General features: G+C 26.4%; 23 protein-coding genes across 23 annotated transcripts; 10 read left to right on the top strand and 13 right to left on the bottom strand.

Annotated features, from left to right (window-relative positions):
- Positions 1-3,947: 3,947 nt before the first annotated feature.
- Positions 3,948-4,681, top strand: OCT59_019076 (uncharacterized protein; the record flags this gene model as incomplete). Its single annotated transcript, XM_066135787.1, has 5 exons — positions 3,948-3,962; positions 4,089-4,155; positions 4,234-4,261; positions 4,357-4,419; positions 4,528-4,681. 5 exons carry the CDS (start codon positions 3,948-3,950, stop codon positions 4,679-4,681), a joined length of 327 nt encoding a protein of 108 aa, XP_066005044.1.
- A 592-nt stretch (positions 4,682-5,273) lies between these two features.
- OCT59_019075 (uncharacterized protein) lies at positions 5,274-6,835 on the bottom strand (the record flags this gene model as incomplete). The annotated part of the gene is made up of 2 exons (XM_066135786.1): positions 5,274-6,133; positions 6,271-6,835. The coding sequence occupies 2 exons, from the start codon at positions 6,833-6,835 to the stop codon at positions 5,274-5,276; spliced, it is 1,425 nt and encodes a 474-aa protein (XP_066005043.1).
- A 663-nt stretch (positions 6,836-7,498) lies between these two features.
- Positions 7,499-8,851, bottom strand: OCT59_019074 (uncharacterized protein; the record flags this gene model as incomplete). The annotated part of the gene is made up of 1 exon (XM_025332182.2): positions 7,499-8,851. One exon carries the CDS (start codon positions 8,849-8,851, stop codon positions 7,499-7,501), a length of 1,353 nt encoding a protein of 450 aa, XP_025176025.1.
- A 2,920-nt stretch (positions 8,852-11,771) lies between these two features.
- On the top strand, positions 11,772-13,283 carry OCT59_019073 (uncharacterized protein; the record flags this gene model as incomplete). The annotated part of the gene is made up of 1 exon (XM_025326464.1): positions 11,772-13,283. One exon carries the CDS (start codon positions 11,772-11,774, stop codon positions 13,281-13,283), a length of 1,512 nt encoding a protein of 503 aa, XP_025176024.1.
- Positions 13,284-15,238: 1,955 nt separating this feature from the next.
- On the bottom strand, positions 15,239-15,865 carry OCT59_019072 (uncharacterized protein; the record flags this gene model as incomplete). The annotated part of the gene is made up of 1 exon (XM_025309371.2): positions 15,239-15,865. One exon carries the CDS (start codon positions 15,863-15,865, stop codon positions 15,239-15,241), a length of 627 nt encoding a protein of 208 aa, XP_025176023.2.
- A 7,163-nt stretch (positions 15,866-23,028) lies between these two features.
- On the bottom strand, positions 23,029-23,351 carry OCT59_019071 (uncharacterized protein; the record flags this gene model as incomplete). Its single annotated transcript, XM_025326463.2, has 2 exons — positions 23,029-23,234; positions 23,288-23,351. 2 exons carry the CDS (start codon positions 23,349-23,351, stop codon positions 23,029-23,031), a joined length of 270 nt encoding a protein of 89 aa, XP_025176022.2.
- An 8,052-nt stretch (positions 23,352-31,403) lies between these two features.
- OCT59_019070 (uncharacterized protein) lies at positions 31,404-32,497 on the bottom strand (the record flags this gene model as incomplete). Its single annotated transcript, XM_066135785.1, has 2 exons — positions 31,404-31,415; positions 31,553-32,497. 2 exons carry the CDS (start codon positions 32,495-32,497, stop codon positions 31,404-31,406), a joined length of 957 nt encoding a protein of 318 aa, XP_066005042.1.
- A 457-nt stretch (positions 32,498-32,954) lies between these two features.
- Positions 32,955-35,147, top strand: OCT59_019069 (uncharacterized protein; the record flags this gene model as incomplete). The annotated part of the gene is made up of 1 exon (XM_066135784.1): positions 32,955-35,147. The coding sequence occupies one exon, from the start codon at positions 32,955-32,957 to the stop codon at positions 35,145-35,147; it is 2,193 nt and encodes a 730-aa protein (XP_066005041.1).
- A 10,577-nt stretch (positions 35,148-45,724) lies between these two features.
- Positions 45,725-46,006, top strand: OCT59_019068 (uncharacterized protein; the record flags this gene model as incomplete). Its single annotated transcript, XM_025325519.2, has 1 exon — positions 45,725-46,006. One exon carries the CDS (start codon positions 45,725-45,727, stop codon positions 46,004-46,006), a length of 282 nt encoding a protein of 93 aa, XP_025180753.2.
- Positions 46,007-47,281: 1,275 nt separating this feature from the next.
- Positions 47,282-48,853, top strand: OCT59_019067 (uncharacterized protein; the record flags this gene model as incomplete). Its single annotated transcript, XM_066135783.1, has 1 exon — positions 47,282-48,853. One exon carries the CDS (start codon positions 47,282-47,284, stop codon positions 48,851-48,853), a length of 1,572 nt encoding a protein of 523 aa, XP_066005040.1.
- A 1,293-nt stretch (positions 48,854-50,146) lies between these two features.
- OCT59_019066 (uncharacterized protein) lies at positions 50,147-51,688 on the top strand (the record flags this gene model as incomplete). The annotated part of the gene is made up of 1 exon (XM_066135782.1): positions 50,147-51,688. The coding sequence occupies one exon, from the start codon at positions 50,147-50,149 to the stop codon at positions 51,686-51,688; it is 1,542 nt and encodes a 513-aa protein (XP_066005039.1).
- Positions 51,689-56,079: 4,391 nt separating this feature from the next.
- OCT59_019065 (uncharacterized protein) lies at positions 56,080-57,627 on the top strand (the record flags this gene model as incomplete). The annotated part of the gene is made up of 1 exon (XM_025325520.1): positions 56,080-57,627. One exon carries the CDS (start codon positions 56,080-56,082, stop codon positions 57,625-57,627), a length of 1,548 nt encoding a protein of 515 aa, XP_025180755.1.
- Positions 57,628-59,331: 1,704 nt separating this feature from the next.
- On the bottom strand, positions 59,332-60,237 carry OCT59_019064 (uncharacterized protein; the record flags this gene model as incomplete). The annotated part of the gene is made up of 2 exons (XM_066135781.1): positions 59,332-60,053; positions 60,129-60,237. The coding sequence occupies 2 exons, from the start codon at positions 60,235-60,237 to the stop codon at positions 59,332-59,334; spliced, it is 831 nt and encodes a 276-aa protein (XP_066005038.1).
- A 432-nt stretch (positions 60,238-60,669) lies between these two features.
- OCT59_019063 (uncharacterized protein) lies at positions 60,670-62,339 on the bottom strand (the record flags this gene model as incomplete). Its single annotated transcript, XM_066135780.1, has 7 exons — positions 60,670-60,807; positions 60,874-61,230; positions 61,313-61,483; positions 61,549-61,721; positions 61,781-61,918; positions 62,024-62,110; positions 62,222-62,339. 7 exons carry the CDS (start codon positions 62,337-62,339, stop codon positions 60,670-60,672), a joined length of 1,182 nt encoding a protein of 393 aa, XP_066005037.1.
- Positions 62,340-68,051: 5,712 nt separating this feature from the next.
- OCT59_019062 (uncharacterized protein) lies at positions 68,052-69,138 on the top strand (the record flags this gene model as incomplete). The annotated part of the gene is made up of 3 exons (XM_066135779.1): positions 68,052-68,178; positions 68,988-69,029; positions 69,104-69,138. The coding sequence occupies 3 exons, from the start codon at positions 68,052-68,054 to the stop codon at positions 69,136-69,138; spliced, it is 204 nt and encodes a 67-aa protein (XP_066005036.1).
- Positions 69,139-70,232: 1,094 nt separating this feature from the next.
- Positions 70,233-70,643, top strand: OCT59_019061 (uncharacterized protein; the record flags this gene model as incomplete). Its single annotated transcript, XM_025325521.1, has 1 exon — positions 70,233-70,643. One exon carries the CDS (start codon positions 70,233-70,235, stop codon positions 70,641-70,643), a length of 411 nt encoding a protein of 136 aa, XP_025180756.1.
- A 3,599-nt stretch (positions 70,644-74,242) lies between these two features.
- OCT59_019060 (uncharacterized protein) lies at positions 74,243-74,641 on the top strand (the record flags this gene model as incomplete). Its single annotated transcript, XM_025325522.2, has 1 exon — positions 74,243-74,641. One exon carries the CDS (start codon positions 74,243-74,245, stop codon positions 74,639-74,641), a length of 399 nt encoding a protein of 132 aa, XP_025180757.2.
- Positions 74,642-76,753: 2,112 nt separating this feature from the next.
- OCT59_019059 (uncharacterized protein) lies at positions 76,754-78,466 on the bottom strand. Its single transcript, XM_025331883.2, has one exon. It carries the CDS (start codon positions 78,426-78,428, stop codon positions 76,860-76,862), a length of 1,569 nt encoding a protein of 522 aa, XP_025180758.2. The 5' UTR covers positions 78,429-78,466; the 3' UTR covers positions 76,754-76,859.
- A 9,898-nt stretch (positions 78,467-88,364) lies between these two features.
- On the bottom strand, positions 88,365-89,891 carry OCT59_019058 (uncharacterized protein; the record flags this gene model as incomplete). The annotated part of the gene is made up of 1 exon (XM_025331884.1): positions 88,365-89,891. One exon carries the CDS (start codon positions 89,889-89,891, stop codon positions 88,365-88,367), a length of 1,527 nt encoding a protein of 508 aa, XP_025180759.1.
- A 4,090-nt stretch (positions 89,892-93,981) lies between these two features.
- On the bottom strand, positions 93,982-94,695 carry OCT59_019057 (uncharacterized protein; the record flags this gene model as incomplete). The annotated part of the gene is made up of 1 exon (XM_066135778.1): positions 93,982-94,695. One exon carries the CDS (start codon positions 94,693-94,695, stop codon positions 93,982-93,984), a length of 714 nt encoding a protein of 237 aa, XP_066005035.1.
- A 1,552-nt stretch (positions 94,696-96,247) lies between these two features.
- Positions 96,248-97,893, bottom strand: OCT59_019056 (uncharacterized protein; the record flags this gene model as incomplete). Its single annotated transcript, XM_066135776.1, has 1 exon — positions 96,248-97,893. The coding sequence occupies one exon, from the start codon at positions 97,891-97,893 to the stop codon at positions 96,358-96,360; it is 1,536 nt and encodes a 511-aa protein (XP_066005034.1). The 3' UTR covers positions 96,248-96,357.
- A 5,698-nt stretch (positions 97,894-103,591) lies between these two features.
- On the bottom strand, positions 103,592-105,335 carry OCT59_019055 (uncharacterized protein; the record flags this gene model as incomplete). The annotated part of the gene is made up of 1 exon (XM_025325523.2): positions 103,592-105,335. The coding sequence occupies exon 1, from the start codon at positions 105,221-105,223 to the stop codon at positions 103,592-103,594; it is 1,632 nt and encodes a 543-aa protein (XP_025180762.1). The 5' UTR covers positions 105,224-105,335.
- A 5,441-nt stretch (positions 105,336-110,776) lies between these two features.
- OCT59_019054 (uncharacterized protein) lies at positions 110,777-112,670 on the bottom strand. Its single transcript, XM_025309221.2, has 2 exons — positions 111,447-112,670; positions 110,777-111,347 (listed from the first exon to the last, which is right to left on the bottom strand). The coding sequence occupies exons 1-2, from the start codon at positions 112,591-112,593 to the stop codon at positions 110,950-110,952; spliced, it is 1,545 nt and encodes a 514-aa protein (XP_025180763.2). The 5' UTR covers positions 112,594-112,670; the 3' UTR covers positions 110,777-110,949.
- Positions 112,671-121,048: the final 8,378 nt, after the last annotated feature.

Genomic DNA, 121,048 nt, shown 5'->3' with positions numbered 1-121,048 from the left:
AAATTATATACAATATTACATGATTTAAAATTTTTTGACAGCTGCTGGAATTTATTTGGCTTTCAAGAAGTACTTGCTGAAAACAACTACAAATTTTAAAGTAATAATTTATGATACAAAACAGTGAGTATGTGGTATAGACCAATATAATGTTATGTCTCCTCTTATATGGTATAGATGATTCATTCAAAATTTAGAATGCGTTATGAATTTATGATTAATAGACAATACAGTTCTAGAATGGAATCATGGATATACCATGTCCTATCATTATTGGCAAATAATAATTTGTTTATACTCCCAGAAGTTTGTATTTGCTTAATGCATCAAAGGGTGTAAATATGGCTATTCCATTTGGTTTTTCGAAATTTGTAAAAGAATATTAGGGCTTGAGAAAAATCTTTAATATGGTAGTCTAAGTTGTGTTGTATAGTTATAAGCTTTATAAATATTAGGATTATGCGTGTTTCCGAATCTAAGCATTCAAATTCACAAAAAAGCCCATTAAGGAAGGGGTATGTTATTTTGAGGCTGAAGCAACTATTACAGCCATAGTTTCAGGAAGATTCAGGCAGTTTTCTAGTCACTTGGTAAACTTTTCGAGTATTAAATTTTAACTGTGAACAGCCATATGCTGGTGAATTAATTATTTGTAGTTTATTAATTAGTATGGGATATAAAATTCAAAGACATCACATTAGAAGTAGCATTCATAGAATTAACTACAATTTAATAATAATATTTTAATTTAATTTTAATTTGAATTATTTAAGATGGAATTCGTCATACTTAGCATGGAATTGACTTATTTTCCTTCAGTATGCAATTCCTCAACTTTAATATAAACTTGCTCTTATACATGAAAAGGTCATGCATACCCTTTAATTGTTGAATTTATTGAAAAACAAGCAATTCCAGTTAATTTAACCACTGACTTTTGAAGTGCTCAAATTCATCAAGGGTATATTATTGGAATTACATGCTTCTTTCTGGATGAGAACTTTCAGTTACATGAACTTATTCTTGCAGTTTCATATATTCGTTATCCACATCATACTGTTTGAACATATTAGTAATACTTGAAATATTTGATCTATGGATACTAAGAGAAAAAGTCAATGTAATTACCACAGACAATAGTTCTACTAGCATGAAAAAGGCAATAAAAGACATGAATATTATTTCAAAAAATGCAGCCTTGCACAGCTCACACTTTACAGCTAGTTGTGGGAAAATGACTTACATGTATAAAACTACTTGCATTAAGGGCAAAAAGACTTATTGACTTCTTTATGATAAAAACAGTCAGAAAGACTAGAAAATATTCAAATCTCTTCTGTCCAAATGGAAAATCAAGTGGGAAGTAATAAAGAAGTGCATTTTAATAGTATATTTTACCATTGTATTTACAAAAAAAATTGTTTCTAGTTTATTATGCTAAATAATGTTGGTAAAATATAAGCATAACAATTGTAATTACCAAGGAGCAAAATAAAGATGGATGCTATATATTCTGTATTCTGTAATATACTTATTTACAAATCTCACATTTTACTCATGAATCATGACTCATGATTTCTTCAGTTGTCACAATATTTGAGTTGAAATTTATTTCTTCAAATAAAGTCAATTAAGAATTAAGCTATTAATATGAATATGTTGAGTCCTCATCAAGAACAGGATTACTTTTGCTCTATTTGAAATTCAAATTTATAGTATTCATATTTTTAGAATTCAGAGATACTAGGTAGAACTCTAAACTTGGTAAGAATATATATAAATGAGCTGATGAGGGAGAACAACCAGTTAAAGGAGGAGAAAGTGCAGTTGAAAATGGATAAGATGACATGGAGAAGTTGGACTCATGATCTAAAAGAGGAGTTAGAAAGACATGCTATCATTCTTGGAAGGAAATATCAAGAAATGGATTAATTACATATTTAGGCAAATCATACATACATACATTATGCTAGATATTCACCAGTTCAAGTTAATTCTGAATACTTGACTTAAATTTAAGTAGAGGAACTTCATTTAATAATGCTCTTATTGAAGAACAATGCTAGAAATATCAAACTAACATTAGTATATCTCAAATTTATTAATTGCTTCCAATATTACAGATAATAACTTTAAAATATACTGTACATTACATTTTTTTGTTCTGACAAAAAGACATTATAAAAAACAATAATTTTATAGACAATTACAAAGGGCAAGAATTAACTCTTTTTATCATTAAGTTCTGTGATTAATAAATAGTTAGATTTCCATACATAATTCTTGTATTCTCCATCAACTTTTTTTTACAATCAGATAACTTTAAGGCTATCATACATCAGACAAAATTATTAACTATTTACTGAAATAATGAAATTTAAAATTCTATATTTAAACTTAACATTTAATTATACTTCATATTCTTTAATGATAATAAAAACATAAGAAAATAGGTCAATACTCTTACTCAATCAAGATTGTTCTACAAACTTCTTAATAATTGATTATCTCACAAAATCATTTCATTCTTTTAATTCATTATCTATTACATTTACTTTGCACCAAAACTATAAATATCTGATGCATATGAATATATCAACTTACTCGGAATTCTTATCTCCGCTATGTACCTCATTTTACTAAACCTCTCTTCAAAATCATCATGTATTGCTGTTTTTTCATCTGCAGTTTCATTATCTTTTAATAACTTTTCCTTTTTAACGAATACAGCAGATTTTTTTTAATCTCGCCATGTAGTTATGATACAATGAGTCTAAGCTATATTATTTGCATTATTTATTCCATTAATTTGAAAGTATAAATTTTACTTGATTTTAAACCCTAGAATAATAAGATCTTGCTTGCTTTATTCTTTTAAAAAGTGGTATTTCGGTTAATTCGCATGTAACATAAGAAAAATATATTCAATAATCATAATTTGAGTTATATCAAATTACTGTATCGCACAATTTTAAATAAAGACTTCATATCAATAATGATTTCATTCAAAAAAATTTCTAGATAAAAATAAATAAATACTTTACTTTAAAATAACAACCCTATAAAAAGTCATTGTATGAAAATTTTATAATTTTTATTTAGTTTTTGTAATTATTGTTTAAAGACGTTTATTAAACAACTTTTAATATTTTTAATTTATGGCGATTCTTGTTGTTTTCATTAAACAATATTCGTACATTATTTTTAATAAATTCGTAAATAATTATTATTTGTCTAAATAGTGATCATCTACTATGTAGCACAATGGTCTTGATGTTCTTCTACGTAGTACAATGATCTCAATTTTCTTAATTTTCATTCTTTTTTTAAACTTTTTTTTTAAATTTTTTTTATCAAAATTTTCATTCTTTTTTAAACTTTATTTAAATTTTTTTTCGAATTTTTTCTTCTAATGAAATTTCATTCTTTATTAAGCTTTATTTTAAACTTTTTTTTAAATTTTTCTTCTAACGAAATTTCATTCAGTTCTTTTTTAAACTATTTTTAAACTTTTTTTTTGAAATTTACCTTCATTCATTTTTAACTTTAAACTTTTTTTAAAATTTTTCTTCTAACGAAATTTCATTCTTCTTTTTTCTTTTCCCTTTCCCTTCTCACAATTTTCTTTCCCTTTCATAATATTATTCCTTCACGGTAATTTTACTTACACTTAAATAATCATTAGTACATGATAAGAATTCTCGAATATATTTTTTCAGTAATTAGTTACTTGATATTCTACGACTGAAATTGAGCACAGTAATAATTGAAATTTATTAGACAGTTACTGAAACCGACTGATATTGTTGACAAAGAATAAAAACAATAGATTCGTCTTTGTTAAGTATATATATATATATTATTCTTAAATCATAATTAAACCATAGTCAGTATCTTAATGAGAATGCGGTTATTATATCAACTGAAAGAAAATCGCTAAAAACAGAATGCTTATAACTCTTGTAGGAATAGTAGAAGTGGATTTTTTTTATTTTTATTGTTTTTCTGTTTTTTCCGACTTTGATACTAAATCCTTTTTTTTAGGGTTTGTTTTAATTTTGGCCTTTGGACGTGTTGAAATTTGGTAGAACAGGGGTTTCTTCCTAGTTACTTCTTTTAACAAAACGGACTCTTTGTTCTTTTCATTTTTTTTAGGCAAGTTTAATTTTGGTAGGAAATTAATATATTCTTAACAAAATGTTTTTCTAATATTTCATTTATTCTTTTTTTTAGACGAGCCAGAAGTGAGGGATTTGATATTGTCATTTTGCTGAAGTATCTGCTTTTTTATCAATATTTTACTAAAAAATTTGATTGCTTGGGTTTTGGTAAAGGATCTAATTTTTTTTTAATTAGGTGTAAACTTTTGCATGCTAACGACTTGATCCACACTGTTAAAAATACTACTTCATCAGCAAAGTATCCTGGTCATAGGTCTAAGGAACCAATTATGATGATTTTGATTAAGAATTTGAAGGAAAGGAGCCGTTAAAACACTTTTTTATCAACAAAGCGTCCTGGTTGTAGGTTTAAACAACCAATTAATGATGATAAAGCGACCATTGAAGCCTCTGGTCAAGAATGTGAAGTAAAAGAAGCCGTCAAAAATACTACTTCAACAACAAAACATCCTGCCCGTAGACCTGCTGGAGTAAACCAGTCAAATAATGACAGTGTTTAAGCTATTGCAATTACTGGTCACAAGCGTAGGGTAAAAGACAATAAAAACTCTTCTTCAGTAGCAAGGCATCCTACTCGAAAATGTAAAGCAAAATAAATAATTTTAAAAACAAAAGTGTTGCAGGTACTTATAGTCTTATACTCATTTAGTTTTAACTGTATTCTTAATGCATTCATTTTAACAGTATTTATTTACATATTTTCTCATTAAAAATACTACTATTTTTCATTCTTAGGATTTCTTTTAGCAATATTTTTAAGTTTTAAACAGATTAGATTTTAAGTCCATTACAGTAAATATGTAAATGTGGAATATGAATTTACTACAAATTTATAACAAATTGCTCTTGAATGTGGCATAAAAATAATACGAGTTTTTGATAAATTTATTATAAAAGTTATATAAGTTTGCTACAAATTATTTACAAATATTGTACAAATAGATGCTCATTAATTGTATTATATTTGTTATATTAACATATCTTACATTTTTTTTACAAAAACTTGACGAAAACTTTTTACTGGGCAAATTTATAAACAACTTTATTTAATATATTATTCCTATCTGATTTTTTAAAATTACCATTAAATCATTAATCACTCTCCTTTATAAAATGATACAAATTAAATAAGCAATGGTAACTTTGCACTTTAATATTATATAACCTAAATTCCTCCACTTCATCTTTCATTGAAAACAATTCCTTATTACTATTATAGTTTTCAGTACTTTTAAAGGGATTCATAATAGCCAAATACTTAACTCTTTTCTTTTTCATAATATATACTTTTATATAGGATAAAATATCTTGTCCATCTATATTATTGATCACCAATTTCTTAATGAAAGTATCTTGAGTATTTTTTAAGAATACTTCAAAATCACATGTTTCAATGTGAAGACTCAATTTTAAATATTCTAATTTAAAAGGAAGGATTTGTCCTAAATTTCGTAATATAAATGAATCACATACAATATTATTACTTGATACTTGGCTATAATTAAATGCATTGATTGAAAGATAACTAAGATTTTGTTTCATATTTTCAATCAAATCGAATAATGGATATGTAATCTGATCTTCAAATTCAAGAAATTTAATTTTTTTACAATATTTTATAATTGATTCAAATATTTGTTGTTTTAATGAGAAGCCATAATTAAAACAAAATGTACACCCGAAGTTTTCTAAATAACTACCAGAATTTTGCAATAATAATAATAATAATTCATCAATTTTGAATCTTTCACTTATAAATAAAGATTTTAATTTAAATGGTTTAGTTAAACTAATAATTTGTTGAATAATACTAGCATTTAGAAAATTACAATAAATGATATGAACAGATTCTAAAACATTTAATTGTTCAAATATTTTGTCTAGATTAATTATACCTTCAAAATTAACGTGACATAATATAATAGTATTTAAAGTGTTTGAATAATTATTATCTTTTGTTAATAATAATGATTGATATAAAAAATATTATTAAATAAAACTTTTTTAAGATTCTTTTTAAGATTTTGATGTGAATTAATCATTTGTGTTACATTATTTTCAATTAACATATATTGATTGTAAAGACTACGAACATAAAGGTTTAAATTTCTGACATTGTGGATAAAGTTTGGATTTTGTGACATTAATTCAAGAATATCATCATAGTAAGAATTCCACTTTAAATGGATATCAATGTCAAGAGTATGTAAATTAACTTCATTATCAATAAACATTTTAAATAGTGACATTTGAATTAATCTTCCAAAATTTGGATCTAAATTTCTATGTTCAGGTTTTAAAGCATTACTAGACCACTCTTTAATAGAAGAAATAATTCTCCATGTATTCAAATACTTTATAAAACTAGGATAATTGAAAAGCGTATTTGAACGAAATATATGCTCCTTAATTAAATATTCATTTAATTTTGTTTTTAAATCACCATTTAAATTATGTAGGTAAATTTCGATAAAGTTAAAATTTTTGGTAGGATATGAAAATGGGTTTTCCCATAATAATGGAATTGCTAAACGACACCATAATCTGTTAACTAAAATACATGAATATAAAGTTGAAAAATCACTCTTAAAATACTTTAAAACTTCATATATTAATTCAGGTAATTCTCCAAAGAATATTTTTGAACACGACATAGTGTTAGTTAAAGAGAGCGAGGTACTATTATGTCGTGTCTTATAAATTTAATTAATTTCGGAACGGTGATTCCCGATAATAGTTGGTACAATTCATATTAATTAATTGTGTAACGTAGTTAATAATACTGTAGTCAGTGTTAGTAATGTTTATCACTTAATCAACGTGCAAGAATTTTTTCGGAACCTTCGCCCAATGAATTAGTAGTACACATGCTAGTTACATGTGATTTCGGATAACACTTTTGGCAAATTGTAGAATTAAACAATTTATCGCGAATGAATTGGAGATTCTTTAACGGTAGTTGACTTTTTTTTTTCAATAATATACATAATTATCAAGCATTTAAAGTATAATAGTTAAATTCAAATTTATTAATAAAATAAAAAAAAATTATAAGCCTATACAGTATTTTATAACCTAAGAAAATATAAAGTTTAATTTACTACAAATAGCTAAATCATAATATTTTATAATTTTAATATTATATAACCCAAATTCATTCACTTCATCTTCTAATAAAAACAAATCCTTATTATAAAAGTTTCTACCAATCATTATACTTTCAAAGGAATCCAAAATAGCCAAATAATTGACCCTTCGTTTTTTCATAATATATTCTTTTACATAAGGTAAAATATCATAAGCACCCTTATTATGAATCAAAAGCTTTTTAAAAAATTATTCTGAGAATTTTTTAAAAAAATTTCAAAATCATTTAAATTATTAATATTAAGAATTAAACTTAAATATTCTAAATTAAGAGGAAGTGATTGACCCAAGTTTCGTAATATAATTGAACTACGTTCAATATTATTATTTATTACCCGATTATCCAAATATAAAGTTTCACAGACGTCAATAGAAAGATGATTAAGATTTTGATTTATATTTTCAATTAAACCGAATACTAAATAAATAATCTGATTTTCATGTTCACATGATTCAAAAAATTTGATATTTTTACAATATTTCATAATTAATTCAAGTAATTCTCGTTTAATTGTTAAATTACAACCGTATCCAAATCCAAAGTTCTCTAAATATTCACCATATTTTTGTAATAATAATTGAAATGGTAATTCATCAATTTGCGATCTTCCGCTTATAAATAAAGATTTTAACTTGAATGGTTTAGCTAAGTTAATAATTTGTTGAATAAAACTATTATTTAAAAAACAATTAATTATATGAACACATTCTAATACATTTAATTGCTCAAATGCTTTATCTAAGTTGATTATACTTTTAAGATTGACTTGATATAAGATGATAGAACTTAAAGTATTTGAACAATTATAATCTTTAGATAATAACAATGATTGATACAATGGAAAACTATTATCGTCTAATACAATCTTATTAAGATTTTGATGTAAATTAATTATTTGTGATAAACGATTATTACTATAGCTAATTAAGAAATTAGAAGAATCACTAATAAAAAGTTTTAAATTTTTAATATTGTGAAAAAAACTAGGATATTGTAACAATAAATCAAGATCATAATTAAGATAAGGATCATGAATAGGATGACGGTAGATCTCAATTTCAAGCGTATGTAATTTTATTTCATTTTCGGTGAATATTTTATATATTGACATATGAATTAATCTCTCAAAACCATCTAATTTTCTTTTTTCAGGTTTAATAGTTCTAACAGCATCTTCAGTCCATTTTTCAATGGAAGTAATAATCCTCCATGTATTCAAATATTTTATAAAACTAGGATAATTGAAAAGTGTATTTGAAGGTATTAAATTTTCCTCAATTCTATATTCATTTAATATTGTTTTTAATTCACCATTTAAATTAAGTAAATAAATTTCAATAAAATTATAATTTTCTGTAGGAATTGAAAAAGGATTTTCCCATAATAATGGAATCGCTAAACGACACCATAATCTATTGACTAAAATACATGAATATAAAGTTGAAAAATCATTTTTAAAATATTTTATAATATCATGTGTTAATTCAGGTAAATCTCCTGAAAATATTTTTGAGCATGACATATTGTATCAAAGAGAGAAGAGGAGAAATATTAGTGAACTATTATCCGCTAAATAATTTTCCGGAATCTTAATCCCGATATTGTCGCACAAATCGCGTCGTGTAGCAATTGGTGTAATAAGTTGTTACGTCATTAAAAGCCACGATTTGCACTCAAGTTTCGTTGGGCGCGGTTTGTGTCGATCTTCACCATATAAGGAACAAGTGACATTTAAGTGTCACATGATCAACGTGCAACCACGACTTGGAAATTTTTTTGCGCTAAAAATTTATTTGTCACCCCCGTGACACAAAAAACCACAAAACTTGGGTGCGTCACGATTTACATGTAATGATCAGTCAAAATTATAATTGGCCAAAAGTTAAAACCACGTCACAAAATTTTAATTTAAATAATTTAAACAATAAATATGATATTTCCATGGATCCGTATTTCAAAAAAATTCCGTCATCACTGGTGATAACCGATTATTAATTATTTATACTCGCTGATGTTTGACAATACATTTTACGTTGTAATTTTTTATAACAATTTAAAAGTACTTATATTAACTGGAATTTATTCCAAAAAGTTGGTAGCGCTAAAAGGTTAATGTTTGATGTAAAGAACTTTTAGTTAGGAATTTAAATGATAGTGTTGTTTGTATTTATTTCTATCGCTCAGCTTAATAGGATCATACGGATTTTCATAGACCGGTATTATAACAATAATACATGATTATACATATTTGATATAATTGATATAGTAAGGTGGAGTAAAATGTAGGAAAGTCTAAATAAAGCTTTTAAAAATAGCAAAAATGAAATTTATAGAAAGTTAAATAGTAAATTAAATATAAAGTTTATTATGATGCTATAATAAATGCATAATCAAAAGCGTCAGAATGATAATGAATGTGGGCTATTTCAGTCACAGGACACTTCATTGATTGGTGAAATGGCCACTACGTGGCCATTTTCATCCAATCATTCGGTCTGTGACCGATATAACATAGTTTTGATTATTAATTAAGATTAATGCTACTAATACTGATTTCAATATTAGATGGATGTCTAATATAAATATCGGTAATTAAAATCCGCATATTTCTAATCGCCTGAACAATAATAATATGATGACACACTTGTAATAATTTTTCAAATTCAATAAAATGTTCCTTTGATGACAAAAGCGATAATAATTATAACATCTTAATGAAACTTCTCCAATATATCTTCCTGTTTATTATTATATTATTAATATTACATTAACTAACTTTGTTTAATTATCAATCATTTTTATTAAAATTTTAAATTGTGCTTAAAAATTTTGTATCACATGATCGTAGGGATAACGGTCCGACTGAACCGTGGACCGATCGGTCTAATAAGACCGATAAAAAAAACTATTTTTTTTTTGGTAAATTAGCAAGTTAGGCAACAATTTATTGACTAATTTGTTAAAATAAGGTCGGTCAACAATGTAAAAAAAATGGCTATATAAACTATATAAATAAATAATTTTTTTTGTAAGAACAAAAAAAAATTTTTTTTTTGTTTACAGTAAAATAAACAAGAAATTATTTTTTTCGTTAAAGCGAACAAATTAGTAAACGTTCTTACTGCTATTTTTCATACGCATGTGATCGCAATCGATCGGCAGTAATTCTGGTCAAATTTATAATTCTGGCCTGAATTAAAAATTATCCTAATATGAAACTGGCTAAACCTTTATCCGATACACGTAACATTATGAATTAATAATCCGTTTCTCAAATTTCCATATTAAGAAATATTGAATCCGGCCGGAATTATAAACCCCCGAACCGTGGACCAATACCAGACCCGACCGATAATATTCCTATTTGTATCCCAAATCAACATATGGGATTCGCGTTGAATCAGAATCCACAATATCTAAATAAAACAAATAAATTAAATTTATTAATTTATTAAAATTATTATTTTATTAGGAAAAAAATTAATAAGATAATAAAGATATTACTAAAAAACGGTATTAATTGGTAGTTAGGACCAAAAAAAAAAAATTCTTACATATTATAAACCTATTATATTAATATAACATATATAGCGTTACAATACTAGATGAAAATATAATAGATAGGGTATATACGAATAATATGATTTAGGACTGATATGTAAGTATAACTTGACATACCTCCTTAATAACTTTGCCGATTTTTTTTCAAATCATTTCTTTTTTGCGAAATGACGATGATACTGTAACGATTTTATGGATTTACAAATCATATGATGTTATTGAAAAAAAAAATCGGCAATAATATTATATTGATGAATTTACAAATCATATTGTTATTGAAAATATTAATATTATCACCCAGTGATGATATTCACGAAATTGTAATGCTATATATTATGTAAATTTATGGATAGAAGAAGTTTTTTTTATCAAAAAGGTTATGAAATGATTTAATATTTTAAACTTATAATTAGAAACGTGTTTTATTTAACTTTGACCAATTATAATTTCGACCGACCACCATCACCTGCGGTGACGATATATATATATTAAAAATGGTATCTTTGATTTACATAATGCTTAATTATAGAAAATGTCACACGACGCAAATTGTCGGAAATCACAATCCCGAAGAATTAATTCGTGATCCGTTAGTCAACTAAAAAAAATTCATAAGATTCCGGTGCAAATTTATGTCGATCATTAGTAATCTTTTTCTGATACCCTCCCTGTTTTTATTCCTTAAGTAATGCTCTTTATGTGACCATTCAACTCTGACATAATATTTATCCCAAAGTTTCAAATAATTTGTTTTTTAAAACAAATTTCTCTCTCGTAATTTTTTACTTTTATTTGACGCCGCGCCAGATTCCCATTTTCTGCAGATCCTTTAAAGTTGTCACGAATTAATTATACTTACCTTTTCTCTCTTCACTTGCAACATGTCATGCTCAAAAATACTTTCAGGAGATATACCTGAATTAATATATGAAGTTATAAAATATTTTAAGACCGATTTTTCAACTTTACATTCATGTATTCTAGTCAACAGATTATGGTGTCGTTTAACGATTCCATTATTATGGGAAGATCCTTTTTCAAATCCTGCCGGAAATTATAATTTTATCGAAATTTATTTACATAATTTAAGCGGTGATTCAAAAACAAAATTAAGTGAATATAAAATTAATGATAATGTATCACCATCAAATACACTTTTCAATTATTTTAAATTTATAAAAAATTTGAATACATTGGAGTTTATTTCTTCTGTTGAAAAGTGGACTGCTGAAAATTTAAAATTCGGAAACAGATATTCTAATTTTATCTGCATATCATTATTTAAAATATTTATTGAAAATGAAATAGAATTAGATAATCTTGACATTGAGATCTCTAATTCTAATCTTGATGATATTCTTGAATTAATTTTACAAAATATAAATTTCATTCAGAATATTAAAATTTTAAACTTTTATATTTGTAATTATAGTAAAAACATGGTAACTAAAGATCGTGTAACACAAATAGTTAATTTACAGCGAAATCTTAAAGAAATTTTATTAGATGATAATAATTTTCCTTTGTATCAATCATTATTGTTATCAGACAATTCTAATTGCTCAAATACTTTAAAAATGATCATATTTTATAACGTCGATTTTAGAAATATAAGTAATTTAGATAAAATATTTGAACAATTAAATGGTTTAGAATCAATTAATATTGCTGACTGTTCTTCTTTAAATACAAGTTTTATTCCACAAATTATTAATTTAACTAAACCATTTAAAAAATTAAAATCTTTATTTTTAAAATGGAGATCGCAAAATGATGAAACATTAGAAATATTATTACAAAAATCTGGTGATAATTTAGAGGGTTTTGGTGGATCTTGTCAAGATTTTTTATTTAAGCGACATTTACTTGATATTATGAAATATTGTAAAAATATCAAATTTCTTGATTTACATGAAATTGATAACCAGACCATCTATCCAGTATTAAATATAATTGAAAATATAAAACAAAATCTTAATTATCTTTCGATCGGTATAGTAGATTATTCATATAGTAATACTTATATAGAATGTAGTTCAACCATATTACTAAATTTAGGACAGATTCTTCCTTCTAAATTAGAATATTTAAATTTGTGCATTTTCATTAAAGCAAATGATTTTGAAGTATTTCTAAAAAATATTCAAGATACTTTTATTAAGAAATTGGTGATTGAAAATCTACAAAGTCAAGATATTTTACCCTATGTAAAAAAATATATTATGAAAAGGAAAAGAATTGAACAATTAGCTATTTTGACTTTTGGTTGGATGGATTTGTTTAATTTGAAAGATGAAGTGAAGGAATTTAAGTCATATGATATTAAAGTTCGAAGACATTGTGATTTATCTCTTGACTCTTATAATAAGATTAAAAGGATTAAAAACAACTAAAATCTAAATGATTAATCAAATTTAGTTATAAGTTAATGTATTCTAATTATAAATAAAATGTTTCATTTATTTATTAGTAATTTATATTAAGAAATCTTTATTATCCACAATTTTATTATGAAAACATTTGTATTAACAAAGTGAATTATGGGTGATGTAAATCATTTTATTGCACCAGTGCATGATGATGCTATTAAACATTATTAACACAAAATTTTTTTAAATTTATATTTTTTAATTTATAAGGTTTCAGTACGTTGTTTGAACGGATATTAATAAATTTGAAGATCGTTCAGATTTACAGCAAGGTCAATGATCATATATAATGACAAAGTTTTAAAATTTTATTTCCGTAATGTTGTAGTAATTGATATAGAATTTAAGATCCGACGGATAATTTATGTATAGCGAATCTATTGCTATATATAAAATCGGAAATAAATTTATCAATTCCCCAAAGGTCAAATCTCGACAATCACTTGCACGACTAACACAAAATCGACAACAAATCTCGACAATCCAATATTTATAATATAGATTGTGTTACTAAAGAGGTCACCCCAATTAGATTTTCTGAGTTTTTATTGGCCAAAAAAAATTAAAATAATTATTAAATAATAGTTAAAAAAAGTCTATGGAATAGTTTCGATAATTTTGTAAATCTAAATATGTGTGTTCTAATAAAATAATTTGTTGCAATATGTTAAATTTTATAAAATTGCCAGGATAATCAACTTGTCGGTATAATGATTTATCTGGATTTTGACTTGTCAGGATTTTGATTTTGTTGTCGGTCAGTCGTTCAAATGATTTTCGAGATTTCGTACCAAAACCTCCGCAAAGAATATTAAAATTTTTTGCTTCAAACACTTATTTGTAACTTTAAATTACAATTTCACTGAAAATTCAAACGGATAACGGATCCAGTCTCTATTGAGTTGTAACTTGCAAGAAAGAATATAAGTTATAAAATTTATCAAAAAAAAAACAAAAAAAAACCTCTATCAAAAAAATTTTATAAACATTTGCTATTGGCTTATTCGTTTTAATTATAAAAAAAAAAAAAAATTTTTTATATAAATTAATTATTTTTTTATATTGACAAAGATTTTTTCAATTTACCAAATGTGAAATTTCTATCTTATTTGGATGATATATTGTTTATTCTTTTCCTCTCATCTTCGTTGTGAATACTAGAAATTCTTTGTTTTCATGGCGTAATTGACCGAATCTATCTTCTGCTATGTCCGAATCAATCTTTTCCAAGGAATTTGGCAGATGGATTCTGCATTATATGTTCTTTAATCTATTTGTTGATGGATTATTTTTCGTTGTCACGAATCATATTTTTGTACCCCGGCCAATTGGCGTTTTGTCAATCACTTTGATCACGTGAGTCAATCGGTCACGTGATTATTACTTCGCTTTAGACGACCCCCGTTTTAGGAGAATTATATTAACTATTAAATGTCTAATAATAGAAAATGTATAACATCATTATGGTCTGAACGACTGAACCCCTCCCCCTTAGGTAATAACGTAATTTCTGGCCATCCCTGTGTCGTGTAATTTATTTTTTGTGTTTAATAAACCCATATTCTGTTTAAGAATAATAACGAAAAAAATTTAAAGGACCTTTATTACACTTTCATAAATTTGGACCATCAGCAACAAGTTCTTTAAAATAGTTTTTTATAAAAAAAAAAACAAAAAACTAGAATTTGTTAAAATACTTTATTTTTATTTCTGAATAAGATAAATATATTTTATTATGAATACTGTAATATATAATTATTACCGTTTGTCTACAGGCTATAGCACATATTTTGATAAAATATGATAAGTTTCAATTAAAGCAAATGGGCAATGACAGATATTAGGTAATACTTAAGGACTGGATAAAGCAAAAATACAAAAATCAAGAATTTTTTATAGGTCAAAATTAATATTATTAGTTAAAAAATTTTATCCACCGCATTATCAATTTTATTGTCCACAAAATTTTCAAACTCAGTCCAGCAGTGTGCCCTCGAAACAGATATAGAGCAATCACTTCCGAGAAAATACGTAGTCCTATGCTCCTTCTTGCAATCCGTATAAGGCCCATTATAATCCATGCATGTTTTGGGATTCTCCGGACACCGCCTAGTATGAATATCGTACACTTTGCTGCAATTCTCTCCTCCATGGTTTGCAAGACAACCCTTGTCGGTGCGCTTGGAGTGGGAGTGATCGTGGTCATGGTCAAGGCTCTTGTATCCCAAGTCGTACACGAAAACATTGCCAATTTGACGTGTTGGATAGGCCTTGTCTGCGAGATAGATAATGCCATCTTTGATGATATTGCTGTGGACTCCATGAACGTAATCTGTTTGTTTCCGACCAAGCACTGCGTAATCGCCATCAACATCCTCGATTTCAAATTCACCAAGCTCGTTAGCTTCAATCATGGACCCTTTATGCTCAATTAGTGCACCAGCAACTGGGAAGTAAATGAGGAGCTCCATCGAAGCCTGGTCATAGAAATGAAAACCATATTTCTGCAGCTCTTCATAGTTTGTAAAGTAGTGGTCTTCAAACATGTTGATTTCTTCAGGTGAGAACTTGACTTTCATATAACCGATTAACTTAACGGTCTCGTTGTATAGCTTGTAGTTCAAGGTGTTAATGTAGCGTTCTTCAAAGTGACCTAGCTCACGCTTTACAGTGTCATGGGACGGTCGTGGACGAGCTTGGGCAGTGGTCCACGTAAGGCTGAGGCTCCAAGGTAGAGAATCAAATAGAAAATAAATAACATATTGAATACAGGAGAATCAGAGTCTAGAGTGTGGAATAAAAAGTTTTTTTTTTTTTTTTTGAGATAAACGATGAGTGTGGAGTGAAGAGTATATATATGTATCTTTAGTACGTATACTTTTCGGGAGAAATCCAAAAAAATGAAACAATAACGATAATTAATAATCAACTGCATTGTTATAATTTCCTTTTTTGGGTTTTGCCATAAACACTTTATTTTATTTTTTAATGCTGCTGAAAGAGTGAGAGTTAGTACAGTCATATCCTGATCATCGGATCAATTATCCAAGTCTCTTTCAACGAAGAAAGAGATAAAGATTAGTCTAGTTTTAACATTACATCATTGTTAACATCATCATATGTCAGTTGAATGAATTAATTGAGATACCTTATAGTATGATTTTTATTATAACTAATTAATTTAATTATGAATATTGTAAATATGTATTTCATTTTCGCTTTGTTTTTATTGCTGTTTTTAATTTAGTGCGATCATAACGTAACACACCTATAAATAATAATTTTAAAAATTTGTGAATACCCGTGGTTTTTAAATAATCATCTAGAAAAGGGGTTGATTACCGGGGGAAATTATGGAAAATTCCCAATTATTTGAGTAGTTTACTTATAAAAAATCGTTATTGTTACACAAATTAAAAACTTGCTTATAAGTAAACTACTCGAAAAATTGGGATTTTTCTATAATTTCCACTGTTATTCACAGGTTATTAACTATTTTCTAAATAATTTTTTAGAAAAAAGTTCATGGGTATTCACAAATTTTTAATAATCATATTTTTATAGGAGTGCTAGCTATTATCACTAAAAAACAGCGATAATTCAAATATTGTTTAATTAATTGAATACAAATATTATTGAATTTTATTAATAAAATAATAATTTCGATAAATTTGAATTTATTTATTTTATTTAGATAATGAAAATATTGTCCAACTATTTGTTTGATTCTAATTATGCGTATATTGATACGTTGGGAAATTATTTAAAGATAATTTCAATATATTAATTTGGGATACAAAATAGAAATTTACCATTCAAATTACTGAGTATTTGCATCGAACAAATATTATTCATCATGAATCATGAACTTGCAAGTATTTTACTTTGATAAATTGCAGATTTAGAGTTTCACGTAGAATGACTGAAGTATTATTACCTCAAAGTCATATTTTTCAAAAGTCATTACATTATATCGATTCACAACATTTTTAAATTATCATTTTAAAGGACATTAAGAGTTGGATGTATATAGTGTTGGTGTACTCCTTTGGAATATCATCCGGAAAAAAATCATATAAATCCTACTATATTTTATAAGAAAAAAGAGAAGTTCCAATTCCTAATATGCCAATCGATTGTATTGATATTTATAAAGTACAATTCTTCATAAATATGTTTTTATTTTAGTAATATAAATTCTAATTTATTTATAATTCTCAAAAAATGTTGGCAACTAATATTCCAGATGATAGACCAGATATGGAACAACGAAGTATTTTCTAACTTAAAATTAATTAATCTGGATACAAATAAAATTCTTATTAATGATTCACTACCATTATATGAAGGTTCTATTCGAAGAGAAGCGAATAAAAAAGATTGTACAATAAATTTTTCATGTATCCTTATATAAAAAAAAAGTTATTAAGTTTAATAAGACCGTTTCAAGCCCTATAAAAAAAGATGTCCGGAATCATTAAAATATCGGAAATTGTCTAGGAGAGCTCCAGAATATTGAAATTTTCCGGACATTTTTCATTTTCCGGACATTTTCGGTGGCAATTTCCGGACATTTTTATTTTATAGGAGGATCCTCCTTCATATGTTACTTTTTATTTTGGTAACACACATTTCTTTATCATATTATTTCAATATAATTGTAAATTTATTGCGCCTTTCAAAATTGTGCTACCCCCCTAGCTATAGATCATCTGATAAAAAAATTATGATTACAAGACGATTACCGGACAAAAATCGTCCTGTAATAGTACTGTAATCGTCCTGGTATTATAATCACTGAGTAATCACGACGTACACAGAATTCTGAACACTGTGATAAATGGCCTAATATGTAAGTATAATTTAATATACCTCTTTAATAACTTCGGAATTGCTCGTCATCGCAAAAAAAAAAATTATTTGAAAAAACTCGATAATAATCACATGATTACAAGCATCAATGTCGATCATTTCAGCCAATGTTGTAGATCCATATTGTTTTACATTCAGAGTCTTTGACAATCTATGATCAACTTCTCCATGATCAATGTGCTAGAGTTATTTCCATTTATGAATTTATATTTCTACATAATTAATCGTTCATGTTTTACGTTTCTTTTTCTTTTTCTTCCCGTAGTGGCTAGGCATGTAGTATGTCATATCTTTTCCTTTTACTGCCTCACAATCCTGCCTCACAGAAGGATTACTACTGTAGAAAATTTTATTCTTATTGTAGTTATACTGCTTCAATTTCTCCTGTACAATAAATAAATTGTTTTTGATCTTGCACATTATTCACAACATTTTATTTTTGGCTTAGGTTCCTTTTAAAATTGTTATTGAAACTTTTATGTTATAAATGAATTTAAATTTTAACAAATAGTAAAATTCTATTATAATTTATGAAAATATTTGATGTTTTGGAAAATATTATTAAATTAATTTATTAATTCTACAATTGAAAAAGGTCTTGAACTTTCCAGGTTTCAATCATATAATATACTAAACCATTAATAAATCATCTAATCATTAGATTTAATTTGTTATAGATGAATACATTCATGTTGTTTGTTTTATTAATTAATGAATAACAGATAAATAAACGATTTTTTATTTAATTGATTTACTGCAAATAATATAAAAAACATTTATCATCATAAATCATATATTATCATTGTAATTAATGATTTTTTTTTTGTATTATATTTGTATTTCATAAAATAATAGAGATTTGTTAATAAATTGTTAGCTAACTACAATCAATTTTGGTTAAATTTTTCCGATCATCTTAATTTTACCAATATTTATATAAATCTTCGCCGATTTGCAGAATGAATATTCAGCCAAAATTATCACATGCATTCTCACATATAGTTGTTTAGAATGACAAAAATATCTTAGCTTTTTTAAAAAAAATAAAAATAAATTCGATTAGTAGTTAAAAATCCCGTATCTGCTGATTCTCTGATCAAACCCTAAGAGGAAAAAATGAATAATTTTTTAATTGCTTTTTTTTTAAAAAAAAAAAATTAGTAGTATTTTTTAAAAAAAAATTCAAAGAAAAAAGGAGGATGGAAAATCATCTGCAGCCTCTAGCGTTATTTTAAATTTTTCCTATCCCATAATTTCGACAATATATATATATATATATAATACTAATGGATCGGATGCTTGGTAGGTGGACAATGGGTTAATATTATGGAGCGTTAATGTTAGAATCGATCAAAAAAAGATGCGGGAGGCGATGACCAACATTAACGTTAACATAAAGATTAGTTTTCTGATAATAAAAGACAAGTCTAATAGGTATATTTTCTGGGTATTTCTTTCTTAGTTAAAAGAAAACTAAAAAAAATTCTCAAATAATAACAATAAGAATAAAATAAAAAGTTTAGAAATTCTACTAAAAAGGGTAAATTAATCGATTGAAACTTATGCATCATTTTAAAGCTTATCAATTGATGATAGAAATAACTCAATTTTTTTCTTTAAAAAAAAAAAATTAATTAATAACAAATTAAAGCAATCACTTTTTTTAATAGAATGACACCAACGAGAATTAATACTGTACATCTCACATTCTAATTGTGACACCACGTGACTACTAACGTACATATTGTTGATATTGTAATATTGGAAAAAGAATAATAATTTAGTTTGATCGAAGGGTGAGGTCCTGTAGGGGACGAAGTTCCGAATTCTATACATGTATATTTTTTGTTAGACATGTAAATGTTTTCTCAATTTTATTTGTAATAGTTTTGGTACTACCACTCCTTTAGTAAATAAATAAATAAATAAAAATAAAGAATAATAATTCTAATCTACAATGTTCCTCAGTTCCTTTACGCTCACACAGTAAGTGTAATAATATCTGCGCCTAGAAATTCTAATTTGATTATTGTAAAGGTTACTATGAAGTCCTTTGCTTGGAATAAACTATACTTTACTTCCCTATCAATGCAATTTATTATTTGAACTGCCTCTTTCTCAAAAGAAAACCCGAAATGGAGAAAAACTACAAAATTAAATGACCAATTTTTTTTTTTTGTTATTCATTTCAAAACCTATGCAAAATTACCATTTTAACATTTAATGTTTCGGCAAAACAATTTATATCACCTGATTTATTATTGATTTCTACACCCCATAGTATAAGTAAATAGAAAACAATAAATTCCAGTAGATATATTATTTGTTATGTATTGGGTTCAATTAAATATAAATTAGACAATAGAAGATTTTGAAGCAATAATCAAATTTTAATTATTCAAAACTATAAATAATTAAATGAAATTTTCTTCTACGTTTACGTACGTGATCCAGTGATCCATGATAATTCAATCTAATATTTAAACATCACATTTGCATCTCGTTTATTTTTTTCTAAAACAAACTGAACTCTGTTTATAAATATATGATATAATTGTTAACGAGTGTTTGCAGGTAAACAAAAAAAGTTATAGAATTGATTGATAATAAATTTCATAAATATGAACAAACGAGTCATTTCAGCTGACAACTGACGTACAACATATATTTTATAATAAATAAATAATTTTTGTAGTTTACTTAATCTTTTCAAATAATTAAACAAATTATTTATCCAGAAATTAAAAGAGACCTGATTTCATAGTTTGAATTATGTTTGAATTTTACATCCATAAATCGCCAAACAAACAATTAAATTCATATCCGGAAATCATGTACTCACGATGTTTCACAACACGTAATATTTAAATTAAATTTGTCACATAATTTATTTTGACCAGTTTTTATTCTATTTGTAAAGAATATAATAAATTTAAATACATAAAAAGTTATTCATTTTGCGTTATTACTTTCACCCAATGTTCGACCTTTTCCTGATCATTTGTCATTATTTGCCAGTCATTTGATTTTGATTGGTTGACATCTTATCACATGATTTTAATTGAAAAAACAGAGTATAATGTAGGTCAGAATTAAAGTGCTGGGCAACATTAACCTCAAATGACTCAGCAAGTCAATTGTCATTTGAGAAGTGGAATGACCGGTCACCAATTAAATGATTATATAGATTATTTTGTTACGCAAGATTATATGTGAAAAAAGGTTAAATCACCCAGTAATGATATTCACGAAATTGTAATGCTATAATATGTAATTTTATGTATAGAAGAAGGCTTCTTAAGTCAAAAAGGATATGAAATGACTTAATAAGTAATTAATTTTGAAATTATAAGACATGTTTTATTTAACTTTGACTAATTATAATTTTGACCTATTACGGTCGTGCATTACTGGTATGTTATGTAAATTGTAGTACCTTTGGCAAAATTCCTAATTATAGAAAACGTTACACGACACGAATTATACAACTATAAATTTATCCGGCCGATACAATAATTATCATTGTACATTATTTCTCTCTTTGTTTACAATATGTCTTGTTCAAAAATATTTTCAGGAGATTTACCTGAATTAATATATGAAATCATAAAATATTTTAAGACCGATCATTCAACTTTACATTCATGTATTTTAGTCAACAGATTATGGTGTCGTTTAGCGATTCCATTATTATGGGAAAATCCTTTTTCAATTTCTACGAAAAATTACAATTTTATTGAAATTTATTTACATGATTTAAATGATGATTTAAAAACAAAATATAATATATCAACCTCAAATACACTTTTCAATTAGGGGACTGCCAGAAATGACGTCATTTCCTAAGGGGGGGAGGGGGGTTAAGACCATGATGATGTTACACATCTTCCATTTTTAGACACTTGTAGTTAATATAATTCTAGCCAGAATTATGTTTTAATTTTACATTTCCTAAAATGAATGATGACATGGGGAGGGGGGGGGTCAAAAATCCTAAAATTTAAATTACGTCATTTCTGGCCATCCCCTTATTCTAAATTTATAAAATATTTGAATATAGAGGAATTTATTTCTTCTGTTAAGAATTGGTCTGTTAGATCTTCACTATTTAAAATATTTATTGAAAACGAAATAGAATTACATAGTCTTGACATTGAGATCTTTAATCATAGTTTTAATTTTGATTATATTCTTGAGTTAATTTTACAAAATACAAATTTCATTCAGAATATTAAAAATTTAAACTTATATATTCATCAGGAGGTTAAATCATGCGAGTAATAGTGTAGAATCATCAAATATGTATATACTCGAAAATTTACATCTTGAAAAAATCTGTAGATTTACGGATTTGTGTAATGTACACTTAAAAATATAGTCTCGATAATTTTTATTTTAAAAATTCGCATAAATTTTACTTAAATGGGTAGTTTTGATAACTCACTTTACTAAAAATATTCGTAAATATACTATTTTGTATAACTTACGCTTAATATAATTATCATTTTAAAACTTTATTAGTACAATATATAATACTAAATATTTGAACCAAGAAATGATAACATATATACAATTTAGAAAATATTTCTATTCATCAAAAATTCAAAATTGTAAAAAATAAAAAATAAAAAATCATTAAGTTTTAAAACATTAAGAAAAAACCTTAAAAACTATACTTTTGATGGAAATACCCAAAATGCTTCCAAAGAGCTTCAATGTCATTTGGCTGTAAATTTTCAGTCAGATCCAAGCATCGGCCCAAGAATTTCTTCCTAAATTTGTAAAAAAAACTAAAAGACGAATTTGTTTATTTGCTATCAGAATCTTCTCTTCGTCCCTATGTCATCACTACACATTTTTTATTCTTGTTAATCTTGTCTTTATCCTCGATTGTCTTCCCTTTCTCTTCCGGCAAGCTTGATATTTTATTAACCTCTTCTAATCTTTCACTAAAATTGTTATTCAATACATTGAGCTCTTCATGTTCTTCTTTGGTCCTCGGTATTGTTGATAGGACATCAGATTTGGCATCAACAAATCTATCTTTAGATGTTGTTTACGTTGGCACTTTAAATCTATTTGATCCCGATACGTACCCTCTTCGCCAATTAGCTCATCTTGACTTTTCATTTGAAGTCCTTTTCCCATATCTTCTTCCATTGTGGATTTATAAATTGCCTTTAATAAGTCACTCTCGTTGTTAAATATATCAAATAATATTTTATTTTGCTAATTTTGATGACTTTGGCAAAATGTCCACTGAAAGTTGTATTATAATTCTTAATTATCTCGTGTTCTTTTTTCTCCAATTCATCTTTATCTAACTTTCTATATGCTTACCATTCATATCTTCTTTTTATCGCTGTTGCATTTAACTTCGCGTCAAACATCATAAAAAATATATTCGTTCATTTTTTGTTAGCGCTATATTTCCTCCTTTTTGAAATATTTCTACCATTTCTTTTGTTAAGTGGATCCTAGCTCGAACTGTTCTGTATTTATAATTCCATTTGACTTCAAGCCTTTCTATGTATACAACTTTTTTCAACATCTTATATATTTCGTTGTCTTTCCAATAAGCAGAAAAATTGTAAAACTTTAAGTCACGTGATTGTTCAGCAAAATGTTTATCCAAATAAATTATCATTGGAAGTTGTTTGAACCGAAATTTCAGTGATCTTCCCTTTATTGATTTCTTGTGTCGTCTTTTTGGATTTTTGTCACCAATCATGGCTTTTTGTCTTACTTTTATTCTTCTCCAGATCTTTAAATTTTCTTACACCATTTTCTAGAGATATTATTTGTTCTTCTGCTTTCTTTATATTTTTTTCCAGCGATATTATTTGTTTATCTGCTATCTTTTTTTCTTTTTCTAAAGATATTATTTGTTCATCTGCAAACTTTTTTTCCTCTTTTAAAACTTTAACACTTTCTTCTAACTTATTGTGTTTTTCTTTCCAAGCATCTAATTCGTAATTTGCTATCTCTCAAAAAGTTGCCCATTGGTTATTGTTTGCTGCGTCTTTCAAGAAATTTTCACGAAATACTTTCTCAAGAACATTCATTACATAGCCTTGATAGTAAAGATAGAGGCGAAAAAAATATTGGCATGTCTCATCCTCTTTTCTTCACATCTATTAGAAATGTAGGCCTTGGAAAAAGCACCTGGTTTATATAAAGAAATTTTGTCTTCTAGGTTAAACTTTCGTATTCTGCTAAACTAATATGTTCTTTCTTTTCTTCAGCTTTGTAAAAGTCTCTCAAATATTCTAACTCCAGTCCGACGAAACTCCTATAGTAGCCTAACAAATAAGGTTTTATGAACAACTGTTCTTTTGTTAACTCTTCGTTCGACATTTTATGTATATTTTATATATATTTTTATTTTTATTTTTATTGAACAGTAATAGTTAGCGAATACAAATTTTATAAACATATCAGAAATGAAGAAGTAAAATAAAAAAATGAACTAAACTATCAGAAGAATCTACTTCGACGGTGGGGCAATTAAATACGAAACTATTAAAGATATAACCAACTACACCTAAAAACCATTTCTTTAATTAACCCACTACCTCCCATACACTAGCCGAAACTTGGTAAGTTGAAGCCCGCCCTGCAGAAGAAAGTAAAATTGACCCTATAAAATTATATAAATCAAACTACTAAAATCTACGATGGCGCTACGAAGTAAGATTAGTATAAAATTCTATTATATTTTTACCAAAATAAATGTAATTCCTAACACTATCTAAAGAATCATAATGAATATTATTAGTATAACTACTATTATTACTAGGTAATGAACGAACGCTTTTGAATTCTAATTTTTTCTTTTTAGTTAATCCTATAGAATGTTCAAATTCCTTCAAATGCGAACACCTTGGAATCCAAACTTCTTCGAATATAGCATTAAAAATAAACTGTCTCATTTGAACCAAAACATCAACAACATTTTTCTTTGTAGTCCAGGAATTCAATAATTCTGAAAGCGACATAGGTATAATACCTTTAATCAAGTCAATAAAAGTAAACACGTTAGGATCATAAGATATATCCCATATATCAAGTGCCATAAGAGCATTAAAATCTTGTATATTATCATTATATTCTAATATCCAAGTTAAGAGATGATTAATAGTCTTATCTCGAATGTTGTTAATAATATCATAATGACCACTACACGTCCAGACATGATTAAAGGTTTCGTCTTGTAGACCACATATAGGGCACATCCAACCATCATATAAGTCAAACAATGATTTCTTCATCTGTTCAATTGTAGGAATTTCTTCAATTAACAAGTGAACTTTTTGAGCTTTTGTTTTAGAAGAAGAAACAGAAGTTTCATTGTTATTTATGTCACAATTTAAACAACTAAATGTGGATGTCCAGTCGACTTCTAGCGTGCGATATTTAGAATTTCTATTCAAATTAATAAAATTTTCTAAACCTTTGTAGTTGCATATATTTTTCAAAAATGAGCGCAGCTTATTTTCAATAATAATTCCATTCCAACAAGGAAGAACTTTCATCATACAAGCGTTCTGTCGTAAAACTATATAGTGATCTTGATCAGTATGTGCAATTTTCACCAAATTATCTACATAATTATTACCCATATCATCACCATGAGCAACAACCTTAAACATTTCCACATGCAAGTTCAATGTTAATATGATTCTACATAAAATAGCCCATAAGAAATTATTATTAGCCTTAAAGTATTCACGTGAGGTTTGAGAAAATCTTGACTTCTTCAATTTTTCAAATTGAGTAATCACGTTAAGCGAGTCTGTGTTAATTCTAACTTTACTATTTTTTGGAACAACGCTTAATGCTAAAAGAACAGCTAACAATTCTCCTCTATATGCAGAAGGCCATTTATCAATAGTAGAATAAAATTCGACATGAGGTATATCAAACAAATCACTAATCTGAGCGAAGGCGCAACTGATACTACATTGCTCAGTACCTAATTCGATTAAAGATCCATCAGTGTAAAATTCAAAAATATAATAATTGTTATTGTCAAAAGGAGCTAATGTTCGTTGTATAGTTAACAAGTCATTTCTTGAAGTTGAAGAATCTAATAAATCTAAAATTATATTATCTTGTAATTGTGAAGAAGGAGAAATCACGTGATTTTGCATTAACGCTTGATTTATAATATCATATTTCTTTTTTGCAAAATCAAAAATGTCAAAAATATTAAATTCTATTAAGTTTGTAAGTTGACTAGGTGCAAATTGAGAATCTGTTAATAATGGTACTAAACATTCCCAGTCAGCAGAAAACGTACAAGGTGATCGAGTTGATAATGATGCATTAGCAGCACATCCATATTCCATACATTGATATATATAAGTATGTGTATCGGTACATCGAGACATATCAATATGAAAATGTTTAATAACAGGTCGTTTTGTTTCATCTATTCCTTGAATCTTTCCAATGACTACAGAGTTAAATTGTGAATTATAACATGCAACTAAAGATCTATTTTTTTTAGTAATATCATATGATCGAGTCTCTTCCACATTATCAACACGAGCGCCAAATAATTGTGTTATATTATGATTCAAATGAACACCATCTGAAGTAATTAAATTTCTAATATCTGAATACCATTTAGTTTCTTTCCGTTGTGAAAAAATAGGAATATAAGCCTTAATAAGTATTTCTTTCCATAACAATAAACGAAATTTATCACCTGAAATAATTTGATCTAAAAATAAGATATTCTTTTCACGAAGTCTCTTCCTATGTTTAGAATAATATGCATTATCTACCACGTCTTCCAAAGGAATTTTACCTCCTTTAATTGATGGAAAAATATTATCATCTAAATATTCTAACGAAATATTATTATCATAGCATAATAAAAGCATATTAAGAATATAATTATTTTTTCGTGTGTGCGAAACACGATTATAAGGAAGTTTTTCTATTAATGGGCGCGATGTCCATAATTGATCCTGTAAGGATTTTAAACAAATTTCAGTAACTTTTCCTAAGAGACCATTGTCGTTAAGTTGAATACAAAAATCCGTAATTTTGGCTTGAAGTTGATTGTCGTAAAAATCTCTATATCCATATATATAAGGATTATCGAGTATAGCGTTAGGCGCTGAACGAGCGAATTTTAGTTTGTTTTTAAACATCCTTCTAAAAGGAATAATTAAAGATTCTGTTTGTGTTTTTGATAAAGCCATAACTTGTGACCAGTATTCAACTCGAGGGATGATAATTCTATTAAATATATATAAAATATGTTTATCAGTAATCTTCTTTTTATACATAAGATTAACTAAATGGTCTATTTCATTTTTAATCTTGAACATCAAATAATTGCCATCATGTTCAATATTGAAATATACTCCCAGGATACGCATAGGTTCGTGTGGATGTTTGGCTTTAATATTAATTTCTTCACGACCAAACTTGATTGAAATTTTATCATTGTAATTATGAGAATATTTACGCTTCTCAGTTGTAGACCGCATCATAAGCTCAGACTTTTCTTTGTTAATTTGAATATCGTTAAGACGATAAAATGTATCAGCGATGTATAACATTTTTTCCAATTTTGATTTTTCATCAGTAATCCATTGAGTATCATCCATATACGCCATAATGGAAACATTTTGTTGATTAAGAACACCTTCTTCTTGAACAACTGATTTTGATATACAAGAAATATTATATCCCAATTGTTGTTTATCAATTTCTGCTAAAAGAGGATCGTAATAAATACACCAAAGCAACGGTGAAATAACTTCTCCTTGATCGATTCCTGTAAGAACATCATAAGGTGTAGTTTTTCCATACGCAGTGATTACTTGATTTTTTCTATCTTTAAAAAGTTCTAAAATGAGGGATGAAAAATCGTTAGGAATTTTAATTCTATCCATCGCTTTTTTGAGTTGAAAGATGTTCACACGATCATAGGCCTTTCCCATATCCTGAGAGAGTATCCATAATTCATTATTATTATCGATTGAATCTTGAATAACTTCATTCATAATCCTTATCGGTTCAAATGTTGATTGTTTAGGCAGACCCGCGAATTGGTTTGCCTTTAATACGTTATTATCTTTCAAAATAATTGCTAAACGACGATTTAGCAAAGAAATGAGTGCTTTTCGAGTGGTTTCTAAAAGAGTAATAGGGCGAGAGTTTGATAATTCACAATTAAAGGGTTTAGGTTTAGCAATAGGAAAGACCGTCGCTTCTTTCCATTGTTTTGGTAAATATCCCAATTCTATAATCTTACAAATTAAATAATATAAAATATGATTACAATCATCACTTAGATGTTTCAACATTTCATTCGACACGCCTGAAGGTCCTGTCGCTTTTCCATTAGATAGTTGTCGAATAATATCTAACCATTCATCATAAGATGGAGCATCCATAATACTAGAATATATATTTTCATTAATATGAGGCTGTGGTTTATATTGTTCTTTCCATCTGCCTTGTGTTGGTTTCTTTCTATTAACAGAGCCCGCTACTGTTTGAAAATGACGATTTGTTTCTTCCATCACCTGATTCTCATCTGTAATTAAAACTTCATTACCATTATGATCTTTCTTATAAATTTTTTCAATTGAAATAGAAACCATTTCTTTTTCTGTAATAGATTGAATCATTCTCCCTTGATCATCTTTATAATTATCACATCGCTTTTTGATGTTAGAGATAATTTGTTCTTGTTCCATAATGTTAAGTTCAAGTTTAAAAATAATTCTCAATTGTTTTCTAATTTCATTAAGTTCGTCAAGATAACTATGGAACTGATCATTATTTAAGAAATTAAAACTAGTATCAGAAGTAACTAACTCGTACTTGTCTTTTAGTTTAATTATCGTGTTTTGATAATTAATCCATTTGTCGATCGTTTCCTGATTTGGATAGTTTCTTAATCCTGTGATACATGAGCGGATTTCTTGAATACGATTAATAATATATCTTAAGTCAAAGTAAACGGACAACTTTTTCTCAGGAGCACATTTGATTTTCTGTTTTATAACTTTTTTGTTTTTTATATTTTCATTAGCAGATTTCATGATAAGTTGTCTAAGAGAATCCCACACATGATCAACATGTTTTCTTTTCGTAATCAATCGATCCTTTAGTTTGAGTCTTTCGATTTCATGATCCAAACCAGCACGGAAATTATCCCATGTAAATTCATCATCTTCCTGATCCATTTCATCATATAAAAACACAGTACGAGTTATTTTCTTTTTACTTTTGTTAATCTTAGGTAATGTTTTTCCTATAAATAATTGTGTATCAAGCGATAAAGTGACAGTATTATGATCAGTTGTAAAATGATCATTTTCTATTACAGTACTATTCAAACTTTGGCCAAGTATTGGTAATGAAGCCCAAATATAATCTATTCTTGATTTTTCATTAGAATCATTAGGCGGAATATAAGTATATATATTTTCGTCATCTTCGTTAAATATTGGAATTGTATCTAAGAGGTGTCTGTTTTCTAGCATTTTGAACAATTTGAAATACCATCTATTATTAACAAATGCCATCAAATATTTTCTATAATTAATATTGAAATCACCCATAATGATTATTTCCATATTCTTGTTTTTCGCATCATCGATAGTATTTTCGATATATTGATATAGCTCCTCAATTTGTGGTCTTTCTTTTTTATTAGCGTTAATGTACACCTGAATTAACCTAACATTTTTCTTTTGACTAAAATTTAAGTCTAGATATATAACACGGCCTTTATGACCAACCACTTTATGAACAAAAATATCGTATTTATTGCTAACGATAATTCCTACACCTTGACCTTTACCCCCTTGTTGTGAATAATCAAAATAACCATGGAAACCAAATTGTTGTTGCCATATTTTCGATTGTCTATAAGAAAGATTAGTCTCGGCTAATCCATATATGTCAATATCATTGTTTTTCATCGCATCTAACGTGAAAATTAATTTGTCTTTACTAAGGGTACGAATATTCGTAGTAACTATTTTTGTTATTGAAGAATTTTTTAAAAAATTTTTAGTAATTAATGGATTGTTATTTTCTATTTGGGGGAAATTTTTTTGTTGTTGAGAAGTCGAACTAGAGGGAGATATTATATTATTGTTCATCATTAAAAATAATTATACGACAGAATCATCAAAAACTTCATCATTATCCCCCAATAATGATGAAGCTGAAGGGCCGCCAGCTAACATGTTGTAAAGTGATGAAAGTAAGGATTTAGTTTCCTTGTGGTTTTCTTGTATTTGTTTTTGTTGTGCAACAATGCTTTGGATATTTTGATCAGATTTCTGAAATTGTTGTGATTGAAGAACGGATTTATTTGCTAGTTCATCTTCATCTTCACTTGATTCAGAGTCACTTTTACAGCATTTTTTCGCTGCTTTAACTTCTGCACCAGAAACAGATTGTTGATTTTTCTTTTTCGTACTAGTTGGGACCGGATGCGCTTTATCACATTTAAGCGCTTGTTGTGCAGTAACAACTTCACTAATTTGCTTGCCAGTGTCACCAATGAGTGATTCCATTTTAAGCATTTTGTCTTCCACCTTTCTTATAGTGCTAATAATTTGTTCCTTGAATTTTAAAAACATCGGATGATTATTGAAATCTTCACTATCGTCATCATCATTATCATGATTGCTGCGAGCTTTTCCTAGATCACGTGATCCAGATGGAATATTATTATTAGATTTAGAACTATTTCTGTGCTTTTGTTTAGATTTAGCCACATCCGCATACGACTTTTTCAAATTTTTCCAATTATCAGCGCCACTAACAAAACGTTTAGATTGAGATTTGTTAATATCTTTGTTGGTACAGTCTTTGGCCATATGAGTGGGATTACCGCAAATATTACAAATGTGATCTTCCTCTTTACTCCAGTATAATTGTCGAGTACCTGCGTTACCCTTTTTGAATTCAATTTTCATTTGTCTAGCTGCCACCAAATCATCTTGTGAAGAAAAATGAATGTAAGCATATCGACACCTTTGATATTTACCACGAATCATAACAGCTGGGATGAAACAAGTTTTCCCTTTACATTGTGTCATAACTTCCTTAAGATCATAACCACTAGTTTGATAATGTAAACCTGATAATCTTAACGAGAATTGCTTCCTTTTCTCGCATTCCTCCTTGCTCAATAACAGGGGTAAAACTCTAACTATGTCTTTATTAATATGATAGCTCCATTGTTCATTGAAATAATCAATAGAATTCGCATCTTTATACGTAATGAAAGCAACTTGGTAAAGACCAGCACCTCGTGTATAAATTTTCTCAATTTCACCAAGATCTTCAAAGGACTCACGAATTTTGCGTACCTGCCTATACGCAGGAATGTCGATTACTTGAATTGTACGACTATTGGAATTTTGTGACATATCACTATTCTTATCATTTGTAGTAGGCACCTTCTCAGACTTCAATGGGGTAGGTTGAAGTTTCACATTAAACACTACACCCGAATCACCTTCTTTTTGCTCCTGAATAACAATTTCCATTTTAAGAAATTGGTCAAATTTTTCTTTATCCAAAAATGATACCTTTGCCCCTTGTTTACCAATTTGAACGATAGGTAATTGTGTGTTGTATTGAATATTATACGTCTTCAAAGCCTTTTTAATTTTAGTAAGTTTAGTAGTTTTTCCCCCAAGAAGTTCACCATAAGGGACGATTGCAATGTGCTCCTTAACCTTTTCAATAGTAATGATCGATGGGTCTTTATTTGAATTACTAGGATCAACATCCATGGGCTGGGACCCTTGATCGGCTTGCAGATTAATCTTATCCTGATTAGGCAAAACAACAGATTGTTGTTGATCCTTATGAGGAGTTGAAGGAATTTCTTTGTTAAGAGTCGGAACCTTATTGGTTCCATTCACGTTGTTTACAATATTCTGCGGAGGTAAGGGAGGGTCACGTGACAATTCTTTCGCGACCACCTTGGACTTATCAGTAGCTTTCCCTTTGTCATTACCAGAAGAAGATTTGGAGTTTGGGCCATAAGTATCTTGAACAATACTTTTTTCCATATCCATAGCACGTTCAGCTTCCATGGCTTCTGTCATCTTTTTATCAGAAGTTGGTTGCGGCTTCTTTTGATAAGTTTTCCAAATACTCTCTTGATGAGTAGCAGTTTCCTTCGGTGCACTGAAGGTGAACTGGTTTTCAGGACTAGTTGGCCTACTTCCACCTGCTTGGGAATTACGGCTTGAGCTACGTGTTTGTCTACCACCTCTACCACCTTGTTTAGCGTTTCCAGACATTTTCTATAAATTGTTAGATATTTACTGCGGATTTTAAGCGTTTTTAACAATTTGTAAGAAAGAGTTTGTATATTTTATATATATTAAAACAATAAAAAGATATTATTGGGCGTTTTTTATAAAACTAGTAACAATTTTGTTGATCATTTGTTGATCATTTATTTTTAAATTTATTATAAATTTTGTCACGAGATTTTCTATGGAAATCATTTCTCAATTTGTTATTAAAACACCTGCTGAATTGCCTCGAAATTGAAAATCATTTCTCTTTTTATAAAAAAATTTCCTTTTTGGTAAAAAACTCTCAAATTAATCTTATATAACTTTATGTAAATGACAATGACAATGAGAAAAAAAACTCTCTCCCGTTCCTTCATTTCGTTTTTTTACAAAGAAAAACTTAGAAAAATTCTTTTCGATATTATCATAATTATTTTATTTCATTAAATATAATGGTATGTCCACCTCAGCTAGGACTACTCGTAGTGCGGCCCAGAAGGGTATAGACAACCAGGAGCAGGGAGAAACTATGGAAGGAGTTGTTGGTACAACTTCTACTGCGCAAGATACTTCGAATAATTTTACTTTCACTCCTAATGACGAGGAGTTTACTACAGTTAAGTCTAAAGCTACCTTACGTCAAGAAAACAAGAAGAAGAAAAAACAACAACACCAAGCAGCGGCTTCTGCAAGGTTACCATATAATAGAAAACAACAAGCGACTTTCAAACGACAAGAACTTGACCCTTTCGTTGCTTATAATCCACAAAATACGCAGCAAAAAAAGAAAACCAAACCTGCCGAGACCCCGAAAAATGTTGATCCTATTGTGACACAATCAACCTCTGCAACACCAACTGCGAACAAAGGAAAAGCTAATGAAGATCATTCAGATGTACTACGAAAGATCAACACACAAGATCAAGATGATCAGTCGATGCAGGATGACTCACATTTTGTTGATCCATCTGCCGATAATCAATTGCCTGAAAAAGAAATGGCTGACGCCGAATTTTCACCAATCGTCTTATCTAAACATAACACATGGAAAGCAACTTGTACGATTCCGGAGGCGCCCAAAAGTACACAATTTTGTCATTATATTGTTAAAATTATCAAATCAAAAATTGACGTCGTTACCACTTTTGAAGAAAAGAAACCAATTAAAATGACTGATGATACCAGTCAAGAACAAAAATACTGTCACGTGATTAGTATTAAAGTCAACACTGAAGTCGATTTAAATAGCTTATGTAATATGACTTTTAAAATGCCTAGTGCAACCGATGGCGATGAAAATAATGTCGTTTACTCCTTTAAGAAAGTAGATAATTTACAAGAAAAACGAAAACAACTTTTTCAAAGTCGTGAAAGCCGTACTATCAAGGTATTCAATATACCGTTATATATGGAAAATTATAATTTAAAGGCTGTTTTTAGTCGATATGGAGAATTAGAAGAAGATGGCATTACTACACGACTTAAAGGTATATACAGACAAGCTTTTATAACCTACAAAGACGAACTTAGCGTACAACCTTTTTATGCTCAATGGAGTGTATGGGCGTTTAAAGAATGTCTCTCAGTGGTACCTGTTTTGCTATCTGAAGATAAAAAATCTGAAAGGTTCCAATTTGCAGCAAAAATCAATGGTTTACCGTTCAATACTTGTGCACGTGATTTACAACCATTGGTTACTGAAACCAGCGCTGCGTCTATCTTTATTCCACGCAACCCCGTGACATATAAACCTATGAAATATGCTTTTGTATATTTTCGAAATGATGAAGATTTTAGTATTGCAACCAATAATGTATATGAATATGAAGGTCAACAACTAGAATGGTCCCCGTTAGATTCCAAATCTTGTCATAGATGCGGATATACGGGACATGTAGCGAAGGAATGTCAAACGGAATTACGACAACGTTCAAATAAATTAAATCGTAATCAACTGCTCCAACAGTTTAAAAATCGTAATAAATCTAAATTCAATTCATACGCCGATGCTACTAAGGGAAATAGATATCCTAATAATCGACAACGACATTGGAATCAAAATAATATTATCAACCGACAACGTAATAACAATACTTATACCTTTAGTGAAGAAGAAATGCAAGCTTGGGGTGACGAAGAAGATATAAGTGACAACAACCACAACCCAATTCAAGGCGGTACTAGGAAAGGAGGCTCTATGCATGAGCCAAATAACAACACACATACATCTTCACAAAATGATTTATCAGAGATCAAAAAACAACTTACTACTTTAAATGCAATGATTACCGAATTTAGAAAAGAAAATGATATAGTTAGAAAAGAAATTAATTCAATTAAAGAAACCTTTAAAAATAATAATAATCGTAAAGGTCTCCAACAAAAGGCTGACAAATTACCAATTGTTAACGATAATAATAAGCGTGCCAAACCTGACTCATCTTCAAGTGAAAATGATGACAACAACTTAGTGCTTAACTTAGAATCAAGAGTAGAAAAACAAGATAGTTTATTAAATAATATGTTCAATATGATCACAAAACTTACTGGACAACTTTCCGATAAAGAACAAAATGATTCTACTACAACTAAAATTGCAAGTATTGGGGGTACTAGCAATTCAGCCAACCAGTTCGAATCCACTTTTTAAATCTTAATGATTGTACAACCCAATAATAATAATTTAATTAATAATTATTCTAACAATCCACCCCCACATTTAATTAATTATAAAAGAAAAAAGAAAAAGAAGAAAAAAACAAACTTAATGGAAGATAATACAATTCCAAATCAAATTAACAATAACATAGATATGTTTAACGAGCACGATAATCAGAAATATTTTACAAAAATAGCGGTGCTTAATATATGTACCTTAACAGAATATAAATTGAACAATATTTTTGACTATATAAGAAAAAATGGTGTCGATATAATGGGCATTACAGAAACACAAAAAGCTGATAAAGAAATTAATTTTTTCAATGCAGATAAAGCTGGATACAAAATTATTTCACATAATGATAATAAAAATGCTATTGGAAAAGGAGTTATGCTTATAATACGAAATAATTTAGAAAAACATATATTCAATATAGAAAAAATTAATGGACGAATATTAATAGTGGACTTTTCCTTTAAAAATAATAAAAAATTACGCTTAATATTATTTTATAATTTAGCTAATCATCGTACGGGTGTAGATATAAACAACAAAATTAATATGAATACACATGTGATTAATCATATTAAAATAGCTAAATCTAAAAAAATGGAAATCATTTGTTGTGGTGATTTTAATTTACAATATAGAAAGTTTAAAAAACGACTTGATAATAAACAATCTGTGCCAAAAATGTTGAAAATTTTTCAGAAATTAGAAAATCTTAATTTATGGGATGTTCATAAGGAAACTTATGACATGGACAATACAAAAGATATAATGACTTACTTTGGTCGTTTCAAATCAAGAATTGATTATATATGGATATCAGAAAATCTTTTTACGAAAACATCGAAGGCAAAAATTATTAATATAAGAGATATAATTAAAACGGATCATGCCTTATTAACTTTTGATTTTATTAATGAAGATTTGATCTATCCGATTTTACAGACAAAAAAAATGAATACGACTAATGTAAATTTAATTAGATATATTTTTGATTTTGATAATACTGAAGAAAAAGATCTTTTAAATTTTCAAGATGACTTAAAAAAGGTTGCTACTTCTTTTAATTTAAATGGTTCGATTGAAGAAAAGTGGTCGTTTTTTAAAAATAATTTATTGAAAATTAAACAACAACATATTCGATCTAAAGAAATTATAGTTAATGTTGACCGTGACAAAACATTTCAACATACACAATTATATAAAGATTTACGATATATTGTATATTTAAGAAGAAAATTTAAAAAGAAATTGAGTTTTGAAAAACTCGCTCTAAATTGGAAATACTACAATAATTATTTAAAACATTTAGTTAAAAGACATTCAATAGATGAAGTGAATTCAACATATCTCTTATTACAACATAGATTAAGTCGATTTTTAATAGGTCAATATGTTAAGGAATTAAATGAGATATACGATACTTTATTTTCAAAATTTTCATTGGAAATGTTTAATCTAAAAAATGATAAAATTAAAGAAGCCATAGATAAACGTTGTGCAGATTTGGCAGATAATCAACGAAGAATGATTGATAATATTACTGAAAATGAAATGAAAAAAATTTTTATAGATAGAGTTTTAATTGATGACGAAGATGGAAACAGTATTTTAGTTACTGATGAAAATAAAATCAAAGACATAACTAAAGATCATTTTCAAAATGCAGCAGGGTCGAAAAATCGTACAATAGATGATTTACAAGAGTGGTCTGATGAATATGAACCTATAAGATCAATTAATGAATTAATTTATAATAATTGTCTTGAACCAATAACCGATGATGAATGGGATATCGTAATCAAAGATTTACCAATTAAAAAAGCAGTGGGGCCAACAGGAATTGCATATGATGAAATTAAAAAGGCTCCGTCAGAATTTAATCATTTATTAAGAGATATTATAAATGATGTTTTACGTAATCAAATAATGCCTGAAGACTGGAAACTAGCAAATATATATCCGATCCCAAAGCCGAAACCTTGGGGGTATAGATTAAATAATACTAGGCCAATCACGTTATTGGAAACAGCTAGAAAAGTTATGATGAAAATAATTACAAAACGTATCTCGAAGATAATGGTAGAACATCAAATTTTACAAGGATACCAATACGCGGGCTTGCCCCTAAATTCAACTTTTGAACCATTACGAATAATTAATGAGATAATTCAACATAGTAACGAACGTGATAAAGAATTATGGATTCTTGCTCTTGACATGTCAAAGGCTTATGATCGGATTAATGTTTTTATGCTTGAAAAAGCAATGAAAAGAATTAAATTTCCAGTAGAATTAATTAATTTATTAACAGGTCTATCATTTGGACGGAAAAACAAAGTTTTTACACCTTATGGTTTAACAGACGCCTTTAATATGCAATGCGGGATTGATCAAGGGGAGATAATTTCACCGCTCTTGTGGATTATTTACTACGATCCTTTATTGACAAAAATTAAGAATTCAAATCTAGGTTACGATATAGATGGTTTTAAAGTTAATAATATTTATGATAATGTCGAAGAAAAGATTAATTTTAACTTTCCAGGTTTAGCGTATATGGATGATACAAATTTCATGGCTGGAAACCAGGAAAATTTAGAAAAAATTTTATCAATTGCTGACACTTTTTATAATCTTAATGATATAAAAATCAATAAGGATAAATCAGAATTATTATTAAGAAAAAAATATATCCCAGAATCATTATCTTTGAGTTTTGGAAAATCGATAGTTAATATTAAACCTACTAGTAAAAAAGGATCAATTAGATTACTAGGAGTGTGGTTCAACGCTTTTAATCGAAGAAATCATGTGATTGATCAAATTAAAAATGAAATTAATAATTGCTGCGATTCAATGATCTTACGAAAAAAATTAACAGATAAACAAATGGCTTTTATCTTTAATGTCTTAATCATTCCAAGAATTGAGTATAGGGCACAACTAATTATTTTATCAGAATATGAATGTAACAAAATTATGGCTAAATTTCGTATTTTATTTAAACATAAGTTAAAATTTATGAAAACTACACCGAATTCAATAGTTCACTTAAAAGAAATGTTTAATGTTAAAAATATTGAGGATAATCAATTACAAGCAAAAACGACTAATTTTATCTTGCAAATTAATGATAAAAATGAATTGGGAATGATCACAAAAATTCGTTTATATAATCTTCAACAATTGTTATTTTTAAACGATAATCCTATTTATTCATTACAAGAAAAAGATATTATTAGATATAAGAAAATTTTCACGACGCAATTAAAAAATCATTATATATTAGAGTGTATCAAAATGTTAAAGACTCAAAATTTTAGCATTGCTATTAACGATACGATAGATAAAATGGAAATAATTGGAGGGAATATTTTAATTAAAGATATTTTACCTGAAGAAATTTATTTCAAAAATTTAAGATCAATAAAAAAACTCAATATTATGTTTGCAGATCAAATTTTAACGTTAGATGGAAAAAATTTATTAACGTTAAAAGAAATTTTGGGAAAACGATTTAAAAAATTTTTTAGTCCAAATAGATCTTTAATTGAAAAAAGTTGGAAAATTATAGAAGATTGTATTTTAGATAACAATGAAGTTATAAAGAGACGAATTTCTATTGAAGCTACGAATAAAATAGGCACTAGTTTTGCTCATAATTTAAAAGGAACAATTTTAACTAAAATGAATTTAGACTCAGAACCTATAAATAATGGTTTTATTTTTGGAAAAAAGAAGTTACATAATGATATAATTTTAGTTTATGGTAAAAATTACAATTTGGGATCTAACGATATAGTATTGGAACATTATATAACGGTTAATAATCCAGATGACTTATTTATGGGTTTAAAAAAATGTTTAGGATGTTTTTTGGATGAAACAAGCACCCTTGGTCCCCTTGAAAGAATACATAAGCAAAGTAATTGTTTAGTTAAATTGAGAATAGAAGATGTTTATTTTCTTGAAAATTATTTACATTCACATGCAATGATAATACATGAAACTGATTCATATATAGTACCAGATATTATTCAATCACATATTGAGTCAAATATATGGCATGAACATAATTTTATTATAGAACCAATGCTTTTTAAACAAGATGATATTAGATTAAATATTTTTGAATCTAATATGCAAAAATCAACGCATAATTGTATAGAAAAATATGTTAAAAAAGAAAAATTTAATAAGAACTTAACGATCGAAAAGTTAAACGTCATCAACTACAAATTAATCCAACAATTGGGAGAACAAATTTTTGTATATATAGATGGTTCTGTTATAAATAATGGAACAGAGAATATTGATGGTATAGCTGGTTTACATTTTTACGATAAAGACCATAAATTAATTGATGAATTTTACGTTAACATTGAACATTGGATTTCTCCAAGTAAAGCAGAAGTGACAAGTTTTATAATCGCATTGATTATTGTTCATAATATTAGTAATGTTGAGATAATTACAGATAATGAATTTATTTTTAATTATTTTAATGATATTATATGCAAAACTGAAATTTATAATACACGTAAATTACTAAAAACACAAAATAACATTTATATTTGGGCATTAATTCGACAATTTATAGACTTAAATGAAATAATTATACCAAAAATTACTAAAATCAAAGCACATGACGATGATTTATATCACAATTTTTTAGATCAACAAATTAAAGGTCGTTATTCAGATAGAAATAGGGTATATTCGGTTAATTTTAATTTTTTTCAACTCGATAAAATCGAATATATGCTTACATGGAATAATATTATTATCGAAAAACCGATTAGACGTTTCATACGATATTATAATGAAATTTTAAATTTAGAAAAATTTTTTAATCTTCAAAGAAATCGAAAATATACAATAGATAGCGTAGAATGGGCAATTACTTTTGAATTCTTAAAGGAAAATGAAAATGTTTTACAAACTAATTTTCACACAACTAAACGACGTCGTTATAAAATTAAGAATTTAATTGAAGAAATTCCAACTGTAGAACAAAGAAAATTGACTAATTTTGATATATATAAGGATTGGAAATGTCCGGTCTGTGAGCGTAAAAAAGAAACTTTTGGACATGTTTGGCGTTGTTATTCAAATCGTAAAAGAATGAGAAATATTATATATTATTCGATTATATGTTTAATTGAAAAAATCAAAGAATACGATATATATACCTTCGATGAAACTAAAATAATTGACTTATTTATAAACGAATCATTTGGGGAAGTTAAAGTTAATAATAATAAATTAACTTTCGTGGATATTATTAAAGGCTTATTTCCTAAATTATTAGCTGATTTCTTACGACAAGAAATTAAAATGACTAAAGTTCATATATTTGAAACTGGAGTTAAATTTTTAGATTTCGTTTTTGATTCTACACATAAAATTTGGGTTGATAGATGTGATTTACAAAAAGATAAAGAAATAAGTTTAGGTGTTACTAAAGAAGATAAAAAACATTATAGTTATGATAAAAATATAGTTAAAAAAGATATTAATCATAAAGTCTATCAAAAGGTAGAAGGGCTTTTGAATAATATATATTTTAATATAGAACCTTTGGATTTTATAGTTCGTGTTAATCAGTATACTATTCAAATAATTTTTTCTTTTATTTTATTTTATTTTATTTTTTAAATATTTTCTTTTATTTTCGCCCAAATGGGTTGATTTTTTTTAATTTTTTCTTATTTTTGTTTAGTTATCCTGGTTCATCAGGAATATAGTAATTTTTAGTATATTCTAGATGTTTAGTTTTGTATTATTGTTATGTAGATTTATTCTATTACTGTTATCAAACTAATGACACGTGCTGTAATGTTTCTTTTTATAATAAATAAATTTTTCGTTAACCAGTAAAAAAAAAAAAAAAAAAAAAAAAAAAAAAAAAAAAAAAAAAATGACAATGACAATGAAAAAAACTTCTAATGCCAACTTTTCACAAAAACTCTTCCTGTGCCACTGAAAATACCTGTTAAATTGAGACATCATTCAATATTTGCATGTTTTCATTTGTTTGCTGATCAATTTCGCTATTATAATATTATTTACTGTTGTAGCATTTTCGCTATAATTTAAAAAATTTTTAAATAATTTTAACAAAAAACATTTTATTGTTAATTAATAAATTATAGTTTTTCAATTTAATTTTTAAAATGTTAATTTTAAAATAATACATGTATTATGACAATTTCTCTCTATAAAAAAAATAAAATAAATAAAATAAATAATAAGTAGAGGTTAGAACCATCCAAAAAAACCTTACTGGGTAGTAAATTTTATATGTATTTATTTATCCATTCCTAGGAGATTTTGCAGTGAAAATTAACTATTGATTATACTATAATAAACAGATTTGAAAATTTGAGTAATTCAGAAAGATTTGCATTTTTCAAATTAGAAAAACTTTTAATTTATTCATAATTTTAATATTATTTTACAATTGTAATAGCAGGAGATATAATTTGGCCTATCGGTCATATATGTAATACGTATTACCAATTTAAATATAGGATTTCCGATTTTAATATTGCAACATGTGATCATGTATTACGGTTATTAACAAAGAATTTTTTTATTTTTTCAGCTGATTATTTTTTTGTCTTTTCATTTACAAAAACCTAATAAAATAGAAGTAAAATATTATTTTTTTTCCTTAAATATAAACACAAACACATTTAAATTAAATAACTCAGAATTTAAATATAAACAAATATTATAGTTTGTTTACACATATTTCAAATTATGGTTTGAGCATTTTGGCCAAAGTAAATCTTGCTCTTTAATTGAAAGTAGTTCAGCAAGTTTGAAGCTGTTAAGATATTAATCTACATGAAAGCACAGTTAATATTTTTGGAGTTATTTACATTTTTACATGATAGTACTAAGTTACAAATTTTTTTTTACTCTTCAGAGCGTATTTTGGGCAGTTTAGTCAAAGTAAATCGACTTCTTATATTAATTGAAAGTTTTTTGGCGGGTCATAATCTGCTTGGACATTAATTTTCATTAAGGTACAGTTAATACTTGAAGAGTTATTCATGTTTTTCACAACGGAATTTTATTTTTTCTATTTTATCACTTTAGAGCGTATTTTCGGCACTTTAGTCAAAGTAAATCGACTTCTTATATTAATTGAATGTTATTCAGCGAGTAATTATCTGTTCGAATATTGGTTTTCATGAAGGTACAGTTAATACTTGAAGAGTTATTCACGTTTTTCACAACGGTACTCATTCACGAATTTTATTTTTTCCGTTTTGTCACTTCAGAGCGTATTTTGAGCACTTTAGACAAAGTATATCGACTTCTTATATTAATTGAATGTTGTTCAGCAGGTGATAATCTACTTGGATATTAATTTTCACGAAGGTACAGTTAATACTTGAAGAACTATTCACGTTTTTTACAACGATACTCATTCACGAATTTTATTTTTTCTGTTTTGTCACTTCAGAGCGTATCTTGAGCACTTTAGTCAAAGTAAATCGACTTCTTATATTAATTAAAAGTTGTCCAGCGGGTCATAATCTGCCTGGATATTAATTTTCATGAAGGTACAGTTAATACTTGAAGGGTATTCACGTTTTTCACAACACGAATTTTATTTTTTCTGTTTTGTCACTTCAGAGCGTATTTTAGGCACTTTAGTCAAAGTAAATCAACTTCTTATATTAATTGAAAGTTGTTTAGCGAGTTATAATCTGTTTGAATATTAGTTTTCATGAAGGTACAGTTAATACTTGAAGGGTTATTTACGTTTTTCACAACGATACTCATTCACGAATTTTATTTTTTCCATTTTGTCACTTCAGAGCGTATTTTGAGCATTTTAGTCAAAGTAAATTGACTACTTATATTAATTGAAAGTTTTTCAGTGGGTCATAATCTGTTTGGATATTAATTTTCATGAAGGTACAGTTAATACTTGAAGGGTTATTCACGTTTTTCACAACGGTACTCATTCATGAATTTTATTTTTTCTGTTTTGTCACTTCAGAACGTATTTTGAACATTTTGGTCAAAGGAAATCGACTTCTTAACTGTTTTGGAATTTTGGCAATACTTTCTATATGATTTAATTAGAGTTTCGGCATTTAAACAATTTATAAGAATAAAGACAATATGATTTTTTGTATGTAAATATTTATTTTATAATATTTAATATTAAACTAATAAATTATACGATTAAAAATATAATAAAAATTAAAATTTAATATCTTTATCTTCTATGTGGGGACTTGCTTCTACCTCTTCTCCTATCTCTACTTCTATCCCGTCTTCTATCTCTACTTCTGTCTCGTCTTCTATCTCTACTTCTATCTCGTCTTCTATCTCTACTTCTTGATCTACTTCTTGATCGAGACCTAGATCGCGACCTTCTTCTTTCCCTTCGCAATCTATATTCATATCGACGTCGATCATGCGCAGTATGCTGCCGTCGATACTCTCGTCTAAACAGATCTAAAATCCAATAAAAATATTAAGAATTGAATGAATTGCCTAAATAAAATTAATTTAAAATAATAATTAATAATAATTACCAGTTTGTAACCAGAATTCATCGTTCATATCAGCGAAACACGCTCTATCGAAACTATTTAGGCTTACAATAGGAATGTCGTCATCATTATTATTTATTAACCTACTGAGATTTTCATAACCTCGTTTAAGGGCATTCCATTTTGTAGAGCATTGCCTGGGTGTCGCTGCAAATCCAATTGCAGCGAACACCCTATTTGCTATTATTGTCCATGCATTTACATGGTGATGGTTCGCAATTCTTTCGAATTGCTGATGTAAGTTTCTTCACTTCGCGATTAACTGCCTAGCAGCATTAATCGTCCATTGGAATGGTGGTGGTGGTAGTGGAACAAAAGGTACTAATGCTGCCATTTTTTATTTTTATGATTTTTTCGTAACTTGAAAATTAAAAATTAAAATACAATTTGGTTTTGAATTGCGAAAAAAAAATCCTATATACTTCAAATTTCATAATATTTATACTAATTTTAAAATTCGTTATAATGTTTAAAACATGGACTGATGAACATAATAACATTCTACATAATTAAAGTATTTGTAACAAAATAAACACAGTTTTGATTCTAATGTAATAAATTTAATTAACGCAGTTCTAAATTTTTTTTGTAATGCAGTTCTTAAAATTTATTGATCTAATGTAATAAATTTAATTAACGAAGTCCTTAAAACTTATTGATTCTAATATAATATGCTTATCCTTATTCCTTAATTAAATTGCACTATTTTTAAAATATAATATGCTTATCCTTATTCCTTAATTAAATTGCAATGTTTTAAAATATAATATAAAATTACAATTGTCTGCATTGCCTGCATAATTATATGTTAACTGGACTTTGATCGCGAATATTTTGCCCTGCATAATTACATCATTTATTTCCTAAATAGTATCATTATTTAAATCACATGATATTAGAATTAATTCTCATTGGATTAACTATTGTAATTATTTCTCATTATTATTATTCTTCACTATCATCATAATTATCGTCATTAACACTTTTATTAATAGAAAATTTAAAAACAAATTTTTATAGTGATAAAAAAATTATTAAAAATACTAAATAAATAAAAGAATTACAATGATGGAAAAAAAATTGGCTTTGACTGAAAAAGGAATAATATTCATTTAAAAAAAATTTGTAATTACAAAAACTGAAAATAACTGGATAGCTGCATCATTCATTCCAAGAGGATGGGAATAGAAAAATTATCATTAATATAAACTAAGTTTTTTTGTAAAAAAAGTGATTAAAATTTCATTAACCGGAAAATTATATTAGCAATAAAGAATTGTGTATAATATGACCCGACCACCAATCAAATAACATGGACAGATCATGTTACATACAGATGGTGGCCTAAATGATCCGGCCACTTTTCAAAATTAAAAAATTTTTATATGTTTTATAAAATGAAAATAAAAATTTAACATGTTCATTACGCTTTCCTTTATTGAATTTTACAAAAATTTAATAATTAATTCTATATCCATTCGCGAAAATAACAGCATTGACCCTCTGAGGCATACTATCAATTAATTTTTGATAATATTCAGGAGGGAGATCATCCATGCAACCTTGACGTATACTTAACATTATCATCATATCTAATATTTTATTAAAATCAATACAAACTATTATATTTATATTTATCTTTATATTATTACCATTTAACATGTTACAGGATTAATTCATTTTGATCATTAAATATAATATTTCTTTAATAAAACTAATAAACTCAAAATAAACCATAAAATTTATTATTTGATAAATATACAAAATACAAATCAACTTTTTAATATAAACCCTATTATATTACTTAAAATATATATAAATAATTACTGAATAATGCAATAATTATATTATAACTCACTAACAATACCAAATTACCCTAGTTTTCGTAATAAAAATTTTCTTTCGTAAAAATTTTGGTCCGAAAGATCGTCAAAAAGAGTTTTTTCTTTCAATTACCTCTTGGGTAATATTATGCAAGTTTATTCTTCATATTGTTCAATATTACAAGCTTTATTATTAACTCACATCCATTTTTATAGTTCTGCATCTTACACTTTCCAAGAAGAAATTGGAATTGCTTTAGTGGAAGATAAAAGTGGCTTTGCAGGCATTATAGAAATAGTCAAACTCCATGGAAATGATGGGCAAGATTATATTTTTACATATTGCTTGTTTGAAGATGTATCAAGGCGAGATGAATTACTTTCATGCCCAATATACCAATTACAAATAGATACTAATGATTCTTGGTAATAAATTTATAATACATCTATAGACTAGTGTCCACCGCAGACCATCATAAAACTTCAAAATTTGAATATGTCCGTAATTTTATTTTTGGCAATATAATAATAATTGTTGGTAAAATATAATAGTATAGTAATCGTAGTTTGTATTGATATTTATTAATATTTTAGTGGAATAAATGTAATATTAAATTAGATATATTGTTATTAAAAAATACCTTCATATGTCTTTTATAATCACATTTGTAATAACAATAAATGTCATATACTAGCCCAATATTATTATTACAAAAAGCCTGAAATTAGACTATTCCGATCACAATTTTCTTACTAGCACTATTAACGAGCTTGATGATAGGCATGATTTATTATTACTAGCACATGACAATACTTTTATTAGCCTTATATTAAATCTGTAGTTTTTTGTTAAGAAGTTAGTAATAGGGAACGGAAATTAAATGTAATAAATAAACAAAAACAAAAAAATAAAAAGCATACCTTAGTAGTTGCAAAGAAGAACCAAAAGACCTAAAAAGAACGAAATACACAATGTAAGAAACAAAATATTAAGAATGGAATAATAAAATAACTGATAAGAAGAATGGCCATATAGTGCTAATCATATCTTAATTGCAAAATCGAAAGAGCTAAAGGACCTAAAAAAATGAAATAAAGCTAGTAGGAAACAAGAAGCAAAAATGAAAAAAAAAGAAAGAAAACGTACCTTGAGTGTCGTGCAAAAGAGTGAAAGGACGAGTACGTTTAAAAAAAATAATCAAACATAATTAGTAGCCAATAAAATTTAATAGGGTGCTCATGTACAAATTTAATAATGAGGTGATATCACTGGATAAATTACATAGGTTAAATCACCATAGGTGAAAAATTGTAAATATGATATCATTCTAATATTATAAATATAATTTAGTACATATTATTTTATTATTGTTTAACTAATTATTAATTCCTAATTATAAACAAAAAACTACTGTAACCATTTAATCTACTTAGTATTACATTACAATACTAAATTTTTCTATTTAAAAAAACTCATTGGTCCCAGTGCGAAGCCACGGGTAACAAATTTAAGGATTTAAGGCAATTATAATTTTGACCAGAATTAAGTGGTAGTGATGATCATCCTTACTTACAACGTTAGTGTCATTACACATGAATTGTGCGACAATATCGGAATTATCACTCCGAAATCGATATACTATAATTTACCCAGTTTGACATAATAATAAAATTTTGATACTTTATCTTTTCATTTTCATTAACAATGTCATGTTCAAAAATATTTTCAGGAGATTTACCAGAATTAATATATGAAATTATAAAATATTTCCAAAATGATTATTCAACTTTATATTCATGCATTTTAGTTAACAAATTATGGTGTCGTTTAGCGATTCCATTATTATGGGAAGATCCTTTTTCAATTCCTACAAAAAATTATAACTTTATTAAAATATACTTACATAATTTAAATGATGATGATTTTAACACAAAATTAGATGAATATAAAATTGTTAATAATTCATTACCTTCGAATATACTGTTCAATTATCCCAGATTTTTAAAATATTTGAATATATATGAATTTATTTATTTAGTTGAGAAGTGGTTTAAATCTGCTACTGGTATACGTAAACAACTAGCAACGACTGATTTTGAAAAATTGAGCTTTATATGTGTATCAATATTTAGAATTATTATTATTGAAAATGAAGTAAATTTACATACTCTTGAAATTGAAAAATCTGGTTTTGATTATTATCTTGCATGTATTGGTAATATTCTTGAGTTAATTTTAAAAAATCCAAATTTCATTCATCATATTAGAAATTTAAACCTTTATTTTGGTAATTCTTATGTTGGCAGTAGTAAATATACGTTAATGAATAATCGTATATCACAAATAATTAAATTACACCAAAATCTAAAAAAAATTATGTTAGACTACTATGATTGCATTCCTTTGTATCAGTCATTACTAACAGAATATTTTAATTGTTCAAATACTTTAAATACAATCATTTTCCATTATGTTAACCTAAATTGTATTAGAAATCTACAAAAAGTATTTGAACGATTAAATGTTTTGGAATCTGTTCATATTTATTATTGTTATAGTTTAAATACTAGTTTTATTCAACAAATTATTAATTTAACTAAACCATTTAAGTTGAAATCTTTATTTATGAATGATATATCACAAGTTGAATCATTAGAATTATTATTACAAAAATCTGGTGATTATTTAGAAAATTTTGGCTATATTCTTGAAGTTAATTTTAAATTATCATCAAAACAACAATTATTAGAATTAATTACAAAATATTGTAAAAATATCAAATTTCTTGATTTTCATTATGGATGTGAAAGGCAGATTATTTATCAATTACTCAATTTAATTGAAAATATTAAACTAAGTATTAATTATCTTTCATTTGATGTATGGTATGATTATACTGAAACTGGCGGATATAGTTCAATCATATTACAGGATTTAGGACAAATTCTCCCTTCTAAATTAGAATATTTATGTTTGAATATTTATCACATTAAAACAAATGATTTTGAATTATTTCTAAAAAATATTCAAGATACTTTTATTAAAAAGTTGGTGATAGAAAATTTCCAATTTCTAGTTAATATTTTGCCCTCTATAAAAGAATATATCATGAAAAAGAAAAGGGTTAAGTATTTGGCTATTAAGAATTCTACATTAGTTAAGGAATTGATTTCACTTAAGGATGTAGTAGATGAATTTAAGTTATATAATATTAAAGTTCAAAGTTATGATGATTTAAAGATTAACTTGCGTAATTATATAAAGAAAATTGATTAATTGTTTGGTAGTTAATAGGGATATTCTTTTATATACCGTAAAATTATTATAAATTTAATTATCCTAAATAAAATCATTTATTTATTATTGTGGTTATCAAGAAACTTTTATTATTTTCATTAAGTGAATTCTTTGTCCTAAATTTAGTATTTGAGATGTAAACATTTATGCATATTATACTTAATGAATATGTGTCATTAAATTTCTTTGTTTGTGATTTACCATATAAGTATTTTAATATTCTGTTAAAGACATATAGGGTTGGATTAGTCCGGTCTGGTCCCAAAAAGACTGCTCTTTCAACCTGGACTGGACTGAACTGGGACTGGACCGATTTAAATTTAAGAAATTTGTTCCATGATTTTAAGGCCTTTAAATTGCGCAATGTTTTTATTAAAACATTTAAAGAACGTTGCAAAACATTTTTTAATATGTAATTTAACAAATAAAAAACGTTTTGCAACATTTTTAATTGTTTTAACAAAAAATGATACAAAAACGTTTTTTATTAAGCAATTTAATAAAAAAAGTTTTCGCACGTTTTTAATTATTTTAATAACAGACAACATTAAAAACTGAACCGATAATGAATCGGTAAATCAGTTCGGCAGTTTTCGGTACCGGTCGGTTTCGGTACTGAACCGAACCTTAGAAATAGATGAGCACAAAAATTTGCTCATTTGTATTGGATATTAATAATATGGATCAGTCTGACCAGTCTTTGCTAGGACCGATCCAACCCTATACACATACCAAATAACAGGTTAAAAGTCAAATTGAATTCATTCAATAAGGTATTATTAAAGAATTAAGAATTTTAACTAGAAGTTTTATAGAGAAATTAGTCTTCTCGTAAGGATTAATATATAGTTTGAAAATTACTAAACTTCATTTAGTTTCTAATTCGTTTAATAATATAAAAGAGTATTAAAGTTCAAGATTTTTAATTAAAAATAGATTTAATCTATAAGTAGGCCAAGATTTTCTTAAAAGGTTATAGCTAAACTTTTAAATTTTATAGGTACAATAATTATAATTTTTTAATAAAAAAATTAATAATGTTTCCAAAACTTTGATAAATTTATTATATAAATTGAAATTCAAGGATTTAAGGCAATTATAATTTTGACCAGAATTAAGTGGTTGTGATGATCATCCTTACACAACTCTAGTGATGTTACACACATTAATTGTGCGACAATATCGGAATTATCACTCCGAAATCGATATAATTTACCCAGTTTGGCATAATAATAAAATTTTGAATACCTTCTCTTTTCACTTTCATTTACAATGTCATGTTCAAAAATATTTACTGGAGATTTGCCTGAATTAATATATGAAATTATAAAATATTTCCAAAATGATTATTCAACTTTGTATTCATGTATTTTAGTTAACAAATTATGGTGTCGTTTAGCGATTCCATTATTATGGGAGGATCCATTTTCAATTCCTACAAAAAATTATAATTTTATTGAAATTTACTTACTTAATTTAAATGATGATTTTAGAACAAAATTAAATGAATATAAAATTATCAATAATCCATTACCTTCGAATATACTGTTTAATTATCTCAGATTTTTAAAATATTTGAATATATACAAATTTATTTCCTCTATTGAGAAGCAGTTTAAATCTGCTATTACTATTAATATGAATAGAATGCAAGTAATTGATATTGGAAAATTGAGTGATATAAGTTTATCACTATTTAGAATTTTTATTGAAAATGAAATAACTTTACATACTCTTGAAATTGAAATCCTTGGTAATACTTATCATCGCACATGTATTGAAAACATTCTTGAGTTAATCTTAAAAAATACAAATTTCATTCATAATATTAGAAATTTGAACCTTTATTTTGTTTGTAGTAGTATGTATACGTTAATAAATAATCGTATATCACAAATAATTAATTTACACCAAAATCTAAAAAAAATTATGTTAGGCAATGATAACGGTCCTTTGTATCAATCATTATTATCAGAAGATTGTAATTGTTCAAATACTTTAAATACAATCATTTTCCATTACGTTAACTTAAATTGTATTAGCAATCTACAAAAAGTATTTGAACAATTAAATGTTTTGGAATCTGTTCATATTTATTATTGTTATGGTTTGAATACTAATTTTACTCAACAAATTATTAATTTAACTAAACCATTTAAGTTGAAATCTTTATTTATATGTGATATTCCACATGTTGAATCATTAGAATTATTATTACACAAATCTGGTAATTATTTAGAAAATTTTGGCTATATTCTTGAAGTTAATTTTATATTATCATTAAAACATCAATTATTAGAATTACTTACAAAATATTGTAAAAATATCAAATTTCTTGATTTTCATTATGAAAGGCAGATTAATTATCAATTACTCAATTTAATTGAAAATATTAAACAAAGTATTAATTATCTTTCGATTGATATATGGTATGATTATATTAAAACCGGCGGATATAGTTCAATCATATTACAAAATTTAGGACAAACACTCCCTTCTAAATTAGAGTATTTATCTTTGAATATTTATCAAATTAAAACAAGTGATTTTGAATTATTTCTAAATAATATTCAAGATACTTTTATTAAGAAGTTGGTGATCAAAAATTTCCAAAGTCAAGTTGATATTTTGCCCTTTATAAAAGAATATATCATGAAAAAGAAAAGGGTTAAGTATTTAGCTATTAAGGGATCTTCATTAGTTAATAAGGAATTGATTTCACATAAGGATGTAGTGGATGAATTTAAGTTATATAATATTAAAGTTCAAAGTTATGATGATTTAAAGATTAACTTGTATAATTATATAAAGTAATTGATTAATTGTTTGGTAGTTAATAGGTATATTCTTTATTAAATAAAGTAAAGTTGCTTATAAATTTACTTATTATAAATAAAGTCATTTATTATTGTGGTTATCAAGAACCTTTTATTATTTTTATTAAGTGAATTCTTTATCCTAAATTTGATATTTGAGATATAATGATTTATGCATATTATACTTATTAAATATGTGTCATTATATTTTTTTGTGATTTACCATATAAGTATTTTAATATTCTGTTAAAGAATCTTCGTACACGTACTAAATAGCATTAAATTGAGTTCATTCAATAAGGTATTATTAAAGTATTAAGAATTTTAACTAGAAGTTTGTTTTAGGAAATTAATCTTCTAGTAAGGATTAATATATAATTTGTAACTTTATTTAGTTTCTAATTCGTTTAATAATAAAGAGTATTAAAGTTCAAGATTTTTAATTGAAAATGGATTTAATCAATACGATAATTACCATAATATTATAAGTAGACCAAGATTTTCTTAAAAGGTTATGGCTAAAGTTTGATACAATAATTATAATATTTTTTAATAAAAAAATTAATAATACTGTATTTTCCAAAAATTTGGTAAATTTATTATATAAATTAAAATTTAAGGATTTAAGGCACTTTGCTAACAACCTAAAATTTTCTTAATACAATGTGAAATTAATATTACAATAATATCACAATACATTGTATGCAAACCATCAAAAGGTACTCGTTATTGGTCTTGTAGGGGCATCGTACAATATCCAGTATAATATTAATTGTAATATTAATTTATTAACATATATATTTAATATAAAATGTAACAAATTATTGTAAAATTTATTGTAAAATTTATTTATAAAATACATTATCTAATATAAAAGCTAATCCTGTATACGTCGACTTCAAAAGATGATCTTTCATGATCAACAATCACCTGATTAATCTAACGTTCTCTGAACCGTTGTCTCCGCAGATAAATTATTGTGGATATTAATCTTATTCTTAGTAATAAACTCACTCCCATATAGATGTAATTCCCCTGGCTTCTCCTATTTCTCAATGAGATATGCTTCCAATCTTATTATCAGTTTTGTTTATCAGAAGATCTATTTAATCCTCCTCTATCCTCATTTCTTCGTGCAGTTACTTTGCATTCCTTTATAAGCGTTCATTTCTCTTTCACCATTCTTCATCTTTTTGATTTAATTACCAATACTATTAGAGAAATACAAAAAAAAACTCTCCAAAATCTGTGTAAAGAATATAGAAGCCGCTGTCTAAGAAAAAAATAACGAAGTGTGAGTAACTGTTCGTTACTAGTACAAACAAATTAAAGAAAAAAATACCAAGATTTGAAAACCAATACGTCTAAAGAAATCCAAAGTTCTACGTGTCCAAACTCCAAAGACTTACTAAGTCTAAAAAATAGAGACAAATGGTTAGTAAGACTTTTAAAAAATAAAATTAAAAAAATCATTTCTTTGATACATATGAAATACAGTTCTCCACGAATCCTACAAAAAAGAAAATAGAAGAATTTACGTAAACAAAAAGTTTCTTCTTTTAAAAAAAATCAAAAGGATTGAAATTTCATAACGAAACTTTGTCTTTTCCGATGTTATCCTATCCTATCGTAGCTGAGTTGAAGCTGAAATTTCTATAAAAAAAGAAAAACATTAGAATTTTTTTAAAGGTTCAAAAAATTTTTCCAAAGGTTATCACCTTATGGCAGCAATTTACTCACATGTAAATAATTTATCTTAATATCACCAAACACATCTTTGTCATATATCAATAAATATTATTTTTCTACAAAGAATAATGTTAAAACTGTTTTTCTTAGTTTCAAAATTTTTTTTTTTCAAAATTTACCTGAAAAAAGATGTTAAAAAAAAAATTTTTTAATGTTGGCTTTCAAGATTATTCAAAAAATCGTAGACTTAGCGTTAGAGTTAAATTTTATTTTTTTAACAAAACGTTTTACTAACGTTTCTATTCTTATTTTAATTTATTTTCTAGATGGCTAGGTCTTATGGACGTGTAGAATTTCAGCATGGGAAATTTAAAAAATTTTTTTTTGATTTTAATTTTTAATGAAATATTCACTAATGTTTTGACTTTAAACTTCTTTTTGGGTAACTGGCGCATAATTTCAGTAGAAAATCTGAATTTTTTTTTTTAAAATTTAATTTTAAATAAAACATTTTTACTAATGTTTTGATTTAATCTTTTTTTTAGACGACCAGGTTCTTTTGGCGTATAGAATTTCGGTAGAGAATTTCAAAAATATATTTTCTTAGCGATTACGGTAAGAGAGATTATAGACAATCTTTTTTTTTTGAATTATTACTTATAACAATGAAACTTTTATTAACGATTTCTTTTTTATTATTTTTTAGACGATCTTCTGAAGCGTGAATTTTGGTAAGGAAAGGTTTTTTTCCTCTTTATTAATTTAGCGAAATGTTTTACTAAGTTTCGACTCCTCTTTTTTTAGGGCAAGTTCCGATTTTAATGCAACAGGATAATAGGTAAGTTTTTGAAAATATTTTTCAAAAACTTTATTTTTTTAATAAACCCTACTAACAATTTGTTTTTTTATTTTGTAGGTGGCCATTTAACAAAACGTTTCGATGATTTTCTTTTGTAGACGGACGTCTGGATGTATGAAAAGTGCGGTAGGAAGTCTTTTAATTTATTTATTATCTTTAACGAAATGTTTGTTATTTTCTTTTAGATGACTAAGACCTTGGACATGTAAACTTTGGTAACGGATCCAGAAAAAATTTTTATTTAAATTTATTTTTTCTATCGAAGCATTTTACTAATGTTTCGATTTACTCTCTTTTTTTAAATGATTAGAATGTAGATTTTCAGTTTCTGGATACACAGGTATTAGGTAAGGGTTTATTTATTGTTTTTTTTTTATTTTATTCCAACAAATTATTACTAAATGTTTATTATTTTTTCTTTTTTAGGTGGTAAAGAATTGGTTATGCGAAAATATTATCTGTTATAAATAACGAAAATATTTATAATCTCAAATTTATACTTCGTACTCAAGAACCTCTCGTAAATGATGAAGAGTTTGTGAGCAAAGAAGAATTAGCAACGGCGCGTCTCTATTTTAAACAGCCTGGACACGTCAGTCCGACTCAGGACTCGGCAAGTTTTTTTTATACAGGAATCAGGAAGTTTTTATTTAACGGAACTTTTACTAATAAAGTTTCATTTTTTTCCTTTTTTTTAGATGGTAGAACTTCAGGCCTTGAAGTGTGTAAACAATTGTTTTGGTAATTATATAAACTTATAATTATTTTGAGAAAAGTCAACATTATCTTAAATTAAAGTTTTCGTTGAAAATTCTCAGATACGGTAACGAATTCAGTAAGGGAGATAACTCTGTTTATACAAGCAAGTTTTGAAATTATTTTGATCCTCTTTTTTAAAAAAAAACGTCAAAATTTTTTTTATTATATTATTTGTAGGTTCTGACTTCTGATTATTCGATCTTGCAAGCTTTGAAAAAGCCGTGGGAAGAAACAAGAGAAAAGGACAAGAAAAGAGAACCAATAACTAGTTAGAAACTGAGGGAAAGGGCAGAGAAGAATGAGGAAAGGGAGCGAGAGAAAGGGAATGAGCAAGGGAATAAGGGAAAGGGGAAAAAGGAAAAAGAAAAAGAAGGAATGGAAGAAAATTTTAAAAAAAAAGTTTAAAAAAGTATTTAGCCGATCTAAACTTCAGCTGCGGCTAAAGCTGCGGCAGTAATCATTAATTAATTAATATAGATGGGTGCTTTCCCTGAAATTAAAAAAAAATTTTTTTAATTATTATAGTTGTATTTGTACGTATTGTACATACAACATCTGTTTAATATTATGAAAAACTTTTCTGTAAACAGTAGAGACCCATTAGTGCCAAAAAGAGGAGTCTTCAGTAATAAGGCATAAAATTATTATTAATTGCAAAATTCATTGTTACAATATATTTATAAATAATTAATTAATTGTATAATATATACTTAACAAAATTTTGTAAAAAATTTCAAGACTCGTTGGAAAATGTACAAGAATTATATATTTTACACAATTGATTACAAATAAATTAATAATATATAATAAATTGTCAGAAACATTGTACTATATATTTTAAATATAAAATATCTTGCACAAGATTTTGTACAAGCATTGTACAATGAATTAAGGAAATTTTGGGTTGTTAGCAAAGCAATTATAATTTTGCCCAGAATTAAGTGGTAGTGATGATCATTCTTACACCTAATTTTTACAACGTTAGTGACATTACACACATTAATTGTGCTTATCACTCCGAAATCGATACCCAGTTTGTCATAATAAAATTTTAATACTTTCTCTTTTTACTTTCATTTACAATGTCATGTTCAAAAATATTTTCAGGAGATTTACCAGAATTAATATATGAAATTATAAAATATTTCCAAAATGATTATTCAACTTTATATTCATGCATTTTAGTTAACAAATTATGGTGTCGTTTAGCGATTCCATTATTATGGGAAGATCCTTTTTCAATTCCTACAAAAAATTATAATTTTATTGAAATTTACTTACATAATTTAAATGACGATTTTAGAGCAAAAGTAAATAAATATAAAATTATTAATAATTCATTACCTTCGAATATACTGTTTAATTATCCCAGTTTTTTAAAATATTTGAATATATACAAATTTATTTTCTCTATTGAGAAGTGGTTTAAATCTAAAAATAGACGAGTAACTGATTTTGAAAATTTGAGTGATATAAGTGTATCACTATTTAGCATTTTTATTGAAAATGAAATAAATTTACATACTCTTGAAATTGAAATCCTTGGTAGTATTTATCATTGCACATGTATTGATAACATTCTTGGGTTAATTTTAAAAAATCCAAATTTCATTCATAATATTAGAAATTTAAACCTTTATTTTGGTAATTCTTATGTTGGCGGTAGTAAATATACGTTAATGAAAAATCGTATATCACAAATAATTAATTTACATCAAAATCTAAAAAAAATTATGTTAGGCTATGATAGCATTCCTTTGTATCAATCATTATTATCAGAAGATTTTAATTGTTCAAATACTTTAAATACAATCATTTTCTATTATGTTAGCCTAAATTGTATTAGCAATCTACAAAAAGTATTTGAACGATTAAATGTTTTGGAATCTGTTCATATTCATTATTGTCGTGGTTTAAATACAAGTTTTACCCAACAAATTATTAATTTAACTAAACCATTTAAGTTGAAATCTTTATTTATATGTGATATTCCACATGTTGAATCATTAGAATTATTATTACACAAATCTGGTGATTATTTAGAAAATTTTGGATATATTCTTGAAGTTAATTATGAATTATCATTAATACAACAATTATTCGAATTAATTACAAAATATTGTAAAAATATCAAATTTCTTGATTTTCATTATGGATGTGGAAGACAGATGAATTATCAATTACTCAATTTAATTGAAAATATTAAACAAAATATTAATTATCTTTCGATTGATGTATCAAATGATTATATTGGAACTAACGAATATGGTTCAATCATATTACAAAATTTAGGACAAATTCTTCCTTCTAAATTAGAATATATATGTTTGAATATTTATCACATTAAAACAAGTGATTTTGAAGTATTTCTAAAAAACATTCAAGATACTTTTATCAAGAAGTTGTTGTTCGAAAATTTCCAAAGCCAAGTTGATATTTTACCCTTTATAAAAGAATATATCATGAAAAAGAAAAGGATTAAGTATTTGGCTATTAAGGAATCTTCATTAGTTAAGGATTTGATTTCACTTAAGGGTGAAGTGGATGAATTTAAGTTATATAATATTAAAGTTCAAAGTTATTATGATTTAAAGATTAACTTGTATAATTATATAAAGACAATTAATTAATTGTTTGGTAGTTAGTTAATAGGTATATTTTTTTATATAAAGTAAAGTTGCTTATAAATTTACTTATTTTAAATAAAGTCATTTATTTATTATTGTGGTTATCAAGAAACTTTTATTATTTTTATTAAGTGAATATTCTTTATCCTAAATTTGATATTTGAGATGTAATAATTTTATGCATATTATGATACTCATCGAATATGTGTCATTATACTTTGTTTGTGATTTACTTGCTGTTTATTTCTGTCTTTATAAATAAAAATTATTAATAGTAATAAGACGAATTTTTTTGAAATCTAAGGAAATGGAAACCGTTGCAAACCCAAAGCAAAAAATAAAATAAAACTAAAATTTGCCAATTCCCTTCGCTTCATAATTTAATAAATGGCTTTGTTGATTATTATAATAGTGATATTTATTACATTTAAAATATGTACTTGATAATTAATTTCAGAATAAAATTTGGGATGTACTTTTACCACATTAAAAAAAGTTGTCTTTTTTTGTATTCATTATAAAATTTGATAGAAAGCCAAGGATAGCTTAAAATGGAGAAAAATGATAATGAATAATATGCTTACTGCTAAAAAAATATTATATTATGAAAAGTATTATGACAATGAATATTTTACTAAAGAAAAATTTTTTCTATGAAAAAACTGGATTTTTTATTATAACTTAAATCAATGAATCAAAGAAAATGCTTAAATAATACTAGTATATTATTTTAATTACCTAATTTAATATCCGCTTAAATTGATAAAATTTTCTACCACTTTATCATTTTCAAACAATTTTGTCTGCTTTCCTTAAGAAAATTTGCTACTTGATGCTAAGAATAATAATATCAAAAATTGATGGGAATCTTCCCTTATGATCGTTAACAAACAAAATTTTTACATATGTTAAAATTGGAAAAAGGATATACCGAAACCAAATCTTGTAAAAATATTTATTTTCTAACTTTGAAATTTTAAAACATTCCAAAACAATTCTCCATGTATTCAAATATCTAGGATAATTAAAAAAGCGTATTTGAATGAAATAAAGTTTATATTCATTTAATTTTGCTTTGAAATCAACATTTAAATTATGTAGTAAGTATTAAAATTTCTAATTTTTTTAATTTTTTTGTAATAATTGAGAAGGGAATCTTACTGTAATATTTCACTGGACAATGTAGCATTTCGTCAAACCATTGGGCAAAATGGAACTTTAGGTATGCGAAATAAGTTGATGCATTATCTATTGTTACAATTAATTTTAAGGTATTAGCATCGTAACTACATATAATGTTAATTTATTATTTTTTTTTATTTTAATACTTTACATAAATTTATGAAGTATCATATTTAAAGAATCTAATTTTCTAATAAAGAAAAATATAATTATAATAAACCGAAAATTTTCTGTTTTCTAATATAAAAAAACAAATTTTTTTTTGCGGTTTACTTATTAAATCAATCCTTTACGTTTTACTCAAAACTATCTTCCACCATAAGTTATATTTTTAATAAACTTTTAAAATTTGTATAATTTGTAATTTGTACCATCTAGCTTTAAAAAATGCATAATAAAATTGTATAAGGATAATAAAGATTTCTCAATAATAATCACTAATAGCAAATACTAATAAGAAATAATCTTTATTAATTATTTAATTATAATTTTATATATGAAAGTTCATCTATATAAAACTGTTTTTTAAACATTTTTAAGATGATAATAAGTGTCAATAAATAAATCACTAAATTTTCGAACTCTAATATCATGTAACTTAAATTCCTTCACCTCATCTTTCAAATAAAACAAATCATTATTTTCAGTCAAAATAGCTAAATATTTAATTCTTTGCCTTTTCATAATATATTTTTTTATGTAAGGTAAAATATCCTGTTTTTGTAATTGACTGATCACCAATTTCTTAATAAAACTATCTTGAATATTTTTTAGAAATACTTCAAAATCACTTGTTTTAATGTGATAAATATTCAAACATAAATATTCTAATTTAGAAGGAAGGATTTGTCCTAAATTTTGTAACATGATTGAACTACATTCAATATTATCAATATCAATATTGATTGAAAGATAATTAAGATTTTGTTTTATATTTTCAACTAAATCTAATATTGGATAAATGGTCTGGTTTTCAATATTCTCTAAATCAAGAAGTTTGATATTTTTACAATATTTAATAACATCAAGTAAATGTCGTTTAGATAAAAAATGACCAAAATTCTCTAAATAATCACCAGATTTTTGTAATAATAGTTCTAATGATTCACCATCTTGTTGTCCCCAATTTGAAAATAAAGATTTTAATTTAAATGGTCTAGTTAAATGTTGAGTAAAAATAGGATTTAAAGAAGAACAATAAGCAAGATGAATAGATTCTAAAACATTTAATTGATCGAAGATTTTATCTAAATTGGTTATATATTTAAAATCAATGTAATAAAATATGATTGTATTTAAAGTATTCGAGCAATTAGAATTACTTGATAACAATAATGATTGATACAAAGAGAAACTACTATTATATAATAAAATTTTTTTAAGATTTTGTTGTAAATTAACTATTTGTATTACACGATCTTTAATTACCATGTCTTTAATATTATGATTAACATCAGGAGTTAAAACAAGGCGTGGATCTGCAAAATTTTACGTCTTTAAAAAATTACGCAAATTCACACCACCTACGGGGGTATACGGGTGTACAAAAATAGTGAATAACCTTAATAATAAGAATTTTCGCATTTTTTTTAAAATAAAAATTTTACGTATCTTTTTATCAATGAGAATTTATATATGTTTTCAATAATAAAGATTCACGTATTTTTTCAATAATAAAAATTTTCGCGCTTCTTTTAAAATAAAAATTTTCATATTTTTTCAATAATAAAAACTTTCGCATTTTTTAATAATGAAATTTTTTACATTTATTTAATAATAAAATTTTACATCTTTTCGTTGCATTTCTTTACTAATAAAATTTATATTCTATTACAAACAATTATGAATTGAACAGTAAAATAACTACTCAAATAATCTCGCGTCATCATCATCTTCAGAAATTTCTTCAACATTATCATTATAATTAGTCATTTCTCTTGATCCTTCCTGAATTTCCGAAATATCACTTTCTTTTGGAAATGTATTTTCATTTAATAATACCTACCAAAGTAACAAATTAATGATAATTCCGATCATCATTTCTATAGATTTAAATTATAAACATACCAAGAAAATAGATGATCGTTGCTTAATGGCGTCTTCTGTGCATCTTATTTCGTCACTATGTGGATTTAAAACAATACAACAGACGGCAAGAGCAAATGAAATTATTGAAGGTGTTAAACAATTTTCCTTGGATTCTTTTGGCATTGCCTTCATAATAATTCCATTAATTACGAAAAGTCCAGTATTGTAATCTTTCCACAAATTCGCGTATGCTTCTGTAACACAAGGACTTTTTTTCCAATCAGTAATTTTCGCACCCGAATTTGTTTTAATTTCCGGAATATTGCATGTTTTAAAAAGTGTAGCTCTTATTTCTTTTGCGAGTATACCTCGACGATTTTTCATCTTGTCGAGACACTAGTATATTATCAAATAAATAACAAGATTAATATTCATAAAAATTATTATATTAAAGACTTTAAAAATAAATAACACTTACTATAGGCATAAATTCAGAGTAAAATCGAGAATCCCAACGATGTCTCCCAATATCATTAATATATCCCTTAGACCCTTTTTCAATATATACCTCAAGATATTCCTTGAATAATTCTGGAGTGGGGTATAAGGATTTCTTTTGTATTTCTTTAGTAATCGTTACAATACCTTTCTGTTAAAAAAAGTTCAAATGTTGTCAAAAATATTTACAAATCTAGGATCAAAAACAACATTTACTTTAAAAAAAGCGGGTGATAAAGATTCTTCACGATGTATTTTTAAAAGTATTTGTTTTATATCTTCAAGTCTCTTTTCTTGTTTCAATTGGTTTTTCCATAAAACTTTATTTTGATTGTTTAATTTTTCAAGAAACTTTATGGGAATTATATAGTATTCTTCCTTTTCACTTTCTATTTAAGTGGAAAATGTAAATCTTAAAAATATACATTCAAATTTTGGAAGTACGCACCAGTAGTTTTTTTAGCTTTTGGCATTAAATTATCAGTATCATTTTTTCTATATTTTCTTGGAGTTTCTGATTCATTCTCCTCGGATACATCACTACTATCTTCTTCCTCCTCATTGGTAACCTTTTCTTTATCAGGAACTTCATTAAGGGGTTGTTAAAGAAATGAAATTAATATGCAAAAATAATTAGCATTTTATAGTACACAAATTAATTATATATCTACATATATAAAATTGATTTTACCATGAATTTGTTGATCGTGAATTTCATGGTTTTGAAGACTTTCTTGATGATCATCTTGACTATTTCTTTCAGGATTATCCTGACGAACTTTTCAATAATTGTGAGAAAGTTTATTACTTAGTTCCACTAGCCACAGTTTAATAATTCTTTGTTTATTTTGCAGTAAAGAAATTATCATTAATAAAAAATTTTAAATACCATCATTAAATTGCCTTTGACTTCTAAGACTTCTAAGAGGTACACGAGTAGTTTGAGTTATTGAATTGGTTTTTCTTCCCTTTCCTCTTTTTTTACTAGATCTTTCCATATCTGCCATGATTATTTTTAATAGTTGTATTGTAAAAAAAGGTTATTAAATGAAAAAGAGAGAATTAAATAGGGATGGAAAGAAGATTTAAAATAACTTTACTGTATTTATATGATCATGAGTTTATTAATAGCTTACTAATAAGTTTAATTGAAGTACTAATAAGTTTAATTGAAGCATATTTATACGTCATTTTGACCTCATTTTGCATCTCTGTGTAGCCCTTATTTTAATTTGTATACTGTATAATAATTTTATGAATATGATTGCTAAAGTTCACCGGTAGTGATAGTTACCGTACCAGCATTATAATGTACTTTCAACCAGAATTAAAAAATCTAATAAAATACTGGCCAGTATTACATCATATTGATGACCAACACCACTGGTGATGTTTAGCAATATCCTAATTTTATTATGATACAAATTAATATATATGAATTTCAGTTTAATATTTAATCTATGTACTATTATTAAATGACTGTACTGTATTAAATAATTATGATATCATTACTGACAATTATATCATTTATATTATATAATTGCACTATATAGTTATTTCATCCAGTTATTATTAAATATTTATGTAACATTGTTTCTCTTTAGGTCCAATCCTGCTTTGATTTTATGGATGTTCTCGGCTATTAATGTTAAAAAGTTATGATGTAGTACCATTAGATTCTATAACACACAGTGTTCATATTATACCAAGATTTCATAAAGAAAATGTTTTTGTCTTAGATTAGTTTTAAAATTAGTGAAGTCTCTTAACATAGAAAATATTAAAAAACCAAAAAACATAGTAAAATTTAGTTTAGTAGCGTAGTTAAACAATATTTTTAGATTAGACACAATTTAGTTAGATCTTTAGCTTTTTTTTCGAATACTTTAGTTATAGAGGGTAAATTATTTTTAATTTGCTTTCTAAGTGTTTTAATGTTTATGTAATCTGTTCTTTATTATGATTACTAAATAAATAAACGCGTTACTAATTTTTTTTTAAAAAAAACCTAAGAGGTCATTTTTATGGAGACTAGAAGAAATAAATCCAGCAGCTTCAACATGCCATTTGGATTGTAAGTATATATCAGAACACTTAAATTAAACAATATTATCTTCAATAATTGATTTTTTTGCTAAGAAATTATTTACCATTTATTTAATACTTGGAGCAATACCTATAATTATGATATTGATCATGGAAATATGGACTCAAAGGACTGACCCTAATTCTGTACCTTGTTATACTACATGAGTAATATTAGAATCAAGTGACTACTATTAAAAATAGTATCAAAGAAAATATTTGTTAAGTTTTTTACATGATTGACATCCATAAGATACGATCTCATCTGATCCAAACCCAGATAACGGATAATTTTCTGGACGCATCATAGATAAATCCAGATTTATCTGTCAGATAATCCGTTATCCATTCTTATATATCGGTATATAGGTACTGTATATAGTAAAAAACAATACTCATTTTTAAAAATTCAAATGGTGAGTCACGTGATTTTCGATACTGGCCAGCATTATCAATTTTCTGCCGACACTATGATTAACCTCAGATATCCGTAATCAAATCTCATTCTTCACATATTTATCGTAAACTCCTGGCTCCAAATATCAATAATAGGATTTTACAATATTCTTTTAAGACGTTCATAATAAACTTGAGTTATTTCTTTGGTAGTAGGAGTTTGTTAATATTGACTAATATTTTATGACTTTACGTTACCGTTAATGATGGTAATGTTTCAATTGTTTCATGGTAGTTCTTGAGTTTTGTGAATTAAAACATAATTCGTTAACTTTGAATAAGATCTTCAAAGTCACCATTTAATCATTATTTTCTTGCTCAAAAAAATCATTGTTTACTTGCTCAAAATCATAATCATTTTGATAATTTTTTCGTCCTAAAGCATTATTTTCATGAGAATATTAATAAGATTTCTGTTAAAAAGGATGATGTCTAGGCATATTAACTTTAGCATTATAAGAGAATAAAAGAAGTTTAATTACAAGAAATGTTTGTATCATTAAGCTGATTTAAACTGATTTAAACTGAATTAGACTAATCTAGGCTAATTAAGTTAAAAAGTTTCTTTATAAACATTATTATATTATATAAGCCAATGGGAATTCCTGAGGGCGTAGCAGGGGTTGGAGCTTTTTCTCAAAAAATGAAGCATCTTAACACTGGAAAAATTGGTTAGATAATGGGGAAATTAGACGCAAGATTCGGGATACAAAAAATTTTTTGGGCTCATTTTTGACAATTCATTAAATAAATTTGGTGACTAAATTACTGTAAAAATTTATTTAATTTGACATGACGGACAAATTTTGGGGTATTTCATAAATCCACCATGATGCCCCCCAGGGGATGAGGTATCATTGGGCAAGAAAATGACAAGAAACATTTATAAACTAAATATAAGTATTTGAAACAGGTTCTAATAAATATAAAAATTTGATAATAATCAATAATATTGATACTGTATGAATTATTTTCACATTCATTTGAAATTTGCTTATCAACCATCAGAACCAAACTTTGCAATCTATCTGGCTAATTCTTATACCGTGTTTTATTAAAAATTAAAATTCTTGATCACTTTACCTTTCAATTATTCATTTCACCAGCAAGTCAACTTAATTGTGTAAAGAATTAAATATTTATCAAATTGACGTAGTTTTAAATATTTTCATGCTAAATTAGCTGATAGGGCAAATGATTATAGCAAGTGTTTATAAAATTAATTTTTAAACGAATGCATGTAGTGCGCTTAAATATTGAATTAAAAAAAATTGATTTGCGGATTTACTGTACTGGATTCTCATAAAATGAAAAAGAAATTCTAATTAAAGAAAAAAAATAATAAAAAGAGACTTTAATAGCCTATTAATAGCATTAATTTTTGCTAAATAATTAATTTATTATTTTTTTCTGTAATAGCTTTTAGCGAATAGTACCAATCTGCTGGGATAATCAAAAAACTATCATCAGTCAATTGTAGTCCTTTTGATACGACCTAGTATAGACCTATATTTTCAATTTTCTATAAAACATTTATTTTAGTACTATAGTTTTAATAGCCCGTAATATGACTAATTTTTCCAATTTAGCATATTATAATGTAACTAAAAAATTTGAGGTTTTTGCAAAGTTTATTTCTTCTTTTATTTTATGTGTTTGTTTTTTGCTTGGTCCCCTGTTTATCTCATTTTCGTCCCTCCTCCATTTTTTTGTTTTCTTTTTATCTCTTCATTTCTTTTGCTCTTTTTATTCTTCCCTTCCTTCGTTTTTTCCGTTGTTTTTTATTTCCTCTTCGTTCCTTTCATCTTTTCCATTACCCTTCATTCCTTTCATTTTTATTCCATTCTCACTTCATCATTTTCGTTCCTTTACACATTTTCATTTTTTTCCATTCCCACTTCTCTTTACACTACCCATTGTTCCTTTCATTTTTTATTCCCCTTTGCTCCATATCGTCCCCTTCATACTTTTCGTTTTTTTTTCATTTCCACTTGATCTTTTCGTTCCTTACGTTTCTTTCACTCCCCTTTGCTCAATTTCGTTACTCCTCACTCTCCCTTCATTTCTTTTATCTCCCTATTTTTTTCATTCATCCTCATTCTTTTTTATTAATTTTTCAGTATTTTCGAAAAACTTTAATAATAAATGAAATGAACAGATTCTAATACATATTCAAATATTTTTCCTAAGTTGGTTATAAGTTTAAGATTGACGTAATATAAAATAAGAAATAATTATAAAATTTATAATTAATTAATAAAATATTTGTAGTATTTTCATAATATTATTCTTTTGATACTCATTTTACTTGATAAATTATTAATTTAACTAAACCATTTGAATTAAATCTTTATTCAAAAATCTGGTGATTATTTAGAGAATTTCGGATATGGATTTGGTTATAATAATCTATTATTAAAAATCAACAGTTTCTTCAATTAATTAATTATAAAATATTGTAAAAATATCAATTTTTTTTTATTTTTATGAATTTGAAAATCAAACTATTTATCCAGCGTTCAATTTAATTGAAAAAATCTTAATCATCTTCCTATCAACGTCAGTCAATTTTCTTATATGTTATATTGGTTTTTTTAAAAAAATCAATATATTTAGTATAATATTTTATTTCTTTATTTAATAATAAAAAAAATTGGAAGAAAAAGAAAAAAAATTAAAAAAAATTTGGGGAAAGAAAAAGGATAAAGAAAGAAATCAGTTTAAAAAAACATAACAATACGGTCTAAAAAAAGAAGATCGAAAAAAATAATATAAAAAAATCGGTCTTAAAAGACCGAAATAATGGGATTATTTAACTAAACCGAAAGAAGGAAAGGGAGGAAAATATTATTAATTTTTTTTATTAAAAAAAATTATAATTATTGTATCAAACTTTAGCCATATCCTTTTAAGAAAATCTTAGTCTACTTATAATATTATGGTAATGATCATATTGATTAAATCCATTTTCAATTAAAAATCTTGAGCTTCTTTGCAGAAACTTTTAAAATTGAAACCATATCGTAACTATATCATATCATAGAACTTCTCGTAAAGATTTAATACCATATCGTAACCAAATCTTGATTATAAGTTTATGCGGATCGTATAAAGTTGATGAAATCGTCACCTGATTTAACCGGCTTGTGCAAAAATAGTATTGAATCAAAAACATATAGTAAATGTATATTTAAATTATATTAAATGCATGTTTAAGTTATAGTAAACAAATATTAAAGATGCAGTAAAGTTATAGTTTATTTATTTTAAAGTTGATGTATTATAAACTTTATTTTAGAAATATTAAATTGTTCTATCCTGAATCTAATCATATGAATTATTCTAATCTATAAATAAAACAATAAACATAGATATAAATTTTCCTATAATATTAAATGTCCTCTTAACTCTATTAATAACATTTTTTTCAAAATTTTCAAAACTTACCAGAATTCTGGTATTCCTTTATTGGGAGCCATTCCTCTAAAAAAAAAATAATAAAAACAAATAAATAAAGGTTAATTACGCATTAAAATGTTGGGCGTTATTACTTGGCGACCCTATCATGTGATTTAATAAAATTTTTGATTGGCTAATTTTATGAAAAATTTTATTATTTTTTTTTCTTTTTTTTTAAAAAAAAACTTAAAACTTAGACAAAACGACTTTTTTTTAACAATTAATTATATGAAAAAAAAAACATTTAAATTTTTTATATGACTAAGGCCATACAAGTTTAATTTTATGGTTTTCACAATATAAAAATTTCATCAATAACCCGGCAACCCGGCTTTTAATTTTTTTTTTTCAAAAATTTTATATGTGAAATTTTTTTTCAATTAAAAAATTCTCACCTGGCATAGTAATAATATAAAAAAAATTTTTTTTTTAATAAAAACTGACCCAGCTGGGAAACCATTTTTACTAATTTTATTTGATCTTATAATTGAACTTCTTAAATAAAAAAGAATAAAATAAATGAAATAAGGAAAAGAAAAGAGAAAAAAAGAAACAAAAGGGAAGAAATAAAGGAAGAGAAAAAGAAAAAAAAAGGAAAAAGAAAACAAAAGGATAAGAAAAAGTGAAAATGAAATATAAAGTAAACAAAAATAGAAGTACAAAATGGGATAGTAAATCACAAAATGGAATAAAAAGTGAAAACAAAATGGAGAAACAAAATGAAACATGAAGTAAAGAACAAAATGGAACATGAAGTAAAAAACGAAATGGAACATGAAGTAAAAAACGAAATGGAACATGAAGTAAAGAATGAAATGGAATATGAAATAAAGAACGAAATGGAACGTAAAAGAACGTGGAGTAAAAAACATGAAGTAAAAAACATGAAGTAAAGTACAAAATGGAACATGAAGAACGAAATGTAATAGGAAATAAAAGAGGAAAGAAAGGAAATAAATGAAATAAAATGAATGCCCTATAAGAAATATGTATACGGAAAGGATACGTTTTGTATACATTTTATGTACGTTTCTCATACGGAATGTATACGGAATTTTTAAACTTAATATTTTTAGAAAATATTTTACAAAAATCTCGTATCATAACACGAGATCACGTGATTGTTTATTGTTTTGTTATGATACGTTTTTTGTTTTTATATAAACCCTTACTTTGATGAGTTTGATCTTCCGATCTTCCTTTCTGTCTTTCCCTTCCTTCTCTTTTCTCTTGTCTTATTTTTGTTATTTTTTCTAAATTTTTCTTCTTTTTTCGTCATCCCCCTTTTAAAAAAAAATATTTTTTTTTCGTACCTCACTTTAAAAATTTTTTTTTTCATCACTCTCCTTTAAAAAAAAAATTTTTTTTTCGTCACTCCCTTTAAAAAAAAATTTTTTTTAACTTTCCTAACTTCGTTACTCTCTTTTTAAAAAAATATTATTTTTGATTTATTCTTTATTCCCCTTTTTTTTTATTTATATTTATCCCTTTTTTTATTTCATAGGCCAGCAGATTTTTTTTTGTGAGAAGATTCAGTTTCTTTTTTCTTCCTTTCCTTTTTGTAGGATTGTTCAGGATTTTTTTCTTTTTTTAGGTCAGTTCAAATTTTCTTTTTTTTTTTTTGTAAGTTGGGTTCAGATTCTTTTCTTTTGTAGGTTGTTTCAGTTTTGTTGCTTCAGAGTCTTCTTTTTTTGTAGGTCAGTTTTGGATTTATTTTGTTGTTTTGGTTTCTTTTTCATCAAATGCTTCATAATTCTTTTCATTTATGTAGGTCAGACATTCTGGAGTTCTCTTTTTTTTTTGTAGAAATGCTGACCTTTGGTGACTTGGACGATTGCAGATACTATATGAAGGGGGGTTTTGTTTCCAATTAAGTTAGACGTTCTTATGTTTCTTTTTTTTTGTTTTTTTTAGGTTGTTTGACTCCAAATGAACCTGAAATTATAGATAATTTTGGTTGCAATAGGTGGTTTTAATAAGGAGGGAATTTTCATAATGTATTTGTATTTTGTTTATTTTTTATTTTTTATTTAATTTAATAAAGTAAATACAAATAGTAAATTCAGTGACCAAATCGTATAAATTTCGTGATAAAATCAGTGATCAAATCATGTAAATTCCATATGAATTCCGTGCAAATTCCGTATCCAAACCATATTTTTAGTGATACGGAATTGTGCATTTTTCCGTATCCTATTATGATACGTTATTTCTAAGGAAAAAAATCGTATAAAAACTTTATAAAAAACGTATCCAATTTTTTTATAGGGATGGAATAAAGAAACGAAATAAGGTTAGTGTGGTGGAATAAGGAGTAAAAAACAAAAATCAAAACCAAACCTTAAAAACATACCTTTATTGTAGCATCAGAAAAAAGAAACTCCTAATTTCTCAGTTCTCAAAATCAAGAAAATAATGAAACATAGTAAATGTTTCATTAAAAAATCAAAAATAAAACCACTTTTTTGAATATTACCTTTCCAACCCCAGCACCCAACTACCTGAAACCTAAAAAAAAATATATTGGCAAAACGCTTTGTTAAAGAAATCCAAAAAAAAATTTGAATATTACCTTTCAAGCCCAGTGTTCAACTACCCGAAATCTAAAAAAATTAGCAAAACGTTAGTAGACATTTTGCTAAAGAAACAAAGAAACAAAAGAAAAGAAATGAAATGAAGAAAACAATAAACATACCTGGTTTCTAGTAGTAAGAAGTTTTAAAAAAACAAAGGACACGACGATATGTTAAAAAAAAGATTATATATAAGCAAATAATCATATGAAGTAGCCAATCAAAATTTGTTTATTCATGTGATTTAAAGGGTCACCATAGCGACCGGGGTCGCCAACTACATTTTGCCTAAAATGTGCGGCTTGTCCTATTCCAGCTCCTTTCACAATGTCATTCGAACATCACGCCTGTATTATTCACCATAAAAAGTTAACTCTGTATTTTACGTCAAAGGACAACAATATACCTGATGCCAGTACTTGCAAAAATTTTAAAGATTTCCATGCAACTCGCCTTTATAATAGATGGGCGAAGACAAAGATACATAACAATTTCTCGAATCGATTAGGCATTTCTTTCACCACATCATACCACGTATATAACAGTAATATCATAGCCAAGAAAGGCCTTGATTTTATGTACGGCGAAACTTACCAGAATTTTAAACACACCTCTAGTTCTTCTCCAAAAGTCAGAAAAAGACAAGAGGCACGTTTAAATGCATCTATAAGGCATACTTTTCATAACACCAATTTACGTGTCGATGCTCCGATGGATGATAAACTTCGAGCTGCATGACGTTATACGCTTTTGTTTCAAGAAAATCAACAATTCACCAAACCTATCAGACATCTCCATTATAAAAAGAAATTCATCGTACCCTCCAAGGCAGTGTTGTGAAGTGATATTAAATGACACAAATGACATTAGTGACATGTCACGTATCATTATGTCATTTCAGTGAGTAAATGACAATATTATGTCATTTGAAATTATGTCATGTGAGCTGTAATGCCGGCCAAAATTATTTAATATAATAAATCTTTATTATAGCGTATTATTTAATAAAAGTAAAAATTACTTAATCACAAATTCACAATTTATTATTAAAACATATTAACTGGAGCTTCTAAAGTCTCATTAAACAAATCAAGTAACTTCCATTTAGCCAATGGATTATCTGCTGGATGAATACTTTGTCCACCTATTTCAAATTCATATGTTTCTTCGCCTATAACTTCTGTATTATTTATATTAATTTCTGCATTAACCATTTTAATCCAATCTTCAATTATTTTAGTCCATTGTTCAGAATTAATATTATCACTATTATTAGTTTTTTCAAAGGTATCATTAACATTACATTCATCAATAACAGAAGTTTCTTCTAGTTCTTCAGTATCACTATCGTTAAAAGCATTAAATGTGAACTCATTATCATTTGTGTCTTCTTCATCTGATTGGTATTCTTGGATTGGTTCAGCAATATGTAATCGTTTATATTGTCGTTCAGAAATTTCTATATCATCACGTTTTCTTTTACATAATATATCACTTCGCAATTGAGCCATAGCCAAAACTTTCTTATGCTACAAAATTAAAAATGTATAATCTTTTGTTAATGTGATTTTGCATAATATAAATTTTGGTAAAATACACTTACATGTAATTTATTTCGGCGGGTTGAATGTAAAAAACCCATATTTGACCAAAGACGTTCCACTGAAGCTGCATTAACGCAGATCCCAAAAAGATGTAAAGCTAATTTTGAGAGTTCAGGTGCCAATCCTTTGGCAGATTCCCAGAAATCAATAATATTTTCTTCAAACTGATTATAAGTTTCAGAATTAAAAGGAAAAAGCTCACGTTGATATGATAAATAATCACGAAGGATTCTTTTTGGTGTTTCATTAAACCATGCTTGATAGTAATATATAAGCCATTGTCCAAAATGTGTATAAGAAATATTTTTAGCAGAAGAATTAAATTTTAAAACTCGATATTTTGGATGAAGAACAATTGAAAGTAATAGTAATGGCTGTTCCCACTGTGCCAGCGTGATTCTAATCTTGCTATCATGCAATTACCAAATTCTACGTTTTTGTGAGAAGAAAATATTTTAATTATCCAACCAAAGCAGTGTGCAATTTCATATAGGCGCGCAATATCCTTTTGTAATTTATTTAATGCGCTGCATATTGGTAATAATAAATTTTGAAGTTCAAATAGTTGGATCCAAAATTCTGGATCATTAATAATTTCAATTATGTCTGAAGGGAGACATTTGTTTTCATTATTTAAATTAGTTCTATAACGTTGACGAGATACTCCAGCTCGAGAAGTACTTGGAGTTCCAATACGTTCAGGAGAGCATTTTGTTATTAAAGTCTAAAAAAATTAATAAAACAGGTATAAAAATTTTATTTATTGATTTATTGAGCAACTTGCCAAAATTATAATTCTCACCTTTAATGCTGCTTCTGTTTTTAAAATACTGTGAAAACAAAAGTAGTAACTATTCCAGCGTGTTTCCCCTGGAGTTATCAATGCTATTGTTTGACCATAGCATGAAGTTTGTTCATTTCTTAACAATCCAGTGAAATAAGGAGAGGAGTGAAAATAACTAACAATACGAACTGCATTTTTTGATACTTGCTTGTATTGAAGTGATTCTTTAAAAATATCTCCTACAACCAAATTCATCTGATGGGCCATACAAGGTAAAAATACCTTACTTGGATATTCTACTCTTAATTGACGTCTAAAAAAGCAAAAAATTAAGATTTTATTAATAATATTCTATACCATAAAATATATAATATAAAATTGTACTCACCTTGCTGCAGCATATTCTCCAGCTGAATCAGAAACAAAACAATTGATTTTTATTTGTTTCAATTCGGCATTATTCATCAAATTTTTAATTAACATTTTAACATCTTCAGTTTTAGATCGTTGATCACTAATATCCTTAGCTCCCCAAATTAGTGTTTTACCAGATGAAGTAATAAGTACAACCCCAAAAAGATGTTCTTGTTTAACATTTGTCCAGCCGTCAAAAGCTGCAGTAACACCAATTGCATCACCTTTTGCCTGCTCTACAATTGATATAGATAGTTGGTTTGCAGATTTAGAAAGAATACGATTACTGATGGCATGACGTCCTGGAAGTTTCAATGCTGGAGCAATAAATCTAAAAACTTCTTGTGTTTCTTTATTTTCCAGAAATGTAAATGATAAACCATTTGATACCATCATTAGTAATACCAGATTTTCAAAATGAGGAATGTCTTTCTTAGAAAATGGCCGGGATACATATCCTGATAAGGTTGATTGTTTAATAATTGAATTAGATGGTGCAGCAGTTGTAGATTTATCAGTTTCCATCTCACTTTCATTTATTATTGCTTGTGTTTTATTTTTTTTCTCATCTTCAGGTACTTTACGTGATAAAATTTCTTCTCTTTCACTCTCATGATATTCATGAGCAAAATTTTCACATTTTTTCAGATGATTACGGCATAATAATGCTTTATTAGATATGAAACATTCAGGTTTAGAAATAGCAATAGGTAAAGTATGTTTTCTTATACAAGAAAAACACACTGCTTTTTTATTTGCTTTAGGATTATCTGGTGTACATAAATAAAAAAATTCACGAAAATTATGCTTTTCTTTCATTTTAATTTTATACAAACTCGTATATATTGAAATAAGAAATTTGTTATGAAAAATAATGACGAAACGCGAGAATCACAAAAAAGATCGATAAATCTTAGATTTAACAAACAAATAATAATAAATTGTTAAATTTCCAGATTAAATAAATATCACACACTTGTCATTCCATTTTTGGATATCATCAATTTTAAGTTATGCTTTTTGGAGTTTCGATCAACAAGTTATTATGAAATGTGCCGCTAAATAGATTAATCATCATAATGACAATCATAAATGATATTGTCACTTAGAAATGACATATGTCATTTTGTCATTTGTCATTTGCAAATGACATTTTTTTTAAATGACATAATTTCTTATATCATTTCAATGTCATTTAAGGTCATTTGAAATTTGGTCAAATGACAATGTCATTTAACATCACTGCTCCAAGGTGATTATACCTTTTGGCTCCCGTTTCCTAAAACTAAATTTACTCAGATCGTTGCTCCAGATGACCTCAAAGATGTCATCGGTTCCGTTGTATCTCCGACTATTAGTGATGATATTCTACCACCTGTTCTTGATAATTATGATAATGTGCCAGCGCATTATCTTTCGTTAATTCTGGATAAACCCTTTATGAAGGCAGCTTACATAATCAACCTTATTCCAAAAGAATTAGAAAACATAATTTGAAACCACTTACAGTTGGCAGTAATGCTTGGCTATCCCATATGAAAGAAATTTATGACATTTATGTCGAGGATATGAAATATGAACAAGGCAAGACTGATGCTGGGCTTCGATGGGATACTACTTCTGAAAAAGGTATCTATCAAGAGGGTCTTTGTAATATGTTGATGGAATACACTACCGCTCGTCACGATTATGAGTTAAAATTACTAGAAGTCTCATCTAATACACAGACCGTGCCTGTATCACTCAAGAAAAGCGAACAACGCAAAAGAGAAAAAGAATTACAAAAGAAAATTCTAAAAGATAACGAAATCTTAGAACGTTTACGTGATCGAGTAGATGCTATAGATCACGCTATATATACTGAATATCATCAGGAAGAAGTAGGTTTGAAATTTGAGCCTTGTGCCATCATGAACGATAGACCGCTTGTATGACGTGCCAATGATAATGGCAATTTAGATATTCATTACGGCCTCCATATAAATAAAAAGGTTTGTATGATATCCACCTCAAAGGATTTGGTAAAGAGTTCGTCTGACAATACTATTTAGTACCCGTTCATTACCACACTTCATAGATTTTTTTATATATAGTTTCTATTTTGTACATGCTTATTAGCATTTCGGTTCATTTTTTTGTTAGATTTTTTTACCAACTTAAAATAGTGTAAATCATTCCACCTCTTACAGTATTTACAGGTGGCAACCCTATGGGTTGAAAGAAAAATACGGATTAGTGCTCGTAATTTAATTGTTTTTTTTTTCTACCGGTAACTGGTCCTTTATCGGTAGTGGTATGGGAACAGTCTATATTAGAAAAGTTGTTAGAGTTCATCTTGTTCTTGGATGGATGATGGAATATATGTTGGACAAGGTCTTTTAGATTCTATGTCCTCTTTGATAAGTCCTACCAAACTTCACATAAAATAAATAAATAAATTTTGCCTAAAATGTTTTTTAAAAAGAAAAGTCTTTGAAAGTATTCTGAAACACACCTCCAGGGTTCTAATAACAAAGGTGGGGCTAGTGTTTTATGAAAGAGATGAACAAAAATGTTATTAAAATATCTTTTTAAATTTAGTTTCAAAAATTATTTTGAAACTCACATTTTCTTTTATAATTTACTGTGAAGTTCTAAGATTTTTGATTCTTGGTACTCATCTTTAATTTGACTTGATTCAATTCAACTTTCACAATACCCTACGAAATCTTAGGCTTAGAAAAGGTATATCAATATCTAAAAAAGAAAAAAATGAAATGTTAGTAAAACGTTTTGCAAAAAAAAAATCATTTAAAAAAAACCTCCAATCAAATCTCATCTTCTCATCTAGAAAAATCACCTATAACAAAAGAATTAAATTCGAAAAACATATAACCCCAATTTTTTGTCCCATGTGTCCATCCTGTCTAAAAAAAAGCAGAGAATAAAAACTTACCAAAAATGAAATCACACATGTCTGAAGAACTACCTGAAAAAAAATGAACTGTATGTTAGTGTTACAATCTGTGAATAATCCATCATCCATCATCCGTCATTTTCAGATATCCATGATCTGTCTTATCCGTATGTACAAATATCCAAAATGATGGATATCCAAAAATGACGGATATCCAACGATGGATACGGATGGAGGATTGACGGATTGGAACACTACTGTTCAAATTTTTTTCTAAATCTTACAAAATGTCGCATAGGAGACTGAGGGAGCCGCCTAAAAAAAGAAGAAAAAATTGAAATGTTAAAATGTTTTATTATAGTTATAGAATTTGATTTTGTTTGTGAGTTTTCTTCAACTCTTTTTTAAATAAAATATGAGAGAGGAAGGAAAGGATGAGGGAAGAAAAATGAAATTTATCTTTTTGCAAAAAAAATTAAAAATATGATGGTTAAAAAACCGTAAAGAAAAATAATATTTTTTTAAGCAGCTGAAATGTTATTTCCCCATTCACCACCTATTTATCACCTATTTAATAGCATTTTACAACTTTGTAAAGATATGTTATCAACAATTTCACGAGATCATTTGATACCATATTGTCATATATTGGATAATAGATCGTTGTGATTTGATGGCGATTTCTTAACGGCATGGTAACAAATCATGGGTTTCTGTAAAGTTTAATATCTTTGAAAAATTAAGCTTTATTTAGTTTCTAATCGTTTAATAATAAACTATATATTAATCCTTACTAAAAGACTAATTTCTCTAATTATTGGTAAGCGAAGTTTCTTTGACAGAATATTAAAATATTTATACGGAAAATTACAAAAAATATAATGGTACATAGTATTCAATAAGAATAATATGCATAAATTGTTACATCTCAAACATCAAATTTAGGACAAAGAATTCATTTAATAAAAATAATAAAAGTTTCTTGATAACCACAACCCTGTAAAAAAAGTCAATCCATTTTTTTTATTGTAAAAGGCTCATATTTCCAGAATTAATACAGAATTGATCGAATTATTTACATTTCCGTGAATGAATCCATGAAAGGCTCATTTTTACAGAGTTTTTACAGAAATAACGGATAAAATTTTTTATAAAGCAATAATAAATAAATGAGTAAAATGACTTTATTTAGAATAAGTTAATTTATAAGAAATTTTACTGTATATAAAGGAATATTCCTATTGACTACCAAACAATTAATCAATTTTCTTTATATAATTACGCAAGTTAATCTTTAAGTCATCAAAACTTTGAACTTTAATATTATATAACTTAAATTCATCCACTTCATCCTTAAGTGAAATCAATTCCTTAAATGATATAGAATTCTTAATAGCCAAATACTTAACCCTTTTCTTTTTCATGATATATTCTTTTATAGAGGGCAAAATAGTATTAAATAGATTTTGGAAATTTTCTATCACCAACTTTTTAATAAAAGTATCTTGAATATTTTTTAGAAATAATTCAAAATCATTTGTTTTAACATGATAAATATTCAAACATAAATATTCTAATTTAGAAGGGAGAATTTGTCCTAAATCCTGTAATATGATTGAACTATATCCGCCAGTTTCAGTATATCCATACCATACATCAAATGAAAGATAATTAATACTTAGTTTAATATTTTCAATTAAATTGAGTAATTGATAAATAATCTGCCTTTCACATCCATAATGAAAATCAAGAAATTTGATATTTTTACAATATTTTGTAATTAATTCTAATAATTGCTGTTTTGATGATAATTTAAAATTAACTTCAAGAATATAGCCAAAATTTTCTAAATAATCACCAGATTTTTGTAATAATAATTCTAATGATTCAACTTGTGATATATCATTCATAAATAAAGATTTCAACTTAAATGGTTTAGTTAAATTAATAATTTGTTGAATAAAACTAGTATTTAAACCAAAACAATAATAAATATGAACAGATTCCAAAACATTTAATTGTTCAAATACTTTTTGTAGATTTCTAATACAATTTAGGTTAACATAATGGAAAATGATTGTATTTAAAGTATTTGAACAATTATAATATTCTGATAGTAATGACTGATACAAAGGAATGCAATCATAGTAGTCTAACATAATTTTTTTTAGATTTTGGTGTAATTTAATTATTTGTGATATACGATTATTCATTAATGTATATTTACCAATATAAGAACTACCAAAATAAAGGTTTAAATTTCTAATATTATGAATGAAATTTGGATTTTTTAAAATTAACTCAAGAATATTATCAATACATGTAAGATAATAATCAAAACCAGATTTTTCAATTTCAAGAGTATGTAAATTTACTTCATTTTCAATAATAATAATTCTAAATATTGATACACATATAAAACTCAATTTTTCAAAATCAGTCGTTGCTAGTTGTTTACGTATACCAGTAGCAGATTTAAACCACTTCTCAACTAAATAAATAAATTCATATATATTCAAATATTTTAAAAACCTGGGATAATTGAACAGTATATTCGAAGGTAATGAATTATTAACAATTTTATATTCATTTAATTTTGTGTTAAAATCATCATCATTTAAATTATGTAAGTAAATTTCAATAAATTTATAATTTTTTGTAGGAATTGAAAAAGGATTTTCCCATAATAATGGAATCGCTAAACGACACCATAATTTGTTAACTAAAATGCATGAATATAAAGTTGAATAATCATTTTGGAGATATTTTATGATTTCATATATTAATTCTGGTAAATCTCCTGAAAATATTTTTGAACATGACATTGGAAATGAAAAGTGAAAAGAGAAGGTATCAAAATTTTATTGTTATGCCAAACTGGGTAAATTATTCGGAGGGATGATTCCGATATTGTCACACAATTCATGTGTGTAACGCTACTAACGTTGTAAAAATCAGGTGTAAGGATGATCATCACTATTCACTACCACCCAATTCTGGTCAAAATTATAATTGGCTAGAGTTTAAAATCACCGGCTAAATCCTTAAATTTTAATTTATATGATATTATATAATAAATTTACGATCATCATCAATGTGACAGTCGCCACCTAATGACCTAACTCGGTAAAATAATCCTGCCGGTGTAAGACCTACGCCCGTAATAAACTACATTGCCACCGCAGTATTAACAAAAATGATGTTTTATTATTACACAAATATAATGTAATGCTTGGTTTAATAAATTAATAACAATGTAATGCTAAAAATTATAAAAATTGAATTCTAAAAATCCACTTTTTGTTAATCAAAATATTTTCCCTTTTTATAATCAAATGATTTTCGTAAAAATAAATCCTAAGTGTTTTGAATTTCCCTTTTTCTTATTTTGCCAAAATGATTTTCATCAAATAAATCCTAAGTCCAAAAATATTTCCTAAGTGTTTTACCTTTTTCCCTTTTTGATGTTTTTCAATTTGACTTTTTCAAAATTTTACCCTTAGCAAACCTTTTCCTCTCATCATCAGAATGTCAAAAATATCATTTTCCACTTTTCATAATTATCAACTTTTCTTTTTTGATCTTCGAACCCTTTCCTAATTTAGTAATCCAGGACCCAGAAATATATATATAGGGGTCAGGTGATGAAAAAATTTTTTTACTATGAGCTGTAAGCATTTTTTCAGGGCCGGAATTATGATAATGTTAGCCAGTTACTATAATAAGAAATAAAATTCTGACCGGCATTATCAAAAATTATCTAATAAAGGAAAGATTTTCATGATTTTTTTAGTACAAAATATGCAAACTCAAACCTGACCCTTTTATATATATTTCTGGGTCCTAGTAATCCTACGACCCCAATTTCCATAAAAATAAATGTGAACAGAAGAATAGTTTTACATGTTACACTTGTAACGTCCCACTTAAACTAAATATAGTACTGCGCCCACAATTAGTAAATTCACTAAGTAATTCTGACATTACACCGGTAAATCACTAACGATCTAAATAAATTTTATTACGTGGTCAATAAGAAGCGGCGTAACAGAATTTATATTTAGTCGAACGCTTCGGACGGTAAATTTACCTGCAAAATATTATACGAAAGTTTCATCTTGTTTATAGCGTTGCATGGAATCTAATCTTGGATGAGATTTTCAATTTTACAAATAATAATTTTCGAGAATTTGTATTTTACACATGGTACGCAGTGTGCACTCTCATACATCGTTACACAGTGGAACTTAGTTAGGATTCAACTTCAAACTTCTTAGTATATCATCGATTTTTGGGAAAGATTTTCCAAATGGTACATTTTCTTTACGATATATCATATATACATTATATATATATAGTATATATAATAAATACAAATGTGTTGTATTCAAAATATGCTTATAGAAACAATAAAAAAAAAGAAATTTCTTTAAAAAGTTAAAAGGTTTTGGTCAAAATGAAAACTTTATTTTTTTTTTTACAAAAAATAATTAATGTTTAATAAAATTTAATATAACCGTTAACTTTAATTAAAAGAAAAATAATAATAAAAAAAAAGGCTTCGGCTGAACAGGTTTTAGCCAGAAAGTTGGTGGTTTTTGATATCCATCAAACCATCCGGCCGAAAATGAGTTTTTTTAAAAAAAAATATTTTTCAACAGGGTTTATACAGTATTAACTGCATCAATCTAATCTGATCTAATCCTAAAGGTGAATAAATTAGAAATAAAAAGCAAGGAATCAAATCAGAAAAATATCATAACATTGCAGCTTCAATATAACCATCGATCCTAATCTAAACCTTGTAAAAAAAATATAAAATAAAATCGGCACTTACCGTACACCGCAGATTATCAAGACATCAACCCTTACAGTAACACTGCAACTTTGATCCGATTATCAATTCAATTTAAGCCTAAATGAAAATAAAGTTAGTAAAAAGAAATGATAAATAAAATAAATCATGTTTTACTGTAGCATTGCAGCGTCAATCCGATAGGCTGATCCCAATCCTAATTTTTTTTAAAAAATTTTTATAAATAAATAAATTAAGAAATTTCATTTTTTAATTAAATTCAAAAATTTTTTTTCTTGATATTAAAAAAAACAAGATATTTAGAGCTTTTATGTAATAAACAAATAATAAAAAATGCTATTTTATATATTTATATGGTTTCAATACAAAAAAATTAACTATGGGGACGAATTCCCCTATATGGCATATGGCATAATGCTAGTTACCACATTATATGTCACACATAACACACCATGCATTTTTGTGCGCGACAAATTTATGCTAAATATATAATTGTATAAAAAGATTTATGTTTTGATGCTTCCACATTTATACATTTTCATTCTTCTGTTTTAAGATCTTTTTTTTAATAGTTAAAGAAATTTTTATTTGTAAATAAATATTTTGCGCGTTTTTTTTAGTCTATATGAAGTTACATAAGGAATCGATAATAAAAGAAGCAAATAAAAAAAGATTTTAACATTGAACAGATCTTGTATTACATATGTGATTATAAACAAATAAAAATATTATAAATAAACAAAATTTTTATAAACAAACAAAAGTTAAAAATCTATGAGATCCAGCCTCACTGAAAAAAATGTAAAATACGGGTTACTTTCAGAAATTCAAAACAGGAACAAATAATAAGAAATTGAAAATATTATGTACTTTTTGTAGTGTTAATGTCCAATACCACAACTTGGTTCACCCGGTGGAGTGTATGTAGGGCAAATAGGTTCTTCATCTCTTTTTTTAACGGTTCTCGAAGAAGTATAATCTCTTTCTTCAATAGTTTTTGTGGGAGCTGCTAGGGAAATAACGACAAATGACAAGAGGATTGCGAGAAGAAAATTTAATTTCATGATGTCTTAAAGAAGAAGGAAGTGTTTTATGGTATGGGATTTTGAAAGTTGGTTTGAAAGTTTATATAAATTAATGTATTTATTTTTCTATTTTTTTGAGAATGAAGATGGAAATTCGCTCGATAAAAATCTGAGGATATTTATATTGTCGAATTGAATGATCTAATGATCATTAAGAAGTTTTTCTATTGCCATAACTAGATATTTCCGGTAACTACTTCAGAATTGGTCGATTGCCATTTTGATCACAAAAACTAAAAACCAACCAAAATTTACGATCAAAGTTCGAAGAAAAGATGATTGATTGATCGTGATTATCGATCAAAATGACCTACGTTTTTTGGTGATCACGTTAATCGGTTAGTTGAGTTAAAAATTTATTGGTCAAAATTTTTGTGTAACCGATCAAAAAATCACGATCAATCAATTCTGAAGTAGACGCAAACTTTATATAATCAATAAGATGCACTAAAAGGTCTCAGTTGTTTACGTCGGACATATCCAATAACAATATTTAATTAATTTGATTTTACCATAATCAGATATTACCGATAATTAATTTTATTTGATCAATTTGATTTTGCCATAATCAGATATTTCCGAGAATTAATTTTATTTGATCAATTTGATTTTACCATAATCAGATATTTCCGATAATAATTACGGTATTGTTTTAATTTCCTTTTTGAATTCGGCGCCGGGAATTTTGACTTTTATGGGAAGATTGTCCATCGGTTTTATAGAAGATCTGATCTGCACTCTAAAATTTTTGCCTTTGTACTATTTCTAAGACCAAATTAGCTAAATAGTTCTGAATTGTCTGATTGGATTAAAACCGGTCAGGACCGGTAACCATCTTTGGTAATATGTAATTTAACGTAAAAATGTTGATTGGTGTATTACTAATAATTTAATAATGGACGATCAAAAAAATTTTTATTCGTCCGAAACAGAGCGGAGGTCATTTACAGTATATTCCACCAATGATCATTTATTATACAGGGTTTATCTCATTCATTGTCATATGAATTATTATTTTTAACCATAAGATGGTCCATAACATTTATACAATATATTTAGCAAAATAGGTAGTTCTGTGGACCAATTGGAAAATAGTTTTCCCAGTATGATCAACTTGCAAATAACAACGATACCCAATATTACCAATCAAAATACATCTGACGAATTTCAGGCACCAAATGTCAAAATTGGTGAACCTAGTTTTATATTATTACACCGGAATACCCGATTAATGGAACCTCCTTAAACTCTATTGTTAGGATGATTAGAAATTTAGAATGGAGTTCCAATTATCATGTAGATTATGCAGGGACAAGAATAGATACATTTTCATATGTACCCTTATTAGAGTAGGTTTCTTCAACGAGGTGACTAGAAACTCATACGTCAATGTAGTAGAGGGTTCAATAAAAATACAATTTTATTTTGGATAGCGAAGGAGAAAAATATAACCTGCCCAATAAAAAATTTTATCCGTTATTTCTGCAAAAACTCCGTAAAAATGAGCCTTTCACGGATCCATTCACAGAAATGTAAACGATTCGATAAATTCCGCGATATAAGGTTATTAATTCCGAAAAAAGATGAAACGGATCGACCTTTTTTATATGGTTGTAGACGTTCCAATTTTGTATATGATGTTCCAATTGATTTACCGTTAGAAGAAATAAAAAAACTTTTTGAAACAAAATTTGAAAAAAATTTTAACATATCGGTTAAGCTCCATAAAGGAGCACGCCACAACTCAACATCTTCTAATAATGGAAGTTAACCGACTCCCAAACAAACTACGAAAACTTGAGTTATAGAACTCGGTACAACTAAAACTAATACTATTATTAAAGGAGATATATGGATCCTAAAAAGAGGATCATATAACTTTTGAATAGTTCCGGCCAACATCTCATCTAATGAATACAAACAAGATACTATAATCAACAAACGATTTTCGATAAAAGTAAAATCAATTCATCTATTACTCAATTAGAAACACAAATTAAATCACGTCAAATAGTTTTATATTTTCATTAGAAAGTCGATCTAATCCTATATTAAGTCGAGACCATATTTTGGTTTACAAGATTTGTATATCAAAATCATAATATTGTTGGTAAAAGCAAGCAACATTCATATGGAAAGAAAATCATTAATAGAGAAACTTTTGAATTAGAGGAAAATGAAGTATTTTAAGTTATTAGATAATAGATTACCTACCTTTATATTAATTAGGTTTCAAAATATTATTAACCGAGCGCTCATAATGATATTCCGAAATATTTTACTTATTATTCTTATAATTCTTATAATTATGTGTTTATACTGGCTTTATTCTAGAGGTACTAGGAGTTTACCAACAGACATCCAAATCGTTCAAATCGTTACAACCACCGAAGTCCGATTTAAACTGACCTAAACTGATTATTATACAGTACATCACCCTAGTTAGTATTTTAAAATAAGTGATATTTTTGGTATTTTATTTAATTTATTAAACCATTAATAAAACCAGGGAATGGAAACCATTAGGAGTACGGAGCGTGATCAGGGGTCATTTTTTCTAACAAACGGAAAATCTCACGTGACTGTTCGATTTTTACCGCTTCGCTCTGGACAATTAACTACGAATAGAATTTTCGAGCAAGTGAAGTGGCTTACTGTGCACCATTGGCCATTGTACAATAATTATCTCGGCAATGATTTTTCGAATTATTGTAAATAGACTTACCTTGACCAATTTGATTGTATACATCTTGTACTTCCCAAGAAGTGATCTGTTTCCGACCGTTAATCTCGTCATTAATAAATTTAATAAGTTGTGTACTCGAACCTAGAATCCAATGATCAATACCTTCGTGATGGAAATTCCTGATCAAGAATGTTAGTAATAAAATAATAAAGAAGAGGTAATAACAATTCCTTCCCAATGTTTGATACTCATTTCATGCTAAGGTACAATTATATCTATAAAATTTCCCATTTATAATACCAAGATCAAGCATGTGCTAAGCTTTCCTTAAATTTTCTTTAACTGTTTCGGAAAAAAGTGGGTGAAAACATAAAAGCTGGCTCTCAAAAAGTGCGCAAATCTGCTGGAGACGTACCCACGGACAGATCAGTACAAATGGCGAACTGCCTGCAACTTGCAATGACACGTAGCCCTGCGTTCATGTGCGAAAAGGAAATAAAGAAAAAATTCATTTTTTTAAATCTACGGTATATGGACTAAGTAATGTTACAATCACATCATTAATATATAATAAAAAGTATTGAGTGTACCTAATCATAAGTATCCTATGATTTCGCTTCGGACAATAATTTAAGTTAAGCAAAAATTCGGTTAGTTTGTTAGTAATGATGTAATGATATACGTACTGAAATAGTATATAAAATTTGACATTATATACAAGATTACGTGAGAAATATGTTTACATGACTCATCATGGTTAAGTAATAATATATAAAATAGTCTCTTTTTTCTCTTTATTCTCTTTAACGCCTCTCTCCTTTCTCATTCCTTCTCGCTTTTCTTTTCTTTTATTTTTTTTCTTGTTAAGTATGGTAAAAGGTAAGGTACAACCAACCCTCTTCTCATTTTAAGCTGTAGATACGACCAACTCCACGTTAAAAATTTTAAAATGTTAAAGCCATACTTAAGCAAATTATAATAAAATTGAGTAGAGAACCCTGTGTTTATTGCTCGATCGTCTTTCCCACATTACGTATATATACGTATGTATTTTATGTATGTATGTACATAGTACGTATGTAAACCAAATAATTTGATGGGGGAATGAGAAAGCTTATTTTTGATTTTACAAAAATAATTTCTTTCTTGTTCTGATGCACATGTGCATTTTTTTTATTTGTTTGATTTTTACGTCTTTTATAATTTTCTTTCTTGTTTTGATGCATATGTGCATAAGTAGTAGTATCTGAGACCAGAACATAACTAAAAAAACACAGTTTACATATAGAATTGATAAAGTCAGTCTGCAAATGTTGTTATGTTATACAGTATAGTATCTATATGTCCGAACTTCTCTGCTCAATTTTTGTTCTTAACAACCCAAATATTATTATTTTTAACCCTATTAAATATAAACTGGTTGTAACAGGTAAGTGGTTTCTTTTTACCTGAACGAAGCTTGCCACTTCTACGTGGTGTTTAGGAGAAACAGTTGTAGATTAATAACTGGCCAAGAGCAAGCATTATTTTATTTACATATTTTGCGCCATTTGTATTGAATGTTACATAAAAATACTTATTCATAATAATAGCATCATGTTGCGTATAATGGATCGTAAAAATCAAAAAAAGAAATATGAGATTTTCAAAGTTTGAGTTGGAAATTCAGCGATAATGGCGTCATAGCTCTTTTTTTCTTAAATAAAAAAAGAAAAAATCATTAAAGACTGAAATCGATGACTTAGAGAATAAACAAAAACTATAAGATAAAATCAATATTCAAAACACAATTACGATCGATAAGATTAGTAACATCATCGCAAATAATTAGATGAACAAAAATCAATGAAACAGACGTTATTGAATGATAATTCCAAATTAAGAACCAAATAATAACGACACTAAATCTCCCAAAAGACATGCACCTCAGATTCGGACAACGATCAAACTACGCCAATGATGCCACCCCAAACAACATTACCAACAAATACTCACCTGATTCTAGCAAAAAGAAAAAATATGTTATCCAATAATGTGATACCAATATTATTACAGATGCATCAGATGCAGAAAGTTTACCCATTCAGAGTTTGGAAGAACCCTCTTATTACATGGATAATTCGCAATTAACATTGCGACCCAATAGATCAATGATACACCCAATATGAATGAAGACTTAGCCTCAAATTACTCTTACATGTTGAATTTAAGTTTCTTCGGTCGGAGGTAAAATAATGACACATCACTTTCCGGTTTTATTAAGGATGCCCACTATCATTTTAATCCAATTTGGTTTATTTTACACTTCTAATACTTATATACATATCTTTCATGAGTACAACAGATTTTTCACATTAACCTTAAATAATTCTACTCATTATGATATTGATGGTTTAAACATCCTAAACGCCCTTAATCACGCTACCTCATCCATCTATCGATAGAAAGAGTTCCTATATACATATATATTTGTGATTGTAAATCATATATTTGTAGATAAATAATTATAGAAATTAATTAACAAAAAAAAATTGTTTTGACTTTTATCATTTTCTTTTGAAAAAATTTATATATTCATCATTTTTTTAATGATTTTTTTACAGATAGATTACACTATAAGGAAAGCCATTGGAGTTTTAAGGAAAGAACCATGGAAATTAAAGTGATATCTTTTATTCCAAAGGATAATTCTGTGCCTGTATTTGAAACTGGAAGTGTTTTAAGATTTACAGGAAAATTTTCTCTCATCCATCATAATATGCTATTAGAAGTAATCATTTATTAGTTAATTTATTTAGATAACAGTGAATGTAGGTGATCTTATAAACATCAACCAGAAAATATAAGTTTTTTATTACAATCTCACTTAGCAACAATATTTATTAATCTACTAAAATTATTTATTACTTTTTCAAAAAAAAAAACATTGTCAAAAAAAAAACAATTTTTTTGAACAAAAAAATTACCATCTAAATATGTATGATCCCCGTTGCAAATACGAATATTGTTTAAAAAAAATACAGTATTGCTAGCTTCCTTATAATTTTTTATTTCTAATAGCTTTTTTTTTTAAAGTATATTTTATATACATATATATATGTTGTATGTGGTTTCTGAATACCGGTGGAAATCGGATCTTGGCCAGCATTACGAAATCCTACTATGCTTTAATTCTGGTCAACATCCCGTATCCACATATGTGGATCCAGAATCCACATAGATTCCGTTTTCACCTACAACATATATATTAAATAATAGTATTATTCCATACCAAATTTTTTTTTTTATCATGATTATTTAATCTTCAAATATGAATCAGATCAAATATTTATATATGTAAAAAAATTTTATGAATTCCATTACCTGGGATTATTTGAGTGTTCTTTTTAATAAAACCTTAATAAATTGATTTATTAATCAAGAAATGATAAATTATCTAATTCTTTACAATATATTTGCTAAATCAATAACCAATATTTTAAAAATTGTCTGTACTACGATTCCAGTACGATAATTTAGTGAACGATCGTCTCAAAATTCGAAAGGAAACCTACAGTATGTGTGCTTAGCACGCTCCATTCACTCCAAGATCAAGCATATGTATTCAGAAGCAGTCGCTTCATAAATATTGAAATCATCAAATTTTCAGAAAAATTAAAATTTATATGAATCGAAAGTAGTAAATATATGTAAAATTTCCCCTGTATAAGCACACATATATTGGCAAGGAAAAAAATTATCACATATTTAATAATTAGATAACTTTAAGTATAAACTACAAAAAAATATTTTTTAATATTACATATATAATTATACAATTAAACTCTCTCCAATAGGCACATCCCATTATAATCATACCATTGGGTGCTCTCAAGAGATGTTATTATAGAGAAGGTCAACTGTATGATAATAAATCATTATAGAAAATTAGATATATATGCAATAAGTAATACATCATAAAATTATTACGTCTCAAATATCAAATATAGGACAAAGAACTCATATACAATCACACTTGTTTATAATAGTGATTCAGATTTTTTTTTGTTTGATAAAAAATAATGATAACAAATAAATAAATACTTTATTTATTATTAGAATAGGTAAATTTATAAATAATTTTACATAAAAGAATATGATTCTATCTAATATTTTTTAAATTACTACCAAACAATTAATCAATTTCCTTTATATAATTATGCAAGTTAATCTCTAAACTCTGATAACTTTGCACTTTAATATTATACAACCTAAATTCATTCGCTTCATCTTTAAATGAAACCAATTCCTTAACTAATATAGATTCCTTAATAGCCAAATACCTAACCCTTTTCTTTTTCATGATATATTCTTTTATAAAGGGTAAAATATCTTGACCTTCACTGTTATTGATCAATAATTTATTAATAAAAGTATCTTTAGAATTTTTTAAAAACACTTCAAAATCACTTGCTTCAATATAATAAAAATTCAAACATAAATATTCTAATTTAGGAGGAAGTTTTTGCCCTAACTTTCGCAATATTATTGAACAACATTTAGGTCCAGTATTTTTATACCCTAAACTGATTGAAAGATAATTAAGATTTTGTTTAATATTTTCAATTAAATTGAATATTTGATAAATAATCTGACTTATAGGTACATAAAAATCAAAAAGTTTGATATTTTTACAATATTTTGTAATTAATTCTAATAATTGTTGATTTGATGATAGACCATTATTAAGTTTTGCAATTCCAAAATTTTCTAAATAATCACCAGATTTTTGTAATAATAATTCTAATGATTCAAGTTGTTGTATTTCACTTAGAAATAAAGATTTTAACTTGAATGGTTTAGTTAAATTAATAATTTGTTGAGTAAAACTAGCATGTAAATAATAACAATAAGCAATATGAACAGATTCCAAAACATTTAATTGTTCAAATACTTTTTGTAAATTGTTAAAACCATTTAAATTGACACGATGGAAAATGATTGTATTTAAAGTATTTGAATAATTATAATCTTTTGATAATAATAATGATAAATACAAAGAAGAACTATTATTACTTAACAAAATTTTTTTAAGATTTTGTTGTAAATGAATTATTTGTGATATCCGATTTTTAATTGATACATATTTACTACTATCGTCAATAGTAAAAAGATTTAAATTTCTAATATTATGAGTGAAATTTGCATTTTTAAAAATTAACTCAAGAATATTATCAAAACATGGTTGATAACAATTACCACAGATCTCAATTTCAAGAGTATGTAAAGTTATTTCATTTTCGATAAAAATTTTAAATAGCAATACACATATCTCGGCAGTAATAGTATTTCTAGAAATAGGTACTAAACATGATTCATTTTTAGGGGGTGAAGTTCTAATATCAGGATCAAACCACTTATCGACAGAGAAAATAAACTTAAATATGTTCAAATATTTTAAAAACCTGGAATAATTGAACAGTACATTCGGATATAATGAATTATTAATAATCTCTAAATCATATAAATAAATTTCAATAAAACTATAATTTCTGGCGGAAATTGAAAAAGGATTTTCCCATAATAATGGAATCGCTAAACGACACCATAATCTGTTAACTAAAATGCATGAATATAAAGTTGAATAATCATTCTGAAGATAATTTATAACTTTATACGCTAATTCAGGTAAATCTCCTAAAAGTATTTTTGAACATGACATATTACAATTTGAAGGTGCGTAAATTCTGGTATCTCGCATTTATTTCACAAACCGATTAAATACTTTTTTTTCTTGAAAACTTTCGTTGTACTCTTATTTATCATTATTCACCCTGAAAAGGAAGGTTTTAAATTTTTATTATTATGCCAAACTGGGTAAATTATATGATTTTCCGATATTGTCGCACAATTTACCGAACAATAAATATATAAATAGGTAAAAGGCCAGAATTATGTAATGCTTCCTGATATCATCCAAAAAAGGAAGGATCTACACACAATTTACCGCCTCGGCGTTGTTTGTGATGTAATACCTAAATCACGTTGCCACCATAGATATTAAAAAATAATACTTTATTAATATAAATAAATACAATAATATTGTTAAGCCAGTTCTTGTATGCTTATAAAAATAAGCGTATAGGTGTATGGTAAGCAGAAGGATAATTGAATAAAATAAGTGTTAAATAATATTAATGAACGAAAAGTGAAAATAACTATATGTAAATATTAATAAATATATCACTGTCGATCAATTTACGAAGGTTACACAATAAAATAAAATGTAAAATTCAGTCAAATGCGAATACGGTATTGCACACACGGGCATATACACTCAGACGCAATATTGACTCACAAAATATAACAATTATGAAAAATAAACAATGAGATAATTTATTTAATAAATGCTTTATTAAAATATAACAGAATTATCTATCTTTAATACATAGAAAAATAATGCATCTATTTATATGTAAAAACACTAAGCTAAAAATGTTTAAAATGTTTAATATATGCCATATATACCATATGTGCAATATGTGCAATATATGCCATATATTTAATATATTTGATATATTAAACATTTCGAACATTGATCCTCCCGTTATATGACGTTGATCATTCAACAATAATTAATCATCCCGGAAATTACCATTGATCAACGATTATATCACGTGACTTCGTCGCATTGTTTTTCATCGTAACAATATGCTTGGTTTAATAATGTTAAATAACAAATAAATAATTATATTAAAATTTGTAAAGTGCGATAGTTTCCCCATATTAGTAACCTTTAATTCCATTAATTTAATTAATGTGGCAATTTTTCATCATAAGAAAAATGCTAAAAGAATCGAATTATTATTATTATTAATAATTGATACTTAACCATTTTCTGAAATTTTCAAAATCGTAACTTAATTAATCTCATTTATGGATACTGCGCGTTATCTTATATTTAAATGTTTTCCTCAAATTATTTTAAACTCCCACTAATTATTTTGTACTTTTACACTTTTGCCACAAAATGTTTGTCCTAAATTACCTCCTGATATTCTAAATCACTTGATTTAATGATTTACTAGTTTAACGTCATTTTCGGACGTATTATCCTTTGTTCACCTGATTCATAGTTGCGGACCAATTAAAAATATAAAGTTAAAATACTAAAAATTTATATACTAATTTTAAATACAATACTGCGCCCTATAATTAATAAATTTACTAAGTATATCACGGCATTACAGTGATTAAGTTTAAGGTTCCGTTTTCGATGGTTTTCAATTCTTAAACAGCACTTCACACTTAATAACAATTTTTTTTCTTTTTCTCTTTTTTTTTAAGATTTTTATTATCGTACTGTACATCGTAACATGCCGGACTGACATCCGGACATTCATCAATTACACAGTAAATTAGGCATATTTTTCTTATAGTTAGCAGGCGCAATTGCCGATCTTTTTTCCACCTTTTTATATTGACCTCACTACCCTATTAAATTAATAAATCAATCATATTTTATTAGTAATTGCGGTAATTTTTTACTTTTTTTTTTTCTCCTTAAAAGAAGTAATTTTTTAATAATTTAATTACTCATTGTATTTATTTTTATGGTCAAAAAGACATGACACCGCACAAAAATAATTTTGTTAATTAAAAATTCGTCTTAACGAATTTAACGTATATTTAATAAATTTAATTTATTATTTATTTTATTTATTATTCTAATTTCATTATTTAAACATTTAATTTATAGAATTAATTATTTAACAATTGTAAGATAATAATTATTCAAAAACAAAGCTGCAGTAATGAAAAAACATATTAGGTATTACAGACCAGTTTTAGACAAAGTATGGACCGGTCCATCTATAATTTTTATTAATAACTAGGAAACGGAAACTGTTGTAAGTCCGAAGCGAAAAAATTTTGTACAAAAATTTTAATTTATTTATCTTTTTTAAACACAATCTTTTATACTTTTTCCAATTATCTGTATTTATAACTAATGTTGTTTAAATAATTAAGTTTTAAGCCATGTGATTTACAAGCAGCTTAAAAATATTTTATTGATTTATTTAACTACGCACATTTTTCTTATTACAGTAAATCAAGATTAACTAAAAAAAAATAAAAAATGATTAAGTTTAAACTATGTTCCTACAAAAAAATAATAAAGTTGAAACATTAGAAACATTTCTTTAAAGTCAAATAAATATAAAAACTCGCTCTTCCCAATTTACCTTTAAAAAGTCCAGTGTTTACAAAATCCTGGCGTCCCTAGAAAAAAAACAAGAATGAAATGTTAGAAACGTTTCTATAAAGTCAAACAAATAAAAAAATGCCTCTCCTCCCTCAATTTACTTAATTTGCCTTTAAAGTCCAATGTGTGCAAGAAATCCGGAATCCCTAGAAAAAAAATAAGAAATGAAACGTTAGAAACATTTCTTTAAAGTTAAACAAATAAGAAAGCTCCCTTCCTAATTTACCTTTAAAAGTCCAGCATGTACAAAAACCTGGCATCCCTAGATAAAAAAGGTAAAAAATGAAACGTTAGAAACGTTTCTTTAAAGTCAAACAAATAAAAAAAACCCTTCTCCTTTCAATTTATCTTTAAAGTCCGGTATGTACAATTAATCCGGAAACCCTAGAAAAAAAAAAATATGAAATAAATCGTCAGAAACATTTCTTTGAAGTCAATTAAAAAATATATGTACTGTACTCACTGTTCCAGTCCGCCGAAAAAGAAACATAAAAAAGATTATCAGGTAATCTTGTTTATCTAATATATTATAAACTTATTAATAATAATTTCAGATTTTTTTTGATTGATAAAAATAATAAAAATTTCTTGATAATTAATTACAATAAATGAATACTTTATTTAGAATAAGCAAATAAGTAAATTTATAAGCAACTTTATATAAAAAGAATGTTCATATCTGATATTTTAATTATTACCAAACAATCAATCAATTTCCCCTTATATAATCATACAAACCATCATAACTTTTCACTTCAATATTATATAACCTAAATTCATTCACTTCATCTTTAAATGAAATCAAATCCTTAAATAATGAAGCTTCCTTAATAGCTAAATATTTAACCCTTTTCTTTTTCATGATATATTCTTTTATAGAAGATAAAATTGATAAATTTTTTTGTAGAAGGTAAAATAGCTTGACCCTTAATGTGATTAATTAATAATTTTTTAATAAAAGTATCTTGAGAATTTTTTAGAAACACTTCAAAATCACTTGCTTTAATGTAAAAAAAATTTAAACATAAATATTCTAATTTAGGAGGAAGGATTTGTCCTAAATTTGGCAATATTATTGAACAATAGGCAGATACACAACTTCTATACTTTATATTGATTGAGTGATAACTAAGATTTTGCTTATTAATATTTTCAATTAAATTTAATAATTGATAAATAATCTGAATTTCAGATCCATGATTAAAATCAAGAAATTTGATGTTTTTACAAAATGTTGCAATTAATTTTAATAATTGTTGTTTTAATGATAAATCAAATAACTCAATATTGTTAACTCCAAAATTTTCCAAATAATCACAAGATTTTTGTAATAATATTTTTAAATGATTCAATCTGTGATATGATATCGCACATAAATAAAGATTTCAACTTAAATGGTTTAGTCAAATTATAATTTGTTGAGTAAAACTAGTAATTAAAGAACGACAATAATAAATATGAACAGATTCTAAAACATTTAATCGTTCAAATACTTTTTCTAGATTATTAATGACTTTAAAATCCACATGATAAAAAATGATTGTATTTAAAGTATTTGAATAATTATATAATCTTTTGATAATAATGGTTGAAACAAAGAAAAACCATAATAATTTAAAGAAGTTTTTTTAAGATTTTGTTGTAAATTAATTATCTGTGATATATTTGATATATATTTATTAATATGATTGTAATCAGAAAGACCATCAATATAAAGGTTTAAATTTCTAATATTGTAAATGAAATTTGTATTTTTTAAAATTAACTCAAGAATGTTATCATTACATGTGCGATGGTCATCAAGAATTTCAATTTCAAAAGTATGTAAATTTACTTCATTTTCAATAAAAGTTTCAAATAGTGATACACATATATCACTCAAATTTACTAGTCTATTTTTACTAATAGCAGATTTAAACCACTTCTCAATAGAGGTAATGAACTTATATATATTCATATATTTTAAAAAACCGGTATAATTAAATAGTATATTCGAAGGTAATGTTTTATTAATAATTTCATATTCATTTAATTTTGTTTTAAAATCATCATTTAAATCATGTAAGTAAATTTCAATAAAATTATAATTTTTTGTAGGAATTGAAAATGGATCTTCCCATAATAATGGAATCGTTAAACGACACCATAATCTGTTAACTAAAATGCACGAATATAAAGTTGAATAATCATTTTGAAAATATTTTATAATTTTATACATTAATTCAGGTAAATCTCCTGAAAATATTTTTGAGCATGACATTTTTGTTAACTGAAGTGAAAGGGGAGGTATTGAATTTTTATTATTATGCCGAACTGGGTAAAATTTAGTATCGATTTCGGAGTAATTGCGTGTAACATCACTAACGATGTAAAAATTAAGTGTAAGGATGATCATCGTCACTACCAGCTAATTCTGGTCAAATCATGATCGGCCAAATTTATATAATAAATTTATCAAATTTTTGGAAAATATTATAGCCTTTTTTCTCTAAAAAAAAAAAAAAAAAAATTATAATTATTGAGTCAAACTTTAGTCATAACATTTTAAGAAAATCTTAATCTGTCTTATAATACTATTATAGTACACAGTGAAATTCGATAAACCGGATCTATCGGTTCCACTAAAAATATCCGGTTTATCAGGATATCCGGTATAGCGAATATATTAAAAATCTATTATACTGAATTTTTTTGAAAAATTCATGCTAATAAAATTAATACACATTATATTTTAATTTTTTATCTTAGCTTTTAGTCATAGAGGTCATGAAAATAAATATAAAATATTTTAATTGAATATATAAGTAATATATAACTTTGGCCGGAATTAAGATTTTTATAATTCTGGCCAAAATTAAGATTTACCGCATCACGTTACTTGAATTTTATTGGTTAATGATCACGTGACCCGGTTTATCGAATCATTTTTACTATAGCTGGTTAGAAAATTGATCCGTTTTATCGAATATCGAGCTTTTACTAGTAAACTCCGGTATATCGAAACTATTTTAATATACGTGATTTGGTTCCAGCAAAAAAATCCGGTTTAGGCCCAAATCCGGTTTATCGAAGATCCGGTTTATCGAATTTCACTGTGTAATTAGTATTATCGTCCATTTTCAATTAAAAATCTTGAAGATTCAAAAGAAAAAACTCATGAATATCATCACTGATGACAATATATTGATCAATTTTAAACTTTAACACTCTTTATTATAATTGTTAAACGAATTAGAAATAAAATGAAGTTTAATTATTCAAACTATATAACAATAAAGCCTTACAAATTACAATAATAATTGAACCTTACTGGAAGATTAATTTCCATAAAACAAAACTATGACAGATGGTGACAGATATGGGATAGGGGCTTGGACCTGGCAGTCCTTCGCCCCTTAAGTGAAACCTGGTGTGCCCAAAGCGCGCTCTGAAAGGACTTTCTGATATGGGTCAACTCCGCACAGCAGGAAGGTAGGCCATGCGAGGGCTGCGAGGCCCTCAGGCCGAGGTGAGTTGAGCAGGACCCTACCCACGTCCAGCCTGTCTGATTAAAATTCTTAACTCTTTAGTGCTAATACCAAATTGAATAAACTCAATCTGATTTTGATCTGTTACTTCAGTAGTATGTGTACAAAGAATTTTATTTTTTCTTTAACAGAGTCAGGGTATCAAAATACTTATATTGTAAATTACAAATAAATATAATAGAAACTAGATAAATATTCAACAAGTATAATGTACATATAATTATTGCATCTCAAATATTCCACCCTTGTTTGTATTAATGATATCAGATTTTTATTTATTTAATAAAAAATATATAATTTCTTGATAATTCAATAACAAATAAATAAATATTTATTTAAACAAATCTATATAAAAGAATGTTCCTATCTGATATTTTTAAATATCTACCAAACAATTAATCGATTTCCTTTATATAATTATCCGAGTTAATCTTTAAACCATCATAACTTTTCACTTCAATATTATATAACCTAAATTTATTCACTTCACCTTTAAATGAAATCAATTCATTAGCTAAAAAATGAGGTTCCTTAATAGCTAAATATTTAACCCTTTTCTTATTCATTATATATTTTTTTATAGAAGGTAAAATAGCTTGACCTTTACTGTTATTAATTAATAATTTTTCAATAAAAGTATCTTGAGAATTTTTTAGAAACACTTCTAAATCACTTACTTTAATGTAGTAAAAATTCAAACATAAATATTCTAATTTAGGAGGAAGGATTTGTCCTAATTTTTGCAATATTATTGAACAATATTCAATTCCATTACTACTATTCTCTAAATTGATTGAAAGATAATTAAGATTTTGCTTAATATTTTTAATTAAATTGAATAATTGATAAATAATCTGAATTTCATATCCATGATTAAAATCAAGAAACTTGATATTTTTACAATATTTTGTAATTAATTCTAATAATCGTTGTTTTAATGATGATTCAATAATATTAACTCCAAAATTTTCTAAATAATCACCAGATTTTTGTAATAATATTTCTAATGATTCATCAATGTTTGATGATTCACTTATGAATAAAGATTTCAATTTAAATGGTTTAGTCAAATTAATAATTTGTTGAGTAAAACTAGTATTTAAAGAATAACAATAATAAATATGAACAGATTCCAAAACATTTAATCGTTCAAATACTTTTTTTAGATTGTTAATAACTTTAATAAAATCCACGCCATAGAAAATGATTGTATTTAAAGTATTTGAATAATTATAATCTTTTGATAATAATAATGGTTGAAGCAAAGGAAAACCATAATAATTTAAAGAAATTTTTTTAAGATTTTGTTGTAAATTAATTATCTGTGATATACTTGATATACATTCATCACTATTGTAAATAGAAAGACTATCAATACAAAGGTTTAAATTTCTAATATTGTAAATGAAATTTGTATTTTTTAAAATTAACTTAAGAATATTATCAAAACATGCATGATAATAGATTTCAATTTCAAGAGTATGTAAATTTACTTCATTTTCAATAAAAGTTTCAAATAGTGATACACAAATATCACCCAAATTTTCAAAATCAATTACTAGTCTATTTTTACTAATAGAAGATTCAAACCACACCCTAGTAGTGAAAATAAACTTATTTATATTCAAATATTTTAAAAACCTGGAATAATTGAACAGCATATTCGAAGGTAATGAATTATTAATAATTTTATATTCATTTAATTTTGTTTTAAAATCATCATTTAAATTATGTAAGTAATTTTCAATAAAATTATAATTTTTTGTAGGAATTGAAAATGGATCTTTCCATAATAATGGAATCGCTAAACGACACCATAATTTGTTAACTAGAATGCATGAATATAAAGTTGAATAATCATTTTGAAAATATTTTATAATTTCATATATTAATTCAGGTAAATCTCCTGAAAATATTTTTGAGCATGACATTTTTGTTAACTGAAAGTGAAAAGGGGAGGTATTGAATTCTTATTATTATGCCAAACTGGGTAAAATTATATTATCGATTTCGGAGTAATGATTCCGATATTGTCGCACAATTCAGTCAATTAATTGCGTGTAACGTCACTAACGTAAGTGTAAAAATTAGGTGTAAGGATGATCATCATCATTCACCTAATTCTGGCCAAAATTATAATTTGGTCAGAATTTAAAAACACTAATAAATTTATCAACCTTTTTTCTTAAAAAAAAAAAATTATGATTATTGAATCAAACTTTAGTCATAACCTTTTAAGAAAATCTTAATCTGCTTATATTACTATTATAATAATTGGTATCGTCCATTTTCAATTAAAAATCTTGAAGATTCAAAAAAAACTCATGAATATCACCACTGATGACAATATATTGACCAATTTCAAACTTTAACACTCTTTAATCTTTATTATCGAATTAGAAATGAAATAAAGTTTAATTTTTCAAACTATATATCAATAAAGCCTATCAATAAAGCTTATAATGTTAGAGTAATAACTGAACCTTACTGGAAGACTAATTTTTCTAAAACAAAACTATGACAGTGGTGACAGATATGGGGGATAGGCCGATAGGGGCTTGAACCTGGCGGCTGGAGGTTCTTCACCTCTTAAGGGAAACCTGGTGTGCCCAAAGCGCGCTCTGAAAGCCTTTATGATATGGGTCAACTCCGCGCAGCAGGAAGGTAGGCCATGCGAGGGCTGCGAGGCCCTCAGGCCGAGGTGAATTGGGTAGGACCCCACCCACGTCCAGCCTGTCTGATTAAAATTCTTAATTCTTTAGTAATACCTTATTGAATGAACTCAATCTGACTTTTGGCCTGTTACTTAGTATGTGTACAAAGAATTTTATTTTTTCTTTAACAGAGTATCAAAATACTTATATTGCAAATTACAAATAAAGTATAATGGAAACTAGACAAATATTCAACAAGTATAATATACGTATAATTTATCCAAAAATTATGACTCAGTTCCTTGAAAGGAAGTTTGATGCGGGAAGGCTAGAAAGAGGGAGTAAACAAACAGTTTCGAAGGAGAAGTGGGTAAAAATATTTCATACTTGTTTATATTGATGATATCAGATTTTTATTTATTTGATAAAAATAAGTAAATAAACAACTTTATATAAAAGTATGTTCCTATCTGATATTTTTAAACTACTACCAAACAATTAATTGATTTCCTTTATATAATTATGCGAGTCAATCATTAAACCATCATAACTTTGCACTTCAATATCACTCAGTTTTTCAGAAACAGGAGGTTCTAAAGAAGAAATAGCAGGATCAAACCACTTCTCTGTAGAGAAAATAAACTCATCCATATTCAAATATTTTAAAACCCTGGGATAATTGAACAGCATACTCGAAGGTAATGAATTACTAAGAATTTTATGTTCAATATTTTGTTTTATTTAAGTAAATTTCAATAAAATTATAATTTTCGGCAGAAGTTGAAAATGAATTTTCCCATAATAATGGAATCGCTAAGCGACACCATAATCTGTTGGCTAAAATACATGAATGTAAAGTTGAAAAATCGTTCTTAAAATATTTTATGACTTCAGATATTATTTCAGGTAATCTCCTGAAAATATTTTCGAAATTGACATATTGTAATTGAAAAAATGAAAAGGGAGGTATCGGATTTTTTTTTTTTATTGCGCAAATTATATTAATGATATTGTCGCACAATCAATTGAGTGTAACATTCAGGCGCAGTTTAACAGTTAGCTAGAATCACATAATGCCGACTGACGTTATCCAAAAAAAGGCAGGAACTACGCGCAATTTGCTAATTCTGTACACTTTTATTTTTAATCGATCAACGCCTCAATTCACTTAGAATTATAGAAACTGTATAAAGTCCCCTTTATTCCTTCCTAGAACCGAATTGTTTATACTGTAGGATAAATTACAAATTATAATAAAAAATTAGACTTTGTTTGCTTTTTATCTAATAAGTTTAAATATGATATATCGAATCACATCACAATTTTTAGGATAAAAATTCGCATTTGTTCAATTATTTTAATTATGTTGGAATTTTGCATCGAGAAATTGTCATGAAGTAATAATATTTCTTAATTATATTATTTGTAATTTTATTTATATTTTTCTGTTATAGAAAAACTCCTATCTGCTATATCTGATATTTTTGGATTACTACTAAATAATCATACTGGGCATATTATTTTGGAATTTAATATTTACATTTCTAATATTTATTTGAAAGACAGAAATTCTGGCTTTTTAACGAATATTTTTAAGTAAAAAAAATGATCTGACATATATATACTTTATCTTAGTCACATGTTGCTTTTTTTACAAAAGCAAATATCATAGATCCAGAAAATGATAATTTAACTAAAAGAGTAAATCCCACAACAAAAACCACAGCAACAACAACGGAGTAGTGTTCCAATCCGCGGGTAATTCCATCCGTTTATCCGTATCTTTGGATGGCGGATACTATGTTTGATCCGGATATCCGATGGATCCGAGGATTATAATTCTGACGGATATCCGTATCCGCAGATCACGCTATATCTTTTTAGATGACAGATAGACGGATTGTAACTCTACAATGGAGAACTAGCACTTTCATAAATTCCTAAAAACACATTTAATTCATTGTCATTATAATAATAAAATATGGCCTAAATCTCTTAAGTCGATTTGTTAAACGTATACAAGTAATTTAAGTAGCCCAAGCCAAATTATATCAAGTAATTTGCCATATTATTCGTTGAAAGTAATAAAAAGCGTTATAATTACCTTGATGTTATATTTTACAGGACGTATTACATTTTTGTAAATTCATATATAATAAAACTAGGAACCGTTATCAAGTCCAAAGCGCAGTTATCATTGCGCATCATCACGTACCGGACGGACAACATACGAATAATATATATAGTCCTTCGTTACACTTCGGAATAACAAATTGAATAAATCGAAATATATTATATTAAATGGGCACTTAGTAACTAATACCGTATTCAAATATTGTAATCCATTGTAAATAGCGTAAAATAAAAATAAAAAAATAACAATACTTGCGTAACACAATTGTAAGTATTTACTGTACGATTTTTGAAAACCAGTCGTGCGAAACTCCAACGTACTTATTTTGTATTATACTATATATTATTGAGCCATTAGAGTACGTGCATAACTGATTTTATAAATGAATAAGTTTGGGTAGAAGTACCTTACTATGTCCGAAATAAATACTGCGGAATACTTTTATGCGTAATTTAATAACCAATAACTGTATCACAATTAAGTACTTTGTATGGAAATAAGCAGATGACCTGAATCTGAGTTTGATATTTGATGCATTTGATAGATCCGGATGTAAATATTGGTAATATAAATGATACTATTATGTAATATGAGCCATAGTTATTTCTAAACATAGATATATTAGCCATTGATTACATCAGTTGAGTAGATTAATAGCAATATTCATAATAGACTAATTTTGACTCATCATGTAATGAGAAAATAATATAAAAGGGGATAAAATCAGATCACGCATTTTCTTCTATTTTTAGGACTTCGTTATTTTCTTTGGGACTTTTTACTTCTATTTTCTTTGGGACTTCTTACTTTCCCTTTTCGGACGTCTCTCTTTTCTTTAGGAGAACTTATTAAATTCCCATGCAACTCTCGAACTTTTTATTTTCAAATTAAAAAAAAAAATTTCTTTTTTCCCAAATTTTTTTGTAATCTTTTCGCGTAGTACCGTTCGTATGCTTCCAAAAGAAAGGCCTTAGAACGAATAATAGCAAAAAGAAGAGAACAAAGAAGGGAACCACTAAGTCAGCATGATAAGAATGATAAGTTATGGTTCGGTGGCGGAGCTGTACTGATGTTGCTTAAAGTTGACCGTAGACACTCTCACTTGTATTCTTAACGAAATTTTATATTATCCCTGATATTAGGTGAGTTATTGTGTTTTGAGCTTTAATTACAATGAAGGCTTTTTTACGATTTAGTTCATGGGTCTGCTCACGTATATATATGTCTAAGGTTTTCCAAATATATTTATTTGTCGGGATTCTTTGTGAGTCTAGATGAAATCTGGTATATATGCCTGAGTAAGCGTGGATGAGCGTTCTGATAATAGCCTAGTAATTCAATAACTCATTTATGTGAGTGATCATAGGATAACCTTTTTATTTCTATTTATAGATCATTATTGATGGTTCATCTTCCCTGTCTTAAAGGATACTGTAGACCGTCATGGATGAAGTTGGTACAAGCGATGAAGCTATACCACATAATTTACTTTCTTCCCTTCCTTTTTGGGCTGCTTCAGCAGTTTACATTTCACAGCTAGAACGTCTTACAGGCCAACGTATACAAGACTTGAGCTTCTCTCTTTTTCACTAGGACTTCAGTTTGGGTTGGTAAGTATCATTTTATGTTCTTACAAGAGAAAGGAATTCATGTGTACATGGCTCTGTTTGCTAGGCAAAATTATATTTTGCTAATGACCAGCTGTAGTCTGAGAGAAACTGAGGTTCTATAGTTGATTTATGATGAACATTGTGGCAATGTTCAGTGAAGATATTTCATATATTTATTATATTTAGATTTTAATTTATTTTATACTATAAGTGATTAATGTGATTTATTTGTTAGATTTATTTAATAGTATTTAGTGAAGTTTGTATTTGTTATTTGTATATAATGTTTTAGTGTATATAAATTCACAACTATAGCTCGTGACTGTAGGAGGTACCTCTATGCACCTTGCTCTCTTGCATGATAGTACTTTCTCATAGGGTTTATATGTTTGCCATCATACTAATCCTTTTATATTTTTTTAGTATTATCAACCAAAAATTTGCAAATATTCAAATATATAAGTTTAGTGGATTAGGACAATTAATGATGTATGTAAATTTCAATAAAGTTAATAGATTTTCCCATAATAATGAAATCATTAAGCTACATTAGCTAAAATACATGAGTATAAAGTTGAAAAAATCATTCCAAAGAAATTTTAAATGTTAATTCGAATAAATCTCCTAAACATGATATACTGTATACTGTAATAAAGAGGGAAAAAGAGTATTATATTTCAACTATGATATCCATTAGATAAATTATATTAATTTTCATAATCGTAATACATTGTTGTCGTCGCACACTCTGTGTCGTGGTATAAGTTATTATGTGTCCCACGATTGTACATACCAGTAATTATCCGGTATTTTATAATTAATGATCATTATGTATCAGGCAAACAAGCACTCGGACTGAATAATTATTAATTATCATCACAGGAAGGTGATGGCCGCCCAGTCAACATTATAATTGGTCAAAGTTAAATGTCTTATAATACGTTCTACTACATTGAATCAAACTTTTCATTTTTTTTAAAAAAACATAAGAAAAACTTCTTATAGTCATAACTAGCGTGGAATTAAGTATCAAAATTGGCACATTCGTAAATGTGACTTGAAATGTAAATTCGTTTTTTATTATACAATCTTGTGACTAGGCGTAGATCACTACTATATCACGAGAATAATTGAATAGTCTGTAGCTGTTTATTTTCTTCTTTATAATATATATAATAAGAATAAAAATAGTTTATTTATAGAATTATAAATTTTTACAGAAACTTTAATATTAATCCAATCTTTTTATAAAGTTTAATAAGTTTAATCTACTACTTATAACCAAATCATCATATTTTTGAATTTTAATATTATACAACTCAAATTCCTTCACTTCATCTTTTAATGAAAACAAATCTTTGTATTCAAAGTAATATTTGTCAGAGAAACATGTATATTTACTATAAATAGCATCACTAATAGCCAAATATTTGACTCTTTTCTCTTTCATAATATATTTTTTTATATAAGGTAAAATTTCATGAACTCCATAATTATTGATTAATAATTTGTTAATAAAAATATTTTGAGAATTCTTTAAGAATATTTCAAAATCGGTTATATCAACATTAAGAGTCAAACTTAAATAATCTAATTCAAGAGGAAGTATTTGACCCAAATTTCGTAATATAATTGAACCACTTTTATAATAACTTGTAGAAATTGGACCGACGTTAATAGAAAGATAATTAATATTTTGTTTTATATCTTCAATTAAATTCAATGCTGAATAAGTAACTTGATCTTCAAATTCAAATATATCAAGAAATTTGATATTTTTACAATATTTTGAAATTAATTCTAATAATTGTTGTCTAAATAATGTTAATGATAGACCATAACCAACTCCAAATCCAAATCCAAAATTCTCTAAATAATTACCATAATTTTGTAATAATAATTGTAATGACTCAATTTGTGATACCTCATTTATAAATAAAGATTTTAATTTTAAAGGTTTAGTTAAATTAATAATTTGTTGAGTAAAACTGGTATTTAAAGAAGAACAATAAATTATATGAACAGATTCTAAAACATTTAATTGTTCAAATATTTTATCTAAATTGTTTATATCATTAAAATTGATGGAATATAATACGATTGTATTTAAAGTATTTGAACAATTATAATCCTTTGATAACAATAATGATTGATATAAAGGAAATCTCTTATTATGACCTAATACCAATTTTTTAAGAATTTGATGTGAATTAATTATTTGTGATATATGATTTTTAATTGACGTATGTTTACTATTATCTTCAAATGAGGAATTCATAATATAAAGTCTTAAATTACTAACATTATAAATAAAATTTGGTTTTTGTAATATTAATTCAAGAAAATCGTCAAGATAAGAATTATGAATAAGATGATCGGTGACCTCAATATCAAGTGTATGTAATTTTACTTCATTTTCAATAAATATTTTAAATAATGATATACTAATTAAACTTCTTAAATTAGATATTGCTGAGTCTCGTTTAAAAATTCTATTTCTTATAAGAACATTTTCAAACCATCTTTCAATAGTATGAATTAATTCCCGTGTACTCAAATATTTTAAAAAACCAGGATAATTAAAAAGAGTATTTGAAGAAGAAAATAAATTATCAATAATTTTATATTCATTTAATTTTGATTTTAAATCATCATTTAAATTATTTAAGTAAATTTCGATAAATTTACAATTTCTGGTAGGAATTGAAAATGGATTTTCCCATAATAATGGAATCGCTAAACGACACCACAATCTGTTGACTAAAATACATGAATGTAAAGTTGAAAAATCGTTTTTAAAATATTTTATGACTTCAGATGTTATTTCAGGTAAATCTCCTGAAAATATTTTTAAACGAGACATATTATAAACAAGGGGAGAAAAAGATATGTATTTGTGTATTTGTGTATATGTATAGGTAATAAAAAAAAAAATTAAAAATGTTAAATGGTTAATTCTATAAATTAAAATGTTTAAATAATTAAATTAGAATAAATAATTGTCAACCAGACAAATTTATATTTAATTCTTCGGAATAGCGGTTTCCGACTTAGTTGTACAATTCGCGCCGTGTAACATTTTCTATAATTAGATGCAATAAAAAGAATAAAAAGATATGGACATTATGTCAATCCGTGGATCGCCGATCTGCAAAATGCGTGTGCTAATTTTAGATTGCATTCCGCAGATCGGCGGTCCGCGGATCGCGGATATGCAAATACACGTAATAATAATTATTCGGCACGAAGTGCCGAATAACTGTTAACTTTGTTAACTTGTTAACTTATGTGGCGCGATCAAATTCCCCAACGTAACCATCGGGCACGTGAATCATGTGATTTGACTGTGGTTAGTGCGACTGTGATAGTCATCAGCCAGTCCTTAAACAACTAACTTCAACGTCAATGTTAACTCTAAAGATATTTTTCAGCCCAAACCAGATTTTAATTTATAAGTAAAACATCAATTTGAATTAAGATTAATAAGAAATTAAGTTATTCTTTTATTAAAATAAAAAATTTGTATCTAAAAACTAAATAAAATAATTTACAATCTATATAATAAATATTCCATGTTAGTAATATATAATTCACTTTTTTTTAAATTTTTCAACATTTTCAACTAATTTATTAATAGGACTAAATGATTTCTTTACTGCTTTATGATATTACCGACTAGTTTTTGTACTTTAGAGAGAATATGTTTTCCTTGTAACATTAATTAGATTGTAAAAATAACTTAGTTGAAATTTTGTTTGTTGAACTGATATTATTGTTTACTTTGTGATTTTCAAGATATTAGACTAGCAATTTTTATTTCTACAGGGTTTCATATTTACTGCAAGATTTGAGTTAATACCTTTAACTCCATAATAACATGTAAATTCAAATAATGTTTTAAAAGATTAAAACCATCGTAATAGGTATCTTTCAAAACAGAATCCATTAACTTTTCATTTTTTAAAAAACATATGTATTCTTAGTAATGTATAACAGTTATTCGGCACTGTTTTGCCCGAGATCAATTTTTTTTTTTATACGATTTTTTGCCCGATATACGATATAGTCATTTTTAATTAGAAAAATAACGTGATACCGGATAATCGTGATTAGGGTGAGACGTCGCCTAATTAATCAAAACTATGTCAGCAACATTTATAATTTTACTATAACTATGGTCCATATGCCTTGAAATAATGAAAGTGGTAAAGGTATTTTATCTATAATAATAAAATACATAATATATTAATTAAATTTGTAAAATAAATGAACCAAATTGCAATATATCATTGGCTAGTAGCAAATCATCTATCTGGTATTTATAATACACTTATTTTTTATTCATTGTTATATAAGCATAATAATAAAGATATTTATATAATAAACTAAAGCCTTACCGCACCATGGAAAAAAATTTAATAATAATTTAAATTGTGCAACATTGAAATGCGTGACGTGTCTGCGCCAATTTATTATAGAAAAAATAATTTGATTGGCTATCATGGTCATGTGCATAAATCCATCTTGTGGTGTCCTTCAAATCTATAAATTTCTCAATGTTTAAGAACTGAAAAAAATATAGAAGAATAACAAAAAAAAAAAGCTCATTAAATATACGATGTGATATGCTGCGGTCAATTGCATCGTCTCGGTTCTTATGGGAAATTTATTTACTTTTAAATATCTTATTCCGGCTCTTAATAGACCGAAATTTTTTCTGAAATTTTAAAATTCTTTTTTTTAAACCGAAAAAAATTTCCTTAATTGTTTTTTTTTATTTTAAATTAAAAAAAAAAATGATTTTAATTAATTTTAATTTTTTAAAATTTTATTTTTCAGTTTTTAAAGTTCAATTTTTTCATTATTATTGTGTACCCCGGGTATAGGTTATTATCCCTTTTTTCTTAAATATGATTGGCTCAAAATGTGAAATTATTAGCCACAAAAATTAATTGGGTGTTTTTATTATTTCCTTAAGAAAATACCGTTCGCGTAAAAAAATAAACATTATTATAATTATTTACAAGTTATAATAAAAAAAATTTACACTTTTAATATTTTAAATATTTTAACAACTAAAATAAAAATGCTTTATTTATTTAATTTAATATACAGTATACATAAAAATTTTTCAAACTAAAACACAATTATCTATCCATAAATATAAACCTATTCTAAATTACCTGACAAAGCCCAGTATTTTCTAGCTAAAGTGCTTAAATTATTGTGTAAATAAAAATACATAAATAATTTATTTTTCATATACAAGTAAGTATTAGCTTTACTTGAATTGATTTAAAATAATAAATCGTTTTTTTTTTTAAAAAAAAAAGAAAGAAATCAAATAAATAAATGAATAAAAGTCAATAAATCTACGCATAATGAAAAAGAATTCGAAAGATAAATTTCTTAGTTTAGTATTATTTAACTCTCACATAACATTACCGTTACGCTGCATGAATAAGTTGAACAACAAAAGTGGAAAAAATACATTACAATATTCTAAAATTGGGTAAATAAATGAACGCATCATTACGTAACGACAATTCATATTTAAAGTAAAGTTAGTTAATATAAGTATAATAAAAAAAAGGTTTACGTAATATAATAAATTAATAGTATTCCTTGAAAATTTAAAACTTTAAACTTCTTTTTTTTAGTTTTAATATGCCTTACGAAAAAAAAATTTTATTAATATACTGTATATAAAAAATAAATATATATATATAATAAATAAATCTTACGAAAAAAAAAAAAATTAAAATCTTACAATAAATAATTATCTAAAATTATATACACATTAATTTTTTTAAATAACCCAATTTTTTTTTCTTAAATATTTGAATTTTTTTTTGTTCATCAATCATATCATAAAAAAAAATATTATTAATATTATCTAACTAGTGTACATTTGGATCTATGAGTTTTAATATTTGCTGAAAATAACTTTGAAACTTACTGATAAAGTTTTGGTAATTAGATCAGTATAATACAATAGATAGATATAAAAAAATATTTCTAGGATTTTTTTTATAATAAATTATGAATAGATATACTGAATTTTTTTTGGTATAAATATATTTTGAGATTTTTTTTAACAATAGAGTCAATAGATCGATATGGAAGGTTGGTAAAAAAAATAATAGGTTGGTAAAAATAAGTTTTCTATCAGAATATAATAGATGGAAAATTCTCTGTATTTTTTTTTAATAATAGATTTGTATAAAAAAATTTCTGAGTTATTGAAATTTAAAAACTTGGATTTTCTAGACGGATTTTTAATTAGTTTACATCACAACGCGTCATAATGTTTAACAGGCAAAAGTTGACATATATTAATAATATTTAAATACATAAAAGTAACTCTATTACTTAAATTCTTAGCTAAAAGTCACTTTGGGTTATTAACTTTTCCGGCTAGTTTAAGTACTTTTATTTTGTTATACAAAATTACAACGTAAAATAAAATAAAACAAACATCGGATGAAAATTCTAACCGATCATTTGTGACTTCCGTCTACTTAGATTCAGCATATACAGTACTTGCCAGTTGCCACCCATATTAATGAGATTTGGATTCCATCACATTACTACGGTCCTAGGAGACAAGGACCGACAGATTACATATCAAAGCTTTCATACTTTGATATTTTGTAATATCAATCTTATTCGATTCCTTATTGATATTTTAAAAAAATTAAAGTACGAGAAATAAATTACTTTGTGCTACATAATCGAATAGTTTTAACCGTTACAATACAGTCAAATCTCGATATACCGAACCCACGGTTTGGGAGTAAAAGTTCGGTATATAGTAAAGTTTGGTAAAGAAAATTTTTTTATTTACCGAGCCCTAAGTTTTTTTTAGGGAAAGTTCGTTATAACGAGAAAATCACGTGATTAATATCTCAATTTCGCCCAAAATTAAGATTTGTCATCAATTAATTTATGCAAAATTAAGTGGTTCTAATTTAATTGATTTCAGGCGAAATTGGAAAATCATGTGACTAAGTTCGATCAAAATTTTTTTTTATTATGTTTATAATAAGCGGTAAAGCACGTGGAATTAAAAATAAAAATAAAAATAAAAATAAATAATAAGCGGTAAATCAATAGAAGTTCGGTATACGTTATATAAAATTTATATGATGTTCGGTATATCAAGATGTTATTAAATACTATGAAACTGGTTTTTTAAAAAAAGTTCGGTAAGTCGAGAGTGTGAATTCTTTACATCGAGATCAGACTGTAGTTATCTGATATATACAGTATATATATGTTGTGCGTCAAATCAAAATGAGCGTAAATTTAAAATTGAGTTACGTCAGAATCGTCAGATGGATCATTTGTGCGTCAAATTGAAATGCAGACTTTAGAATTTACAATATTATCATTGTATTTTAGAAATTATTTCATAAACTATCTAATACTGCTCTAATCTTATTCCAAGTTTATTTTTGACCCATGCTGAGTAATCATGGAATATATTTACAAAATTCATCATACATGTTTTCTAATACAGTTTAGTTATTTGTAGGTTAAGAACTTCCTTTATTTTTTGCAGTTTTTTTCTGATTAATCAAATCTTTTTCTTTCTCATTTGGCTCCAAGTTTTCAATAATTCTTCAGTTTTAATACAAAGAAAAAAAAATGAAAAAAAATACCGAAACTTTTTAATTACTAATAAAATATTCTTTTATTTTAATACTAATATAAATAACTGAAACTATTTTATCATGATTATTACATTTTTTATGCATTTCAATTATTGATGCACAAATGATAAATTGATCAGACATCAAATTTCCATCTGACGTAACTCTTTTTTAAATTTACGCTCTGAATGCACAACATATATATATTTATATAATAAATGTTGTACCGACGCCGGCCTATATTATCGGCCCGATATTGCCAAATATTATAATGCCTTAATTAGGTTGACCAGCATTACTAGGCCTGACGCACAGCTGACGCAAATCGGCATCTCACAACATCAACCCATTTATACATTAAATCCAATCCGTCCTCGTTACGTCCCGTGACGTTGCACAAATTTCAAAAAGGAGAATTGTTGCTTTGCCGATCGCATTATTTCTGGTCAGTCGTAAGAAAAATTTGGGATGGGATTCCCATCCCATTTATTTGGGCGGCAAGTATAATCCAGCACTATTCAGTGGGCCGATCATCAACAATAGCAGAAAGTTTATGCAGGGTCTTCTACATTTTGAGAAATGTTTGCTACATTTACAAAAACTTACAAAATTCAGAAGAAATTCGAATATGAATAGAGTAATATGATTTACGAGTATTTACTCGTGCGCATATTTAAGATAACAAAAATTTGTATCGATTATATAAAAATGGATAACAATAAATATTTGTATCGATTATATAAAAATTGTACTGTATATTTAATGTCCTTTAATTATTACTCTATACATTGAATATTTTTATTAAATAAAAAAAGAAAAGAAAATTAATATACATTATAAGTTTTGATACAGCAATATTTAAAAATGTCATAACTACTTAACGATCTTAATTTTTTATAATTTTAATTTCTAGGGATCTTAATTTTTTATAATTTTAATTTCTAGGTTTAATTTTAATTTCAAGTCCTTGAACTATTTTAATAAAATCATATTTATAATTCAATGGTGAAACTTTGTCCACCAATTCTATATCATAATTCCTGTATAATAAAGCTATTAAAGTTTTCACTTCAGCCAAAGCCATCTTCTTTCCTGGGCATTCACGTGCACCACCTCCAAATTGATAGTAACTACTGTACATTTTAGTGTCCGATTTATTTAACCATCGATCTGGATTGAACGTATCAGGATCAGTCCAGTAGTCGGGTGATCGATGAATTCTTTCTACGTCAATTAAAAATTGTGTTTTGGCCGGGAATTTGTATCCCGCAATTTCATTCGGTTCCGCGTTAGTACGTACATTAACTGGTATAGTAGGGAATAAACGGGAAGCTAAATTTATATAATATAAAAGATTAATAAGAATTTATTACCGTCTTATAACAACAATAAATACTATAATATTACAATAGATTACAATAGATTACAAACCTTCTTTGAAGATAGCGTCAGTATATTCGAGTTTATTTACTTGATCAATAGTGATGTTACTATCACGATCACTTCCCAATACATCATCCAATTCTTGTACCATACGTTTCTGTACTTTAGGATTATGGCCTAAGTAATAAACGATGGCAGATAATGTACTTGCAGTTGTAAGAGTTCCACCTAAAAGAAGATCCATAATAGTAGCTCTAATATCATCATCACTAATTTTCTCATTAGCGGTTAAGAATTTAGTTAAAAGATCATTACTATCGATTTTTTCATTTGATTTTTCGATTTGAGTTCTTCGCTCTTCAATAATTTTTAAGAGATTCGTACTCGCCCCAGTCTTGTTACTCAACAAACGATTTCTTGTTTCACGCATTCCTGGAGAATTCCTTAATAATTTTGGAGTGAGCAAAAAGAAATGAGCTCCTTCAAATGCTGTTTTAAAGATTTCGATATAAGAATGCGATTTTGGAATAGTTCCTTCAGGTTCCACAACTTTATTTTGTGGATTTATCGCATTATAATAATTAGTAAGCGCATGTGCTCTCAATTTAGTCATCAAAAATAAAGTATTTTCAAATGTAAATCGAGATAACCATCCAGTAAAATCAATTTCTTTAACATCACCATCATTACTATCTACTCGTTTCCATAATTTTTCCATTTCCTGAAATAAAGTTTGAGTAAATTCGACCGTTTCTTTGGAAGATTGAGGTGTAGCAATAGTTTTTTGTAAGAATCGACGATGAGTTGACCAATTATCATAATCACTATTAAGAAGGATTCCTTTATTGCTCATGCCATATTCGTCCAGGCCATCATTTGAATGTACTCTCAATGGGGAATTTAACAATTTTCCGGCCATTTCTGATCGGCATACACATACAACTCTCCTGGTTCCCAAATAAAATTCAAATATATCGCCATAAATTAATCGTAATGCTTCTACAAATTTTCCGGCATCTCCAGTATATTGTAATACATTACCAATAATTGGTAAAGGAATTGGACCAGGTAATGGACTTTGTCGAGTAAAATAACGATAATAAAATAAACCGACGTAAGTTGCCAATCCAATTATGAATAATAAAAAATAATTCATAGTGGAAGTTTCAAAAGATAAAAGTGATTTTAAGAACATGTTTTATTAAATATGATTGAAAGTACGAATAATGAAAAAAGAAAAGTGTTTTGACTTTGTATATATATAAGAAAAAAAAATCGAGACTCTTTTATCGAACGAATTGATCAAAATATTTACGGAATTTTACTCCATTTATGTTTAATTACTTTTCGTTAATTCATACAATAACAATATCTAAAAATATTCACATGCAGCCTTACAAATATCTCATTTACATAACAGATAAGTGATTATCAATTTTTATTACTAATAGGTAAGATCACACCATATTTTTTTACGGATTTGTTGATCGGGAAAACACGTTATAAACCCGGTTAATTTATCCGGTTTAATCCGATTTATCCGATCAATTTATTTGGTTGAAATTTAATTGGTCACTATAAAAATTAGCCAATTACTGGATCAACTTATATCCGTCTTATTCCGTAAGAATTATGTTACGATTATAATTATGAGACGTTAATCTTTTTTATTTTTTTGTTATTTTATTTACACTATGACTAACCATTTGTAGGCTGTCAACCAGCGGTATAATTACATACAATTACATAGTAGAAAACAGACTAACTAACATCGGGAAATTTTTATAGGAGATATTCATCGATAATTATCACTTTATCAATAATTATCCCATTTTATCATACCGAATAAATCGATAATTAACGTATTATGATGATTATCGATAAATAACTGGAAAAATATAACGATATTTAACATTAATGTTATTTATTGATAATTATCTGAAAGATATTTAATGGTATTAAGTGTTAAAAATTTTATCGATAAATTTCTGCAAGTTATTTAATGTTAATGATATTTGGGGTCTTTGCAATAGAAATGTACGAAACTCAAAAAATATTAAAAATTAAATTAATATTAAATTTGCATTTATTTCAATAAAAAAAACATAATTAGCATATAAAGTAAAATTTAAATTTTTTTTGAATTTCGTACCTTTCTATTGCAAAGACCCCCCATTTATTGATAATTATCTGAAAGATAAATAATGATATTAAATGCATGTTAATAAACTTCTGTAGTGATAATTTTCGTTTATGATTTTATTAAAAAAAAATATTAAAAGGTCCTTTTATCTAACAATCACGTGCATCATATCATGTGACATGACTTTCAACTCCTAAGACGCTAAGACACGACGCGATAAGTTTTTTTTTAAACTTTTTTTTTTAAAGTTTAATTAAACATTTCTTTCGCCCTTTCCCATTCACCCTCTTCTACCCTTCTTTTTCCTTCTCCCTCTAACCTGTCTCTCTTTCACACTTTCCCTTTCACCACTTCACCCCATTTTACGCTTTTCCTCTTCTTTTTTTTTTCGTTTTTACCTTTTGTTTAATTTCATTTTTTTCCATTTTTTTCATTTTTGGCTCACTTCTGTTTTTACCTTTCCCTTTTTTCGTTCCGTTTAGTCCCCTCTTCTTCTTCCTCTCTTTCAACCTTCCCTTTAATTTAAACACTTTTCTTAAAAAATTATAATTTTTTTTTAAGTTACGTTTTTGTTTTAGTTACTTCTATCTATAATATGTACTAACATATCCACTGAATCTAAATATATTGGTACATATCTTCTCCATTACTTCGTCATAGTAGTATCAAGGAAAATTCTTGGAAATTTTCCTTGACAAACGTAACTTAATAAAAAACTGAACGTAAAAAAGGGAAATATATATAGCGATCTTTTTAAGTATTATGTATATTACATCAGTGATCATCGTGATATATTTTTCCTTTTCACTGATTAAAGTTATTTTAAACTTTATAAAAGTTTAAAATAAACTCTTTCATCTTTAACTCGTCCTTTTACCCTTCCTCTTCCTCTTCATTCTCGCCTTTCCCTTTCTCTAACCCATTCTTCTCTCACCCTTTCCCTTTTTCACCCTTCTTTGCTTCAGTTTAACTTTCGAAGGGCAATTTATAATAATCTATCATAAGAAAAATTTTTAAATAAAAATGAATTCTTTATATATCTGGAAAAAAAAAATTTAATTTCTCCTTTAACAATGCGTGACTAATTAAGATGTTAGCAACGCGTAAGTTTTGCCAGGTTTCCTTGCAAAATTTATTTATTTTTTTATTAGAACGTAACTTAAGTTTTTTATAAAAAACGTTATCAACGTTTCTTTTATAGGTTTAAGTGTTTTGTCAAAACTTGAAATGGTAAGTTTCGCGGAACAATTTTTTTTATTTTTATTTTTTTTTGTAGGAAACATTATCTAATGTTTCTCTTTTTTTTTTGTAGATTTAAGTGTTTCAGTTTGGAAACTTCAGAACGTTGAATTTTGAAATGGTAAGTTTCGCAACAAAATGTTGCGAAACAATTTTTTTTTATTTTATTTTTTTCTAATAGTAAGAAACATTATACTAACGTTTCTTCTTTTATTCTTTTGTAGTAGGGATTGGAATCGATTTTACAATAATCGAATTTATCGAAAATCGATAAGAATCGATTTTAAATCGATTATCGAATAAAAATCAAATTTACTTATTGTGATGCAGTAGCGTTAATAAGATTTCCCCTGCGTACCCTACAAGTATTAGTTTTATTTCAGTTGACAAAAACCACATTATTTGTCATATAGTTAATTTCTTAATTTCTTAATGCCGGCCGTTTCGTGACATTTTGGACTAGTCCGTTAATAAGAAGTTAGATTTACCCCAGTATCACCGACACTTTTATAATTAAAATTCCACCCCCACGTGACCAGTGACATTTAAAGGGATGTGAAAAAAATAATTTTGTGAGGCAAAAAAAAACTAAGTCCCTCAGATAAATATAAACAGTGAAAACGCAGTGGGGTGTGATGCCAGTGATGAATATTACAAAATCACGTAGGGGTGGAAAAAGTGTCGGTGATACTGGGAAAGATAAGAAGTTAGGTCGCTGTTACGTGACATTAACAAAAATCCAAAAAAAGGAAATTTTGTTGTCCAATGAAATTCAAGTTATGTTGTACAAAATTCCAAAAAAGGAAATTTTTTATATCGATCTTAATAAATTTAATAGTCACATGACCGGTAGTAGTATAATTTTGATTAACGATTAATCGATGATTAATCGATTCTAAAATCGATTCTAATAATGATAATCGATTCCAATCCCTATTTTGTAGGCACTCTCCAGATTCCTTCTGACCAGTTACTACACGATTAGATTTTGAAGTTTCATTTTGAAACTTCAAAACTTTTTTTTTAATTTTTTAAAAAAATGGTATATTTCTTTATTTATTTTTGTAAGTTTCCTTTAGCTTTCAATTCTGGGTTGGAATGCCAGGTAGGCTTTGAAGAAGCTATCTTTTTGGTTTTCTAAAAACGTTTTATCAATATTTCTTTATTCTTTTTTGTAGATGCCTCCTTCTGACTTCAATCTTGGATTGTTATTACAGGGTGATTTCAAAATATGATTTGGTAAAGACTTTAAAATATTTTTTTTTTGCTTTGTAAAGGAATGTTTTTAACGTTCTTTATTATTATTTTTTTGTAGGTTCGGTCTAGTGTTCAATTCTTTTTTTTAAATTTTTCTTTTTTAAAGAAACATACTGTTTCTTTATTCATTTTGTAGAATCTCCAGCCTTAATGGATAACGGTAGGTTTTGAAGTATAACTTCAGAACTTGTTTTACCTTTTCGTAACTGGTAAGTTTCTTAACTTACCTCTTTTCATTTTTCAAAAATGTTTAACATTTCTTTTCTTTTTTTCTTGTAGGCTCTAAGACTATTTGGATACTGGATATTGAAATGGTAAGTTTTTTTGTGAAACTTTAATTAATTTATTTCATATTTAATTAGAAACGTTTATTAATGTTTTTTTTTATTTTCTTTTTTGTAGATTTTACTTGGTTCTGGATGCTGAAAACACCAAAATATGAGTTCGCAACAGGAAAACTTTGATTTTTTATATTTAATATTTTAATAAAAATGTAAACTTCACTTGTAGGTTAGATTTGATTAGATTAGTATATATTTAGTATGGATTTAAAAATGTATCATTTGTTATTGAATAATGCAATAAATAAAATAATCTAATTTAACAATCTAAAAGTATTTAATCATGAATAAATACAATGATATTTAACTATAAATAATATAACGTTATTTAACCTTTAGTGATAATTATCAATTTTTAAACTATAGAGATACATATCGATATTTTAACTGTATCGATGATTATTGTCAATTCAATCTTATGGCGCGTCGATGTGGACAGATTGGTATTTTATTAATACAAACTCCTGCTATTTAAATAATACTAGCTCTTGTATTTTAAAATTACTGATTTTGCCTAAAATGGCAATTCCTTTTTATATTATTAGACAGATTTGTATTTATTTAATACCAAATTTCTCTAATTAAATATTACCAACTCTTGTAATTTTAAAATTGGCAGATCTTTTTTCTTCAATAGACACATTTGTATTTTTTTATTATTAGCTCTGATGATCATTTTTATTCGCTAAATCTCACCGCAGGTGATGTTTACCACAGGTGATTTTATTTTGGCCAAATTATAATTCAAGCTGGAGTTAATTGTACAACCTAATAAAAAGTTTTGGCTTTTTTAGTAACAATGTGGTAGTGTTCCGAACGGATCGAATCAGATCGGATTTGAGATGAATCCGATCTGATCCGAATTCGGATCAAAAAAAGTTGGATTTGATCTGATCCGAATTCGGATCAAAAATAATTGGATCCGATCCGATCTGAATCCAAAATGAGCTTGATTCGATTCGGTCTGAATCCAATTCGGATAAAACCGATCTGATCTGAATCTGATCCGAATCAGAAGTTAAAAAAACGTTTCACAACGTTTTTTTAAAGATTTATTTAATAAAAAATGTTGCGAAACGTTTTTTATTTCAATTTAAACAAAAAAAACTGTTGTGAAACGGTTTTTTAACGAATTTAATAAAAACTGTTGCGAAACGGTTTATTTAATTAAAAATTTAATTGTTCTAATATAAACCGTTGCAAAACAGTTTATTTAATTAAAAAGAACCGTTTTGCAACGGTTTTTTAAAATATTTTAATATAAACCGTTGCGAAACGGTTTATTTAATTAAAAAGAACTGTTTTGCAACGGTTTTTTAAAATATTTTAATATAAACCGTTGCGAAACGGTTTATTTAATTAAAAAGAACCATTTCGCAACGGTTTTTTAATTGTTTTAATATAAACCGTTGCGAAACGGTTTATTTAATTAAAAAGAACCATTTTGCAACAGTTTTTTAAATTATTTTAATAAAAACTGTTGCGAAATGGTTTATTTAATTAAAAAGAACCATTTCGCAACGGTTTCTTAAATTGTTTTAGTATAAACCATTGCGAAACGGTTTATTTAACAAAAAAGAACTGTTTCGCAATGGTTTCTTAAATTGTTTTAGTATAAACCGTTGCGAAATGGTTTATTTAATTAAAAAGAATCGTTTTGCAACGGTTTTTTAAATTATTTTAATAAAAACCATTGCGAAATGGTTTATTTAACAAAAAAGAACCATTTCGCAACGGTTTTTTAACTTAAACCGTTGCGAAATGGTTTATTTAATTGTTTTAATATAAACCGTTGCGAAATGGTTTATTTAATTGTTTTAATATAAAACGTTGCGAAACAGTTTATTTAATTAAAAAGAACTGTTTCACAATGGTTTTTTAAATTATTTTAATAAAAACTGTTGCGAAATGGTTTATTTAACAAAAAAGAACCATTTCGCAACGGTTTCTTAAATTGTTTTAGTATAAACCGTTGCGAAACGGTTTATTTAACTAAAAAGAACCGTTTCGCAACAGTTTTTTAAATTATTTTAATAAAAACCCGTTGCGAAACGGTTTATTTAATTAAAAAGAACTGTTGCGAAACGGTTTATTTAATTAAAAAGAACCGTTTCGCAACGGTTTTTTTAATTGTTTTAATATAAACCGTTGTGAAACGGTTTATTTAATTAAAAAGAACCATTTCGCAACGGTTTTTTTAATTGTTTTAATATAAACCGTTGTGAAACGGTTTATTTAATTAAAAAGAACCATTGCGAAATGGTTTATTTAATTAAAAAGAACCGTTTCGCAACGGTTTTTTTAATTGTTTTAATAAAAACCGTTGCGAAACAGTTTATTTAATAAAAAAGAACCGTTTCGCAACGGTTTCTTAAATTGTTTTAGTATAAACTGTTGTGAAACAGTTTATTTAACTAAAAAGAACCGTTTCACAACGGTTTTTTAAATTATTTTAATAAAAGCCATTGCGAAACGGTTTATTTAACTAAAAAGAACCATTTCGCAACGGTTTTTTAAATTATTTTAATAAAAACCGTTGCGAAACGGTTTATTTAACAAAAAAGAACCATTTCACAACGGTTTTTAATTGTCTTAATAAAAAACATTGCGCAAAACGTTTTTTATTTTCTAAGATTCGGATCCGATCTGGATCCGATCCGAATCCGTTCAAATCTGATTCAATCCAATCCGATTTGAATGAATAACTGATCTGATCCGATTCGATCCAAAACGGATCAAATTTTTTTGATTCGGATCAGATCACGGATCATAAAAAAGCTGATCTGATCCGATCCGTTTCGGATCAGATCCGCGGATATGAATCGGATCAGATTTTTTTCGGAACACTACAATGTGGTATAAAAATTGCACCAATAAGTTCAGAAGATACCCATTTATAATCAAATATGCAGTTAAATTTTGTGTAGCCTCACTGCATAAATCACTTTACTTAAGAAATCTATTTCGTAATGGTCAAAAGTGGTCTATTTGACCTTAAAAGTGGTCAAACTTGACCTTATTGATGGTCAAATAACCATCAGTTGCCTTAATTGGTGGTCAAAAGTAGTCTATTTGGCCTTAAAAGTGGTCAAATATAACCATCAGCTACCTTAATTGATGGTTAAAAGTGGTCAAACGTGACCATCAGCTGCCTTAATTGATGGTCAAATATGCCCTCGCCTTTAACTACCAATTATTAGTATAACCAAACAGAAAATTTTTGAAAAATTCCTATGTGCTATATGACCACTTTTGACCATCAATTAAGGTAGCTGATGGTCACTTTTGCCACTTTTAAGGTCAAATAGACCACTTTTGACCATTACGAAATAGATTTCTTAAGTAAAGTGATTTATTCAGTGAGGTTACACAAATTTAACTGCATATTTACTTATAAACGGGTATCTTCTGGATCCATTAGTGCAATATTTGTACCACATTGTAACTAAAAAAAATCAAAAACTTTTTATTAGGTTACACAATTGAATTTGGCTGGAATTATAATTTGACTGGTGAAATCACCTGCGGTGAGTTTTAGCAGATCTGCTAATGAATATAAATGATCATTAGAGCTAATAATAAAAATATATAAATCTGTCTGGTAAAGAAAAAAGATCTGCTAATAAAAAAGGGGATTAATTAAAAAAACGTTGTGAAAACTTTTTTTCAATTAAAAATACTTTGAAAAAACGTTTTGCAACATTTTTTCATTAAATTAATTAAAAAAAAATATCACATGATGACCTCTATTATGTTCATTGACAAAAAATTTTATTGATCAGCAAATTAATTAACTGCAATTTTATTCTAATATTACACTATTCAATTTAGTTTACTCAGTTCCTTTAATATTAATATAAATTAAATTAAAGAGTGATTTTAATGCTCACCAGTGGTGAAATTTACCCAAGGTAAAGTTCACCTATATTACATAATTTATTAAAATTTAAATTGTTTTATTTTGAAAAAACTAATAATTTTATTAATAAAAATATTTGTATAAAATATATACTGTAGTTTAAATATAATAATATATTATACAATAATTCATAAGTTAGTATGGGCTGGTGCAAAAAGATTCGTACCTCAACAAAATGCCAATAAAAAAATTTTTTATTATATAAATGTTTATTTATTTATTTAATTTGAATTGATATATGTTTGGGAAATATAAAAATATAAGTGTAAGATTAAATTGTGTATTATCAATTAAAATTACTATAACTGATAACCACTAAATTTTTATTGATTAATTGTGCATTTTTTATATGATATTTAAAGTATTCTTTAACATATTTAAATGCCATTATCTAAAATTTAATTAAAACTTATGAAATTTTTTTTTTTTAAATGAATTTAATAATGTATCATAAATGGATAAAGATTTTGAATGAGAACTTAAACTTACAATTTTACACTTTATAACTATTTAAAAACCTTCAATTAGTTAAAGTTTGTGGTAATAAGTAGAGATAAAAATTTTTTTGATAATTATAGTATTTTGCTATTTTAGAACAAGAAAATAAATGCTTTTCCTTTGTTTATTTAAATTAATTTTAAAAATTCTGATATTTTCCATTTATTAAAAAGGAAATATTGTAAATTATTAGACAGTTTATTATTTATTTGCATTTTATATGTAAAGTTTTAGCATGAATATACTGCTGCTA

This window comes from Rhizophagus irregularis, chromosome 28, assembly GCF_026210795.1.
Source record: "Rhizophagus irregularis chromosome 28, complete sequence".
NCBI lineage: Eukaryota > Fungi > Glomeromycota > Glomeromycetes > Glomerales > Glomeraceae > Rhizophagus > Rhizophagus irregularis.
This window is presented reverse-complemented; position numbering and strand designations above follow the sequence as displayed.

Excerpts from the sequence above, each read along its gene's own strand:
- OCT59_019059 (XM_025331883.2), bottom strand. The coding sequence starts at position 78,428 with ATGTCATGTTCAAAAATATTTTCAGGAGATTTACCAGAATTAATATAT.
- OCT59_019054 (XM_025309221.2), bottom strand. The coding sequence starts at position 112,593 with ATGTTCTTAAAATCACTTTTATCTTTTGAAACTTCCACTATGAATTAT. Across the intron at positions 111,348-111,446 it reads TGACGCTATCTTCAAAGAAG|CTTCCCGTTTATTCCCTACT; the intron begins GTTTGTAATCTA and ends ATATAAATTTAG.